This window comes from Pinus tabuliformis, chromosome X, assembly GCF_031772625.1.
Source record: "Pinus tabuliformis cultivar Carrire ecotype Pingquan chromosome X, CPIR1, whole genome shotgun sequence".
Lineage (NCBI taxonomy): Eukaryota > Viridiplantae > Streptophyta > Pinopsida > Pinales > Pinaceae > Pinus > Pinus tabuliformis.
Window position 1 is genome coordinate 550,498,326 of NC_142308.1, and position 144,179 is coordinate 550,642,504.

At 36.3% G+C, this 144,179-nt stretch overlaps 1 pseudogene; it reads left to right on the forward strand.

The window, feature by feature from the left end:
* The first annotated feature begins 18,484 nt into the window (after positions 1-18,484).
* Positions 18,485-88,822, forward strand: LOC149141184 (uncharacterized; annotated as a pseudogene).
* The last annotated feature ends 55,357 nt before the right edge of the window (positions 88,823-144,179 follow it).

Sequence of the window (144,179 nt, forward strand, 5' to 3'; positions counted from 1 at the left end):
AGACCCATCTATATTTTGGCCCAACTACCATACTTGGTTTTGGGTGGATGTTGTGAGAGGTCTGTGATCTTCATAGTAATGGGGTGCACCTGCTGAGCTAGCAACTATCCTAAGTGTAGAAATGCAACTAATCTAATATATATAAGTGGAAGGTAGATGAGGAGATTAAATGATCCTAATGGAAAATGGCATCAACCCATGGTATTGTAAGTGGCATCCACTCATGGTATTTATCCACCCATGGTATTGTAAGCGACATCCACCCATGGTATTCATTCACCCATGGTATTGTGACATCCACCCATGGTATTCATTCACCCATGGAATTGACCCGTGGTATTGTGACATCCACCCATGGTATTCATTCACCCATGGAATTGACCTGTGGTATTGTAATGGAAAAATACTATAAGTAACAAGTCGCATTTTGTAAAAGGACAGATTGTCTGCCACAATGTAGCCTTTATAGTTATTATTGGTTTTAATAAAAAAATTCTTTGTGGTTTTATTTACTGCGTGTTCTATCATTTTCTTTCTAGCATTGCAATTCTTCAGATCTTGGGGGCCTCACCCACAAGATCCATTTCAATTTGTTAGATATTGGGGGCCTCACCCACAAGATCCATTTCAATCTTTTAGATCTTAGGGGCCTCCCCCCAAGATATGGATCAGTGGTATCAGAGCAGGTTATGATTCCTTGGGAATGAGGGTTTCATGCATATTTCAGTTTCAAATTTTTGCAACAATATTCAACAAACTTCAAGGGAACCTCTACAAAGAACTTTCTTAGGCCAAGCAGGAAGATTTTTTTTTTCATTTTTTGCAAGAATTGTTTTTGGCGGAGAGTTTGTAGATTAGATCTAGAAATTTTGGTGCAATATTTACAAAAAAAATAAAAGATCTGGATTCCTTGCGAGAAAATACCAAAATTCAAAAAAAAAATTGGACAAATCGGAGTCTGGATGGGGGAGATATCGTTGATTTAAAATCAACTATGTTGTAGAATTTTTTTTTTTTTTTTTACGACAACTGGTGGACAACTAATCTCTTATCATTTTTTGAAGTTTTTTGTGAAGAATTTTAGGAAAAAGATTTTATATCTGAGTTCCTCTTGAAAAATCATCCAATTTAAAAAAAAATGGGTCAAATCAAAGTTCAGATGTGGGAGATAGCATTGATTTAAAATCAACTATTTTTTCAGAATTTTTGTGGTAGCGGAAACATTGCAAAGCGAATCTAAGATTCTAGAGTGTCCAAATAAGGATTTCCAACACATGGGAAGATGAAAAATGGTCCTTCTGCTTCCAAAAATGGGTTATAATAAATATTCTGAGTTATATTAACCGAGTTATGTCCATTTTAATTTTGGAGCAGCATTCAGAGCGGGTTCCCGTTGGAGACATGCCCTCCCAACCCACTTTAGTAGGCACCTGCTTCACATTCATTATTTTTAGCATAACAACATTTGACTTGGGTTATTTGGAGATGTGCCCTCCCACCCCAGGCTATGTAGGCACCTGCTACATCATCAACAACCAACATCACGGTTATGGGTCAACCGCATAATATCCTTTTCGTCAAAGTCCATTTGCTAGGCCGCACACTGTTAGTATCATAGTCAGTCACAAGCATCATAGGGTATCTCTATCCTCGGATCTTCGTTTGTCATGGTTATGGGTCATCCACAAAGCTACACTTCATGAAGTCCATTTTCTAGGCCGCACATTGTCAATATTACAGTTGGTCACAAGCATTACATGGTATCTCTATCCTCGAATCTTCGTTCATCATGGTTATGTGTCATCCACAAACCCACACTTCATCGAAGTCCATTTGCTAGGCCGCACACTGTCAGTATCACAGTTGGTCACAAGCATTACAGGGTATCTCTATCCTCGAATCTTTGTTCATCATGGTTATGGGTTAACCACATAAAACCCTTCTCTTCAGTGGCTCTTCATATTCAACAAAGGCTTCACAGGAGGGAACTTCACGCAATGGGGACCATTGCTTCTTAAGGAGGGAGGAATGATCTGAATGGAAAATGGCATCAACCCATGGTATTCATCCACCCATGTTATTCATCCACCCATGGAATTTACCCATGGTATTGTAAGTGGCATCCACTCATGGTATTTATCCACCCATGGTATTGTAAGTGACATCCACCCATGGTATTTGCCCATGGTATTGTGACATCCACCCATGGTATTTTCCCATGGTATTGTGACATCCATCCATGGTCTTCATTCACCCATGGAATTGACCCTTGGTATTGTGACATCCACCCATGGTATTCATTCACCCCTGGAATTGACCTGTGGTATTGTAACAGAAAAATACTATAAGTGACAAGTCGCATTTTGTAAAAGGACAGATTGTTTGCCACAACGCAGCCTTTATAGTTATTATTGGTTTTAATAAAAAAATTCTTTGTGGTTTTATTTACTGCGTGTTCTGTCATTTTCTTTCTAGCATTGCAATTCTTCAAATCTTGGGGGCCTCACTCACAAGATCCATTTCAATCTTTTATATCTTGGGGGCCTTCCCCCAAGATCTGGATCATTAAAAACAAAGAGTGGGAATTGTATAGCTATGCAACCAAGATACAATTAGTTGTATTTTTGGTTAGCAATGTACACTTAACTTATTGAAATAAGAACACAAAACAATTAGTCCCTAAAACAATATGTAATCAATGAAGAGGGAAACTGAGTTGAATCCACAAGTAAGAAATTAAAATTTAGTTTTCATATTTGTTTAAAAAAAATAGTAATGAATCTCAGAGATGCATACATAAATGAATTGTGTGAGAGAATTCAGAAACAAAAGAACCATGTATGTGGATTGAACTTTAGTAGTGGCCCTCACAACTTCTATATATTAAAGGGCCAAAAGAATATAAAGGCACTAGCTCCCAATCTCTTATTTACAAGGATTTAAAAATGATGCAATAATAGTATTATTCACATTCAACTTTAGCACTATTTGTAGGCCTAAATAGTAATTGCATCCTAAGATTGTTGGACTTCTCTAGGAAAATACAACCTTTTAGCTTCTTCCATTTTCTAATTACAACTACATTAATCTTTTTTTTTTTTTTTTTTACAAGTCATACAAGACAATTGTGTCATCTAGTGGAATCTTCTAAATCTCCTTAAGATATGCTACTCATGCTTCATGATAGGATCCAATCATTTTGATTCTACTTGGAAGTAAACTCTCCATGAGAACATAATACTCTTTAGTGCTATGGAAGAACGTTAGAAATTCTCTTTGCAAGTGCTCAAGGACATCTCTTTGGCATTGAGGGCTTCTTCCAGTTCCCTGGTTACTTCTTCAATAGCTCTTACTTTCCACAAACTATAGTAGATTGCACTTTATTCACTTTGAGGATCTTGTCAACTAGAGAATAATTCTTGATACATGACAAGTTATTCAGAAATATATTTCTCCAAATTCTCTTATATATTCATGGCCCCATTAACAACAAGAAAATCATCAGTTAATTCCTTGCTACTAATCCTTGGGAGGTCATCTAGGGTTTGTAGATACACTTTTATTCATTCCTCTAATTGTTAGATGGAATTTAGGACTCCATGTAGTTATGGATCTCATTCTTTATCTTTATGCTAGAGTGGAATCAATTCTGCCATGGATTCCGATATAAATTATCAATGTGAATGCACTTGTTGGACCAATAATTTATAGTGGTCACAAACTTCAATTACACAAGACTTGTAGTCATCCACCCTGATACCCGTCTATCACTTAATTTTACCTTCAATTGTTAACATCTGCTTGGAAAAATGTTGGGAATGTTTATTTCAGTTGTTTTGGAAAACATTGTGCCTACAAAGGCTATTGCAAGTGGTTATTCTCTGGTATAGGCCAGAATTACCTCGTCACTCATAATATTTATCAGTAATATATGTGGTTGAACATGCATTCTATTTGTCTGTTCCACGATTTTATTTTTGGTGTAATCAAAATGAAGCTAGTTGGAACCATGCCCATCTCTTCTACGGGTAGATGAGAATTTTTTTATATCTTTGGTAGTGTTTAAATTACTAGGTATATTTCCATATAAGTCGTGCTATGATAAGGCTACGGTTTTGGTCCTAGCGGTTGACTCTACAAGACTTTCTCGTGGAATCTAGCTGCAATTTTTCCCTATATCCTTTTCTATTTTTCTTCTTCATTCCATTTCTTTTATCATATATTCCTCTTGTTGTTATTTTTTTCCTATTTGGTGAGCTATTCTAGTAGTTTCCTATACTATCTTGATTGCTTCTTGTTCTTTCCTTATCTTATATTCTTGATTGGTTGCCTACTCTTGGGCTAAAACTTGTGATTTAATATGGTTTTCTTCCATATTTATTTGGATCGAGTCATAAACAATTCTTGAAGTAAATTCCACATAATTCCATGCATTCTTTTGATTTTCCTCTCATGCCCAAGTCTCTAACTAGTACTCCCATCTAAGTTTGGATGATTTGTAATGATCTTTGATTGTCTCGGATCACACCTATAAAATTCTAGGTACCCAAATGGAAAAGTGCCAATGCATATACTTCCCCCTTATCCTTCTTAATCTCCATCAACTAATAGGCTCCCACATGGAAGGGAATATGTACCATGAAATTTTCTTGACCCTTGACATAACACCACCCATTCTTGTGTAAACCTTGTATGCCATTTCTAGCAACACCACATAGTTACCAAACTAGGTAGCAGGTGGGGAGGTTTGGTTTCTTTGAACACTTGAATGAACATACCATTTTTCTCCACAAACTAGTCTCTAACCACCAAGACTAACTATTTATCTATTTTAGACATGCAAGGGGTGGCTCCATTAAACAAGGCCTCATATAAGGGGATCAAGAAGTCATGGCACATTTGTTTGTATGCCCAAATATAGTGGTGCTTCTGGAGGATTTTACAATGAATGTGTATAGGCTCCCCATGCAAATTCCATCTCCATTTCATGGATAAGGATGGCATTCTAGTGCATACCACATCTAATAGGTATGAACCCATGTAGAATTTAGGTTGTTGTCCCTCCCCTAGATTATAGGCATTTTGGATGTTGTCTTTCAAGTTGTTCACTAATATTTCGTCCCAATTGAAAATTCTACCTTCAACAACCATTTTGTACATTAGATGCACCCAACTTTCTAAGCATGTTTCTATGTTTTGTCTATCATATAACCTACAAATCATTGTAGCCACAAACTAGTATTAATTCTTGAGCATGTTTATAAGATATTATTTATTGGTCCACCTCCTAACTGCTCCTTTACTAGCAGACCATTTATTTAGGATTTCCCTTGGCAAGATCTTGAAGCTTTTCAACCAATCTTCATTCGTAGATACCTCCTCTCTGAGTAGTCTGTAATATAGTTCAAAGTTGGACAAATTGAATGAAACCAAAGGTTTTCCATGGTTTTCTGTAATGATGGCCTCTTTTGGATCTGAGTGTTCCACAAGCCATTTTGTTACCCCAACACATCGAAATAATAGTGGGTGAGTTTCTATATTTGGTAACCAAGACCTATTTATTGCACTGTAAACTTTTATTTTTGACCCAACTACATGAAGGTTACCTTTATGGAACTTTTGGTAGATTTATGTCCCAACTGTATGAAGGTTATATTTTTGGAAAACTATAGGTAGTGATCTTTTCTATGAAACATGTCTATCCTAGAATTCTAGTATTTTATGGTTTTCTAGTCTTCCTCCACTAGATTTTCAATTGATGGTGCCTTTCCATCCCTTCCCTTTGGTGTGGACATGACTTCCCTATAGGAAATTAGCAAGCAACAATGACCCATTATAGAATTAGGCTTTAAAATATGAAATGCATAGGGATATGGATTTTGGTGTTTCAACATTGGTTGGGTTTCAACGAAATCTTCTTTGAAAAGGGTAAAGAAAGACTATGATAATCATTATCCCTACTACGATGATTGAATGTTTCCTTATGGGTATGGTATTTAGTATACAATTCAGATAACTGAAGCTTCAACATTAGATCATTTTGGTTTGAAAAGGCAGAGAAAAATATCATGACTAATAGACTTTGGGAGGTGTATTGACCCAACAATCAAGTTTACATCAATTTCTGGACAAGAAAAGTGTTTTTTGTTGTTTTGAATTAAAGCATACACATATAGGAAGGAAAGAACATAATAGCTCCTCATATTCATGCAATACTATAAAAATCATGAAATCCCTTTTTTACTCTATGTCAAATAATTATAAAACAAGTCTCTCATATGACTTGAGTTTAAGTGGTTTGATTTTTCCTTAAAGAGCTTGGCATGTTAAATTGATGCCTAGACTAGTGCTAAGGAGTTGGTCATGGAACGGATTGAGCACTATATTCATCTGATTGATTTCTCTTTATATTATAAACATAATTTAAATGTACCCCCAACCATGCAATGTGGTGCTAGGCTTGGATATTATCCAAACCCTATAGCACTAGACCAATAGACTAGCTTGCAGACATGTATATTAGCGGTTGATTACAAGTTTCAAAAATTCATTTAACCTCATCTCGACCAAGCAAGACATCATTGGCTTTCCTATTATCCAATAATTGTAGTGCTAAGCTAATGGCCTAGCCCACAGGGCCCATATCATGGTTAAGGCATATTTCGATGTGAATATTAACCCTTAGTAAAATGATAATTCGTTGATCACTAGTTTGGTAGTTAGCTAAATTTTTTAAGGTTGACATGGCTACCAAGCCATCAATACAAGTTAAGGATGAGGACTTTTGTATGTGCAATGATTTTTATTTATGTTTAGCACTTGACTTATGTATGTGCTATGGTCAATTACTAACTTGGCAGGTAGTCAAGTGCCATAGAATTGGCTTGTTTATGAAGCAGGAAACCTATGGTTTGAGTATGGGTCCTATTATGTGTTTAATATTTATGTTTAACTTCAAGTTTGAGTTATATATAATGATGTTTGGTCTCTACCATTGGCATCCAACCAAGTGTTATAACATTGGATTCGCCATCAATCTAGCGGCATAAGATTTGAGTGTGGGAACCTGCATGTATTTAAAAATTTTGTTGAGCTTCCCCCTTATGCAATAATGCTTTCCTAGTAGCTAACAAAGTGTTATAGTGCTATCTTAGCAACTATGTTGATGACATGCTGTGTAAATGCCTATTTTCCTTTAAATATAGACTTGTGATTTTCCATAACGCTGTTTGTAGGCTTAGCCTAACGCGATAGTGCAGGCTTACCCATCAAGTGTGTGTCTTATATAACCTTTACCTTGCTCCAATAATAATATATCATTACTTCATGATTGAGGCAATTTTGTGGCATTACATTGGTGGAAAGGATTTTTAAGTGACAAGTTAATTATTGCAATTGCTTGAATTTGTGATGATGGAAAGGAGGGTATTAAGGGATATCTCAACAATAGTCATTAATTAAAAATTGCAAATGCAATCAAGAATAGAAACAATCACTTTCAAGTACCTTCAAAAGAATTTTTTTGAAGAAACTGTTAACGTTGCATGTTAAAAACAATTGTTCATTAATAACTCAAGGAAAAGAACTTTACTGAGGTATAGCGAGAGTATGAAAAAGAGGAAAATGGTGTCTATATTTTTAAAGCAGTGGGACCCTCAATTGCTTAGGATCAAAAGTGACTTGAAGAAATTGAAGTCGGTGTTGGAGTAGCTACAACAATTCCATAACTAAACAAAATATACTACTCCTTGAGTTGACATCTCTAGGCTTGAGACATATTTCTTATGGAATATTTATTGAGTAGCATAAGCAATTACACATTTATAAAAGCATTCACATTTTCAAATCTATTAACTTTTACATTTATATAATTGTGTATTAAGAGACTCTAGTCATGGAATCATGCCTATCACTAAGTGTACAATCTATGTGGGCATATTGGCCCAAGAAAATGTGTTTCCTCTTTGGAAATTATGGGATCAAATCCAAAAGGGGCTAGGATATGGACACATATATAGACTAATATGTCAAATCCAGAAGTGGATTAGAGGTTTGTTGTACCACAAACAAGGGGTCTCATATGCCAATTTGGAGTCTAGCTAGGATAAAACCTTTAAAATATATATATTATTATTCATTAAATGAAAACCTTTAATGTTAAGTTTGATTTATGATAAAAACCAAGCATCATATAAATATCTTTTGATACATGGATAGATGCAACCCAATACATGTCTATGAAATATTGATTCAAAGAGTTATGGTAATTTTGAAGGAAAAGAGATGTATAAACATCAAGAAAGTGATTGAGATCCATTAGAATGGTAATTTTAGAAGAAAAATTTAAAAACAACTAGATTTATTTTGTGCTCAAGGAAATATATGCTTTTTACAATGAGACGAATGGAAAAAAAAACAAGCTCCATTGAGAGATGGGCATCATTTGAAAAATTGGGAACTAGAACCACTTCTTTAATTGAACATCGATTTTTTTATCAATAGGAGAACATGTCAAATTGTTCCATCTATTTTAAATGAGCCAATCCTTTTTTTTTTATATATAGTGTAAATGGTCCATATAATAGTATAATTGAATTGATGGAGTATTGTGGCCCATTGTATAATTATAAACATTGGATACGGTTGGTCGAATATCTCCAAGTATGTAGAGATATGGGATTTGTACAAATTACAACAAAATAAAAGAGGCACACACACACACACATAAGCCCCCATAAGGGAAGCTCAATCGGCGATGGTCGTGATACCAATTATTTTGTAAAGTATGAAATCATCAATCCTCTTTTTCATATATGGTGTAAATGGTCCATATAATAGTATAGTCGAATTGATGGAGTATTGTGGCCCATTGCATAATTATAAACATTGGATATGGTTGGCCCAATATCTCCCAAGTATGTAGAGATATGGAATTTGTACAAATTACAACAAAATAAAAGATATATAGATAGATAGACAGATGAGCCCCCATAAGGGCAGTTCAATTGGCCATGGTCGTGATATCAAGTATTTTGTAAAGTATGAAATCCAAGATTCAAATGCCTATTGATTTAACCATGAGCCATATGCAGGGGCGTGTGTGGTTCACGTAAGGGTTATAGTGGGAGTTATTGGAGATGACCGCCTATCATGCAAGTACAAACCTGACCCAATTGTTGATTACTCTAGTTAAAAAAAAATTGCATGTGTGTGTAAGGCCAAAAGTTTCAAAAAGTGGAGTGGGATTTATAGACATTTCACTTCCTCAAGGCACAAACAAGCAACCCAATTGAATATTTGAGGGGCATGATTGTAATAATGTTGTTCTTTGTGCAATAAAACTAATAGTTATGTGGAGTTGTTGATTGATTACAATTTAAATAGAATTAAGGAAACATGTAATTATGTTTCACAATTTATAGTTGGTATGTATTGTTTCTTTTTAATATGGTTTACAATAGTTTTATGTCACCGTTCCATTATTTAATTAACATATCATTGTTTATGTTGCATGTTGATTGCATGAAAGAAAAGTGATGCATGGTGAGTAATACATCAGACTTTTCATATGTTTTTTTAATGTTTTAATCCATCTTAATTTTATATTTTTCTAGGATTCTACCCAACCAACGGATGATCATAAGGATTCCATTTTTAATCATCTCTCTCTCTCTCTCTCTATATATATATATATATATGAAAAAGAACAAATCAATATAAGGTATGAAATTTTGAATTTGATGAGCTCCTTGGATTTAATGTTTGATTTATTTTTTATGAATATTATTTGACACAGTATATTTTTTTAACATATATTTTTGAGATATAATATTGGGGCATTGAAAATAGCATAATTCCTACTACTACTAGTCAACCCTTCACGACTACACTTGCATCTATTTTGGTACCTCTACTCATCCTCCTACTTTTAGTACCTCTACTCATGCTTCCACTCCTAGTGCCTCGACTCTTACTCCTACCATTATGACACCACATCCCCATGAATACAATGGAATGGATACTTATCATATTACTACTATGAGTAATAGTCATGGCCTATAACTAATCATAATTTTATGTAAAAGACGATGAACTTGTCCCTCATACAAGGTTACAAATTCATGGTATTAGGCTAATACTTGAACTTAGTTTTATTTTATAAAATATAAGTAATTTTATGTTGATTCCATAAGGCTAATTAGAATATTATGGCATTGGAAAGGAATAACAAGTTTTATTTTGATTCACATAATAAGGTGTTTAGTCTTTTGTCACTATCCATCCACACTAGTTGTAAATATCAAGATAAGGGCCTACAAGAGAGTTGATTGATTACATAGTATGTCTTTTTGAAGAGATATTTAAGTAAAATGGTACTTATTCTATTGTCCCATAGTATTTGAAGACAATGAGGGGCACTTATTACATAAATATGCAAAATAACCCTCATTCTCCCCGAAATGAATGGAACACACTACTAGAACATTCTAAGGAGATGAAGTTTAAAAAAAAAGAGGAAAGAAGATGAAAGTTGGAGATATGTAAAGTAGATTATTAAAGGAGATGAAGTTAAAAAAAAAGAGGATAGAAGATGAAAGTTGGAGATATGTAAAGTGGATTATAATATAATAGTTATTGAAAAAAAATTGCATTTGAATTAATCAATTAAATAATATTACCATGTATTTGTAATGTTTAATAGGCTTAAATAAACATCAAAGGCCGCCAAGGATAGATTGGAGAAGGTTGGCCAATAAAAACTTGATCCTAAAGGATATATGAAGGTTAAAGGAAGATATGTATATACTAAAATTAAAATATTTCATTGATAAATGTTCAACACTTTCCTAAAATCTAAGTGAAAGTTAAGTGTATTTGTTATGGTATGTAGTTGACGAAGATCCACAATATGCCTACCCAAGAAAATATAACTATTTTCTTAATTGGGGAATTTAAATATTTGGTTAAACTCAAGCAAGGTGAGGCATAAAGTCCTTATATTGTGAACATTGAGGTAAACCATTGAAATATATTTCAAATGGTGTTAATCATTTACATGTTTAGGAGTTATGGTTTATAAATAATTTTGGATGTTATTATACGTGCATGAAAAAATTGTTAAAAATGTTAAGCTTGTTAATAAAGCTATTGGTGGTGATAAACTAGAGGTTAACCCTACCATTGTTCTACTACTATAGGTACTTCATATCAAAACAATTATGTGTATAATTATTTCTAACATAGTGAACATTACATTAGTAGTAAATTAATGTTTTTAATGTTGAAATATTATGCGTGAGATGATTATGGATGTTCTCTTTTCTCCCAAAAATGTGTTTTACTCATCATGGACAGAGGTGTGTTTTGTATTCTAAACCATTGTGTTTACCAAGAGAAACAACAATGTCACACTCATAGACAATTTTTAAATGAAAATATATAGGAGGAATTAGAGTGCCATAGGCATTGGCTACTTGATTGAATTGATGAGACATAATTGTGTACATTTGATGATATTTTATGTTACTTTTGATTGGTACATTTGATGCTCTTATTTAAATTTTTCTTATTTTCCACTATGATGTGTATGTGCAATATTTTGTAACAAATTTGGGTGGGGGAAATGAGAGTAATACGTACCTTCTTATAGTTGGATTTATTAATATAGAATAAAGCATTCTAAAAGCAAGAGGAGATCAAAATAGAAACTAAAGTGCCCGAACACAAGCCAATTAATGCACTCAACCTTTAGATAGATTATAAATATTTTTCGTCAAGTAATTATATTTTCTTCCCTTTTTCCAATATGAATATCAAATAATTCTAATCGATCTTTAAGAAATGCAATTTGATGCAACAACAGATTATGTGATGAGTTTAAACTAATGGCAAGTGACATTGCAAGATGTGTTGAACAAACTCAACATTTAATGTTGACTTTGAAATTATGAGTACCAATATAGTTTTGGTAATTTTATCTTCAAAATGTTTTGATGGTTAATAGGTAGCTTATTTTACTTGAAATTGATTCCACCTATACATTTAGGGATAAATTGTTATATATAATGCAAAAGAAACTTATCAAGTTTAAGAATCCCTTGATTCCTTTTATTATTTTCCAAAAGAAAGCTTTGGAGAGAGTTTTAGAATGTTGGTAGAAATTCACCAAGTGAAATTAGAACAAGGAATTAAAAACATGAATATATTTGAATTTGATAATGATAAATAACTAGTCAAGCATTTTTATTTTTTGCCCACTTACAAAATAACCAGTTTTATTAATTACCTACGATGTGTTTTAAAGAAAAAATGGATTCGTGTGAACTTAAATATTTACTATATTTTTATGAATATCCATCCTTGATATAATATCAATTTGAGAATATCACAGGGAATTTTCTCATAATAATGAATTTTGGTTGAATTTATTCTAGACCCTTACATTGGAATGAACTAGGGTTTGGTCACAATTTGTAGCATTGTCCACAAATTCTTATCCTCAAGGATGGTGAGGAAGGATTCATATATAAAGTGGTCATATATAGGTTTTTTTCTCAATTCTTGACTTGGGAACAAGAATCCCTTTCAAAAAATTGTCCCATTTTATGGGTAATTAGATATCCCATTAAAGCTTTAGTTACCATTATATAGAGGAAATGTATTAAAGGATTTGTTTTAGAGATATGATAGAATCACCTCTTTTGATTTTCATTTGCTAATGTAAAGTTATGTCAATGACTTTGAAAGCATGACTTTGATTACATAAGAAGAAAACACCAAATCCAAATGCCTTAAGTATGCATAAGATGATGATACATGTATTCAAACATGTTATAAATTCTCAACAAATTCCTAGTCGACCATTTTTTTTCTCCTCTCTAAACAATTATTTTATATGGTTCCTTAAGAAATTCTTTAAACTTAAAACGCATTCCCAAGAATTGAAGCATTTAGTCTAGTTATATGAATGACCATCCTTGATCTAATATACATTCAAGAGCATCACTTAGACTTTCCCAAAGTAGCAAATTTTGGCCTATTGAATTATAGACTTGTACATTGCATGAAATGTTTGGTTACATTCCATAACATTATCCATTTATTCTTTCCTCTCAAGAATGGTAAGGAACAATTCATCTATAATGTGTCAATTGACAAAATTTCTTGGTTCTTGATTTGTGAAGAGGAATCCCTTTAATGCGTATTTTTCCTATTTTATGGATAATCAAATATCCCATTAAAGATTTTGTTTCCATATTCCATGCCTTTCTAGATAATAATGATATGTTCTATAAAAAATAAGCTTATTTTATTGATCATGGCGCATGTGTCCAGATTATAGGGAGCTCAACAAGCTCACTATTAAAGATAAATTTCCCATCACTGTCATTGATGAATTATTGGATGAATTGCATGGATCAATTTACTTCTCCAAGTTGGATCTTCGTTCAGGATTTCATCAACTCAGAATGAAGACTGAAGACATTCCAAAAACAACATTTATAACTCATGAGGATCATTACAAATTTTTGATCATGCCTTTTGGCCTTACCAATGCACGTTCTACATTTCAAGGTTTGATGAATTCCATTTTCAAACCCTTCCTTGGAAAATTTCAAGGTTTGATGAACCACTTAAAGAATGCTACTATGATGATTCCATCAAATAAATCATTAATGACTAAAATATTGCTTGACAAAAAATGGATAAAGAGAACCATTCTTAATACATAAAATCATACTTTCACATTTTCAAAGTGATAGCCTAAACAAATCTGGGCTCCCCAAACATTTATATGCCTTCATTATACTTTAATATCATAAATGACAATTCTCCATTTAATATAGGAAAAATCCTCCAATATTACTTTTATATATATATATATATATATATATATATATATATATATATATATATATATATATATTCATGACTATACATCTCTAATCCTTGAATGATTTTTGCCCCATCAAACATTTCCCTGTGATCATGAAACAAAAATAAGATGCCATAGTGAAGATAACAGTCGGAGAGATGTATGTCAAGTTTGTTTATTTTTAGATTATGTCAATATCTATGTGATAAATATGAATATTAAAGTGTGTGCCAAAATAAGGGGCATGTTTCTTGTAGGTTAGAAAATGAAATCAAGTTTTCAACTAAAGAACTATAGAATGTTTATCTTTATAGCCCTAAAAATATGATCGTTTGACGTAAATAGATAATATAAATTATAAGTTGAAACTATATTCATACTAATGAATGAATTTTTCTTTAGATTAAGGGAATACAAATGGTATAGTTAATGCTTATCTTAATAAATTGTCATTGGATATCACCATTTTAGTTCGTGCTCCACAAATAGAATATCATATTTATGTTGGTTGCTCTAAATGAAGTCAAAAGAAAATAAAATGAAGTGATGAAGGAAATTAAACAACGATTTGATAAGATTGTTCAAAAGCACCATAAATATATCAAACCAATTTCAACCATCATTTTCCATTACATTGATGCATTTGATAGATATTTTGGTTTCTTGTTAAGAGACAAATGTCCAAAGGATTTGGAAAAAGATCATGATATGATACTGAAGATAGTGAGGAATATTTGAACTTCAAAAAATTTTGATTTTCTTGATTCATCTAGGGTATCAAGATTTAAAGCTACAACAAATCTAAGGCTTTTAAGTCCAAGATCCAACAATGAATGCAATTGTAATGTTGAAAAAAAATATGGATAAAGTCCTCTTTGACTATTTCAAATTTAGAAAACAAAGTCCATTTCAACCAAGGCTAAATAATCAACAAAGAAGAACTTTTCCTTTTAACCTAAACAAAAGAATGGAGGAACCAAGATTTCTATACCATTGCATCTCACCAACATGGTGGAAGAAGAAGAAGATGGTGTAGATATTGCAAGGAGCCTCATGTAGAAGAAATGTGCTCATAATTTGGAAGTTGGATCTATAAAAAACAAGAATGTTATAGATGAAGGTATGTCCAAAAATGTTGATTATTCAAATGATTTAAATTTTGTTGATGATGGTGTGAAAATATGTAGCTATGGTTGGTATTTTTGTCAACAAAGTCAAAGGAAAAATTATTATTTTTTAAGTTGCCCAAGTCAACCCTAGTTTGGTAGGTCGGCCCCACCTCATGAAGGCATTTGAACCTTGGTCAAAACCCACTCATTTTGACATGTATATATTGGCAAATCGACCTCCTCATTTGACATCTCATCTAATCACACAAATTCAGATTTGTTCAAGAAGATGATTTCTATTCACATGTGAAAAGGAGGAAGAATACTTTGACCAGTGTTGCTTGACATATTTTGGGCTACTTTGATTGAATCTTTGACTGGTTATTGAAGCAAATATTCTAGAATTTTTAACTAGACCATTGGCCAAATCTCTGGTTGATTTCTGGGCATTGACCAAACATGTTTGACTAACATTGACTATGATATTTTGACTAAAAATTATGAGGAAGTTGCAAGGACAAAATTTAGCATCTTTGACCATAGTAACTAGGAGAAACAAAAGTTGAAATTTGGCCTATTGAACATATTTGATTTGCTAATCATAATTATGATTTTCTCTCTCCTTTGACCATATTTGACTTGGAAAGTGGTATGTTTATTTTGATCATGTTTGTCTGGGAATTTAGATGTACAAATTCGTTGAATTGGAAAATTTTTCCTAAGAAGAGGTTGTCGGGTTTTTCCCAGGATAAAATTTTGTGTCTCTTGTGCATCTTTATTTTACTATGATCTCTATTGCCTTACTACATTTATGGTTGAAATTTTCTAAAGTGTAATTGTTTTATCATCTAAAATGTTATAAATAAGGAATTGTATCATTGGAAGTAATTATATGACAGAAACTTTGTGCTTTTTATAATTGCACTATAAAAATCAACATGGAGTCATAGATTTTGTGAAGGAAAGGGAATTGAGATCACTCTTAAGAGACCTACTTCTGCAATCTGATTATTGTCCAGATCTATGACCATGGGTTCCTACTCTAAGGCAAAGAACAAGTTGGAAGGTCCTACAAAATTTAGGGCTTGGAAGAAAAGGATTGATATTGTTCTTGCATAAAATGATGTCTTGGATTAAGTGAAGGAAAAAGTGACTAAATCTCAAGGCAATGAAGGAAAGGAAAGATTAAAGAAGAATTAGATCACTTCCATGAGGATCATTGTTGAGTCCATCAAAGATCACTTGATCCCATATATTTCATATTTGGAAACTCTAAAAGCTATGCATGATTCTCTAGTAGGATTGTACTCCATCAATAACATTGGTCAGAAAATGAGTTTGAAGAATAAAATTCATGAAGTTAGACTTACAAAGGATGATATTGTGGCTTCTTATTTCGTAAGGATATCTCAATGGAGAGATCAACTTAAAGCTATTGAAGAACTTCTTTCTGATGTAGAGATTGTAACTACAACACTCAATGGTTTTCCTTTTCCATGAGATCCATTTGTAGCCAACATTTGTGGAAGAAAGGATGTTCCAAGTTTTGATGAATTATGGGCCTCTTGCACTCAACAAGAATCTAAAATTGTCTCAAGAGGGAGGATTCAAAGACCTCAAGATGGTGATCAAGCATTTGAAACTCAATCTAAGAATAACAAAGGAAGAAGGAATTTTGGAAGGTTTCAAAGGCTTGTAGGAAGAAGGCCCACTTCAAGAAGAATACCTCCTCCCTCTCAAGGAAGGAAGGGTATGTCAAGGGTTCAATGTTTTATTTTTCAAAAGCTTGGCCATTATCCAGACAAGTGTCATGAGAGAAAGAATAACAGGAAGAGAAGGGGCAAGGAACATGCCTTAGTTGCATATCTCAATGATAACCAAGAACATATGAAGAAGCCAAATAATGATAATGACAACTTTTTATTTTATTATTCTCTTGCAGGTTCTATTGCTAATAACAATGATGTTTGGTTGTTAAATAATGGTGCTTCCAAGCACATGACAGGAATTTGTGAAAGCCTCATAATGTTGGTCGAAAAGAGGACTACACAAAAGGTGGATCTTGGCGACGATCGAAAACATGCAATCAAAGGAATTGGTTCAACATTTTTCAGCTGGAATTAGGAGGTAACATTTTCTTAAATGATATATTATATGTACATAGTTTGAAAAAAAAATTGTCTCTACTTCATGCTTGGAAGATAAATGGTATATGGTTTCTTTAGTTGATGGTCAAGTTCTAGTATGGAAGCAAGGCTCCATATATTTTGCTAAAGTAATTGGTGTGTGAGAAGGAGGCTTGTATAGACTTTTGAGACAATCAATTCAAGCATTGATACATAATGACACTAATATTTGTGAATTATGGCACCAAAGATATGCACACATTCACTACATAACCTTCCATCTAATGAAAGAAATTATTATAGGTTTGCCAAAAATCAAGGTTGAACATGAAGGAGTTTGCAAAGGATGTGCACATGGGAAGAATAGTAAAGGACTATTTCCAAGTAGTGATAGTAGGTCCAAAGGAATTTTAGATCTTATGCATTCTGATGTATGTGGATCCATGTCTCTGAAATTCTTGGGTGTTTTTTTGTACTATGTAACCTTCATTGATGATTTCTTCTTAAAGAAATGGATTTGTTTCTTAAATACCAAGGATGAAGTCTTCGACTTGTTTCAGGAATTTAAGGCTCAGGTGGAAAATTTCACAGGAAGAAGGATCAAAATTCTGAGGTCTAATAATGGTGGAGAACATACCTCCAAAGAACTTATTGCTTTTTGTAGTAATGTTGGAATTGGGAGGGATTTGATAGTCCCCTACAACCTTCAACAAAATGGAATTTCTGAGAGAAAGAATAGAACCATTATGGAAGCTACTAAAGCCATGATTCATGATCAAGACCTACCTATGTTTTTATGGGGAGAAGCCTCCAAGGCAATTATTTATGTCCAAAATAGAAGTCCTCACCAAGTATTGGGGAATAAGACTCCTAAAGAAGTCTTCACAAGTGAGAAGCCAGAAGTTGGACATTTGAGAATCTTTGGTTGTCCTGTCTATGTTCATGTGCCCAAGGAGAAGAGGACCAAGCTAGAACCTTCTGGGAAGAAGGGAACATTTGTTGGATATAGTGAGACATCGAAGGCCTATATAATTTATGTTCCAGGACAACGAAAAATTGAGATTAGTAGGGATGTTAATTTTGATGAGGATGTTGCCTTTTGGAAGTCTAAAGGATCACACTTGGATATTGATGATGAGGAGCAAGAAGCTCCCAAGGATGTGGGTTTAGGACCTATGGATCATCCTCTAAATCAACAAGAAGAGCCTAAAGGACCAAATGAACCTATGGACCCACCAAGGGTCATTGTACCAGAAACCAGGAAGAGGTCGACATGGATTGAAAGAACATTGCAGGAAGCAGAGGAACATGTAGCTCCCTGTTGAAATTTCAGGGAATCCAAACGTGTTAATGAATTATCAAGATATGTAGCAATGGTGAGTAAGATAATTGAGTCTGAACTATCCAACTATGAAGAAGAAGCGGGTTGGAAAGTTTGGAAACATGCCATGTTAGAAGAGTATCAGTCTATTACAAAGAATGATGTATGGGAAATCATGCTGAGACCTGATAGGAAGTCTGTGATAACTTCTAAGTGGATATACAAGTTCAAGCATGCAGTTGATGGCAACATATACAAGTACAAATAAATATTCATGGCTAAAGGGCTCTCCAAAAAAGAGGGAGAGGATTATGAAGACACATTTTCTCTAATTTCCAGGTACAATTCCACTAGATCTATTATTGTTATTGCTTCTATTGCAGGTTGGAAATTACATCAAGTGGACATCAAAACTGCTTTCCTCAATGGAGTGATTTGTAGGTTTTAACCACGTACATAAATTACCTCCATACGAATTCTAAAAATAGAAAATAAACAATGGGGAGAGCATAAAACATAAAACGGATATACATAGATATTTTCCCCTAGATCCTAAAACCGGGACTACCAAATTGATTTTTTCATTATATTCATTTCAATGTTACAATACATATATATACATGTTGAAGCATCCATAAACCCTAATCCATTAACCCTGGATTAGAACATAATTGCAGTTCCCTTGACCGGATCTACAAAATACCATGGCAAAAAAACCATCATGCCCAAAACCATGTGAGAAAACCACGCACAAAACCATAAGTATGTCCACCCCCCTGTGACCCCCCTATTGCGCCCTGCACAACGAACAAAGGTGGCTATCGCCCCCTCTATGGACCCCCCATGCATGGGTCTAGTCTTGGAAAGAATATAACACACACCCAACGTTCCCCCACTTGTTGTTTTCTTTCCACGTGGGGCCATAGGAGAGCTTATTGATTGGTCCAACCCTGCAACACCCATTGTTTCTCTACACCAAGAAAACTTCTTAGTGCTCATAGACTTTGTCAATGCATTTGCAACATTCTTCAAAGTGTCCACATTTACTAGTAACACCTTTTTGTCCTCAACCATATCCCTCACAAATTGATGCAGAACATCAATCTGCACTTTGGCTGTCACGGTCTATCCTTATATCTTGCTATACCAACCCCATACCTGAACACAATCTCGACAACCAAACTGCTTCCTTGCTTGCATGAGTTGCTGCCATGTATTCTGCCTCTGTAGTTGAAAGTTCCACTACAAACTGTCTCTTATTCATCGAACTAACTACACCTCTAAATAGGTTAAACACATACCCACTTGTAGATCTTCTCTAATCTAGATCTCCAACCCAGTTTGCATCAACAAAACCATGAATTCCAAAATTCTATCCAATCCTGGTCTTTCTTGGTAGAACATACCATAATCACTAGTGCCATGCAAATACCTGAAAACCTGCTTCACTACTGTCCAATGCTCCTTCCCTAGTTTTGACATAAACCTGCTCAATAATTCCACTGCATGTGCAATGTCTAGTCTATTATAGACTATTGCATACATCCAGCTACTAACTGCACTTTCTTATGGAACATGAGACATGTCCTCTTCCTCTTCTTGTGTCTTGGTACATTGTTCAACATATAAATTTACACCTACAGGAATAGAAGCCTTCACTAGTTTACTATCTTACATATTAAACCTCTTCAGTATTGTCTTGACATACTTCCGTTGGTTTAACCAAAGCTTCATCTTTGCCCGATCTCATTTAATTTCCATGCACAAAATATAGTTTTCAACACCAAGATCTTTCATCTCAAATTTGGAGGACAATTGGGTCTTCAGTTCTTGGATAATTTCTTTGTTATTTCCAATCAGCAACATATCATCCACATCCAAGACCAAATAAATAACACGGTCACCAATTAATTTAAAATAATAACAATGATCTTCTTTTCTTCTAGTGAAGCCAAGTCCCCATATATATGTATCAAAGTTATGATACCACATCCTTGGTCACTATTTTAACTGATACAAAGACTTTTTTAACCAGTATACTAGTTCTTTCCACCCTTCACCGCAAAGCCTTCAGGTAGTTTCATGTAGATCTCTTATTCTAGATCCCCGTGAAGAGATGTTATCTTCATATCCATCTTTTCTACCTCAAAATCAAAAGTAGCAGCAATAGATACAAGTAATCTAATAGAAGCTACCTTAGCAACAGGAGAAAAAATATCACCAAAATCAATTCTTGACACCTGGGAATAACCTTTTGCTACCAATCGAGCTTTGTATTTCTCCACCTTACCTACTACATTGATCTTCTTCTTAAACACCCATTTTATGGCAATGGGTTTTCTTCCAACCGACAACTCCACTAGATCCCAAGCCTCATTTTTGTGCAAAGATGCCATTTCATCAACCATGGCCTCTTTCTAGAGTTTTTCGTCCTCTGAATCTACTGCTTCCCTGACAGTTCTAGGATCATCATCAATAATAGATAAAACAAAATTTGAATAGAAAGTAGTTGGACTATACCTTTATGGCTACCTTCTATCTCAAACTGATCTTCTCATGGCTGGAGTTTGTGTCTCTTCATCTTCTGATTCCTCTTATGCTGTATGAATCTGATTCTTCCTCCTTTAGCTCAAACTCTATCTTCTTAGGTTCCTTTGGAAGGAATTCATGTTTAATAACACATTTTACCTCTCTAAACACCACATCATGACTGTACACAACCTTCGTTGTTTTTGGGTTCCAAATCCTATAACCTTTTAAACCATCCTTATACCCAATAAAGGTGCACCTTTCAGATTTATTATCCAACTTGGTTTTTTTCTCCTCTAGATTATGTACATATGAATCACATCCAAATACCCTTAGATGTGAAAGAGTGGGTTTCATACCAGTCTATACCTCTTGTGGAGTCTTATCCTCCAACACTGATGAAAGTGATATGTTGACTAGGTAACATGCAGTCTCCACCGCCTCTGCCCAGAATTATTGTCCTAACCCGACACCACTGAGCATGCTTCTTGCCTTTTCCATCAATGTCCTATTCATTCTTTTTGCAACTCCATTTTTCTGAGGTGTGTATTCTTATTCTTTGCTATGCCACACTTCCTATAGAACTCTTCAAATTCCTTCTTGCAAAACTCTCCACTGTTATTTGTCCTTAGCACCTTTATCTTCTTCTCTATCTGGTTTTCCACTAGAGCCTTAAATTATTTAAACCTGTCAAAGAATTCATATTTATTCCTAAGGAAATATATCCATGTATTCCTTGAGAAGTCATCTATAAATGATACATAGTACACAAACTTACCCAATGATGGAACTGACATAGGTCCAAACACATCATTGTGCACAAGCCCTAATATCTGTTTCACCCTCTTAGCACCAGAGGGGAAACTCACCTGATTCTGCTTCCCATAAACACAATTTTCACATAAATTGAAATATAGAGAGAAATTAGACATACCATCTACCATACCATTACCATGAAGTATTTGAAGGCCCTTATCTCCAATATGTCCAAGCCTTTGATGTGATAGCATGGTCTTTTCTCGAGAGACCACTAGATGTTCTGCTCCACTTTCAAGAACCACAAAATTGTTGCACCCATCAATAACAGTGCTACCCTGAAGCTTGTACAGAGTTCCAATCCAAACTCATCGCATCAATACCAGTGCTCCCCAAACCATCTTGCAGGTATCTTTCTCGAACACTGTTTTTACACATGCATCATCGAGCTTGCCTTCAGAAATCAGATTTCTAGCAAATGCAGGAATATGGAGAACACCCAGAAGTGTTCTAATCCTTCCACCTTGAAACTTCATGTTCAATTTTCCACGGCCGATGATTCTAGCCTTCCTGTCATCCCCTAATAAGACATCACCACCATCATATTTATCATACTTGTAGAACCACTCCCTGTGGGGAGTGAAGTGAAAGGATGACCCCTAGTCAATCAACCATGCCTCATGATCTACATGTGTACTTGAAGAAGAAGCCAAGTACACATCCCCACCTTCATATGAGGTGGTTTTCGCCTCTGCAGAAGGAGCATCATCAGATCCATTTCCTTTCTTAGGAGCTTTACATCTACAATCCTTTTTGAAGTGCCCTTCCTTTCTACATTTCCAACACACCTTTATAGGTTTTCCTAGAGATTTAGATCTCCCTCTAGATTTAGATCTCCAACTCGAGGATTTATTTTTGTTTCTATTCTGGGACCGTCCTCGTACAGACAAGGTATCACCATTCTTACCCTCTGTATTTTTTCGTCTCATCTCCTCCGATGACAACGATGAGACTATTTCATCAAATTACAAGGCATTCAGATTGCTACATATTGCAAAAACTAGACTATATTAAGAATCTGGTAGAGAACACAGTAAATTGATGCACTTATCTTCATCTAAAATTTTTATATCAACAGATAACAACTGGATTACCACATTATTAAAGGCGTTTAGATGCTCTATCACCGAGTCTCCATCCTTCATCCTCAGGATATACAACTTTTTCTGTAAGAAAAATTTATTCACCAGAGACTTAGATTGGTACAAAGTCCCTAACTTGTCCCACAAAGCCTTCACCGAAGCTTCCCCTGATACATTCAACAATACTGAATTTGAGATACACAACCACATTGTGCTCTTTGCCTTCCGATCCAACTTGATCTGATTTGGAAAATTAGTTTTGTTGTGCTAAAATTCATTTTCAGAATATATTACAAGTTCTTGATGATTTATAAAAAAAATTTGCAATTTTAAACATGGGTTTTTAAGTGATTTTATGTAATTTTTATGTGCAAATTAACATAAACAAATGACTAAACAACAACATATAAAAGACATAAAAATCACCATAAATAGTATCACAACAACACATGATGAAGGAGTTCACCCCTCCTGGGCTACGTTTCCTTGGTCCATCTTCCAATGGCTTGGCCCTCTCTATTATGCTAAAAAATGTGAATACATCAGTTTGCAATGCTCATAAATCTTTGAAACATGTTCCAATGGCTCTAGAATGCCCAAAAATGCATGTGTAGCCTCTTTCTGCTCTTGATTTGGTAAAAAACTGAAGAAGTTATGGCCTTTCCCAATCTTCTGCTAATCACACTGCAAATTCCCCAAAATCCGGCACCATCCTACAAATTTTCCCCAAAACGTGCTAATGGAGTGAAAATTTCACCGAAAATTGGGCGAAATTGTTGGACACTTTAAATGTTTGCTAATGCCTAAATTCTAAAAAATGTGGCCATGTGCCTAGGGCTAAGGCCAATGGCCCACCACCACCGTCCTAGCCCCCGCATTGCTCTCCGTCGGTGGTTGTGTGCTGGTGGTGCGACCAAGGGCTGGCCCAACCTCCGAAATGATGCGCATTAACGTTTAAATGAAAGTGGAGTTCTATATAGTTAAGAAATTCCACTATGGCGTATTGGTAGTTGGCTATGTTATGTGTTATGTGGTCGCAGGTTCGACCCCCACTACCTCTACTTGCACTTGAACCATAATTTTGGTGGCCATCGAGCTGCCACGTGGTAGCCTTCAGCTGGGCCACATGTCAGCCCATGGTTGGCCATCAACCACCAAATAAAATTACGTCAAATTTCACCCATGAGAACATGCCACTTGGCACATTATGATTCACCAAAAAATGTTGACTGTTAAACCTACCACATACACTTTCCCAGTCAGTGCCATGTCAACAGTACGGATTATTGACTAGGTTGTCAATTTTTCTTAAAAATTCGCCTGTTTGGGAAAGCGAACAAAACATGATTCCAGGAGCATACGATGTGTGTTTCATGTGAAATGGGTTGTGTTGAATTCAAGATGACGAGCACTACGAGGTCATCTAGGTTCCACACCGACATGACAATTTTTAACTTTGGGTTATTTTTTGAGCACCTGATCATTCCTCCCCACTGGAAGCCTTTTGGAAACCAGAATATCACTTTCAGTTGTCTAGAAGGTGATGGTACAATTAACTCACCTTTCCAATCTTGATCCATTTGGCCTTTGAAGGATTTGTTCCCTTGAGCCCCACTCGAAGGTAATCCACATTCCCTTGTTTTGAAGACCTTGTTCTTCTGTCAAGAATGGTGTCTTGTTGTAGTTCATCAAGGTATTCAGGAGAAAAATCCTCAATGGAAGGAATTTGGAAATTTTCTCTTTGATCTTCAATCAAAGGAGGCTCATACAACGTTAAGTTCTCAACATTAACAACAACATAAATTTTCATATATGAAGGCAAATCCAACCTGAAGACATTGTGACCAATCTTTTCCAAAATTCTGAATGGACCATATCTAATTGGTTTCAGTTTTTTACCTTCTCCTTGGAGCCTCTCTTTACTAATGTGAAGCCAAAATTCATCACCAACTTGGAACTTGTGATCTACACGATTCTTATCGTGCCCTTTTTTGTACTTTCCTTGGTGCTTTTCTAGCTGTTCTTGAACTCTTTGGTGTAAAAATTGTATTTGTTCAATGAACCTTCTTGCTTTGTCTATGTCGCTATGACCATTAATAGCAACATATTTTCTAAAAATGAAATCCAAAGGAGACTTAGGCAAGTATCCCAAATATGCTTCAAATGGTGATGTTTTAGTTAAAGAGTGCTTGGCTTGGTTGTAAGCATGCTGAATATAGTGCAATTGTTCACCCCACAACTTATGATGTTTGCTGCAATACCCACGAAGAAGATGTATCATTGTCCTATTCACCACCTCTGTTTGACTATATGTTTGCAAATGAAATGTTGTACTCTTGTTCAATTTGGTGTCCATGAATCCCCACAAGCTTGACCAAAAATTCCCAACAAAGTGAGAATCTCGGTCACTAACAATGGATGTGGGAAATCCAAAATGAAACCATACATTCTAAAAGAATAACTGAGCAGTTTGTTCAGCTGTAATTTTCTTTTTACATGGCATCAAAGTACACATTTTGCTGAACCTATACACAACTACATACAAATAATCATGACCTCTTTTTTGACAATGGAATACCTCCTACAAAATCCATAGAAACACTCTCCCACGATTGTGAAGGAATCGAAAGTTTTGTGTACAATCCTAACTTCTTATTGCTACGCTTACTCACTGCACATAATGAACATCCTTTAATAAAACGTGACACACTTTCAAGCATACAAGGCTACTAACAATACCTCTATAGATGTGCTACTATCTTACTTACACCGAAATGACCAGCAATAAGAGAAGTATGTGCCTCTCTTATGATGATGACTCTTTCTCCGTTTGGAATACAAAGCTTGCCAAGATGGTACAACAAGTTATCATGCAAATGATAATCCAATTCCTCTACTTGGTTACCTTGAATCAAGCTTGCATAAACATCTTGAAAGTCATTGTCTAATGCATATTGCTCAATATAACTTTCATGCAAAACAAAATTATGCTTGAGTAAAGTAGTTGCACTAATAATATGCCTAGAAAGAATATCAACAACTTTATTGTAGATACCTTTCTTATACCTTATTACCAAGTGGAATTGTTTAAGAAAACCCATCCATTGAAAGTGCCTTGATTGCTGCAACTTAGATTGAGATTGCAAGTACTGCAATGGCTGATGATCAGTGTGAATGATTGTTTCCTTACCCATCAAGTAATGTTTCCACTTTTTCACACTTTGCACCAATGCGTACAATTCCTTGCCATATGTAGGATAATTAATCACTTAACCATTGAAAGTTTCCGAATGAAAACATATAGGCTTACCATGTTGCATGAGGATTGCATCCATGGCATAGTCACTAGCATCAGTCTAGATCTCAAATGACTGTCTCAATTCTGGAAGTGCAAATAATGGAACTAAACTAATCTTTTCCTTCAATGCATCAAAGGTCTTTTGTTGTTTTCCTCCCCACTGAAAAACCTTTTTCACACTTGTCAATGCATGCAAAGGAGTTGCTATAGAAGAAAAGTTAGCAATGAATTTCCTCCAATATTGGGTGATTCCCAAAAAAATTCTTACCTCAATAACTGTCTTGGGCCTTGGTCAATTCAAAATGACATCAACTTTGGAGGGATCTATTTTCAACTCACCTCCTCCAACAATATGAACCAAGTAAACTAAAGAAGTTTTTCCAAACTCACACTTTGACATCTTTAAATACAACTATTCTTTCTTTAAGACATCAAGTACTTTTCTCACATGCATAACATGTTCATCATGAGATTTACTGAAAATTAAGATGTCATCTAGGTAGAATATAAAAAACTCATCAAGAAATGGTATCAACACGTCATTCATCACACACATGAAGGTAGAAGGAGCATTACATAAACCAAAAGGCATAACTAGCCATTCAAACAAACCTTGTTTTGTTTTCAATGCTATCTTCCAAATGTCTCCATCAACAATTCTAATTTGATGGTAGCCACTCCTTAAGTAAAACTTAGTAAAATACTTTTCATCTTTCAATTGATAAAGTAAATCATCTATTCTAGGCAGTGGGTAATGATTCTTTACCATAATGTTGTTCGATGCATGGAAGTCCACACACATGCGCCATGTTCCATCCTTCTTTGGCACCAAAACAATAGGTGAACCACATGGCAAAGAAGATGGACTGATGATCCATTTATCCAACAACTCTTGAATTTTCTTTTTAATTTCTGCACTTTCCAACACTGACATCCTGTACATGCCAATGTTAGGAAGACAACTATCTTGCTGCAACTATATCCCATGTTGGATTCCTATCTTTGGAGGCAACCCTTTTGGTTCCTGAAACATCTCATCATATTGGTTAACGACATCAATGAATCCAGATTTTAATCTTGAATCACAACCTTTAAAAGCTTCATTATCAACATCATTCTTGGGTTTGATCATTAGAAGCACAAATTCTTTCTTGAATTCACTAGTCTTTTCATCTACCCCGCATTAACAAGTGAAAGATTTAGTTTCTTGCTATGAGCTCTGACAATATATTCGACTCCATCTTTAAAAAAATGGTATTTGTTTTCATGTCTATGGAAGATAGCTTTTATTTCATAGAGATACGGGTTGCCCAAAACTATACCACATATGTCTAATGGCACAACATCAAGCTCCACTTCATCTATGAAATTTCCAGTAATGGCGAATTTCAATTTACACTTTCTAGTTACCTACAATTTTGCATTGTCACACACCCATCCCAATGTATATGGTTTATGGTGTGGAATGGTCTCCAAGTTTAAACTTTTGAAATTTTTTTCAGAGATAAGATTGGCTTGAGAGCCACTGTTGAAAAGATTATCAATTTTTCTATGTTTTGAGATCACCCTTGTGTGAAAAAGTTATATTCTCTTCTTTTCATTTGGAGTTTCATTGTGTGAATTTGAATTACTAGTGCTAGCAATGGATTATTTTCCCTTCATACCCATGGCTGTAATTGTAGTTTCATCACCCGAATCGAATCCCAAATCCGATTGAGTGGTTTCAATTGTATTTTGTTTTCCCTTGTTTTTGAATTTCTTTGGTTTCATCTCAAGATGAAGCTTCCAACAATGAGCTTCATCGTGACCCTCTTTGGAACAATGCTTCCATGCTAATTTCTCTCCTTCCTTCTTAAAAGATGCATTTTTCTTTCCCTTCCTTTTGAAACCCTTTTCTTTTCCTTTACCCTTAAATGAGTTTTTACTACCCTCTTCTAGAGTGTTTTTCCCCCTTGCTTCAAGATGAGTAGCTTACACACACACCTCATTTAGATTATTGGGATTAAACATAAGGATAGTATGCCTAAGGTAACTGTGTAAACCCCTATGTACTTCAGCAACACATCTTGTGATTGAAAATCTACACCTAACATTAAAGACCTTTTTATGAATTCCTGGGTGTAATATTTTACCTTTTGACCTTTAAGTTGTCTAAAGTTCTATCAATTCATGATGGATTTATGCATATAAGCTAGAGGGTAGAATTGTCTTTTAATTGCAACAATGAAATCACATCAAGAAATTGAGATCTTATTGTGTTTTTTTTATCTCTTTGTGTGTCTTTGATTCCCACCATACTAATGCTGCACCCTCCATCCTCAAGGAAGCTAATTTAATCTTTATGTCATCCTCTTGAAGGTTTTGAATTTTGTAATAGACTTCTGACTGACGAACCCAATTGTCAATCTTCTCTGCATTCACTTCCCCATTATACATGGGCAGTTCAAATTTAACATAAAGTTTTAATAAGGGTGATTTACCAGTTCTTTTTGAGGTATGTTGATGAGTATGAGTAAGGATTTTGTTAGTGGAAGTGGGTGAAGATTCCTATGAATAAGAAGATGAAGAAGATGGAAGAGCAAATGGAGGTTTACCTCCATTTCCATTACCTTCTCTTGAATAACCTTCTCCATTGGGAGGTTTGGAGCTTTCATCCTACAGTCTGGTATTCCTCTCTTCATATAGGACCTTCACCATCTTTGTCATATCAAATAAAGCCTTCCTGAAGGCCTTCTCATCCTTTGTCATTGTAGGATCTCCTTCATGAGACATGCTCACTGGAATCTCAACTGCGACTTGAGGAAGAACTGGTGGTGGAGATTGTGGTAACCTTGACATCCTTCCCCTTGACCCAACTTCAGGGCTTTCAACCAGCTTCCCTTCTCCTCTCTTGAGTTTTAACCTTTTAAGCATGAAATTCACTTGCAAACAGTTAAATACTTCTTGCACAAATAAAACCAAGAGCTCTGATACCAAACTTGATCTAATTGGGAAAATTAGTTTTGCTGTGATAAAATTCCTTTTCAGAATATATTAAAAGTGCTTGAGAATTTATGATTTTTTTTTGCAAGTTTAACCATGGGTTTTTGAGTGGTTTTTTGTAATTTTATGTGCAAATTAACATAAACAAATGACTGAACAACACCATATAATAGATATAAACATCACCATAAACAATATCACAACAACACATGATGAAGGAGTTCACCTCTCTTGGGCTGCATCTCCTTGGTCCAGCTTCCAATGGCTTGGCCCTCTCTATTATGCTAAAAATATGAATACATCAGTTTACAATGCCCAAAAAGCTCTGAAACCCATTCCAATGGCTCTAGAATGCCCAAAAATACCTATATAGCCTCTTTATGCTCCTGACTTGGTAAAAAACTGAAGAATTTATGGCCTTTCACAACCTTCTACTAATCTCATCGCAAATTCACCAAAGTGCAGCACCATCCTACAAATTTTCCCCAAAGCTTACTAACGGAGTGAAAATTTCACCGAAAATCGAGCAAAATTGTTGGACACTTTAAATGTTTGCTAATGCCTAAATTCTGAAAAATGTGGCCATGTGGGGGGCCACGTGGCTGGGCCTAAGGCCAATGGCCAGCCCCTGCTGGCTGGGCCCCCGCACTGCTCTCCACCAGTGGTCGTGTGCTGGTGGTGCAATGAAGGTCCAGCCCCCACAAGCTAGCCCAACCTCCGATATGACGCGCATTAACGTTTAAATAAACGTGGAGTTCTATATGGTTAAGAAATTCCACTGTGGCATATTGGTAGTTGGCTATGTTATGTGCTATGTGGTCGTGGGTTTGACCCATGCTACCTATGCTCAGACTTGAACCATAATTTTGGTTTCCCTCAGGCTGCCACGTGGCAGCCTTTGGCTGGGCCACATGTCAACCCTGTGGTTGGCAATCAACCACCCAATAAAATTACGCCAAATTGCACCCATGAGAACATGCCACTTGGCACATTGTGATTCGAAAAAAAATGTTGACTATTCAATCTGTGACATACACCTGCCCAGTAAATGCCATGTCAGCAGTACAAACTACTACTGGGCTGTCAATTTTTTCTTAAAATTCGCGTGTTTGGAAAAGTGAACAGAACATGATTCTAAGAGCATACAGTGTTTGTTTCACGCGAAATGAGTTGCGCCAGATTTAGGATGTCGACCACTACGTGGTCATCTAGGTTCCACACCAATCCGACAACTTTGAATTTTGAGCTATTTTTTGAGCACCTAATCACAATTTCTCCAAATCTTCAACTGGCATTGTTGTTGGTTTAGTACCTAGATCTACCACAATCCAATGACCTTTATACACCAGTAGATCCTCCATCTTGAGTTTCAACAACTCAAAACTCTGACCATTAAATTTCTCTATCTCTATCTTTCCACTGCTCGCCATCTTCTTTCACCACAAGATCCGATCCTGTAGATCTCCCACTGAATAGGGTCTCACAAAGACTTGAGAAAAACCCCTCAGCAGCGAAGGCATCTCCTTGAAGCCAAAACACTCTGATACCAAATGTAGTTTTAACCCCGTACAAAAATGACCTGCTTGCGAATTCTAAAAACGGGAAATAAAGAATGGCGAGAGAATAAAACATAAAACAAATATACAAAGAGATTTTCTCCTAGATCCCAAAACTGGGACTACCAGATTGATTTTTTCATTATATTCCTTTCAATGTTACAATACATATATATACATGATGTAGCATCCATAAACCCCAATCCATTAACCCTGGATTAGAACATAACTGTAATTCCCTTGATCGGATCTACAAAATACCATGGGTTGAAAACTATCATGCCCAAAACCATGTGCGAAAACAATGCACAAAACCATAGGTAGTTCCACCCACCTAATATAGGGTCGAATTTTTTTTCCCCGGGGCACTGCCCCAGACTCCGTAGAGGGGGGCTACCGCCCCCTCAAAGCCCCCTATAGGGGGGGTTTTCAGTCCCCCTGTGACCCCCCTGTTGCGCTCGATGCAATGAACAGGGAGGTCTGCTGACCCCCCTATGACCCCCCCACTCGTGGGGCTAGTCATGGAAAGAATATAATTCACACCCAACATGATTGAGGAGGAAGTGTACGTATAACAACATCAAGGGTCCGAGGTTCATGAAAGGGAGACTCATGTTTGTAAATTAATGAAAGTTTTGTATGGACTCAAGAAAACACCTTGATCGTGGTACTCTAATATTGATGAATATTTAACGAGTGTTAGTTTTACTAAAAGTGATCGTAATCCAGACTTGTACTTCAAATTTTTTAAAGATGATCCTGTGATTTTGCTACCATATGTTGATGACTTATTTCTGACATGAGCAAAGGATCTCATAGTCTAGTGTAAGAGGGAGTTTAATTTTGAATTCAAAATGAAGGATCTTGGTTTAATGCATTATTTCTTAACATTATAAGTGTGGAAAAAGTCAAGTGAATATTTCCTTAGTCAAGGAAAGTATATTGCTAAGGTCCTTCAGAGATTTGGGATGATGGACTGTAAGTCGATGGATACTCACACGGTGACTAATTTGAAGAAATTTTGAAACTTTGATTCTGACTTGGTTGATCCCTCTATATATCATTAGTTGATTGGCTCATTAAACTATCTCGTTAACACTAGACCTGATATTTGTTATGCAGTGAACTCTCTAATTAAGTTCTTGGTGAAACCCAAACATGTACATTAGATTGTAACAAAACATATATTGAGATATCTATGTGGCAATAACAATTATGGATAGAGATATGTATCGAACGGTGTATTAGAAAAATAGAAAGGCCTAATTTTTCCCTTATGTTGATAATTACTTGTGATATCTTTATATTCTTATTAACTTTCTTAAGTTCTTCTTTTATCTTTGTTTCATCAAGAAATTATCAAAAGCACAACACGAAGATCAAGACACTACATGTAGGCACTTTTCCAGGGACAAAACCCCTTTATAAGCAAAAACCCAGTCAAACTCTTCCACTAGCAAATTCAAGTTGAGATAGGCAAATACCCTAGACCAAAAGACCTTCCTTCCCCACCAAGTTAACCTTCCAATATGTTTAAGCAAATTTCAGTAGTCTCTTCTTATCCAGTAGCTTTAACCCAACAACAACCTAGAGTTTCACCCCCCAACAAATCCAGAATTCTGACCAAGCTATATTATTACAACTTCGGCCCTTCCAACTGCTCAACAACTTCACACGTGTGAGAGAGATAATTTCAACTTCTTGTGCTTGATAATGACCTCCTTCTCCTTTGATAGCCCTTTCCTCCTTCTTCCATGAATTTAACACTTTTTACTGCCCCTAGCAACTGCAGATCGAACTTGGTGAGTGAGTGCTCCAAATGAGGTCTAGTTGTTACTTTATATAGGAGATACTACCCCTCACTTAGGCCAACTTGTCTATGTTGAGGCCAACTTGGTTGAGGAGGCTTAGAAGTCCTAATTTACATCAAAATAAATTTGTTTCTTGATTGACAATTCCCAAGAAGGGCTTATTACATTATGACATGGACACACTCACTTGAAATAAACCCTGGAAACCTACAATGGATAATTTCACCTATAAACCATTGACCCAAGCATGAAACCCATGCTTTAAAAACTCAATTTCCTTAATAATAAAATTCCTTTTTCTTTCTTTTGACAAATACATGATATCATAACTCAAATAAAATTATGAAGACCGACACTAGTTACATTCTTCAACACCCCCTCTTAACTATGGAGGTATTCATAATTACATATATACATAGGTACATGGAAGATCTCAAAATGATATGTTCTATGAAGAGACATAGAACACATAGTGCTACGGATTAGATACTTGACCAATGTACTCTAATCATGCAGGAATTTACAGGGTAAGTTCCTCATATAGAACACCAAAGGACACCGCTCACAAATAGATCACATATCAATACACCAGTATTCTTGACGTGGTTAAAGCCCTCAAAGAGGGAAACAATCCACGGACTGAGCCAACGTAGTCACTTTAGGAAATTTATTAATAAAAGAAAGAAAATTTACGTAAGCTTCTCTCATGAACAATCACCCTACAAATGACCCTCCATGCTATTTAAATAGAGATCATGGACCAATTGACTGTTAAGCCATGGATCAAGTGTCGGTAATACTGAGGGAGAATGAACCGTCAGATCACTTCATGTCTAGAAAATATCATGACCGTTGGATTGTAAGTTACAAAAGCACATAGTAAAGAAACACACTTTACCTAACTCTACACTAGACCAAGTTATACTTAACTATTTCCTATGTGTTGGAATATCCTAACATCCCCCCTTAAGAACAACTTGGGATAGGATTGAAGGATGTACAAATATGACATAATAGGAGAAGGAAGGAGGCATTAGAGCCTATCCCCCCTTAGTGACAACTTCCTGAACTCCAACCATAAATCAAAGTTTAGTAAACTTCGCCTTTGTGAAAGCCTTTGTAAAGATGTTTGCAACTTGATCATCTATTGAACAATATTGCACTTCAAGAACATGGTCATGAATGAGCTTCCTAATGAAGTGCATGTGTAGATAAATGTGTTTACTGCACTGATGTTGGACTGGATATTTGCATAGTTGAATGACACTTTGATTATCACACCAAAGTGTAGTCAGATGCTACTGCTGAAAGCCAAACTCTGACAGGATCTGACAAAGCCACAGGGCTTCCTTACTAGCTTCTACGATGCCACGATACTATGCTTCTGCTAAAGAAAGATAAATGGCACTTTGTTTCTTGTAAGTCCATGTAATAGGTCCAAAACCAAGAGTGAAGACATAACCTGCAATAGACTTCCAATCATCAAGGTCACCAGCCCAATCGGAATCAGTGAAACCAACCAATAAAGGAGATGCTTCTGCACTGTAATGAATCCCAAACTGAACTGTACCTCGAACATAATGAAGTATTCTTTTAGCTTCTTTCCAATGACTTCCATGTGGCTTTTGCATAAACTGAGCAATAAGGCCAACAACAAAGGAAAGGTCAGGATGAGTATGGTTCAAATACAAAAGTTTTCCTACAAGCTGACGATATAAGATAGCATCAACGTCAGGGGAAGTAAAAGTGACTGAAATTTTAGCTCCAGACTGAAAGGGAGAAGGGGCCAACTTATAGTCTTCCATGGGAAAGTGGCGTAGAAGATCACAGGGATACTTGGACTGGGAAAGGGAAATACCTTCCTTGGATTGCAAGACTTGAAGACCAAGAAAATAATGCAAGTGTCCTAAGTTTATCATTTCAAACTGCTTTTTAAGGCTGTACTTCACATGGTTTATAAGGTTGGGATCACTACCAGTAAGGATAATTTCATGAACATAAATAACAAGAATGATAAGAGACTTACCCACTTTCTTGCTGTAGATAGTATTGTCATAATGACACCTAGAAAAGTCAGTATCTAAAAGAAAGCTATCCATTTTGGCATACCAAGTCTGAGGGGCTTGCTTGAGACCATAAAGGGATTTCTTAAGCCGACATAAAAGGCTGGAGTCTGATTGTATAAAGCCAGGAGGTTGTTCCATATAGATTTATCATGCAAATTCTCATGCAAGAAGGTAGATTTAACATCCATCCGATGGACTTCTCATTTGAAAGAGGTAGCAAGGGAAATAACAAGGTGGATAGAGTTCATTTTGGAAACAAGGGAGAAGGTTTCAGTATAGTCAATTCCTTCAACTTGTGAAAAGCCCTTAACAACAAGATGAGCTTTATGTTTATCAACTTTTCCATCTGGTCCAAACTTGGTTCTGTAAACCCATTTACATCTAACAAGTTTTCTTCCCTTTGGAAGAGGAGCAAGATCCCATGTATCATTTTCTAATAATGAATGATATTCTTCATTCATAGTTGCGTCCCAATCTGGATGGCCTGAGGCTTCTGCAAAGGTGTCAAGATCATAATTCGGTGAAGCTTGAGCCAATCAGGAACATGTATGTTTGAGATCTACAGACTCACCTACAAGAGAACTTGTTGCATCCTGAGTAGCATAGACCCATTTTGGAAGCTGACGAGCTGAAGGAGGATCCTGAGAAGGTGGGGGGTGATTTTCATCCTTGCTTCCATCATCTGAAGAAGAAATATTTTCAGCAGTAGAAGGGATAGAGAGAGGTGGCACATCCGTCGAACTAGGCTCGTAGGCCAATATATTTCCAACAAATTTTATGTCTCTTCTAATGATAAAACTTTTGGATTTAGGTGAAAGAAGTCTATATCCTTTGACATCTTCATAATATCCAACAAAAATACATTTTTCACTCTTAGGTTCTAAGGCTTTATATTTCTCATCTGGAATATGGGCCCATGCTTCACTTCCAAAAACATGAAAGTGACTTACATATGGCTTAATTGAGCTCCATGCTTCTTCTGGAGTGATATTCTTTAAAACATTAGTAGGAGTGCAATTTACTATGTAATTTTCATAGTTAATTGCTTCTACCCAAAAATTAAGACTAAGTCCTTTAGATTCAAGCATACAATTAGCCATTTCCTTTAAGGTGCGATTCTTCCTTTCAACTACACCATTTTGTTGTGGAGTATATGGAACAATATGTTGCATTTGTATTCCATGCTCAGTGCAAAAGTTGATGGATTTTTGTTAACATATTCTTCACCATTATCAGATCTTAGCTTAAGAATTTTATGTCCAGATTGTTTCTCAACAAAGGCCTTAAAGGCCAAGAACATCTTAAATACTCAACTCTTGAGTTTTAAGAAGTATACCCAAGTGCATCTGGAGAAATCATCAATGAAAGTTAAGAAATAATTGTAGCTAGAGAATGAAACAACTGGAAGTGGACCACATAAATCACTATGCACAAGCTGTAAACGGGCTAAGGCATTCCAAGAGGCATGTTTTACAAAACTATCCCGATGATGTTTTCCGACTACACATCCGAAACAAACAACATCTCTACAAGATATCATAGGAAGACCTGTCACCATATCTTCTTTACATAGATTGTGAATGGAACAATAGTTTAAGTGACCAAATCGCTCATGCCAAAGTTTGCTCACTTCATCATTATGAGCAACAAATACCGAGGGAAGAGTTGATGACCCAAAGTTGTTAAACTTATACAACCTTGTAGAATGATCAACAATTCCAGTAGCTAAAATCTATCTAGGATCTCTGAGGTCCTTAATTGCAACATCATGAGGTGGAAATTCAATAGTTTTACCTTCACTTGAATGAGTTATCTAATATACAGATAGAAGGTTGCAGGAAAAGGTAGGAACACATAATACATCATTAAAATGACCATTGTCTAGATGAATAGTTCTAGTCCCTACAACACTAATAGATCTATCATCACCAACATATATATTTTTGGTGTTACAATCATTTAAAGAAGAAAACATGGCTTTGTTTTTGGCCATGTGATAAGAAGCTCCAGAATCAATGAGCCACTCATGAGAATGAGAAGAAGAAGATACAGTTAGTACATAACTAGACTAAGATGCTTGACAACCACATGCAGAAAGTGTTATTCTTGAAGATGAAGTTGAAGTTGAAGAGTGCTCCAAATGGACGTTATGCTTCTTCATTGTTGCTTCCAAGGCATCCATCTTCTTAAAGCATTTGGATTCTTAGTGGCCATCTCGATTACAAAACTTGCAATGTCTATCAGTCTTCTTCCCTTTGTTTTTATTTGCCTTATCATTTTTTTGAATTGATTTTTCATTTTGAGACTGAAAGTGCTTAGGACCCTTGGTTGGTTTAGGACCATTCTTTTTAGGATGCTAGTTCTTAGGATTCTTTGAACTTGGTTGTTGTTGGGCGGCTAAAGCTTTCTTAGAAGAGTTTCCAAGATTAAGAAGACCAAGATGTAAGAGTTTTTCTTGCTTTCTTATTAAATAATCACAAAAGGAATCAAAAGAGGGGGACTTGTAGTCTTGTACTTGAGAAATAAAGGCATCTCTAGTAGAATGGAAGGTGGAAACAAACACAGAGTAGGCTGGTCCTAAATTTGTAAGAATGTAATATATAAGGCTACCATCTTCTTTCTTAACCTTAACATCTTCCAAGAGAAGTCTAAGGGTCTTGAACTTGGACAAAAAATATTCAATGGAAGAAAAATTATTGGGGTCCAACATAAGCAAATCATTTTGGAGTTGATGGGATCTAATTTCATTTTTAATTCCAAAAAGTTTATTGAGTTGTTTCATTTCTTCATCAAGGGTATCAAGTTCTACGATATGGAATCTAAGGTCTAGAAAAATAGACATCGCTATCAACCCACGTGATTGATCTTGCCTATTTTACCATTTGGCTGTCTTATCTTCATCTTTAGGTTTAGATTCTTGGCCTTAAGCTATTCTATAAAGACCTTTACTTCTAAGTAAATCCACAATGTAGGATAACCATTGGAAGTAGTTGGTGCTGTAAAAATAAAATTGGCATGGAATTTCCATTTTAATAGAAACTAAAGTTGTAGATGATGAAACTATGTGTTCCAATGAAAATATCTAAAAAAATTAGGCCGATTAAAAAAACATCTCTGAAAATGGCTTCCGGATGAAGAAGTTATGGCTTTTTGAAGGAATGTTGTTGAAGATGTCGACTAAGTACGTGAATGTGCGAAAGTGAATGATAATTTTATATTAAAAAAAATTCTCCCCTTTCCAAACTTAATCTAATTATCTCACTTTCAAAAAAATATGTGACCCACTTTTATAAATAAGTGAAAATCACTTTTACAATGGTATTTTATTAGCTACCCACTAAATTGTAACTTAAATAAAAGATAAATAGACTTTAGAAATATAAGTGACTCACTTTTTATAATGGGTGAGAACACTTTTCCATAAAGTAACTTTAAAACATAAGTTACATGTGCTTTTTGAAAAAATAACTCAACAAAAGGAAAGACTTGAACCGAAGACCTCTATTCTCATAAAGTAACTTTGGACCAAGTGAGCTAGTTTAAAAAGTTAGTAACTTTTGGAAAAGAGGAAGTGGGGTTTTTTTAATTTTTATTTAGTCACTGAAGCTTTTGGAGTGTGTGCTTACTTGAAAAAACCATTTTTGCCTACAAAACAAAAAACTACACAACCAAACACGAACATGCAAAAAAAACCAAATCTTATGGCTTCAAGTTAGCTTTCGCTGGAAACTAAATATTTTCCTCAATGTTTCTGATTTTCTGAGATCACACTATAGCACAGCGGGAAAGAGCATATGCATGAGAAAAATCATTCCTTTTTGTTTCTGATTTTCCCAGATCACACAGATTCGTGGGTAAAGAGCATACGCAGAAATGAAAGGGATAGATACGGTAATAAAAAAACAAAGAGCTAAATAAACTGAAATAAACATAAAGATGAATAACTAAAACTACAAATAAAGACTGTATACCTCTAGATCTTAAACATGACGTAGCTAGGGCTACCAAAAACCTTTTCGCGTGAAACAAAAGGGGTTCCTATCTGTAACAGATGCTCCTAACACAATAGAGCAATCCTCTCGGCCTAAAAGCAATAAAATAGAGTAGATCTAGGAAACAACAGTCGGATGCAGTTGTACCGGCTTCGGATTTGGATCACCAACGAATGCGGCCCTCAAATAGCTTTGGTACCATGTAGGAATTTACAAGGTAAGTTCCTCAGATAAAACACCAAAGGACACCGCTCACAAACAAATCACAAATAATTAGACCAATATTCTTAACATGGTTAAAACCCTCAAAGAGGGAAATAGTCCACGACCTGAGCCAACATGGCCACTTTAGGAAATTTATTAATTAAAAAAATAAAAATTACATAAGCTTCTCTCATGAATGGTCACCCTACAAATGACCTTCCATTCTCCTTAAATAGCGATCATGGACAAATCGGATGTTAAGCCATGGATCAAGTGTCAGTAATTTCGAGGAGAGAATGAACTGTCGTATCACTTCATGTCTAGAACATATCTTGACTGTCGAATTGTAAGTTACAAAAGTACAGAGTAAAGAAACACACTTTACCTAACTCTACACTAGAACAAGTTATACTTAACTATTTCCTATGTGTCAGAATATCCTATCAAATTGGGTGGAATTAAGATGGAATCAAGCTTTAGCCACTATAGGTACCATCAATATTTTAAGCTCTACCATCAACCCAAGGATCTAGGTTTGTATCCAAGGTCAGATCTCCATGACGAATGCCACCTTCCCTACTTCGAGATCTAGACATCAACACATAAGCCAACCATATATCCTCCCAAGCATCTTGCCATAAGATGCTTCATCTATCCTAATCAACTAAATCAAATATATATACCTATCCAAGAGAGATTATGCACAATCCCAACACCAATCAGTAATAAACTTTCAAATGTATATACAAGTAAACACAAAGTTTCGGGTTCCTTTAAACATTCTGATGTTTCTTATATCATCTTCAATATTATCGAACGTTTTCCTTTTACATTTACTTCAACAACACCAAATACAGTCTCAATACTTCTCAAGTCTTTTGTTTATAACTTCATGAATCACAAGCATTCATCCTTTCTTCTATCTAGGCTCCCTCTCAACTTTCAGAGATCAACAACTTCATAACATCGAAGAAAATTCATTCTTTGAAGGCTTAATTTCTTTCTTATGACATCAAGGTCATTTTGATCATCATCATTCTTATAGCTTTATTCATCATGCCAATCATTATCATCTTCAACTTATGAATATCTTAAAGATTATGTAGCTGTAAATCTTCAACAACAAATACAACCAAATACAAATAGAAGCATGAATACAACTATAATATGTTTATCATGTTATTACAATAGAAGCATCAAAACATTCAAACTTTAGACATCAAATACATAAACCTAGTTAAGTTCATAATAAGCAAGAGACACATCTTTTTATATACTAGACTTCATCTTCTTGCTAGGGTTTCATCATCAACTCTAGACTTCATCTTCGAGACATAAAGCCTAATTAGATATCAACAATTAAATGATAGTACAATATATATCTAAGGTTTCAACAATAATCTTTTAGAATTGCATGTCATACTCTACTAGGGTTTTCGGCAAACCCTAAATTTTATTGTCAAAACTAAATCACATCGAAAAAAATATCCTAGAATATCAATTTCTACTAATGTTTTGTTACAAACCCTAGATTTTACAAACTAAATCATTAAGTTAGCATACTTGTGTATACATATATAGTATGTACTAGCATTACACATTAATATCTACTAGGTAAATCCAAGACACAAACATCAAAGTTAGATATACAACAATTTCATTTAGACTAGGGTTTTGATCATATGGATGAATATATATACCTAGCGTTTCATTCCTAGGACCTTACTATAACTATTACAAGGGTTTTGTTCATAAACCCTAATTCATCAAACCCTGAAGATATAGGATTTCAATATATAACTTAGACATTAACAACAAACCCAAAGCACTAGGGTTTCTATAATAACAATACCAAAACCCTAAATATCAAAAGCATAGGATTTCTACACTTCATCAACAACCCTAAGTAGACTAGGGTTTTATAACCAACATTGGCATACCCTTAGCAACCAGAGGCTAGGGTTTTGTAGTGAACTTTTAAAGGTTAGGGTTTCATAAGAATGATCAAAATGATAGTATGACAAGGGTACATTCAATCTGATGATTAATCACCCTAACAATGATCTTTTAAGATTAAAAATCTTAGACATAACAATTCAGTAATGTAAAGAAAATTTCAAAAGATAATGAACATACCTTTTCTAACAAAACTTGTAGTTTAAGGCGTGCCTTGAATTGTTCTTTAACAAACCTTATAGTGCATCAATTATTGAAGGGCTTCCTTTGCAACAAAACTTCTTCCATGATTCAAGTTTATCCTTTTAAGTCTCCTCCATAACCTTTGTGTATTCTACAATCTTTCCTACCAAGGAAAATATAAAGAAAAGATTATTAGTGTATAATACAAACAAATCTTGATATGAGAGGGAAACCAAACATAAAAGAGGAAACAAGGAACAAGATACTTATCTTTAGTAAAATGGTGAAGGCTCCTATTAATTAAATATTGAGGAATACCAACAACTTATCAAAAAAATTCAAAAAAATTCTAACATGACATGTTAGACCTACAAATTCTAGATATCAAAATATAAAGGAAAGCAATGAAAAACTTAAGATAGAAGGACCATGCGACAGATAGTATTCCCTAAGAGTTTTTGGAAAATAGATCTTTGATTTTAGATTCTCCAGTCTTTTTTCTCTTAGGTGGAGCTTCATTAGCAACATTTTCATGTTCTCTTTCTCTCTTCTTATTCCTTAGATCTTCAGGATAATGACTTTTTTAGCGATCTATCTTATGACAATTGTAACATTCAACCTTGGATAGGTCAACTTTCTTCTTTTATCCTTTGAAATTCTTGAAGGTTCCCTTTTTATTGTGATGAGAAGAATATGCATTAGACATGTTTTCTTATTCATCCTCCTTCTTGTTGTTTACTAATGATATTCGAGGTTCTTCTTGACTACATGCATTCCAAATTTGTTTGAATGTTGGCGTATCTTTCCAACTACTAATCCCTGATGCAAAAGCACTCCAAGATTTTGGTAGTCCTAGAAGAACATCAATTACGAGCTCATTTTCTAGTACCACTTCATCTATTGCTTGGAGTTCATCTCTTATTCTAGATATCCTTACAAAGTAGGATGATACAGTATCGTCTCTTGTCATCCTTATTGTCCTTAGTTCATTCTTGAGGCTTGCTATTTGACCAATGTTCTTGATGGTGAATAATTTGGAGAGAGCCTCATACATTGCTTTAGAATATTCTATATTAGATAGGTAAGGGATGATATTGTCCTTCACTCCATCCACAATTAAGTTCATGGCTAAGATATCAATTCCCTTGTATTTTTCTTTTCCTGCTTCATTTGTTGGTTCCTTGACTTTTCCTTGAAAAAAATCCAACACATTATGTCTTGTGAGATTAAGATCCATTCTTTTCTTCCATGCCCTGTAGTTGGAGGATCCTTCTAGCTTGTTTCCTAAGTTAATTGCATTTGTCATATTGCTATCTTCTACTCCCTGTGACCCTTTTCTTGAAATCCTTATACCTCTCCTTTCAATAGATCTTCAACCTCCCTTTTTCCTTCTTCTTCACCCTAGCTTTGATACCATGTTAGAAAATCAGAAAGGCAAAAATATTTTCTTATGTTGATAATTACTTGTGATATATTTGTGTTCTTATTAACTTTCTTAATTTAGTATTTTATCTTTGTTTCATCAAGCAATTATCAAAACTAAAAAACGAAGATCAAGAAACCATGTCTAGGCACTCTGCCAAGGCGAAAGCCCCTATATAGGGGAAAAACAAGTCAAACTTTTCCATTGGAAAACTAAAGTTGAGATAGACTAAGACCCTAGACCAAAATACCTTCCTTCTCCACCAATTTAGGCTTCGAATACGATTTAACAAATTTCAGTAGTATCTTCTTGTCCAACAACTTTAGCCCAACAACAACCCAAAATTTCGGCCCCCAACAAATCCAAAATTTTGGCCCAACTATAATACTGCAACTTCGGCCCTTCCAGCAGATCAAAAAATCCGTATGAGAGAGAGAGAGAATTTCGACTTCTTGTGCTTGATAATGACCTCCTTCTCCTTCGTTATCCCTTTCCACCTTCTTCGTTGAATTTCACACTTTTTACTGCCCCCAACAACTACATATAAAACTTGGTGAGTGAGTGATCCAAATGAGGTCAAGTTAATGACTTTATATAGGAGATTATGCCCCTCATTTAGGCCAACTTGGTGGAGGAGGCATAGAAGACCTAATTAACATCAAAATAAATTTGTTTCTTGATTGACAATGCCCAAGAAGGGTATATTACATTATGATATGGACAAGGACACTTGGCATAAACCCTAGAAGCCTACAATGGAGGATTTGACCTATAAACCATTGACCCAGGCATGAAATCCATGCTTTAATAAGTTGATTTATTTAACAATAAAATTCCTTTTTCTTTCTTTTGACAAATACATTATATCATAGCTCAAATATAGTTATGAATACTGACACTAGTCACATTCTTCAATATGGTGAAATACAACTGCATGGATTCATGGTGAAGATAGAAAGAGCACTTCATGATGTTGTTTCAATTTGGGCTCCACTATGATATGTTGGGTGAGTATGAAGAAAACATATGTTGCACTTAGTACTACTGAATTTGAATATATTATTGCTTTTTTGGCAAGTTGTGAAGCGCTTTGGCTTCAGAAGTTACTCATGGGATTTTCTAATCTTGTGCTGAAATCAACCATGATATATTGTGACAATAAAAGTTGTATGAATCTTTTTGAGAACCTAGTTTTCCATGACCGGTTGAAGTACATCAAGATTAAGTATCACTACATTTGAGGCATTAGTCAAAAGGATCGGTGAGGCTTCAACACATATCTACTAATGAGTAGGTCGTTGATATTCTTACAAATCGTTTGACCAAGATGAAGTTCATTTAATTTGGCGACATGGGTGCAATTATTGAGAATCCCTCCCTTGGCAAAAGGGAGTGTTAATGTTGTAACTTCTATGGGCCTGGATTTCTCCCTTAGGTCATGGTGTTTGGCCAGGAAACCATTGTTTATGTTTGGGGAGATTGGCCCTATAGGCATCCAAGCCTAGATTAATCCCTTGGTAATGGGGTTTGACTTCGATTCCATGGTGTTTGGTTGGGGATATTGGATTATTTAGCATCAAGGCCTGGATTTCTCTCCTAGTCATGGATTTTTTGACCATGTTGCCATGGGGTTTGACTAGTGGGTTGAGCTTGTGCTTCATAACATTTGTCATGTAATTACCATTAATAAACTGTGATGACATGAGGGAATGATAAATGAGTCTTCAGTTCACGATTCTTCAGGTGGGGTTCTTGACATGTCTCAAAGCAATGACTTGTTGAGTTGGTGACCCTAAGACTAGTGAGTGACTAGCTCCTATATTGAATGCTGATGCTTTCAATCTTTTTTCTTTAAACATCTTGGAATGGGGAAATTTTATTCATCATATGTACATATCTGGAAGTCAAGGAGAAATACCTCCCTGGCTAAGAGGGGGTGTTGAAAATATGTAGTTGCAGTCAGTGTTTTTGTCAATAAAGTCAAAGGAAAATTTATTATTTTTTATGTTATTCAAGTCGGCCGCACCTCATGAAGGGGTTTGACCCTTGGTCAAAACACACTCATTTGGACATGTATATATTGATGAATTGACCTCCTCATTTTTCATATCATCTCATAACACAAATTCATATTTTCTTAAGAAGAAGATTTATGTTCACACATGAAAATGAGGAAGAAGAATTTGAATAACAAAGTTTGAGCTATTCCCTTTTGTTTGACCAATGTTGATTTGGAATTTTTTGGGCTTATTTAATTGAATCGTTAATTATTTATTGAAGTGAATATTTTGGAATCTTTGACTAGACCATTGACCGAATCTATAGCTAATTTATGGGCGTTGATTGAACTTGTTTGAATAGCATTAACTATGATAGCTTGACCGAAAATTCTAAGGAAGTTGTAGGGACGAAATTCAGCCTCTTTGACCATAGTTGATTATGAGTAGTTGACCATATTTGACTTTCTAATCATCATTATAATTTTCTCTCTCCTTTGACCATATTTGACTTGGAAAGTGGTGTGGTTATTTTGACTATGTTTGAATGGGAATTCAAATTTACAAATTGATTGAATTGGAAAATTTCTCCTAAGAAAAGGTTGATGGGTATTTCCCCTAGTTTGGGGTTTTCCCAAGGTAAAGTTTTGTGTCTCTTGTGTATTTTTATTTTAATGTGATCTCTATTACCCTATTGCATTTATTGTTGAATTATTTTTGAAGTGAAATTGATTTATGATATGAAATGTGCTAAGGAAGTAAAGCTATCATTGGAAGTAATTATATCGCAGAAAAATTGTGCGTGTTTTAATTACACTATAAAAATCAACACATGGAAACTATATTTATACTTTAGATGATGGAATTTATGCCATTTCTATATATATATATATATATATATATATATATATATATATATATATATATAAGACCTTCCCCACAAGAAATCAAGGATATTGCATTCAAGAATTATGCCTAAAAAGTTAAAAAAAACAGGTCAGGAAATCAACAAGGAAATTTAGCTTGACAAAAGGTGAAAGGGGAAAATTTACTAGTCCAAGCTATTCCACAAAGAGAAACCCTTATCTATGATATAAGGTTGCCCAAAAAAAACCAAAGCAACAACTATAATAACTACCACATGAAGGTGCACCAAGTGATGATATATTGAATTTAGATTTTCTTAATGAATTATCAAGAGTCAAAATTCTAGTGCCTTTCACTAAATTGATGCAAATTCCGGTGGAAAAATTGAGGATGTTTCTTAGTCTTGATGCACATAATGGAAATTTCCCAATGGAATTATAAGGTATGAATCAAGGATGAAGAAGTGGAAATCACTTTCCATTTTATATTACTTTAGTGGTGTGTTATGAATATATTATATATAAAAATAATGTAAATAGTAATAGTAATAACAATCATAATAATGATTAATTAGTGATTAGTATAGAAGAGGCATGTCTCTAACTTATGCTCTAATTTCTATAGATATAGAATCAAATTTACTCATTTCTATCATTTATTTCAATGAAATCACTTGCTCCATTAATTATCACCTTGCCCTCTGTTTGGGAGTTATTAGAACATCCTATGAAAGAAGATCTTTCTGCTTCTCTAATCCTCCTATGAATTTGTAATGCCATGGCATCAGAGGGTCCATCATCTAACGAATGAAAAGCTATGAAATTTTTGTTAATAGATTTAGGGTCGTAGTCTAAAGAAGATGATGAATGTGCAACTATATTTCCTGGACTTGTCCCTAGACTGGTAAAATGATTAATGTTGGAATAATCTGTAAGCACATCTTTTTCTTGGTTAGAACATCCTTCATTGCCAGTTTCTTTCATGTTAATGTGTTGGTTCCCAGATTGTTCCAGTAAATAAGAGCAATATGAGAACACGTTCACTGAGGTTTTAAAACTCTCATGTTTCAGGTTAAAAGGGTCAGTCTCCCTTCACCTCAGGGGATATTCCATGTGTTTAATAACTTTAGGTAGATTTTTTAAGGGAGAAAATCGATATGGCCAAGATATAAATGAAAGAAAAAGTGCTTTTAATTTAAAATGAGTGGTTATCTTTGAACCAAATGAAACTTACAACAACCCATAATCAATGATCACAATTAAAACCTTAAGTATGCAATGAGAAGATAACGTAACACAAATTAGAAGTGAATAAGAATAAAACCAAAAAAGGGAAAATATGAATTGTTTGTTGTACTTGTATCCTTACTATTGATAACTCATCATGATGAAAAAGTATGAAATAGTATAATATCATGTATTATTACATTCCATTCTCCTCAAAAGAAAAGAATTAAGAACAAGTTCATCTACTAAAATATGAATACCAAAAAATGAACAAATCCTCTAATTGTTGTGACAAAACAATGCTAATAAATTCAACTACCAAATTGTCAACAAACATATGATTTCAAGAAGTTACACTAATTACTTAAATATAACAACGGAAAATGAACAAATGATGTATACACTGGTATATTTTATATCTACGTGAAATATTATAATAAAACTATCTATTAGTGCTAGTCAGTTCAGCTTGTCACCAGTGATCAAATATGGTCTTACAAGGTGTTGTTAGGGTGTCAAGTCAAATTTTTGTCATTTAAGTGAATCTTCAAATAAAAATTTGGTCACTAGATGTTGTGTCTAGGTCATTGTTGCTCCCTTCACTTACTCATGGTATTCATCACTCATCATAGTCATTGTCTTTTTCGAGGTATCATATCTTCATTTAAATGTCTTGGGTCATGAAATGGTTAAATTCCTCATTTTAGGTCATGGTCTAGGGTTTCACTCCATGTGTCATCATGATACCATATGTCAAAACAAAAGCATGTTCATCATGTGAGTCAGTAGGTAAAGGGAGTTAGCGGCTTAGGGAAAATAAAATAAAGGTAAAGACAATGTTTTATTTCAAATAAGACAATGTTGCAGTACACTACCTTGTCTCATCATTTCTCATAAGGACATTTTTGCTTCAAAATATGTTTCTGACCAAATGGAGAAGAATTTTACAAAAGTGAAAGAGGTTTTTGTAAATTATAGGCGAAGGAACAGAAGCCTCCTTCAATTTGTGCACAATTATTATTATTTGAGAGAAATTCCCAAACTCCACTTGCAACGAGAGAGTTGTTACACTTCTGGACAACTTGACTTCAAGACAGTTTTTTCATGGATTTGGAGTAGGTGTTGGCAGTGCTTAAGGACTCTATTATGTAGAAGACATCATAATATTTCCAACCATACCACTTTCAGCTCAACAATCCTCCAGGAAGGTATTCAAAAGTGCTCTATAAGTTGGCGTTGCATGTTTGTCAGAGACACCTTGCGTTTTTGGAGTGACCTTGGGAAAATGAATTTTTTCTCCCTTCTGGATTGTCCAAATTACATTCTTAAGGAGTTCATCTTGTAGCAGACTTCAAGAGATTTCAAAAAAGCTATCAAGTTCTCAATTTGGAGCAGTTTAAGGCCTCCAAAAGTGAGTTAGAAGACAGTGCGTTGTGCTTACAAACAAGGTGTTGTGTTTTTGAAGGTGGCACAGCACACCAGTGAACTGTGCTGCAGACGAGATAGAGGCTTCTAGAATTGCAGCAAAGCACTGAAATTCGAGTTTTCAAGCCTCTAAATCTAGTTTTTATCCTCTAAGCTTTATAATAGGTAAGTACACTCCTTTTCATCCTCTCTTCCTTTGGAAAAACAAACAAAATGATTGTGAGTTTAGTCCTTTAGGGTTTTCTATGAGTTCATGTTTTGAGCTTGAAAATGATTAGTTGGAGCTTTGAAACCCCTAAATTCACTATCCCTATACTTCTATTTGCATGCAACTCATTATCCCCATTCACCAACAAACCATTTCCCTTCATTCCACTTCACCTCCCTACAAACCCTAGATCTCATATTTTTCAAACAGGGCTCAAATTTTGAGAAAAATGAGAAAAATGGGTCAAGAATCAACATTTTGCCCCTCTTTTTGACAGTCGTTGCGCTTCTGGAAACACATTGGGAGAATGAGTTTTTGGTGGCCTTCCCATGTGTAGGTTTCAAAAATTCAAGATGTTATGGAAACTAGACAGACAATGCTAGTTTACTGTTCTTTAAGATTGCAATTTTGACTTCAGAAAGGCATCTAAAAATGGTCGCAAACTTGGCGCTGCGCTTCTGCAATTTTCTGAGATTTTAATTAAAAATTTCACTATGTAATTTCTTATAGTTTCTAGTTCAATTTGGGTAAAGGTAAAATTGATAATTTAATTTCATTAGTTCAACGTTTTGATGGTGTAATCATGAATAAATTATCGTAATAGGTTGTTTTTATGATAAATTAGGCCTCATTAATGAAGAGAAACTCAAATCAAAGTCTAAGAGAAGAGTTTGTTTTCAACCTTCTCACTCTCACTTATTGGTTGAGATATTCTTGGAAACTGTTCCACCACTCATGGATTTGACCCCTGAAGGTGGGGAAACTGTTTATCTTAGTCTATATGTATCATTTTCTCAGTCAGAGAGAGAGGTTGGACATTTGAGGAGAGAACTCTTGTAACTTGTGCTTCAACATTTTGAGGAAATCAAAGAACAATTGCAACTATTATCTAGGAATTCATGTGCAGTGAGTTTGTGATCTTGTTTCTTCTCTGTTATAGTTTCATATGATAGATATTCATCTCTTATTTCTATTCATTAGTTTCTTCAGTGATTTTTCCTAAGTTTATAAGCATAATTATTTTCTTAAAGCTCTGTTTTGATGGAATTATCATTATATGTTATTTTCTTTCATGCTTAATGAATTCATGACATATATGCTCATTAAGTCCTCTTATTTCTTCTGAACACTACACTACATTGACAAACCCTAAGCCATCACAAAACTATTTCTACCTTGCTCCTTTATATTTCTGTTGTTGTTAACCTTTGATTGTTTGACCTGGTTACATAGTTTTCATCCCTTGTTTAACATCAAAACCCTAAATTTTCAAACCTATCTAAGCCTAGCATATCTAGCCTAAAATCCTTTTATATTCCAATCAATTCTTTAGTTGCAATCTCATAGAGATATCCCTCTCTCGTTTGGTAGGGCTAGCTACCAAACTGAAAGCCTGGTCTGTGGTTACCTCCATCAATTCCTCTTAGCCTGGGACATTGTGGGGGATAACATTTTGGCATTGTTGTCGGGGAACGAAAGAACATATCTTCCTTGGGAAAGAACGACAAGAATTAGATATGATTGCTAATGGTGAATAGTGATCAGACACAAGAAAGGATGTGCATCTTTCACCTGGAAACTCCACTATCGAAGAATCCAAAGGTTCAGAATTTTTACGGCGATTCCATTGTTCAAAAACTAGTAGTTTGAAAAAATTCTTGGTGACTTAACTATTTTCAAGATGGATTCAACTGCTCGAAGGTATGAACCTATGAATCGAGCTCATATTCCTAGGTTTCTGAATCGTATTCCTTGTATAGACTAGCAAATAGGGCTGCCAAAGTTTAAAGGTCAGGATGGAGAAGATGCTAGTTTGCATTTGGTCAAATTTCATTTTCTTATTCACATATTAAAGACTAAGTTTCCCGAAGATTGTTTGATGAAGATATTCATGGCTACCTTGGAGGAAATAGCAAGGAAATGGTATGAGATTCTACCATCTGCTAGTTTATATTCTCTAAATGATTTTCATTCAGTTTTCTTTCAAGATTATCAAAGTTGCAATTTTTCCTTATCAATGATGGAAATATGTTGTGAGATATCTGAAAATTTCGTTAAATTTCTTGAAAATTCGTATGGGGATGAAGAATGTATGGAATAAGATATATTAAAATCCCTTTATGATTTTTCCTCCCAACAAGAATTAATAACTTCCTCCTTGGATGAAGCAAACTGGGATCAAAATAGAGAAAGGCCTATTCCTGATCTTGAAAATGAAAATCAACAATCAAATGTTGATTTCTATAAAACTAAATGTTCTCCTCTATCTAAAGATGAAATAGATCAGCTCTTGAAAAACCATGTTACAACGCAAGTTAAGGAAGGTTTGCAGTGCTCACACAGTCAAGAATGTGTATGTGAAATTTCTTCCATTATTGAAAACGAAAATTTGGGTTTAAATGATGATAGTCATGAGACTGACAAAAATATACAGGAAGCTGTTGTTAGTAAGCCAATTTGTGATGTATATTTCCTGCAAGGAGATCAGCTAACATGAATTATTTTCTTTTGTGAAGAGGATAGGGCTGAAATGTTTAATAGTCTTGAAGAATGTGTTCTATTCAAGGATGATTTAGACTATGAATTGGAAGAGTATGAGTCTGAGATAGACAATATGCCAGAGATAGAATTAGAGTTGTTCATGCTTGAGGAATTTGCAGCCAACACTCATGTAGCAGAAAGTCATACTTCCCTATGCCTTCCTATGGATCAACAACCAAGTATTCATTCAGATCAAAATGAAAGGAGTACCTGTATTTTTGTTGGATTTCAAGACAAGGTAACATTTCAGATTTTTAAGGATCCTTACACTGATTTTTTGCAGCCATCTAGGAAGATGAATTTTCTTGTATTTATGGATCATGATCACATGTTCAGTGGACACTTGGAGTTACCAATATTTTGTTTTTTCTGCCTGCTCAAGGAAAGTACGAGCATGATTCAAATAAGTATCCATTTGTTGGATTGGTTACATTGGAGGGATCATTTCACATGATTGTATATATATCTTCAACAGGTGGGTGGTTATCATCAAGATTTGAAGCCCAAGGTGAAGGCCCTAAGATCCTGATGGTCTGCTGCCATAAGCAAGTTTAGTCAGTATGTTTTTTTTATTTATATTAAAGTCAGTTAGCTAGTCAGTTTTCAGTTTTGAGTTTAGTATTTTCCTTCTGACTCCATGCCCAATGAACAAGGCTACTAGGTCTACGGTGTTCCTAACACCTCCAAGGAGTTGTCATCCCTAGTTGGAGCCAATATTAGTGTCAGCCAGTTCAGCCTATCACCAGTGATCAAATATGCTCTTACAAGGTGTTGTTAGGGTGTCAAGTCAAATTTTTGTCATTTCAGTGAATCTTCAAATAAAAATTTGGTCACTGGCTGTTGTGTCTAGGTCACTGCTACTCCCTTCACTTACTCATGGTCTTCATCACTCATCATGGTCATTGTCTTTTTCGAGGTATCATATCTTCATTTAAATGTCTTAGGTCATGAAATGGTTAAATTCCTCATTTTAGGTCATGGTCTAGGGTTTCACTTCATGTGTCATCATGATACCATATGTGAAAACAAAAGCATGTCCACCATGTGAGTCAATGGGTAAAGGGAGTTAGTAGCTTAGGGAAAAAACAATAAAGGTAAAGGCAATGTTTTATTTCAAATAAGAAAATGTTGCAGTATACTACCTCGTCTCATCATTTCTCATAAGGACATTTTTGCTTCAAAATATGTTTCTGACCCAATGGAGAAGAATTTTACAAACGTCAAAGAGGTTTTTGTCAATAATAGGCCAAGGAACAAAAACCTCCTTCAGTTTATGCACATTTATTATGATTTGAGAGAAGTTCCCAAACTACACTTGCAATGGGAGAGTTGTTACACTTATGGACAACTTGACTTCAAGATAGTTTTTTAGGGATTTGGAGCAGGTGTTGGCAGTGCTTAAGGACTCTATTGTGTATCAAACATCATAATATTTCCAACCATACCACTTTCAGCTCAAAAATCCTCCAGGAAGGCAGTCAAAAGTGCTCTGTAAGTTGGCGCTGCGCTTTTTTCAGAAACACCCTGCGTTTTTGGAGTGACCTTGGGAAAATCAATTTGTCTCCCTGCAGGATGCCCAAATTACATTCTTAAGGAGTCCATCTTGTAGCAGACTTCAAGATATTTCCAAAAAGCTATCAAGTTCTCAATTTGGAGTAGTGTAAGGCCTCCAAAATCGAGTTGGAAGATAGTGTGATGCGCTTACAGACAAGGCGTTGGGTTTCTGAAGGTGGTGCTACACACAGGTGAACTACATTGCGCATGGGATAGAGTCTCCTAGAATTGCAAAAAATAACTCAAATTCGAGTTTCCAAGCCTCTAAATCCAGGTTTTTATCCTCTAAGCTTCATAATAGGTAAGAACACTCCTTTGCATTCCCTCTTCCTTTAGCAAAAGAAACAAAATGATTGTGAATTTAGTCCTCTAGGGTTTTCTATGAGTTTCATGTTTTGAACTTGCAAATGATAAATTGGAGCTTTGAAACCATAAAATCACTATCCCTATACCTCTATTTTCATGCAACTCATCATCCCCATTCACCAAAAAACCATTTCCCTTCATTCCACTTCACCTCCCTACAAACCCTAGCCCTAATCTATCAAATTGGGCAGTTTCCCTAGCTAGGACTGTGTTTAAATTTCCTAGCTCATCTCCCTCATTCATTTAACTTACTTAGGAATCCTAAAATCCCTTTCCATCTCCCAAAATTTCCCTACTCCCATATCCCTTCCCTAACTCCCTCATTTCACAACTTCAATCACTTTTCAATGTTTTTTCCCTTTTCCTATCATCTAGGGTTTCACAAATGGAAAGAAACTCTTCACCATCAGAGAAAAGAAAATATCATAAAGGGGGGAAGATTCTGAGGTATGAGCCCACAAATTGCAATGAGATCAATTATTCACCATTCATAAGTTAATTCTTTGAAGATGTCAACTGCCTAGGGTTTTGTCAAAGCGCGGGAGAGGTAAGTTTTCATGAGCAACTCACTAATTTGATTGCCACCAATCTGAAAGGAGAAAAGGTCACCATTGTAGGAATTGATTTCAAATTCTCAGTTTATGCCATCTCTATTGCCACAGGGATAACCAGATGTTGAGGCACATGGCCCACCACTACCAAACCAGAAACAAGATTTGCAACATCAAGGTCAAACAAATGCAAAACAAGCTGAAGGAAACCCTAAAAGGCAAAGATAAGAAGGAAAAATTGGAGATTATTTCTGAGGCATCAATTATAGCATAGTACACCTCATTTGGCACTTCTAGACCAATTTTGGGAGTTTTTTGAGCATTTTTGGTTTTTGGTGAAATTTGGTGCAAATTCAAGAAAATGCATTAGTTTCAGAAATGCAGCACCTTGGCGTTGCACTTTTTCCTCAGAGCTCTAAATGAAAAATGGTTTGCATATTTGGAAATTGGATGACTTCCTCTCAAAACCCATTTCCTCAGATTTTTCAAATAGGCTCAAATTTTTAGAAAAATGAGAAAAAGGGGTAAAAAGTTAACATTCTACCCCTCTTTTTGACAGGCACTTTGCTTCTAGAGATACCTTGGGAGAATGAGTTTTTGGAGGCCTTACCATGGGTAATTTTCAAAAATTCAAGATGTTATGGAAACTAGACAGAAAAGGCTAGTTTACCAATCTTTCAAATTTTAACTTTTACTTCAAAAAGACATCAAACAATGGCCTCAAACTTGGCATTGCGCTTCTGCAATTTTATGAGATTTTAATTAAAAATTTCACTATGTAATTTCTCAGAGTTTCTAGTTTGATTTGGGTAAAGGTCAAATTGATGATGTAATTTCATTAGTTCGATGTTTTGATGATGTAATCATGAATAAATTAGCATAATAGGTTGTTTTCATGATAAATTAGGCCTCATTAATGAAGAGAAACTCAAATCAAAGTCTAAGAGAAGAGTTTGTTTTCAATGTTCTCACTCTCACTTGTTGGTTGAGATATTCTTGGAAATTGTTCCACCACTCATGGATTTGACCATTGAAGGTGGGGAAATTTTTTTATCTTAGTATATATGTATCATTTTCTCAGTTAGAAAGAGAGGTTGGACATTTGAGGAGAGAACTCTTGTAACTTGTGCTTCAACATTTTCAGGAAATCAAAGAACAATTGCAGCTATTATCTAGGAATTCATGTGCAGTGATTTTGTGATCTTGTTTCTTCTCTGTTATAGTTTCATATGATAGATATTCATCTCTTCTTTCTATTCATCAGTTTCTTCAGTGATTTTTCCTAAGTTTATAAGCAAAATTCTTTTCTTAAAGCTCTGTTTTGATGGAATTATCATTATATGTTATTTTCTTTCATGCTTAATGAATTCATGACATATATCCTCATTAAGTCCTCTTATTTCTTCTGAAAACTACACTACATTGAGAAACCCTAAGCCATCACAAAAACACTGCTACCTTGCTCCTTTATATTTCTGTTGTTGTTACCCTTTGATATTTTGACCTAGTTACCTAGTTTTCATCCCTTATTCAGCATCAAAACCCTAAATTTTCAAACCTATCTAAGCCTAGCATATCTAGCCTAAAATCCTTTTATATTCCAGTCAATTCTTTGGTTGTGATCTCATAGAGAGAGCCTCTCTAGTTTGGTAGGGCTAGCTACCAAACTGAAAGCTTGGTCTGTGGTTACCTCCATTGATTCCTCTCAGCCTGGGACATTGTGGGGATAACACTATCAACAAAATGTGTCTCTTAGCCATTTAGACAATACACCTCACAAATATCTCGACTATGATACTTTTGATAATATTTATATATGAGAGGATCACGAATCAGGTAATGTGAAGTAAGATAAACAATCAATCAATTATATTCTATAAATTGCAAATTGAATCAATGTGTAATCACACAAAACGAAATAGAAAAAAAAATACTTAAGAAATAATGTTTTCAAATTGCATAACAAAATATTTTAAAAGTGTCTTGATCATTCGTTGCAATAGGTGTAGTCAGACCATCAAGAATTATAAGTTTTTTTCCTCTTCCATACCTACCCATCCCCCCCCCACTCAAATTGGGAATCAAGGGCTATTATATACAAAAAGTTTAATAATCGTTTATATAACTATCCCTTAACTACTTAATTAAATGAAAATAAAATTAATTTCAAAAGTCATATTCAAAGAGTGTTTTCGTTTCTCGTAGTCATCTTTAAAACTTTAGTCCTTTCCCCTTTAACTCAAACTTGAGGACTCCACACATTCTTAGGCTTTGAACAGTTGTAATAATCTCTTCATATAATCCTCCATCGAAATAATTTTACCCAAATTATAATCATTTCAGAATTAATATCTTGTATAACAAAAATAAGAGTTAATCTTTAAATAAAATGTAGTAAATTTCTTTTCCTTACCTCATCTATTTTTTAAAATGAAATTATTCACACACCTTATATTTCTTTATATATTAATGTTTTCTTTGTTTGATTTCCCACCATAAATCCTGGTAAAGCCTCCCAACTATAATGAAAACCCTAACTCCTAGAATACATTTAACCCATGTGAGTTTACACAGGTAAATATAATTTGAGATAAATTCTCAACGAAAGCATTAACAAAGTTCAAATAATCGTTTTCGTGAAGTTAAATGAATTCCATGTGTGGAAGGATTTAAAATCTCTAGCCAAGGTGCAGACTCGATGAATCAATGTTCCTTATATCAGGTAGAAAGTTGGAGGGGGGTTTAATGGTCCTTGCTTGACCCAATGTAATCCAATTGTTGATATGATTTTTGATGAAGGGTCCATGTTTCACATCAAGTGGAGAGTTGGAGGGTGTATTAACCTCCTCTTCCAACCCAACGACATTCACACGAGTCTAGTGTGGCCTCATATATTACTTTAATCGCAATCATCTTAATGAAATATTTTAAAATTAAATCTTTGTTTAATGTAATACCTTTTAATAAATAATTTAACGTAACCCTCGTTTTTGATATATTTCACATATTTGCGAATGATTTTAATAGAATGCAATAAAGTTTCGATAAACAACTTTAGATATTTCCTGTGGGTCTTTTTAATAAGTGGTTTTAAAATTTTAGTTTGTTTTATGATTTACGGTGCAAAAAACGTTGAACATTCTAGATGGTTAAAAGATATTGAGTTATGTGAGCTTTATACAAATGTTTTTTATGGAATAAAATGAAGTATTATTCACGATAGGATACCATATACATTACTGAATTTTCAAAAGATTTCTTCCTCTACTAAATATTGAAACAAAAAATCGAAATGACCCAAAACCGTAAATGTTTTTAATAGTTGATCATAATATAAATGAGCCAAGAGGCGATATTTAAAAAATATAGACCCTACTAAATATCTAGAATATATTTATGTGGATGAATTAATATTTTACAAAGTAAAACGAATCCTGGACAAAATATTTTTAAACAAATACATTTATTGTGAAGCTAAACAAACATTCGATGATATGCATCATACTTTAATAATAAAAAAAATGGAAATGAAATTTAGGAAAAACAATAGATCACTTTAGTTTCTAGGTGGAGAAAGGCTCCACATTTTCCGGGCAAGGTCTTCAACATGAGTCAAATATTTCATACTTCATTTGACATGCGTTTATTTTTAGTTCATTTAAAATACTTCAAACTTTGGTTTTCATTTATAATGATTCAAATGTTTGCTAAATTAATAATTTTAACTTGATTTAAAAATATTATTTACGTGCCTTTTGGAACAAGGTCTCACGCATAGTAATGGACTTTAGATTAATGCATGAAAAATATTTTGAATTCTTTTTTTCATGAAGTGATTTGTTACTTTAGATTAGTGCATGAAAAATATTTTGAAAAACTTTTTCACGAAGTGATTTGTTTAATTTTCATGAGATAGAGGAATTTTGATATAGGTTAGGAAGTGAGGATTTTTAAGTAACTTTCACATTTTATCTATTTTTACTTTTGTAAAATATGTTTTATGAATTATAAATGTATATATAATATATGAGGAAGTCAACTCTCCTAAAAAGTGGGTTTATCATAAGAAGCATTTTATTTTTATCTTGTTATTGCTTAATTCTCTCTTTTTTGGATACAACTCCCCTTTTTCGTGGACAACTAGTTGTTAATCATGTTTAATTACAATTATGATTATTAATAATGTTTTAGTGGTGTGTATTATTATGACATCTTAGTTAGTGTTATTAATCATTTATGTATATTTATTTATATGTGATAAATAACATTAAAATAATAAAATAATAATAATAACACACACACTCTTATGGATATGAGATGTTATCTAAATAACATAACAAAATATCATTAATGTTATTTTTCATGATTGAAGTTTTTTTTAAGTTTATTTTACTAATTTGATTTTATGTGTGACTAGGGATAACACATCAAATATGAATCTAGGGGTCTAGTAAGGCTAGTGAAAATAATATAAAGGCTAATGAGACAGAATCCCTAGAGGTAGCCAAGTTTTCAAAGAGGATTGAATTTAGCACCAACATTTGGCTCCTACTGGGGATGATGCCTTACTACAATGCAACAAAAACTATAGACCTGGTGCCTTCAAATGGGCATGGAGACAACTCATATTAAGTACTAGGCCCTTTGAAATATAAACATCCTATAACATATTTGTAAATAGTTATGAATGATGAAACTTTAATAGCTAAGTGAATCTTTTGGAGATTCATTTGCTCTGGAAATTAAATTCACCTTCATGCGGAAGAAATTATTCTTAGTCAGAAATCTCTACAACAAAGTTAATGACTGATGTTCAAGTGCAAGAATAAAGGTTTGGGGCTTACCAAATTCATTGTTGAGTTATTATTACCCCTATTTTGGAATGTGCGAGGTACCAATGCAATTTCTTTGTAATATTCATTTCGTTATCAAATGGATCATGTAAATTAACCAATGTGCAAATTGACTTCTGACATAACGTATGAGTCGCCGTTCTATTTGTATCATACCCATATGATTTCATTGGGTGGTAGGAGGGTTGTTAACATGGCCACACTTTTCCATCCTATATGACCCAATGACCATTAGATCAAAAGACCACTGAACATTGGATCATATCGGGGGTCAGGGTCCCATTAAAGTGATCACATGTTGCCACCCAAGATGAACAATAACTGTTGAATTTGACAACTACGAGTCTTCGAATAATATCAGATTTCAAGGACATCGTTAAAAATTATGCATTTCATGGCTTCATATGGTTTACCACCATTAGATTAAAAAAATTCATTCATTCAATGATGTTGGATCAAGCAGTGTGCATTAATGCTCATTCTTTTCCAAATCTGAGGGAAACACCCGCCATTGGATTTATAATTGTTTAACCATTCGATTATGTGAGACAAATGATTCCAATCTTCTGGCCAATCTACATAGAAATTCAAATAATTTAGCATATATTTTTTAAGTTTCAGGTGATCATAACCGAATTTTGATTAAAAAACAAGCATATCAAAATTTTTAAAAAGGAGGAAATTTTAACACTGCCCATTTTCAATTTTTATAGGAAGATGTGTCATTCTCATAGTCATAAGAAAAATAAGATAGCCAAAACCCTTGATTTGTTAATAGGAGGAGGAAATGAAGCTTTTGATGCAGACAAATTCAAACCCTAATCTATACAATGAATGAAAATGAAAATATTCGCATCTTAACGTTTAAACTAATCAATAGAAAGAATGAAACAAAGATTAATCACATGAAAACATGGTATATACATACTGATGAGTTCAATATTTATTCACATGTAATACATTTGTTCATATATTTTAGTACATTAGGGTGATTACAATAATGATTTAGGGCATAACGACCATATTTTGATATATGTCTCAACCTTCATAGGAGCATTTCAAACCATATAAAAATAATTGCATTCTCAGAGTTTATTAATTAAAAAATTACATAAATTTTGGTACTGTTTGAGGATCACAAGGGTGATAATAATTTTTAAAAAAAGTTTTAATGAAACCATGAGACTAGTTATTAGGGTTTACTTCCCCTTTTGTTTCCACTACACGGGTTTCCAAGATCAGACGTCACTGTACTTCCAGCGAGCATCCATAGCCCTGGTGGAGTCATCCACTAGCCTGACTAAAGAAATTTCATCCTTTTTCATTCACATATAAGCATGAAGTGGAAAAAGTTCAATGTTATTTCATTGATTAATTACTATGGGATGATCACGCACTGGGATTTAACCCAATACCACTGACCTTGCTCCATTTCTAGCAAGCGTATATAGCTTGAACAGAGATGCCAACATTCCCCATTTTGAAGCAACTTAATGAGATCATCATGCACTAGCGTAACCTAGTACCACATATATTGCTCCACTGCCAACGAGTATCCATAGCCCTGAAAAGGTTTTCTACATCCCCCGGTGTGAAAAAAGTATTAGTTTCAAGTAGTCACAAATAGTATGGTGATTAGGGAAGGTATCGTGCATGGAGTATTAATGTAACTAGCTAGTACATCAAGAGTTTCAATATCATTGGCTTTTATGAAATCCAAACCTTGTGTTTATAGTTTTAGTACTCATAAAGTAATGCAATTCCTCAAGATATTTATGTGTAAGTAATGCGATAAGGATGCGGGCAAAGAAAATGCTTCAATTATGAAGTTTGAAATTATTAAAAAGATAAGGTCTAAGCCCTTTCGAAAAACAATTACCCTTCAACTTCATACATGAACAAAGTCTTTAAAGATATGCTTCAAACTCATCATTATAGAGTAGACTAAGGAAACATTAACCCATATTTCATTCTGCCTATGATCACTAAGATTCTTTAAAATGCAAAGGTTTCATCTTCATTCATTCTAAATCTAACAGTTATAAAGTAAGTGTAATAAAAGGTTTTAAGAAGTTTATTTATGTACAATAATTTATATACATTTTGTCTTAATAGCAAAATTTATCAAAGAAATAAAAAATCCAATGTAACCAAGTTAAAAAATTACCAATGGCATACCTCCTATTTTTTGGCTTCACACTTATCTAGAGCGGTAACATTGGAAGTAAATTTGGAAAGGAATGAGTTATATTTATAAACTCGAACCCCAAAAGTAAGCATTTGTATAGATGAAGATTTTGATGTTATTTGAAATAACCGACCCATCTAACTTTCCACGAAGTCATAGTATTTTGTGTGAAAATCCAAATGATCAAACTTTTCAAACATATAATTTTCAACAATCATTTCATAGGAGGGCATTTCATATATTCCCTATTGTCACTTTATGAAATTTCAACAACATTAGCCACATGGTAATTTGGATTTCTGTGACATTCATCAATTTAATAATTCATGATTAGAAACACTTAAAGAATATTCTACATTCTGGTTTCCATATTTCAAATTATGTTTTGGAGAATGAAGAGTGTTATTATTATTTTGTAATTCATCAATATCAAAATTTTCAGTAAAGATCTCACTATTTGATTAAGGAGAAACTAGATCTTCTTTTTTGTAAGATTTATGACAAGAAAATTATGAATTGGAACCATGATCTTCCTGCAAACTATTAGTTCAATTATAGTTATGATAAATTGGAAGGAGTCAATGTTAAGAATTGATATCATTAATTTAATTTTCATTATCTAGTTAACCTTCCTCATAATTATCATAAATAGGTAGTTGTGAAGTATATTACAAAGATGTTGATTTGTTATAATCCTCATTTTGATAAGTGTTAGAAGTATTTAAAATGCGATCAAAACAATAATTAAAGTCTAGACTTGATTCATGATTCAATTCTTATCCATAATCATCATAAATAGGTGGTTGAGAATAGTTAACATCAAAACTATACAAAAAAAAATAGAATAGTCAAAGATAAGCTTGCATATTAGTTTCGCTGTTGCATCATAAAAAGATTGAAAAATTGGATTAATTAATTGAACAATATATTTATCGATTATTTGTTGTTGAGCATTTTCTTATTTGTTAGATATAGAATCAAATAATTTAGATATAACTTCTCCCTTATAAATATTAATATTACCATCCACAAACATGAAACCGAAGATAAGTTGATAAAATATTGAAACTTCTCAAAACATGAATGTATTCTATGGTCTTTTATTAAATAAGGAGAAGTATCTTCTTCATGAATTTTAGGATTTGATGGAAATGTATCATTCTCATTATCATGTAAGCTAAAATATTCTCTTTGAATATATTCAGAGTTAGATTCATCAATATCACTTTCTACTTCATATTCATTATCCATTTCAAGTTCTTTACTATTATTATCGTATTGATTTTCTATACTATAATCATTATAAATTTTACAACAATCAAAATCGAGTAACCTTGTAGGATACATACATTTATAATACTCATGAAAGATTGTATGAAAATGCTTCAACAAAGAGATTCCACTAGGAGGAAATCTTCTGTAACACTTTCGGGCATCACCTTCCAATGACATCGTGAACAACTTCATGAGTACATACACATGGTGAACCCCCAACTTGGGAATGAAATCATGGAATTTGATAAGATGTTGAGCTGGATCCTTGCCTTTATCATTTTGAAAGTGGGACAGGTGGGTATCCCATACCTCAATGTCTAGCATTTTATGTGGAAAACCTGTAATGTCAGAAAAATTTAACAAAGAAAATCGTAAAGAAACCCATGAAACAACCATTGAAATGAAAATAACAATTTGAATAATTAAGGATTTTTCCAAGTGAACAGTTAAACCAAGAAATATTTTCTTGAAACTCTTACTGTGTGTGTTGCTATAACCCTATCCGCCAATGCGTCACAGACTTAATCATTAATTCAATTACCAGAAAAACAAAATTAGGACACTTCAATCCTTGACAACGACGCTAGAATAATTATGGTTCCTAGATTGTTTAGGTAAATAAGAGTAATATGAGAACACATTCATTAAGGGTTTAAAACCCTCCCATTTTAGGTTAAAAGGGTTGGACTCCCTTCACCTTAGGGGATATTTCTTGTGTTTAATAACTATATAGATTTTCTAAGGGGGAAAATAGATATTTCCAGGATATAAATGAAATAATAAGTATTTATAATTCAAAATGAGTGCTTAGATTTTAACCAAATGAAACTTACAAAAAACCATAATCAATGATCACAATCAAAACCTTAAGTATGCAATCATAAGATAGCACCACACAAATTAGAAATGAATAAGAATAAAACCAAAAAAGGGAAGAAATGAAATGTTAGTTGTACTTATATCCTTACTACTAATAACTCATCATGATGAAAAATTATGAAATTGTATAATATCACATATTATTAGATTCAATTATCCCTCAAAAGGCAAGTATTAAGAAGATGTTCATCTACTGATAATATGAAAACCAGAAAATGAGCAAATCTTCAAATCAATGTGACAAAACAGTGCTAATCAAGTCAACTACTAGATTTTCAATAGATATATGGATTTCAAGCACAAAAATTATTTAAATATAACAATGGAAAATCAACAAATGGAGCATACACTAGTATATTTTATATTTGTGTGAAATATTATAATGAAACTATTAACAACAAGTGTTTCTTAGTCAATTAGACAATACAACGAGAAAATATCCTAACTCTGATATCTCTGATAATATTTTTATATGAGAGGATCTCGAATTAGGTAAAGTGAAGAAATATCAATGTTAGGTCCCTATACTACTAGTGTAACCCCTTATTGTTATCAGTGCATCCCCCTTATTATATTGTTATGCCCATGTAGTCCCCATATTGTTATTATTGTGCCCCATAGAAGCCCACTATTGTTATTATTGTGCCCTTACATTATTATTGTTATGTCGGCTCTGATTATATTATGACCCCTTAGACTCCTATATATAGAAAGGAGGTCTTGTCATTTGAATCATCCAATAATTGTTCATTTGTGTAATGTAAAGGAGATTTCCCTTTCGAAGAGGCTTATTTCTAAGGCATTTATCTATCTTTTCTATCTTTTGTGAGATGGTTTCATAAAATTTGGTATCAGAGCTTTAGATTCTAGGGTTTCGCTGCTCCAAACAGGTCATCATGGAATTTTTGTTATAATGTTTTCACTACGAAGTTTCAAACACTAGGAAAGAAAACCCATTTGATAAGAGATCGGTTTGAACCTCGGGTCCAAATTTCAGATCTTGTCCCACTACAGTTTCAGAGATATGATCGAGGAAGTTAGGGTTTTTACAAGCTCCAGAATTTCATCTCAAACAGGTCATCGTGGAATTTTCGCTATAATATTTTTTCTACAAGGTTCAGACTCTGAAATTAAAACCCATTTGAGATGAAATCCTGGTGAAGCTCGGGTCTGAATCGCAGATCTTTTCTCGCTATATATTCGGAGATATAATTTGAGGAAGTTAAGGTTTTGCAGACGCCCGAATTACATTCTAAATAGATGACCTTGGGAAAATCTTCATAACTTTCTCTCTGAGCAACAAATTGAAATTTCGTAAGAAGTTATACAAAGAGGATAGGCTATAGTTTCTTGTGTATAGTTTTCAGATCCGAAGGTTGAAACAGTGACACGAGGCACGTCGTACAAGTTTGCTTTACTGAAACATTATATAATCAGGTCATCTTAGGATATTGGGAATAACTATTTCTTGGAGAATCAAATTATAATTAGACTTGCAGTGTTAGAAAGAGGACTCAGAGGGCTACTGCAGGAAGAAATTTCATAACTTGGAGATATGAAATTACAGAGTTAAATTCCTTTCAAGATCGAGCTCCTAAAATTAGGAAAAGGTGATATGAGGAAGTTTGATGGCAAGGATCTGGTAAATTGGATACTACAAATGGAGCAATATTTTGATCTAAATGAGGTGAAACTATTACAAAAGGTACATATTGCATTTTCATATTTAGAACCAGATCAATTTTTATGGTATAAAGGGCTTTGTTCTCGTAAACCACTTGTTACATGGTCCATTTTCATGGAGGAAATGATAGCACATTATGAGGATACAAAGAGAAACACCTTATTTATCCAATTGATAAATATCAAACAAAAGTGTTCAACGGTAGAGCACATTGCGGACTTTCAAAAATTGAATATAAGGGAAAATGATATAGAGAAGCAGAGGATTGATGTCTCCATAGGGACTTTAAAGGATAAGATTCAACATGAGGTTCGTCTTTGGGAACCTAATTCATTGGAGAAGGCATTCAGGTTGGCAAGAAAAGTGGAAAGCAAAATTATGGCAACAAGGAAGTCTACCTCTTACAACTATAAAGATGGAAGTGTTGTTTCTCCTAGCCTTCCATAACCTACAAGGTTGATACCACAATAATTGGAAGAAAAAAGAGCAAAAGGTCTTTGTTACAATTGTGATAACAAATACATTAAAGGTCATAAGTGTGCTGAGAAGAAATTATTTTACATAGATTGTGAAGAGGAGAAAGAACAGGATCAAGAAACATCAAAAGAAGAGGATATACACCAGGAACCAACCCCAAAGAAATAAGAAATGAATCCGACCATACCTTGTAAAGCATTGGAAAGAATTACCACTCCTCAAAGTCTAAAGATAGAAGGACATATCAAGAAGAAAAAGGTTCAAGAAGTGAAAGATCACATCAAGAAAGAAGAAATAAATCCGACCATATCTTGTAATGCATTGGCTGGAATTACCACTCCTCAAACTATCAATATAGAAGGACATATAAAGAAGAAAAAGGTAATAGTGTTGATTGATTCGGGTAGTACCCATAATTTTATTCATTGTAAAATAGCCAAGGAATTGAATTGCTTCCTATATCTAGCACCAGAGTGTCAAGTGATGTTTGCATGTGGAGGAACCATAAATTTCTCTAGAAAGTGCCATAATATCAAGCTATCCATGGGAGAATATGTATTGAATAGCCTAGTGCTTTCTATTCCAAAGCGTGGTGCTGATGTTGTACTAGGTGTCCAATGGCTACAATACTTGGGTACAATAACTTTTAATTTTCAAGAACTTCTCATGAAATTTTCTTTGGAAGGAAAGGAAGTTGAATTAAGGGGTATCACAGGGAAACCAGGAAGCATAATCAACTCTAACGGATTGACAAAGCTTCTAAAGAAAGAAAAACGATGCGTAATTGCACAATTATGTTCACTAGAGGTTCCCACATCGAAATCATCTATTTCCCCAGATCTCCAAAAAGTATTGGACAATCATTCCAAGGTATTAGAGACTCACAAAGGCCTCCCACCTATTTGTGATCATGATCATTCTATTCATTTGATTCCAGGAAGTGTTCCTCCAAACATTAGGCCTTACAAATATCCCTATGCCCAAAAGAGTGAAATTGAACGTATGGTTGCAAAAATGCTAGAGGCTAGTATAATTCAACCTAGTCAAAGTTCTCTCTTTGCTCCATTAGTATTGATGCACAAGAATGGGTCATGGCGCATGTGTCTGGATTATAGAGAGCTCAACAAACTCACTATTAAAGATAAATTTCCCATTCCTATCATTGATGAAGTATTGGATGAATTGCATGGATTAATTTACTTCACCAAGTTGGATCTTCGTTTAGGATATCATCAAATAAGAATGAAGACTGAAGTCATTCTGAAAACAACATTATTGAAGAAATATGCATTTTCATGGACTCTAGAAGCAACGAAGGCCTTTGAACATCTTAAAGAGGTAATGTGCCAAGCACCGGTCTTAAATATGACAGACTTCACAAAAACCTTTATTGTGGAATATGATGCATCGGAAAATGGAATTGGTGATGTTTTAATGCAACAAGAAAGACCCATTGCTTTCGAAAGTCATCCAATCAAAGTAAAGTATTTACATAAATCTATTTATGAGAAGGAAATGTTGGCAAGACTACATGCACTTAAGAAATGATTACCTTACATAATGAGAAGATCCCAGTTCAAACAATATTGCCAGAACTTGATGAGGAATAAAAAATCATATTGGAACCTAAAACAGTCACAGAAACAAGAACCTGACAGCTACGAAATCGATCAATTTCAGAATATCTCATCAAGTGGAAGAACTTATCCGTTGAAGATTCCACATGGGAGGACAAGAATTTTATACAGAAGCATCCATAACTACTCAAGCATTGAGGACAACACTTTTTGAAGGATAGGGGCATGTTAGGTCCCTATACTACTAGTGTAACCCCTTATTGTTATTAGTGCATCCCCCTTATTATATTGTTGTGCCCATGTTGTCCCCATATTGTTATTATTGTGCCCCATAGAAGCCCACTATTGTTATTATTGTTCCCTTACATTATTATTGCTATGTCAGCTCTGATTATATTATGACCCCTCAGACTCCTATACATAGGAAGGAGGTCTTGTCATTTGAATCATCCAAGAATTGTTCATTTGTGTAATATAAAAGAGGTTTCCCCCTCGAAGAGGCTTATTTCTAAGGTGTTTATCTATCTTTTCTATCTTTTTGTGAGTTGGTTTCATAACAATCAACAAGCAATCAAGTGTATTGTGTAAATTGCAAACTAAATTAGTGTATAATCACACAAAATGAAATAGAAATAATAATAATAATAATAAAGTTGAAGAAATATTGTTTTCAAATTATATAACAAAATATTATAAAAGTGTCATGATCAGTCTATGTAGTAGATTGTTAGGTCCCTATACTACTAGTGTAACCCCTTATTGTTATTAGTGCAACCCCCTTATTATATTGTTGTGCCCATGTAGTCCCCATATTTTTAGTATTGTGCCCCTTAGAAGCTCACTATTGTTATTGTTGTGCCCTTACATTATTATTGTTATGTCAGCTCTGATTATATTATGACCCCTTAGACTTCTATGTATAGAAAGAAGGTCTCGTCATTTGTATCATCCAAGAATTGCTAATTTGTGTAATGTAAAGGAGGTTCCCCCCTCGAAGAGGCTGATTTTGAAGGCGTTGATCTATCTTTTCTTCTATTTTGTGAGCTGGTTGCATAACATTTGGTATTAGAGCTTTGGATTCTAGGGTTTCACTACTCCAAACAGGTCATCGTGGAATTTTCGCTATAACATTTTCTTTACAATGTTTCAGAAGCTAAAAAGAAAAACCATTTGAGCCAAAGTCGGTTTGAACCTTGGGTCCGAATTTTAGAGCTTGTCTCGCTATTGTTTTAGAGATATGATATGAGGAAGGTAGGGCTTCTGCAAGCTCCAAAATTCCATCTCAAACAGGTCATTTTGGCCTATTCGCTATAAAAAAATTTCTATGAAGGTTCGAACTCCAAAATTAAAACCCATTTGAGCCAAACTCTTTTTGAAGCTCGGGTTTTTCGGAGATATGGTCCAAGTAAGTTAGGGTTTTTGTAAGCTCCAGAATTACATCCCAAAGAGGTGACATTGGGAAAATCATCATAACTTTCTCTCTAAGTATCTGAAGGTTGAAACAGTGACACATGACACTTCATACAATTTCGTTCTACTGAAGAAGTATATAATTAGGTCATCTTGGGAGATTAGGTATAACTCTTTCTTGGAGAATCCAATTTCGATCAGATTGGTGGAATTGGAAAGAGGACGCAGAGGGCTACCATAGGTTACAATTTTAGACCTTGGAGATTCAAAATTTTAGAGATACAATAGATTCAAGATCGAGCTCCTAAAATCAAGGAAAAGGGATATGAGGAAGCTTGATGGCAAGTATCTGGTAAATTGGATACTACAGATGGAGCAATATTTTGATCTACATGATGTACAACTGTTACAAAAGGTACATATTGCATCTTTATATTTAAAACCAAATCAATTTGTATGGCATAGAGGGATTTGTTCTCGTAAGCCACTTGTCAACTGGTCAATTTTCACGGAGGAAATGATAGCACATTATGAGGATACAAAGAGCAACACCTTCTTTAGCTAATTGATATATCTCAAACAAAAGGGTTCAATGGCAAAGCACATTGAAGACTTTCAAAAATTGAATATAAGGGTAAATGATATTCCAGAGAAGCAAAAAGTTGATGTCTTCATAGGGACTTTAAATGATAACATTCAACATGAGGTTCGTCTTTGGGAACCTGATTCATTAGAGAAGAAATTCAGGTTGGTAAGAAAAATTGAAAGCGGAATTATGGAAACAAGGAATCCTACAACTCACAACTATAAATATGGAGGTGTTTTTGCTTCTAGCCTTCCACAACATACAAGGTTTACACCACAACAATTGGAAGAAAAAAGAGAAAAAGAGCTTTGTTACAGTTGTCATAGCAAATACACTAAAGGTCATAAGTGTGTTGAGAAGAAATTGTTTTACATAGATTGTGAAGAGGAGGAAGAAAAGGATCAAGAAACATAAAAAGAAGAGGATATACACCAGGAACCAACCCTAGAGAAAGAAGAAATGAATCCGACCATATCTTGTAAAGCATTGGCAAGAATTACCACTCCTCAAACTCTCAAGATAGAAGGAAATATCAAGAAGTGAAAGATCACATAGAGCACCAAGAAATGAATTTGACCATATCTTGTAATGCATTGGCAAGAATTAACACTCCTCAAACTCTCAAAATAGAAGGACATATCAAGAAGAAAAAGGTTCAAGCAGTGAAAGATCACATCAAGCATCAACAACAAGTTCTCCAACTTTTAAAGGATAACCCCACTTTGGTGCATGTCGGGCGGATAAATCGTTCTTGCGGACAAGACCGATCTCCCTAGTATCTATGGATATCTAGCGACAAACAAACCAAACAAATTCTATCTTTCTCTAAATATGCGATTTATAAATAAAAGCCAAGAGATGTTTCAGACCCTACCTCAAGTCCAACGCTAGTTTGTGGAAGCCACGCTCCGTTTGTCCAAATGAGCTCCCTTTTAAAGAACCTACAAACACAAACATGCACACATCAAATAACACCTACTTAGCCAATATAATAAACCATATTTATCATGATGATCAAGGAATTCATGAAATAAACCATAGAAGACAATTTATTGAGAAAAATGAATCTGATTGTATTAACTTTAAACAAAGAAGAACTTTACAACCTTGGTGCATTGATGCTGTACAAGCTCCTCCCAGGGTCCAGCAAGAATCTCCTCTACTTTGACAAGTTTCACTCTCTTCCCAAAGAAGCCAAAAGGTATGTAATCTCTCTTCTCAAGCTCAAATAGGAAGTCTAAATTCCAACAGCATTTACCTTCAAAAATGTTCAGCTTTCAACCTCCCTAGCAACCAGCCCAATGCCTCAATTTATAGTGCAAAGGAGGGAAGTTACTAGGTCCACCTTCAAAGGGATAGAGTCCTCCTTCAAAGGGATAAGCTCCTCTCATCAAGGGGTTAGCTCCTTTAGTTATGGGATCCATGAACCACCTAGGAGCGAACTTGCCACCTCAAGATTCCTTCTAGAAGCATCCAGAATTAATCCAAAGTGAGTTTTTAATAATAAACTTGCGCCTTTTTGAATTTTACAGGGGTCCGCATCCACTCCTTTAGAGACAGAGCGGGCAGGTCCGCAGGTAACATGGCCAAGGAGTGCGGGACCACAGGTAATGGTAAGAGAAAGTGTGGAACCAGAGGTTTATAGATTTTCCAAGACTTTCTCTCATTTTTAGGGATTGACATGAAGAGCTGAGGTTTGAGACTTGCAAAGGAGGACAGTATGAGTGGTGATAGACTCACACTGACTGCAGAAAGTCATGGTGACAATATTTTGTGTAACAGATTGCCCCCTAAAGTGCAAAGTCCGTAGTAGATGAGGATTTTATTTATCATCTAAGAAGAGTGAAGTACTTTATCATTTCGAGGATCATCTTGTGGAGAGCCTAGTTGGAACCTGTAAAAACATTCAATACAAAATATATATATGAGATCATATCATCGCTGAGGTAGGCATTCCCATGCTCAGATCAAAACTGACTAGAAAACTAACTAAACTGCTCTTATATAGGAATGGTCTTGCAATACATCACAAGTATAGAAACATGTAGACACAGTATGGGCATAGCCATCTGTTTATGAATAGTCCACTGTATAATGAATACAAAATTCCTCGTAGCCTGGATGGTGGAAACTAGATCCAGGGTCTTGATTTCTACTTCCCGAAATAGTACGATTCTATCCATGTGAATGAATATGTCGAAGTCAAACATGGTAGAAACCACTTGATTACTAGTCAATGATGTAAACTGTTAACAAGTGTGAGAGAAACCACCAGTAATGTCAATGGCTCTCGAAGTACTCAGTACAATCCATGAAATGTGAATAGATGAGTTGATGTTGAACATGTCACGGAATCCTTTGATCGAAGGTCAATGATGCAACCTATCGTCGAAGGTGAGAAACTTGCTTTTGAGACAAGCATATCCCAAGGTACTAACGATTCCTAGATCATCTTTCTAGATAATGAGCTGAAGTTGATAGAAAGCGATCCATCATAGGCAAGCCCACAACACGAAATCATAGATCAAGTTTGAAGAAATATAGTTGCAAGCACTGACTCAGGGATGGTGAAGATGGATGATAGATATTTTGCAGATGAATGGCTTATTTGCACTGACCTCTTGAACACATAACGACACTGCAGATGGTTTGGTGACAATTGACCCAAAGCTAATACCTAGAAACTGGCTGAAGACTTTCAATATGGTTTGATTAACTGTTAGGCAAAGGATTTCCCAACCCAGGTGAACAAAAAGTGTCGTGTTCAAGAGTGGTTAAATGTTTTTCTGAGACACAAAGTATGACAAACAGGTTCATTTTTCTCTCTTTTACCCCACCATTTCTGGCAAGTACCTCTTTATTTTTGACAAGCTTGAGGAGGATAACATTTGCTTGATTATAAGCTCATCCTTCGGATGAGTCCAACTTAGTTTAAATTCGGACCCTAAGAAGGAGTGGTCCGTTCCTGTTTTTAATTGAACAGGTCCTTTACTGTTAAATTTTAATAAGTCCAGTATAGGGGAAACTCGGGAGTCAGAAGAAAAACTTAAGAAAACTCCGTGGTTGTCCTTTTTGTAAATTTGTGTCTCCCAAGCCTGAAAAAGTATAAAATAATACTTGAGAGAACCACTTGACCATTACGATCAAGGAGTACTTTTCATAATTATTGTCTCTGATCCGAAAAAGTGAAAAAGTGATCAATGACACGTCGTTTTATAACCAATATCGAATTTGAAATGAAAAAATCTGGCAATCTTTTCATGTTTTTACGATCAGAAAAGAGCTGTAAGTGGACCATTTTTTTAATTCCGTTTTAACGAGCTTGAAAAGAAAAACTCGGCAATATTCTCATATTTTAGGAGTCAGAAAATAGCTTAAAGGTGACTCTAATGTTTTTTGTCGAAAATGATCAATTTTTCCCAAAAAATCCATTATCCTACACAAAAACTCAAACACTACTCATACCTGTTTAAAATAAATAAAAATGCTTCAAAAGTTACCTCTTTAAAGTGAAAAATAAACAAATTAAAAATTCATTTATTCAAAAAAGCTTATAAAAAGGGCTTTTGTAAATTCATTTTTACCGTTTGACTTCAGAGTGAGAAAGAGAGATTTTGGGTAAGAAATTCCCGTGAAGAATGTAGGAAATCCGTCCGCTGGAATCGAACACCGTCACCTCCAGGTAATCCACATCACCTTACTCTTGCGTTTCAACCATTTGAATTTTTTTCTTTTAGGTTTATATTTTGATTTTTTGGAAAAATTTTGTTTAAAGGTCTGCTCGTGGGGGTCCGTAGGCGCAGCATGCGAAACCTGTGAACCTCCAATTTTTCACATGTAGAAAAAGTCAACGTTCGTACTCGCTGTTTAGGCAGAGTGTGGACCTACGCACTGTCTCTAACTTAGAGGGTGCGGTCCCCGCAGCATATGTTATAAAATTCCAAATTCTTCAAATTTTGCCCAAAAACTTCGAATTAAAATGTTCTAATCTGCATTTTCTTTCAATGTAGGGTATACATTATGCTTAGCTGGCGGGAACGGGAGCACAAGGATGTGGACCTCGCTACAATAAATCATCAACCTTCAATTGATGCATTAAAGGCATGCGGTTTATTTAAATTATGGGCCATACCTGGCATGAGGGCCCAAGTGGACTTTCTACAGTGGCTGGTAGACATGTGGAATGTGTAGGACCAGTGTTTCATTATTGGTGGCCACCAGCTCGAAATGGAGCCGGAAGACATTTACTTTTTGACTAGTTTGCCTAAGAGAGGTGAACAATTGACTCTATTCGGGACTAGGCCAGGTGGCCAGTCTGTTGATAGCCTTCGGCTAGAGTTTTGTAACGACCAAACAAAGGACAAAGGGATTGATATCAAAACCATCTCCCTACCTGAACTCAAAGTGATTGCATTTACTGTCACCAGACTCTGCGGAAGCGCAGCACTACATATGGCCACTAGATCCCAAACGCGAATGGTAGTAGACTGCTTTCGAGGTACCATCTTCAACTGGTGCAATGCTCTGTTGGCTAATGTAAAAGGCCAACTGACTAGAGCAAAGAACGGACAACTGAAAAAATTTGGATATGGTTTCTTAGTTGTGAGCTTTGGTCTAGAGAGGTCCCAATGTTGGTTCCACAACATCTTTCCGTTGAAGCTGGACTTCCCCGAGAGCCCAAACTGATGCATTAGGTTGCAGTTATGGCCCGTCATCCTGAGGAGGGTTCAGAGGTTGTTCGATTTCCTCCTGAGTATTTTCATTGGTTGGAGAACCAATTTTTCATGATTCAAGATTTTCCTTATGCTGGGATGGATTATCGTGGTGACCCAGACATGGCTCTTCCACCAGGAGAGCAATGGGATGACTCAGGTAAAATCATTTTCAACATTTTCTAATTTAATTAATTAATTAATTAATTTTTTTTTTTAAATCATCCCAAAATTGATAGTAAAAAGTTTCAAATGCAGATGTAGGTCCACGACGACCAGCCACTCTCCGGACCTATGAGAGGAAACAGCCAGCTGTAGCAGCACCAGCCCCACGGGATGAATCTACAGAGACCTTGGCCAAATTGGAAAACCATCTAGAACATTTGACAACAGACATTCCAGAGACTAGCATATATGACATTACTCTTAGGCTACAGTGCTATGTGATTGGGGTCCCAAGACCTTTCAGGAGGTTCCTTTGTAGGGTGGCCCGTATAGTGGTTTCTTATCGTGATCATCACCAGTGATAGGATGATCGCCTGTTGTAGACTCATATGACATTTTTGCTTTTTTTACTTATCATTTTTACCGATCATAAGGTGTTTTTCAACCTATGATCGAAGACGATGTATATTTGACACACTTCTATGCTATGCTATATCACTATTACTGGCTATCTTGTAAAACATGTTATCGAATGTTTTTAAATTTACTTGTTTGATTATTGCAAATGTCTACTTAACATTCGAGAAGTAATTGCATCTGCTAATGTTTTTAAATATATTGGAATATGCTGATATTCAATATAGTCAAATTCACGTTCCAAGAGACGAACTCTCAAAAATAATCTCAATAACACTGGATCTCTAATGGATTAACTATATTAAGTTGCAATACAACGAGTTCAGAATCTAACCTCACAATCAAACTCTAAATCCCAAATGAGATGGATTCAAATAATAACTCAATCACTGCACTATACTCTGCAATGTTGTTCATTGTTTGACTGAGGCTTACCCCATGCATTGATACCAACTTATTAGAGGGTGAATATATAACCCAAGCTGCGGAAGAAATGTTCCGTGTATTACGACAAGCACCATCAACAAAACCAATGTATGTTTGGAGAGACATCGACATCTGCAATATCAAGAGTAAAATCAAGATAAGCAGGAATAATGACAAAACACTCTCTAAACTAAGCACACTTTTCTAATCTAAAACACACCAGCTAGAAAGAAAACTAACCTAACTAAAATCTCCACACCCAGATTTAAGCATAATATCTCTTCAGGTAAAGACCATTTCTGGGTTTACCTAAAGAGACTCCGTCAAAGTCTACCAATTCATAGGCCCCTTTTGCCAGCTTTCGCTTAACAACATAAGGACCATGCCACATGGGTATGAATTTTCCAGTGCCTAACTTATCATTTGCTTGATCATATAGTAAGACTAGGTCTCCTTTCAAAAAATTACGAGGTGTAACATTTCGATCATACTGAGCTTTAATACGTTTGGCATGAGTTTCGATTGCTAGTGCAGCATCACGTCGATTCTCATCTAGCTGAGCCAAGTACAACAAACGTTTCTCCTCTTCGGAAGTGGCTGGAAGTAATTCTATGGCCATTTGCAATGACGAGATTTCGCATTCAATGGGTAACACAGCTTCCAAATCGTAAACTAGTTGGAAAGGAGTGAAACCAGTTGATGTTTTTACTAAGGTTCAATACGCCCAAAGCGCTGAAAATAACATGTTATGCCAATTCGACCTATGAATCCCAATGATTCGTCGGATCATAATGACTAGAACTTTGTTGATGGCTTCAACCAGACCATTAGCTTGTGGGTAATATGGAGTAGAACTATCATGACGCAGGCCAAGTTGATCTGTTAGTTCAGTCATCATGATGTTTTGAAAATGATGCTCATGATCAGTGATAATCGCTTGTGGAACACTGAACCTAGCAATTATATGATTGAAGATGAAAATCGCAGCAGTTTTTCCGTCTGCGGAAAATGTAGGCATCGCCTCGGCCCACTTGGTAAAATAATCTACCACATGGATGATATACGCATGCCCTCCGGCCGAGTGAGGGTTACATGTAATAAAATCAATACCCCATTTCGCAAAAGGACCGAAGAAAATTATAGGGTGGAGAGGAGTAGATGGAGCGTGCATCTTTCGATCAAAAATTTGGCAGTTGTGGCATTTTCGGACTGCGTTAATACAATCTTTAAACAAAGACGGCTAGAAATAGCCAGCGCGAAATATCTTTTGGGCTGTGGCAAACCCAGACATATGACCGCCACATGCTCTAGAGTGACAGTCATTTAGAACCCTTTCAGCTTCCTCACGAATTAAACAACGTCGGAAAACAGAGTCCACCCCACGACGATAAAGTGTATCTCCAATGATTTTATATTGTTGGGATTGGAATCGTATTTTTTGACGCTGATATCTTGAAATTTCAGGCTGAAAGGATTGGGTTTGGAGATAAACGATGATATCTCCATACCATGGATCAAGAGTGCTGATTAGAAACAAGGATTCATCCGCAATGGGCTCTTCCGCCACAGTTTCAGTATCAGCACGCGGGAAGTCACACATCAACTCCGCAAAAACTAAAGATTTATTTGACTTAGATTTTTCAAACTCCAAGTCAAATTCCTGCAGGATTACAATCCATTTGGAATACTTGCCCCCTAGCAATTGTTTTGTCAAAATATAGATCATAGGGTTACAGTCGGAAATTACGGTAGTTTTGCGAAGTAAAATGTAATGATGAAATCGTTGGATAGCTTGAACAACTGCCAAGGCCAATTTCTCCACACGTGAATATTTTAGCTCAGTTGGATTCAAAGTTCGACTAAGGTAATAAATCACATGTTTAGTATCGAATTCATCTTCCTGAACTAACACCATTCTGATGGTGGAATGAAAGGCGGCGAGATATAGGAAGTAGTCCTGGTTGTAGTTGGGAGGATGCAATAACGGTGCATGGGTCAACGCGTGTTTTAGTGCATCAAAAGATTTGTCAGCTATCTCATCCCAAAAGAATGGAGTATTCTGTTTCAACAACCTGGTAAAACCATTTGTGATCTCGACGTAGTTAGGAATGAATCGACATAAAAAGTTTTCTTTCCCTTGCAAACTTTGGAGTTGGCGAAGAGTTGAAGGAGGAGGCAATTTGACAATAGCTTCAACCTTCGAGGGATCGACACGAATTTCGGCTTTCGAAACAACAAATCCCAGTAACCGAACCGTTTCTATACAGAAAACACACTTGTGTGGATTCAACCTAATTCGATAATGCCTACACCTCATAAAGATTGCTCGTAAATGGATGAGATGATCGGCTCTATGTAATGAATGAGCAGGTAAATCATCGAGATAAGGTTGCACAATGTGCTTGATGTCATGAAACGCGTAAGACATGGCCCTTTGAAAAGTTGCACCAGTGTTCTTAAGCCCAAAAGGTAATTTGAAATAAGCAAACATTCCCCATGGACAAATGAAATCTGTTTTTGGTTGATCAGCAGGTAGAATGTTGATTTGATTGTAACCGGAAAAACCATCCATGAAGGAGAATATTTCACTGCCGGCACAATCATCAATGATTTGATCGATATAGGGAGTCAGATAATTGTCTTTTGGACAGGCTCGATTAATATCCCTATAATCAATACATATTCTTATTGTTCCTTGTTTTTTGTTAACAGGAACGATATTCGATACCCAATCCGTTAAGGGAATTGAATAAATGAAACCTGCAAAGTAATTTCTCAACTTCTGCTTTAATAGCAGCAGCTTTTCGCGGGTGAATCTGATGCAAACGTTGCTGGATGGGTTTAGCATCCGGGTAAGTTTTGATTTCATGAACAACAATTGCTAGGTCAATTCCTAGCATTTCCTCATATGACCAAGCAAACACGTCGCGGAATTCTTGAAATAGGGCCTTATATGTTTGAAGTTCATTTTCCGTACAAGAGGCACCTATATGAATGTTTTCAACAATTCCAGGTTTAACCGAAATGTCAATAGGAACTGTCCGAGAAATATTTCCCAAATTTAACTCAGAATCAGGATTTTGCAATGGATTCTGAGGTTCCTTGACATAATCAGTCGTAAAAATAGATGAAAAATCATTTTCAAAATGATCAATCTCAGGTAAGAACGAAGATCTATGATGAAGATCTTCCCATGGTAAATCATCAACAGACAAGATTTCACGAATCTGCTCATCTGTATGAACAAGTTCGGAAAATGTCGTTGAATCTAAGTTTGATGTTGAAAGTTATTATTCATGGACTACATTCATTAAGTCAATTTCGGTTGAATAAGAGTTAGAAAACGACTGTACGGCCTTATACGCAACTTCATAGGGACTCAAAGGCATAGCATCACCAAATGAATCCATCTCAGATTCGGAAGGGATGATCCAAGGATCATCATAAACAATAGTGTCTGATGAAATCATATGAATGGTTGCAGTAGAAGGCGATACATTAGGAGGAGGAAAGGAAAAAGTTCCTAGTAAACCAGAATCTTTAACTAGTCCTACTCCAACATCCTTATAAGGGATAGTTGTTTTGCCGACATGCTGGATACTTTCAGAAGAGGCTGGGTCGGATGAAAAGTAAGTTAGCTGGTCTATAGTTACGATATTTCCATTATGAGGAAACTTTATAAGCCGAAAGACCGATGAAACAACAACAGTCATAGCATAAGACCAACTACGACCCAAGAGAAGGTTGTAATCTAGAGGGGCATCAACCACTTCCACATCTAGATTAACATTTTTGCCTTCAACCCCTATAGGTAAATCCTGTAGAATGCCAAAAGGATGGAACCTACGACCATCAAAAGCCTTTATAATCGTCGAGGATTGATTAAGTGTAGGAGAACCAAGCGATCTCCAACACTGGATCGACATAATACACGTTGAAGCTCCCTCATCAATTATAGTCCTATAGCAAGGTCTGTTTTTGACTAATACTGGAATCTGGAAAGCCATTTGATGAGGTAAATGAGGTGTACTATTTTCTAAATCGAAAATTATAAGGTTCAAGTCCTGAATATCAATAGCTCATATAGCCAACAATAGCAATTTACGCTATGCTAGACATGATTGTAGCACCTCCAAAGCCGACATTGCTGAAGGTGAAATAGCTAGATCTTCAACAATGTTATAGTTCTGAGCAGCTCTCACATGTGGATTGAAAGCTGACTTTCGAAGTATACCCTTGGCGAGTGGTTTGATTACTAAGTCTGGGTTAGGTTTCTGGATCTGTGGTGGATTGGAACCAGGAGTTGAAGTTGATGGGTTCGAATTAGAAGATTCTGATTCCTTACCACCAATATGACTTTTACTTCCATAATCTTGCGATCATGTCGCAATCATAACATGGGACATCATCATTATGGGTTCTTCTGAGGCATTTGAGGAAGAACCTACCATCTTACTATCTTGACTAGGAAAAGGATCCTTCAAGACAACAGGCATTTGAGAACCTTTGACAATTTTCACAACCTCAGCACGATGAGGGCAATCTCTTGTAAAATGCTCTTCGTCACAAATGAGACAAGGATAATGAGGTTTACGTTTCTCATCAGTAGATTCTGTTTCATCTGGTTTCTCTTTCGAATTTTTATCTACTTTATTTTTCTTCTTCCCCTTCTTCTTACCACCGGATTTTGATTTGGCCATAGATGACTCTACAACATGAATATCGGCAGAAATTTCCATGGAAGAGTCTCTTGTCGGGGAATCTGGTAATCTTATGATAGGAGAAGAATTCTTGGAAGATTTCTTCTTAATTTTGGTATTAACTGTACCAATCATACCATCAGCGGCATGGGACCCTGAAGGAGCTGCAGTTATTTGATTTTGTTTAGGAAGGTCGGGGATTTTCTCGTGTAAGGTACCCGATTGCGTATAAACGAGATCAAGGTACTGAGCTTGAGCAATTACTTGCTCTTCAGTAACGACTCCTGCCTTAGCGACATCCTCAGTGATTTTAGGTAATAATGATTTGACAAACCATTCTGCTAAGATTTGATCCGGAATAAAAACTTTCACTAAACGTCGTCGACATCTCCATTCATGAATGTGATCTGAAATATAAGTGGACATTGACTGTTTTAATGAAGTTAATAATTTCGTGCCATTGTCATATCTGACAGGCAACTAAAAATGAGTTAAGAATGAAGTAGCTAGCTGACTAAAGTTATAAAAATTGGCTCGCGGTAACTCAATGTACCACTTGGCCGCAAGACCAATTAGAGTGCATTGAAAAAGACGTAAACAAATTGAATCATCTGAAATGGAGTTAGATGCACACCAGAGGTGATAAGTCATCACATGGTTCGACGGATCCTCTCCTGATTTACCTTCAAAATTTGGGATGTCACTGGGCAACTTATTCGGCATTGGCAGCCAAAACGGAAGATAATTTATCGGATCGTTCATAAGGCGCGACAAATCAGGCAAGTCCAAAGTTGCAATGAACGGTAACTGACGATTAGGGTCTCAAAAACCCTGGGTCATGAGACCAACCCCAGGAGGAGGATATCCAGGATAACTAGGAATTGGAATTGCATTTGGGATATTATATCCTCCCGGAAAACCAGGATTAACTGGACCGTACTGGGGTTGTTGAGGTTGCTGATAAGTATATCCAGGGTACGGTTGATACTGATAGACTGGGTTCTGCACAACAGGACCGAATTGGTACTGTCCCTAGTATGGTTGATAAGTAAATTGAGGTTGACTTGTGACAACTGTACTTGGACCAGGTTGTCCTACAGGAATTTGAACCGAAGTCTGAATTGTAGGTCCAGACTGAGGTAAATATGCTTGAGGAATTGATGCAGGAACAATAGAAACTGGAGCTGTTGATACTCCAGAAGTAGGTGGGGTAGATGGAACAGATGTTGTAGCAGTTGCAGCAGTCGTTTGAGGCAGAGTTTGAGGCGAACTAGGCCCAGGCTGAGAAACTACAGAAGGTGCAGAAGTTTGAATAGTAGGCTGGACAAGTTGCTGGGTTGAACCAGAAACCAAGGGTTGTCCAGATTGAGATGACAATTGCACATTCGGTTGCAAGATCTGTTGGGATTGAGATGGATCCCACACTACGTTCATTCCAGGGTATGGACCCATAGAAGGTTGAGCATATTGAGGACCATAACCGGGTTGAGGGTAGGGTTGATAATTCAAAGGTACATTTCCAGCTCCTTGGACAAATGATTGATCTGAAGGTGGTTGGAAACCTTGGATTGGGTACTGACCTTGAGGTTGATAACCTTGAGGCACGTACTGATACTGGGGTTGACCTTGAGGTACATATTGATACTGGGGTTGACCTTGAGGTACATACTGAGTCTGGGGTTGACCTTGAGGAATGTACTATCCCGAAGGTATGTACTGTCCTTGAGGTTGCCCCCCAGGCGGTAATTGGGTACCTTGAGGTTGCCCCCCAGGCGATAATTGAGGACCTTGAGGTTGCCCCCTAGGCGATAACTGACTACCTTGAGGTTGTGGATTTGGAATGGTACCTGACATCATAAGAATGTCTTCTACACTCAACGGCTTAGTTCTGTTATTACCAGTTAATAACCCTTGTTCAACAGGTTGAGGAGATGCTCCCGAAAAAGTACCAGTAAGTGATTGATACCCAGAGGGAATAGAAGGACCACCATATAAAAATGTTTCTGGAGATTGAGAAAACATGGATGATTGTCTCGACATATTCAAAGGAGGATAATAACCTCTAGGTGTTGGATGAAAAGGAATGTGAGGTGGTGAAAAACTTAGTCCCGGGTTTTCTAGAAAATTGGTCAATGAAAGATACCAAGCGTCCCTCCTAGGTGGACTGTAAAAGATCGATTCACGCTCCCTAAGTTCTATAGCTGGTTGATTTTCAGGGATAGATATACCTTCTTCCAGAGTAACAAGTTCTTCAATAACAATAAGTCCAGAAGGAATATTTTGGGTAATGACTCTTTCTACCCTGGGTGAACCAGGACCATGGGAAGTTGGAGAGGAAAATCATGATGATGGAGTAGCAGCAGTTTCAGTTTCAGGTTCAGAAATTTCAGGTTCCTCGACTAATTCACTAGTAGAAGAAAAACTACCAGTAACTTCGGAAAATGAAATAGGTTCAATAATATACTCTGGTGCTTGAACTTGATAATCAGGATGTACAACTAAAGAAGATTCTCCTTCTTTGGGTGACCCAAATCTACTGTCACTAGGAGTTACAAGGGCTCATAGCCCTTCAAGCTGGCTTGGTGAAAACTCAAGAGGTTGGCCCCGAAGTCTACGGGACTGACTTGGTAATTCAGCCACGATTAAATATTTTAATTACTTCACACGCAAACAAAGAAAAATCTCAATGAAAACCACCTAAAGTCTCTAAATAACCAAAAAATTTGAATCACACGCCTAAAGAATCTAGGAGGTCAAACCACACACAAATAGTAACTTTCCATACCGAAAACACTAGTTGGTGATGAAATCCAACATCACAGAATTCAATACAGAAATGGTGGTTGGAACAGTTACCCCGACAACCTGCTTAATGAATATACTGGCACAAGTTTCTCCACTAAACCATCTCGAGTGAAGAGAACCCCCCAGAAAATCCAAGTGAGTCTAGTCGATGTCTGCTCCAGGTACAGTGGGATCTTCCCTCCACCGTCACCTTAGGAAAGAATCCTATAGATTATGGTCACTATGGTTATCAACGGAAACAAATATACCTGGGGGAACAGTCTGTGATCGGATACACACGCAAGGGCAGAGTAGCAAGCTCAATCCCCTTGAAGGCTCCTTGACATAATCCAAGGTTTACCAACAAGTGACCCCAGGCTCCTCGACAATGGTTAATCCGAGGTTTACCATTTTTAATACGTGTATATCTTCTATCATTCCCAATGAGGAAGGATTGATTACCCCACTGGTTCGGATACGATCTTGTGCTTGACTCCTTTAAGAGGAGCTTCCCAGAGCATAGATGTAACAATTGGAATTTATCTCCTACCGCAAGATACAACTACTTGTTTGTTTTTACTATCTTGGAGAGTTAATTACTCCCTACTCCAAGATACTAGCCTAAGCTATGTTGGTGATAAAGAGCCCTAGAAATAAAAAGATTTCTAGATAGATTTTACTTTAAGCATTATTTTTATGGTTGTTTCTTAAGTCAAAAGGTGTGGAGATGAAACTTTATGGTGTGAAGACTCGACTCCAAAACACTAAAAATGCACTTAAGATGATAAACAATCCTTTTTCTTCAATGAATTTCTAGCTAAAGAAAGAGTTGAGAATGCAAATGCTTGAAAAGCAAATCTTTCCTTAACAAACAAATGAAAAGAAAAACATTTTTGTCTTTTTCAATAAACTCAAAAAACGAGACTACTAATTATGCTCACAAAAAATATCCCTTTCTTTTCAACACTCAAATACTACAAAAAACAAATCCTTTCCAAAAGAGATCCTTTTTTTTTTAATTTTTATAAAACACTCAAAACTATTAAAAAATCTAATCTTGAGATCTATAAATTCTAAAAAACTAATTGAAGTAAAAGCTTACAAAATTTCTTTTCAAGGATGTTTTACTTAGTTATCAACAAACTAAGGACTAACTTGTTCAGAATAACAAATTAATAAAAAAACAACCAGCTTTTGTTTTCTTTTTTAAAAATGAAATCCAAAACTTTCAAAACAAGTTCTTTCGAAGCTTCGCAAAGAGAAAAACGAGATGTATTCCTCAACAAAGGTAGATTTTACAAATCGGTCAGACTCATAAAGAAGACCAGCAAAAACCAGGGTAATCTGAGGTTTCTAAGGCTTCTAAGCTCTGAGTTACTACAAAGACCAAACGAAAATCAAGCCAGGCAAACAAAGCTTCTAGAAATTCACCTAAAACCTAAATGCCAATGGAATTAACCTACGAAAAGTTTCTGACAAGACACGTGCAGATCTGGGAAGAGGCTAAAACATATAAAGAAATCCTAGGCTTAACTGAATGAGGAAATTTTAAGTTTTTCAAAATTTTGACAGGGTTCGCAGGCCCCCAGTATAACTAGGTGCGGTACTGCTCTTCGTGTAAAGCAAAAGTGCGGGGATGACCGCACTGTGTTACAAGCAGTACATGCGGTCCTCTTCCAAAAGTGTGAAAAACAAAAAATAATTCAAAATCTAAGGAACCTACCCAATCCCACACACATCAAGCAAAAACCAGAAACAGAGAAACAGTTTCTCAAGTCAAAGTAAAAGCAAAGGCAAAAACCAAAAATTCAAGTCCCCAGCGGAGTCGCCATTTTGTCGGGCGGATAAATCATTCTTGCGGACAAGACCGATCTCCCTAGTATCTATGGATATCTAGTGACAAGCAAACCAAACAAATTCTATCTTTCTCTAAATATGCGATTTATAAATAAAATCCAAGAGATGTTTCAGACCCTACCTCAAGTCCAATGATAGTTTGTGGAAGCCACGCTCCGTTTGTCCAAATGAGCTCCCTTTTAAAGAACCTGCAAACACAAACATGCACACATCAAATAACACCTGCATAGCCAATATAATAAACCATATTTATCATGATGATCAAGGAATTCATGAAATAAACCATAGAAGACAATTTATTGAGAAAAATGAATCTGATTGTATTAACTTTAAACAAAGAAGAACTTTACAACCTTGGTGCCTTGATGCTGTATAAGCTCCTCGCAGGGTCGAGCAAGAATATCCTCTACTTTGACAAGTTTCACTCTCTTCCCAAAGAAGCCAAAAGGTATGTAATCTTTCCTCTCAAGCTCAAATAGGAAGTCTAAATTCCAACAACATTTACCCTAAAAAATGTTCAGCTTTCAACCTCCCTAGCAACCAGCCCAATGCCTCAATTTATAGTGCAGAGGAGGGAAGTTACCAGGTACACCTTCAAGGGGATAGAGTCCTCCTTCAGAGGGATAAGCTCCTCTCATCAAGGGGTTAGCTCCTTTAGTTATGGGATGCATGAACCACCTAGGAGCAAACTTGCCACCTCAAGATTCCTTCTAGAAGCATCCAGAATTAATCCAAAGTGAGTTTTTAATAATAAACTTGTGCCTTTTTTACTTTTACAGGGGTCTGCACCCACTCCTTTAGAGACAGAGCGGGCAGGTCCGCAGGTAACATGACCAAGGAGTGTGGGACCGTAGGTAATGGTAAGAGAAAGTGCGGAACCAGAGTTTTATAGATTTTCAAAGACTTTCTCTCATTTTTAGGGCTTGACATGAAGAGCTGAGGTTTGAGACTTGCAAAGGAGGATAGTATGAGTGGTGATAGACTCACACTGACTACAGAAAGTCATGGTGACAATATTTTGTGTAACAGTGCACAATTGAATGAAACAACAGGCATATCAACATCGCAGTGAAGGAAGTTTTGATGTAGGCGATTGGGTATTTTTACGAATACAACCACACAAACAAATGTCCCATACAAGGTGTACTATGGTCCTTACAAGGTGTTGCAAAAGATTAGTACTATGGCATACAAATTGGAGCTTCCTGAATCTTCCTGAGTGCCCTCAGTTTTCGATGTTTCATGCTTAAAGAAGGTAATAGGTGACAAGCTCCTAGTTCAAACAATATTGGCGAAACTTGACGAGGAAGTAAAAATCATATTGGAAACTGAATCCGTCACAGAAACAAGAACCCGACAGCTACGAAATCAATCAATTTCAGAGTATCTCATCAAGTGGAAGAAATTACCCACTGAAGATTCCACATGGGAGGACAAGAATTTTATACAGAAGCATCTAGAACTACTCAAGCGTTGAGGACAACACTTTTTAAAGGAGAGGGGCATGTTAGGTCCCTATACTACTAGTGTAACCGTTTATTGTTATTAGTTCAACCCCCTTATTATATTGTTGTGCCCATGTAGTCCCCATATTGTTATTATTGTGCCCCATAGAAGCCCACTATTGTTATTGTTGTGCCCTTGCATTATTATTGTTATGTCGGCTCTGATTATATTATGACCCCTTAGACTCCTATATATAGAAAGGAGGTCTTGTCATTTGTATCATCCAAGAATTGTTCATTTGTGTAATGTAAAGGAGGTTGCCCCCTCGAAGAGGCTGATTTTGAATTTGTTGATCTATCTTTTCTATCTTTTTGTGAGCTGGCTTCATAACATAGATGCATTCACACCATCAATAATTATAAGTTTGTTCACTCATCCAAAGCTACCCATCCCCCCCTCAAAATGAGAATCAAGGGTTATTATATACAAAAATGTATAACCGTGCATATAAATGTCCCTTAAGTACTTAATTAAATGAAAATTAAATTAATTTAGAAAGAATCTTCAAAAAGTGTTTTCATTTCTTGCAGTGAACTTTAAAACTTAAGTACTTTCCCCTTTGAATCGAAGTTGAGAACTGCACACATTCTCGGGTTTTGAATGGTTGTAACAATCTCCTCATATAATCCTCGATCGAAATAATTTTACTGAGATTATACTCATTTCCTAATTAATATCATGTATAACACAAATAAGAGTCAATCTTTAAACAATAAAATAACAACTTGTAAATAAAATACAATAAATGTCTTTTCCTTACCTCATCTATATATGATAGAAAGTTAGGGAGGTTAATGGTCCTTACTTGACCCGATGTAATCCAATTGCTGATAGGATTTTTGATGAAGGGGCCATGTTTCATATTAGGTGGAGAGTTGGAGGGTGTAAAAATCTCCTCTTCCAACCAAACAACATTCACAAAAGTGTAGTGAGGCCTCATATATTACTTTAATCACAATCATCTTATTAGCCTTCATTTAATGCAATACCATTTAATTAGGCCAATAGGCCTTCCTATGCATCAACAATCGTCAACACTTCTACCCTGCTCCGTTGGATCAGGTGAGACATTTTCAACTGTTGATTTGAAGTGTGACTGCTTTTTCCAAATATTGGTTGAGTTGCCTTCTTTTCACTTCCGTGGCATGGCAAGATATTTTTACTGCTTTTTCCGATTTTTTATGTCACTCTTGAATATTTTTACTGCTTTTCCCCATTCTTTTATGTCACTCTTGGCCTCAGAGTTAATAATTTCTTTCGTTTGCCAGTTGTTGTTGCTATTCTTCTTCCTTGGCTTCTCTGAATTACCAGAATTACCAAACATCGTCCGCTAGTTGGCATTCTGGCATTGCAAGCTGTGCTCTGGACATGAACCGCCATCCATCTCTGCCACCAGCAGCAGAGGGCCCATTAAGGTCACCAAACTCCTCTTATAGCTTTGATGATCTCTTGCCATTTTCAGTCCATGGACTAGACGGTGTCAACAGAGGAATCCATCTGCAAGATGTAAAGTTGGTATCTGAGCATTCTCAGCGTAACTTCTTCAGTTCAGCCAGGGCGCAACACCCTCAAATTGAAAAAAAATGCAATGCCTCCAGTGAAGAGTCCTCGAGTTCTGACCAGAGTACATGCGGAAGGAAAAGGAGAACCCAACCAACTGATAAAGCAAGGTCTGAAGCATTGATAATTGCTTCTCCTGGTGAAAAGAATACTGAGGTGTGTTCTATTTTTCCTTTAAGGCTCATGTCTAGGACTTGGAATTTATCAGCTTCTTTATATGTTTTTTTCCCTCCGAGAAGACCCAAGAAATTCGTCTTTTGAATTGTCTCGTTTGACCTGCCTCTGTTGTAGAATATAACTTCTGATTTTGATTTTGAGATTGCCTACCATGGCTTGGGAGGTCCTTCCGAGCTGCTTATGAAATTTTCAATTATCATTGTCTGTCAATTTACTGTTCTGCTCAAAGTAGTTCCAATGACTCTGGCACTCTCTGAACCAAGTTCCTGAAAAGGATCCAAGAAAGTAGAGAGCAGGGGAGTGGTGGTGTTGGTTGCATGGTAAAGCCAATTAGATAGCTTCTACTGACAGGAGGAGGGTGCGAGGTGGAGATTAAATCTAATTAGCATGCCTCTGCATGCATTGGTATCTGATGTCATGTTCTCATCTTGAACCCAATTTTTTTTGGCTTTTTAGTTAGAAGTTTGTAATAATTAATAATAATAATCTGTTTCTAAAATCACGGCTAAACCACATACCAAATTGGTTTACAAGACCTTTTGTTTGTAAGATGAAATACAGAGAATTCGCTGAATGCTAAAGCCAATTAGCCTTTCCCTGCGAATCCTAGTATTTGATGACATTTTATTTATCTTGAGCCCAATTTCATTTAGCTTCCCTAATTCTATATCTGTAACCCTAAATATTATATTCAAGTGGGACTAATTACTCTGTTTTTGCACCTGCGCGCATAAGTACATTCGTAAATAACATAACAGCAAAGGTGATAATTTCTGTCAAAGTAACCCAACTTCCTTATTAACTCATTTTTTTCGAGTCAAATTAAGTGAAATGGGTTTGTATGACATGCAGTTTTGTAGGTATTTTAGCCTGCTTTCATGGCAGAACACTCTTAACAGATCTGTTGTTTTCCTCCTACAGAATGTATCCAAAAGCAAACGTCCCAAAAGTGCAGATGCTAAAAAGGAAAAGGATGATTCAAAGTCTGATGCAGAACAAGGAATCCACAGTGGGAAGCCTGAAGTGAATTCAAAACAATCTGCACAAAGTGCCAAGCCTTCAGAGCCACCCAAAGACTACATCCATGTGAGAGCAAGGAGAGGGCAAGCTACTGATAGCCATAGTCTTGCAGAGAGGGTAAATCCCCTTCATATTTCATCATGAGGAAGAATTGTATTTATATTTTTTCAAAACATAGATACAATTCAAGTCCTTGAGCACAGAATTAGCTGAGTCCAGGGTTGAATGGCTGTTTCAAAACTCAGCTCCTAACTATAGTTAAAGGGATCGAAATCCTTTCAAATATCAAACAAGGATAGATGATTACAAAATGGTAAAACAACATTGTTCTAATTTTACTGCTTAAGAGTCATGTTCTTACAGAGAAAGGGAAAAGAACATTAGTTATTGGCTGATGCAAAAAAGATAAAGCATATCAGTTTTTGGGGGATGAGTATGCCTCTGTAAACTTTGTCAGAGTCACACAATATGTTGATGAAAACCTGAAAATTAGAGGAGCTATAAGTTTGTCCTCTGAATGACAGGTGCGAAGAGAAAAGATCAGCGAACGTATGAAGCTTTTGCAAGATTTTGTTCCTGGATGTAATAAGGTAGTGTAGACTCTAAGCCGGAGCTTTTTTTATCTTTCAGGTCATGTCTTCTGCTTGGCAGAATTCCACTGGTTTTGTGTTTGACATGTTGAACTAAAGAACGGGCTATTTTGTATGTAGATAACTGGTAAAGCAGTGATGCTTTGATGAGATAATTAACAATGTACAATCACTTCAGCGCCAAGTTGAGGTAAGATCTTTAAACGTTCCACAAAAGATTAATCTTATAGATTATTTGCTGTATTATGATCATAACTCAGTTGCAATCATTTCCCACAGTTTCTATCTATGAAGCTTGAAGCTGTTAATCCCAGATTGGACTTTAACATGGAAGGATTTCTTACCAAAGATGTAAGTTCAATTAACATGCTGTTATAAACCTGTTGTACAATTTGGATCTCTATATTTGTCATTAAGAGAATAACTGGGATAGAGCTTGATCTGTGAGCTTTTGTTGGTTGTTTTTCTAGATGCTTCAACCATCAGATATGGCATTTACTTCTGATACTGCTGTGGTATATCCACAATTTCACCAGCCTGAATGGACAGCAATGCAAGCTGGTGTGTCCTGTGAAATGGAGGAGCAGTGTATGGGAAATTCCGGAGAAATTCCACGGCGCATAAAGTACCTGGCCCTGTTATGCAAAAACTCTGATCAGATTGCCATTGGGGAAATCTTAGGCAGATCCTATTTCCGGAACTGGGTTGTCCAATTTTGTTCTGCCGCAGGACAACGTTGCAACTTTTGAAGTCGACATTCTTCTTTATGTGTGCGAGCATGAAGCCTCCCAGGCGAAAGGCGGCCGAAGAAGGCCAGAAAAAGGGTCACTATCATCTCCTTAACTGGTCATCATCTTTATTTTCTTGATTTTTCAGATGGCAATGATTGGTTTGCGCAGTCAACATGGTGGAACACTGGCGTTTATATTTGCTACTTCTTTTCTTTTGAATGGGGATAATGCTCTGGCATTGCAGGGTTGGGTTTTGTTTTTTGTGGTTTTGTTATGGCTTATGAATGGATGTGTTTATGGATTGAAATTTAAAAAAAATATGGGTTTACTGTAGCATATGAATGGGATGCATCGAAGCATTGAAATTTCAGAAGTTGGGTTTATTGTGCATATGAAATGGCATGTGTTCTTGCTTTTGAAATTTTACTCAGAGAAAAGAAAAGATGGATTTGGCATTGCATATGAATGAGATATATTCTTTGTATATGCTTGGCCATCTATAGACGTTGCTTCATTTTGGGTAATTAACTTAACTTCTTGATATCGGGTAATTAACTTACTCTAAAATGAAATAAGACATTCAAAGTGTTCCTTGTGACATAGATATAGACAAAACATCTAAAGGAAAGTAATTGCACAATGATCCAGTCCAAGAAAACAAGGTTTTCCACAAACCAATTAACTCTTCTAGAAAAATTCAACAATTTCAATTTAATAATCCTATCGGCCTCTCTTTGTACCATTTGGGACAATTGCTAGTAAATAATTTAACGTAAGCCTCTTTTTTGATATATTTCACATATTTGCAAATGATTTAAATATAATGTAATAAAGTTTCAATAAAAAGTTTATATATTTCGTATGGATCATTTTAGTAAGTGGTTTTAAAATTTTAGTTTGGTTTATGATTTACGATGCAAAAATCGTTGAACATTCCATATGGTAAAAAGAGGTAGAGCTATGTGAGGTTTATAAAGATGTTTTTTACGGAACAAAATGAAGTATTATTCACGAGAGGATACCATATACATTACTGATTTTCCAAATGATTTCTTGCTCTCGTAAATATTGAAACAAAAACTGCAAACTACCCAAAACCATAAATCTTTTTAATAGTTGATCATAATGTAAACGAGCCTGGAAGAGCTAGTTCAAAAATGTAAACCCTAGTAAATGTCTAAAATATATTTACGTGGATGAATTAACATTTTATAAAGAAATATCAAGCCTGACCAAAAGATTCTTAAACCAATAAATTTATCGTGAAGTTAAACAAACATGGGAGGAAATGCATCATAATTTAATAAACTTGTTGTAAATGGAAATGAAATTCTTGGAAAATAATAGCTCACTTTAGTTTTCAGGATGAGAAAGGCTCCACATTTTCCAGGAAAGGTTTTTAACGTAAGTCAAATATTTCATGCTTCATTTGACATGTTCTTGTTTTGTTCTTTTAGAATATTTCAAACTTTGGTTTTCATTTATCACGATTTAAATGTTTGCTAAATTAATAATTTTAACTATACTTAAAAATATTATTTACGTGCCTTTTGGAACAGGGTTGCATACATAGCAATGGATTTTAGATTATTATTTACGTGTCTTTTGGAACAGGGTTGCATACATAGCAATGGATTTTAGATTAGTGCATGGAAAATATTTTGATGAACTTGTTGCATACATAGCAATGGATTTTAGATTAGTGCATGGAAAATATTTTGATGAACTTTTTTATGAAGTGATTTGTTTAATTTTTATGAGATAGATGAATTTTGGTATAGGTTTGGAAGTGAGGATTTTTAGTTCTTAGTTACACTGAAGGAATTTGAATATTAACTCTTGCATTTTATCTATTTTTATCTTTGTAAAAATATATATATATATATATATATAAAAGGAAGTCAACTCTCCTTAAAAAAGGGTGTCATAAGAAGCATTTTATTTATATCTTTGTCATTATTTAATTCCCTCGTTTTTGACACTACTCCCCTTTTTCATAGATAACTAGTTGTTAAGCATGTTTAGTTACAATTATGATTTTTTTTATAAATAGAACGGGCAGGTTTTTCATTAGATAAACTAGAAACGGGCCAAGTCCCATACAATCTTAGAGATGAATCTCTCAAAAATGTTTATCATTTTAACCTGAAGAAGGACCCTATTGCTACCATCATTATTTATATACGATCTTTGAATATAACTTATACTATAGAACTTCGAAAAGGCTCCACCATACTCTATTGACTGGAAAAACATATATATAACTTAGAAACAAAATTGCTACCCACTGCTACCAGGTTCAATTTCTCCCAAGGCCTCGTCCACAGTCGTGACCAGTTCTTCTACACTGTCAACCCTAGGTTCCAGGTCTCGAATTGCAGTGCTCACAACACCTTCAACTTGAGGGAAAGAGCCATCCCCAAATCCAAATAATTCTTTCAACTCCCCGACTGTGGCTATCTCAACTTTGACTTCGATGTTTTCCACCTTGTGACCCAGGTTCATCATGTCTGTACATAAACTTTCCATAGTTTTCTCTAGTAATTCCATGTCTTTAACAAGACCCGACAACTGGGTATACAGAACCAACATATTCTCATTAATTTATTTTACAATTTCCTTTATCACATGCTTGTAGGAGCTATCAACTATGTCCTCTAAATTCCCATTGCGACCCGACCCAACTTCGACACCACTTCCATTGCTAGCATATGCCATTTTCTTGGCGATTCTTCCATGAAATGATAAGAACCTATGATTAACCATCCACAACCAGCTACTATAAATAATAGCCTAGTTCATCCCAACATTCATTTCCATGTTTTCTTTCATTAATGATAATCTATTTTGCATCATGGTGTAACAACTATGCTCCATCTCCTCCACCATCAAAACAAGCTTGGAGCGAATTGTGATGGTACCTTCCCAGCCATGAATGGAACTTAATAAATCTCCAAGAAAATAATTGAGGACAAAATGCCCACCTGTGATGGATCGTGGCCTTCGAACTCCGACTTTCACACCCGTTCCATAACTTCCTACCAACCGCCCCTTCTCCTAACGTACTGCAGAAGGCCATCGGGATGCCAACCTTAATAACTACCGGATTGATGTGCTATAGACCTGTACCCTAGCTGTACTGCACCGGTCTGAAATATTTATGTCGTATGAAGGGCTATGACATATTCGAATGGAGTGGTTGATTCGTAAGGAGCTTTGCTCTAATTCCACCCCAGCATTATCTTGCGCATCCGCCACATGGTTGTTGGCCTTCAACACATGGAACATTTTAACATTTTCCAACTTTTTAAAACTATAATTTATCCTTATAATGATTGAGGAGGATCCAGATTTGAGGAGGTTCTCATTCTCGGCTAGCCTCAAGTATTTTTGGATTATTGTCATATAATCACCAATGATTATTAAGTTCCCGATACCTTTAGAGACGCTGATATTTAGACCCTGCCAAAGAGAAATAACTTCTACTTGGTTGTTCGTGGCATTGCCTAGAACCCATATGAAATTTAATTTTGTCTTTTGTTCGAGGTTTATTATCACCCCTCCCACTCCACCCTCCCCGAAAAGGTGAGTGGGCTTGGCCCAAGTAACGAGTAACACCTGTGACTAGTCAACGCCCTAGCTCAGGTTTGAGCACAAGACCTGACCATCTTTATGAGTCCGATTTTACCAACCAACCGCCTCCGCCAACCTTAAATACGATTATGATTATTAATAATGTTTTAGTTGTGTATATTATTACGACATCTTAGTTAATGTTATTAATCATTTATGTATGTTTATTTATATGTGATAAATAACATTAAAATAATAAAATAATAATAATAACACACACACACACACTCTTATAGATATGAGATGTTATCTAAATAACATAACAAAATATCATTAATGTTGTTGTTCATGATTGAAGTTTTTTTTTTAAATTTATTTTACTGATTTGATTTTATGTGTGATTGGGATAACACGTCAAATATGAATCTAGGGGGTCTGGTAATACTAGTAGAAATAGGATAAAGGCTAATGAGACATAATCCCTTGGGTTAGCCAAGTTTTCAGAGAGGGTCGAACTTAGCACCAACATAAAGTCAAATTCTATTGTATGAGTTGAATCTAATGTTTCAATATTCTCCAACAATTTTATAATTGTTTTTCTAGTTTCTCGTAGAAATTCTATAATCTCTCTTAATTCATTGAAATATACATCCATGATTCCAGGACTTGGAGCATATAACGGTAGTCTTAAAAGTGGCTCTGGTGCAAAAATTGAATGACCAGAGGCTCGAACGACTCTGATACTACTATAGCGAACAAATTTCGCACATGCTTTGATACCAATGTAACGAAGATAATTTGTATATTAGTTAAGAAATCCAAAATAATTGGAATATGAAGATCTCCATTGGGGATATAAGTGTATATAAAATATATGAATGAGAATATGAGAGATGAGATTGTTACAAATGAGGGCCAACTTATATACCTAGGAAGTTTCTCCTTTCATGAAAGGTCATGTCCTTAGAGACATGCCTCTTTTATTCTAATCACTAATTAATCATTTTTATGATTGTTATTACTATTTTATATTTACATTATTTTTATATATAATATATTATGGCTGCTCAACCACTACATAGAGTTAGTCTGATCCAGCCTTTGGCCATCAACTTTTCATCAAGTTTCTTATTGTTCGATTAAGGCTTTTAGCTGTACCAGTTTTAAAGATTATCCATTTAGCCATCAAGCCTTTGGCCATTAAAAATGAATAATATATATATATATATATATATATATATATATATATATATATATATATATATATATAATAATGTCAAAGAAAATTAAAAAAATGTTATATAAAAAATAATATTAAAAAAAAACAAAGTTATAATTTTTTTTATATAAAAAAAATGCAAAACACAACATTGTCATTGATCGATTGTTAACCACCACTGCTGTCAAAGCTGGTGGTGGGCTCCAGTATTGTAGCAATAATGCTACAACTCCTGGAGCTTCCTTCTCTAATTTTATCAACCCGGTAGTTCGTAACAAACTTGGAAGCGACGGTGTTGTATGCACAAGTACTAGTTCTTGCCGCAGCTGTCACTTGGTCAGCTGGCACAAGTCCGCTAGGGGCTCAAGCCAACTTCTATGAGCTCTTAGAAGAAGTTTTTTAACTGATGGACGAAAGCTAACTCAAAGGAAGCTAATCTACTTGCGGAAAGAAACTGAAAGCCAAAAAGAAACACAAACCCTAGCAAACCCTAATTCTACCAGCTAGTCCTACTGATGCAAAGGAGAGAATGCAAACTACAAAAAGAGATGCCATTACTTCTAGGAAGGTAAAATGCATGTGTCTAAGTTATCACTATCTGAAGAAAACATCTTTTTGTATTTTTGATTAAGTTATTAGAATTATCATGCATGTGCTTTCAACTGGCTTTTCACTGTGCAGGGATGGATCAAGGAGGAGGAATGCTTGGAAAAGGTTGGGATGGTACAGAGAGGGTCTAAGGGATCCCTAACATTCTTTCCGAGAGTTTCACAAAGTCTGGATGCTATGCAACCGAGGTTATGGACTTCTACAGGAAGTCTGCAGGGGTTTCTACAGGATGTTCTGTAATTCTTCTACAGGATGTTTCGAAATGGGATTTTGGAGCATGGATGGAGGGAAAAAGATGGAGGAATGAGTATGAAGGTGAAATAGGGGTGTGAAGAGGTCTAGGACTTGGTGGATGAGGCTAAGGAGCGATTGGATTTGTTCAAGGATGGATGAAACGATGTTGCACAAGAAGATGAGAATCATGGCAAAGTAAGCGGATGAGGCAAATGTAAGGTAAGGGTTATAAGTGAAGGGTGAAGTAGGTAGGTTAGATGGAGTATGGGTAGGTAAGGAAGGATAACAGGTACTCTGCAAGTGGTTTTTCAAACTGAACAAACAAAGACATGCAAGAAAACAAAGATCTAGTTATAAAACCTATGACCTAGTTACTTCACTCTAATCTGACCTAACAGCAAAAGGAAATGAACAGAAGTTTATTTGCAGTGAAACCATGTGAAACAACTATGAAACTAAGTGATCATAAACCTAAGCATGCATCCAAACTGATATCAAGTTCTACGAACGAGATTCAAACACTAATGATTGCATGGTGAAGCAAAGAAAGTGTTTTTGTTTGGGATAGCATGGTTACTTCAACTCCAGCCCCTGATCCAATAAGGAAGAGGTGAAACCAAAAGCGTTTGCTGACCCTTTTTTGGAGCTTTTTCCAGTTATTATCCTACCAATATATTCCCAACATAAACAACTACTTTAACCATCAAAATAAATCTAAATAACGAAGCAAGATCTAAATCTAAATAGCAGATTTTATTTTAAGAACGCAGCAAACACATAAAGATAAACGAAGGAGGTACTGGGCGCTTGAGATGGGCCCAACCCCAAGAGCTACAGCCTCCCAAGAGAGATTTAGAGCTGGTGCAAAGCTGGATTCATCTTTATTGATCAAGAATGAAGAGTTATATCAAAACTGTCCACAAGGAGAGCTTGAGAATGAGCTGAAAGCAAAGCTAATCTATTGCATACAAATCGAATTACAAAATGACTACAACAAGGCGATGAAATGACTAACTACTAGCTACTATCTACTGGCTAACTAGCTAACATCCACTGGCTACACTGGCTAACCAAAATGAGGCCCTAAGCCTTCTTATTTATACAATTTGAGGACCCAACAGTCCTCCTAAAATTTAGGGACTCGACTGCCCAAAACTTGGAGTTAACAACAATCCTACTTGACTTGCTTGGTTGCCCTTGTGTTGATTGATTCGGTGGCCCTTGAACTCCGAGCTAATGGTGGAGAATTCGAGGCAAGGGCCCATAAATGAAGGGGACACCTTCCTACAAATCCTCTAGCTTGTCTTCCCACGAATTTGGCTGCCAAGTGCTCATTAAGACCTTCAATTTTGTCTCCAAATTGACCAAAAAGGCTACACAAAGCACCCATTAGACTTGTTGGCATAATGACTAACCAAATTCACTCTATTAGCATAAAAATAATCAAAAACATGCAATAAACCAATGAGAATGGTGGATTAAGTCAAATTAGGAGGTTGAATGAGCCCAAATAATTGTACATTTTTGGGGCTCATCATCACCCCCCTACTGAAAGTGTTGCTCATCCTCTGAGCAACCAATCTCTCTCCTCATCTTTGATGGCCCTGGTGGCTTCTTTGGCTAACATCTCGGCCGATTTCTCCTTTGGCTTCCCTCTTTTCAAACTTCCTGTAGAAACAGTTCGCTGGCTTCCTGTAGAAACAGTCTGCTAGCTTCCTGTAGAAACAGTCTGCTAACTTCCTGTAGAAACAGTCTGCTAACAGTTCTCTGTCTTCCTGTAGAAACAGTCGGCATTGTCTTAGCCTGCTTGGCTGAGGGTGCTTTCTCCTTGAACTGTGCTGCCTGAAAGCTGACGAATCCAACACAAATGGCAAGTCTAATGTATTATAAAAGCACACAAGTACAATGAACTGCCTGAGAATAGATATTGCATGCCAAAGCTGGATGGGAAAAAGTGTTTCCAGGCCTTTAACTGGTTTCTCTGCCTCAACAAGACAGAAAGAAGTTCTAATCTGAACAGACACCTCTATGAACTCTACACCGCCTAACAGAAGAAGGTGAGAAACATAAAAAACCTTGCTTTTTCTTGACTGGTGGGCTCAAATTTCCTGAATTCTGTGAAAATTGCTCAAGTGAAATGGCTGCCCTGCACTTTGCTAAAGGAGTATCAGATTGAAGAACCCTTACAAGAATTGATATAACATCAGCTCCAGCAGCTTTGAGTTGTAAATCGGGGTCTGTGGATACTGTAAACCGACATAATACTCCTGCAGTTTGGTCTTGAAAAAGCTGTGTATCAACAATATTTGAAACGCAGTCTTTGCTCAGAGGCATTTTTTCTTTTCTTAAAATTAGATTTTGACAAGCTTTCTGTTCATTTCCCTTTCGTTTCCTTTGAACGCTCTCTGTCAAAGCGCTCGAACTTGGCTTGTTTCAAGGTATCCTTGCAGCATCCACATTGACTTCTTTCTTAACATCTGTCATCAGCCTGATCTTTCATGGCATGTTTTGCACCATCTCTGTGGAAATCCTTCACAGTTACTTTGGATGCTTCTTTATGCTTGTACTGTCTTTTCTAGCGGGTTCATCCTTTTGTGCTGATACTTCAAAGAGACTTTTATGAAGAAATGAAAGAATAGAACCACCAGATACTTGATATGACATTATAATCTGCCTGAATAATAGATAAAGTACTCAAATCAGGGAGGTTCTCTGCTTTAATCAAATCCATCTGACTTTTACTGCTTTCAAGTGATGAGGAAGAAGGTTGAATGCCTAAGTCAGTGTAAACTGCAGCTTTTTGTGGTTAGAAAGAAAGTCAAAATTCACTTTAACACCGGATCTCAATTTCTTCTTTTCTTCAACAGTCAAATAAGTACCGGCCCTTGTTTCACAGAAAGTTCTTCCTCAACCTTTGCACCAGTCATAGCCATCACATTTTTGTTTGCAAAATCAACGGCTCTAGCTTCTCTTGCTTCTGTTCCAGATGAACTTTCCATTGCTATTGAACAAAACTTTGCAGATGGATCTGCATTTACTGGTCTGGCAATCTTCCGCTGTATATGCTCCATAGCCCCCTCATTTGTGTGTTTTTGCAAACTGTAGTTCTGCAATGGCATCAAAGCTTTCTGTAGCAATCTTGATGGTGGCTGCTCTTGTGCTAATAAAAATTACCAACAAAATCCACACTTCCAGTTGTGTGCAAGTTGACTAACAGCTGAGCGCTCATTGATGTCTGCGTGATTGTTGGTGGAGTGAGGTGGCAACGACGTGTGCTGGCCCATGCAACTGTTGTGCTATCATGAACTGCAGTGGTTAACTGTGTGTGCTCTGCCTGTAATCTCATCCATCAATTGCACTGGAGTTAGACTGCCCACACTGTCTGTGTTTTTTAAATTTCACGTGCATGACTGACCCGTGCATGCTGCGTGACTTTCTCGTGAGTGCTAGAGAACTGGGTGTCTTGCTACATTCATGGCTTAATTTCACCATTCCATTCGTTCATGCAATGCTTAGACTAGATTCATGTAATAGATGAACAAGGTTTAGTCACGTACCTGAAGTCAAACGGCTGCTTGTGAAGCTTTTTGCTGCTGCATGCTCTGATTCTGCTGCTGCATGCTTGGATCCTTTGATTGCATGAGGGCTTGGATGATGATTTTTGATTGCTTTTCCTTGTGCAGGTGTCCTCTGGCCAGATCTGAGCTGCATGCAATTGTTTCCACGTTCAGATCTGCACCTTCAAGCTGCTGCTGCTGCAATGTCACAGAACCAGAACTTGTTTTCGCCATTTCTCCCAAACAGTAAACCGGATTGATCTGAAACTTGGTGAGCATGTTCCTATCATCATTATGCATCTCCCATAGCAAAATCGTGATCAATGGATGCACGGATTTCGAGAAAAGTGGAAAATGGCTGAAGATTTCAGAGATCGGTTTCTCGGAAACCGTGCATCGGAATTGGCTGAAACTGCTTGGGTAGGTTACCATCACTCATATGCATGTCCCCATGAAACAGGTTTTGAAACAGATGCACGGATATGGAGAAAATTCAAAAATGGCTGATGGTGATGGAGGCTGATTTCTTGGAAACCGTGCATCGGAATTGGCTAAAACTGCTCAAGCATGTTGCCATCACCCTTGTACAATTTCCCTTAAACTGGTTTTTCAAATGGATGCATGGTTTTCATGTTATGGCAAAAACAAATTTTGTTCTATGTATTTTTTTCTTTAAGGCATTTTGCAAGTTTTGCATGGAATGAAAAATGAACTTGGGTTGTGATGCAGGTATGGAGATGATGGAGGAGGAGTTTGAAAAGTGCAGGATGCTTCTGAACCCTTGAGGAAGCTACCACGCTCGCCAAACCACTTTTTGAAATCCATGACTAGTTTCCCACAATTTCTACAGGAAGTTCCTGTAGAAGCACAATGAGAAGCATAATGAGGTGGAAAAAATGATGGAGAAAGGCAAGGGATGGACACACAAGTGCTTGCAGGCCTAACCAATAGGCTCCCACCATTAGATTCACTTTTGAAATTGAATTTGGCTCGTCCAAAGGTTCTACAGGATGTTTCCTGTAGAAATACAAAGCTTCTTGTAGAAGGCACAAGAAAAATTCCTTTAACCTTGATTTGAGTGCACCTCCTGTCATGAAACGTCCTTCTTGCAACCTGCAATTAGCCAATGGAATTAGTTTTATTTTTATTTTTCTTTTTCTCTTTTTTTTTTTTGAAAAACAACTAGGGCGCCTCATGGAGGTTTTCACCCTAATTGCCTGCCTTGGGCGCCTCCAAGGGAGGTTTTCACCCAAAGATCTTATTGCCTTTTTATTTTCTTTTCTTTCCAACCCATTGACCGCCTCATGGAGGTTTTCAATCAATGAGCCAATCTAAGGCGCCTCCGAGGAGGTTTTCACCTTAGATTTTTATTTTCTTCTTATTTTCATTTTTCTCTTTTTTCCTTTTTATCCTACCCTACCCTACTTGAAAAACAAAATCATTTTCAAGTATAAGAATACTTCCAATGGAGCCATGTGCACATCGAGATTAGAGACAAGATGATGTGAAGGCTCGAAATGCATGCTTTGACAGGTATCCAGATCTCAGAGACCAAATGATCTAGCGTTGAAGGGATCCAACATAGCTGAGGAAGAGAGTACCGCTGCAACTTAGTGACCCTTTGAAACCATATCTCAATATAGCTTTGATATCCTTGGTTCTTTTGCTGATCTGGATCATTCTTCATGTCACCTTCTATCATGATCTTCTCATCTTCCTCTTTTTGCTGATCTTTCTCTTGAGTACATGGAGGATTTGATGGTAACCATGAGGGAACTCTCTTGATCTCTGATTTAGATCTCTTCTCTTCATCAAGTGCAGCCCATGGTTCTTTGATCTCATCTCTTGAATCTTCTTTTGCTGGATGTGGTCCTTCAATGCTTGCAATATAGTCACCTTTTTGCAATACTCTTCCTGAGCTAGGGTGAAGATCATCTAGCTCAAGAGTTGTTGTTTGGACATGTTGTGCCTCATCATTACCATTGGGTTGAGCTGCTCCATTGTATGGTCTTGGAAATGGTACGGGTAGTTGAGTGGAGGTGTGAAATTGAGATGGAGATGGATGGCATTGTGGTTGGGTAGGCATTTGGGGTTGCCTTGGTGGAGGATGAGGCGATGGTTGTGGATGAGCAGGTGGTGGAGGAAAATGAGCGGGATGAGAGTTGTACTGGGGCCTCCACCCCTGATAAGGTGCATTCCACTGAGGCTGTGGCTGAGCATAAGAGTGAAACGAATGAGCAGTTGGTTGGGCATAATATGGATCTGTGAAGGAATAAGGAGGAGGTGTGAACCAGGAAGGATGAGCAGGGGGACCCCAAGAAGGCATGAAGGTGGCTTGATAAGGGTCATAATAGGTCTCGGGTGTCCCTTGCAGTTCCTGCTGGTAAGATATAGGTCCATGCGGCCTCCTTTGGTTCATATAATAGAGTGATTCAGTGGCTTCTTTGGTTCTCTGATATGCAACTTTAATTCCGGGCAAGGAAGGGCACTGATCTATAGGATGGTATTCTTCACAGATGAAACACACTTCTAGGGAGTGCATTGGACATTCGTTCCTAGGATGCTTTTTAGTGCACCTGGGACAAAAGATGACCAAAGCCCTCTTGGCTTCCTCTTGCTTCTTTTGGATCCACAGGGTATCCAATTGCATGGCAAGAAACTGCCTCATATCACTCTTGAAATCTTCTATCTGGTCTTCAAATTCGTTTTTGGACAAGGGACTGCTCCCAACATTTCTGCTTGTAGCCATTTGCTCCAGAGGAATGGTTTCTTCTTCTTCTCCCCTAGAGGTTCTTTAAATATGCCTTGATGTCCACCCAGGGGTTCTTCAATCACAGCCATCGAAGAAGAGAGAATGTTGGCTGTGTGAAGCAGTGGGGGTGTTGTGCAATCATTTTTTTAACTTATCTCTACTCCTACAAGGCATGAAATGAAATCTTTTTGGTTGTTTTTTTCTTTTTTCTACTTCTACTTGCAAAACTGAAATAGATTGAACTGCAACTAACTATCTTGCTAAAATGAAAATGCGGAATTGAAATGAAAGCAGGAAAGGACTAATCTATTTTGCTCAAATGAAATTGCAGGAATGAAATGCTAGGCTACGCTTGCGGAATTGAAATGCTACCCTACGCTTGCAGAAATGAAATTGCGGAATTGAAATGCTAATCTATGAAAGCAGGAAATGCTAATCTACTTTTGCATAAATGAAATTGCATAATGGAAATGAAATAAACTACTTAGCAGAAGATTGGAGTGGAAAATAGAAGAAAAGCAACAATCACTAATACTCTGACGCTTCCCCGGCAACGACGCCAAAAAGATGGTGGGCTCCAGTATTGTAGCAATAATGCTACAACTCCTGGAGCTTCCTTCTCTAATTTTATCAACCCGGTAGTTCGTAACAAACTTGGAAGCGACGGTGCTGTATGCACAAGTACTATCTCTTGCCGCAGCTGTCACTTGGTCAGCTGGCACAAGTCCGCTAGGGGCTCAAGCCAACTTCTATGAGCTCTTAGAAGAAGCTTTTTAACTGATGGATGAAAGCTAACTCAAAGGAAGCTAATCTACTTGCGGAAAGAAACTGAAAGCCAAAAAGAAACACAAACCCTAGCAAATCCTAATTCTACCAGCTAGTCCTACTGATGCAAAGGAGAGAATGCAAACTACGAAAAGAGATGCCATTACTTCTAGGAAGGTAAAATGCATGTGCCTAAGTTATCACTATCTGAAGAAAACATCTTTTTGTATTTTTGATTAAGGTATTAGAATTATCATGCATGTGCTTTCAACTGGCTTTTCACTGTGCAAGGATGGATCAAGGAGGAGGAATGCTTGGAAAAGGTTGGGATGGTACAGAGAGGGTCTAAGGGATCCCTAACATTCTTTCCGAGAGTTTCACAAAGTCTAGATGCTATGCAACCGAGGTTATGGACTTCTACAGGAAGTCTGCAGGGGTTTCTACAGGATGTTCTGTAATTCTTCTACAGGATGTTTCGAAATGGGATTTTGGAGCATGGATGGAGGGAAAAAGATGGAGGAATGAGTATGAAGGTGAAATAGGGGTGTGAAGAGGTCTAGGACTTGGTGGATGAGGCTAAGGAGCAATTGGATTTGTTCAAGGATGGATGAAACGATGTTGCACAAGAAGATGAGAATCATGGCAAGGTAAGCGGATGAGGCAAATGTAAGGTAAGGGTTATAAGTGAAGGGTGAAGCAGGTAGGTTGGATGGAGTATGGGCAGGTAAGGAAGGATAACAGGTACTCTACAAGTGGTTTTTCAAACTGAACAAACAAAGACATGCAAGAAAACAAAGATCTAGTTATAAAACCTATGACCTAGTTACTTCACTCTAATCCGACCTAACAGCAAAAGGAAATGAACAGAAGTTTATTTGCAGTGAAACCATGTGAAACAACTATGAAACTAAGTGATCATAAACCTAAGCATGCATCCAAACTGATATCAAGTTCTACGAACGAGATTCAAACACTAATGATTGCATGGTGAAGCAAAGAAAGTGTTTTTGTTTGGGACAACATGGTTACTTCAACTCCAGCCCCTGATCCAATAAGGAAGAGGTGAAACCAAAAGCGTTTGCTGACCCTTTTTTGGAGCTTTTTCCTGTTATTATCCTACCAATATATTCTAAACATAAACAACTACTTTAACCATCAAAATAAATCTAAATAACGAAGCAAGATCTAAATCTAAATAGCAGATTTTATTTTAAGAACGTAGCAAACACATAAAGATAAACGAAGGAGGTACTAGGCGCTTGAGATGGGCCCAACCCCAAAAGCTACAGCCTCTCAAGAGAGATTTAGAGCTGGTGCAAACTGGATTCATCTTTATTGATCAAGAATGAAGAGTTACATCAAAACTGTCCACAAGGAGAGCTTGAGAATGAGCTGAAAGCAAAGCTAATCTATTGCATACAAATCGAATTACAAAATGACTACAACAAGGCTACGAAATGACTAACTAGTAGCTACTATCTACTGGCTAACTAGCTAACATCCACTGGCTACACTGGCTAACCAAAATGAGGCCCTAAGCCTTCTTATTTATACAATTTGAGAACCCAACAGTCCTCCTAAAATTTAGGGACTCGGCTGCCCAAAACTTGGAGTTAACAACAGTCCTACTTGACTTGCTTGGCTGCCCTTGTGTTGATTGATTCGGTGGCCCTTGAACTCCGAGCTAATGGTGGAGAATTCGAGGCAAGGGCCCATAAATGAAGGGGACCCCTTCCTACAAATCCTCTAGCTTGTCTTCCCACGAATTTGGCTGCCAAGTGCTCATTAAGACCTTCAGTTTTGTCTCCAAATTGACCAAAAAGGCTACACAAAGCACCCATTAGACTTGTTGGCATAATGACTAACCAAATTCACTCTATTAGCATAAAAATAATAAAAAATATGCAATAAACCAATGAGAATGGTGGATTAAGTCAAATTAGGAGGTTGAATGAGCCCAAATAATTGTACATTTTTGGGGCTCATCAGCTGGTTAGCCAAATCTATCCATTGTGGCCTTCCTTCTCCTTCTTCATCGCAACAACCTTATCCTTCACCACGCGAGTACACTTCTGCTAGCCCTATTTATTACAACTTCATAGACTGTAATTTTGATTAATTCCACATCATACAAATAATCCTCATGACTTGTACCTAAAAATTACAAAAAAATACACCAAATAAATTTTATTGCTTCATGCACAAGTAATACAATCATTAAAATTCAGCCCATACCAAATATTACTTGTAGAAATATGGCATCCCATAGGATACTCCATTTATCTGAATCCTACAAATCACAATTTGTAAAATCATTAATTTCAAAGTGTCTATATGTTGTTTCCACCACTGCATTTGTACGATCCTTCCATTTCCATTAATTTTGCAGCAAGTCGCCCTGTACCATCCGACATGGTTTTGTACAAATCTCTATCATCCAATATTTTCATAATAGCTTTGTTCCATTCAAGTTGTGAACAATAATTATATATATATATATATATATATATATATAGTAAGCAAAGATTAAATATAACTTCAATAAGTATAGAGAGAAGGCGATACTATTTTGTTAAATAAAGTTAAAGTTTAATAGGTTTTGAAGTTTAATAAAAGAGACATTTTAAAAAATATTCAAGTCATAAAATTATTGAGAAAAAGAATATCTGTAAGTACAAAGGGGGTATTGTTATAGAAGGAAATAATAGGTTTTATAAAAGGTAAACGAGGGTCAATTTAAAAATAAAACCAAAAGAAAAAAGAAGAAAGAGACGTATTATATTTCGAAGAAGTAGCTACTCACATGAAGAATATATAAGTTTCATAAACAAAGTATTATTTGATGAAATTATGAACAAACGTAAAATGGAGTCAAATATTGAAGAGAAAGGAATGGAGTCTAATTTGGAAATGAAGGAAGATTTTCAGAAACTTCATATAACTATGCTTAAGTGCTATTTAGAATTAAGGGGACTCATGCAAGAAAAGTTATTGCTATTTCTATCTCTCTTGCTAAAAATAAAAATGATATAAACCCTAAAATTGCAAACCAATTAGTGATTCTTGAGTCAAATATAATCGAAAAAGTAGACCCCTTGGACAAAAAACAATATGACATAACAAATTTAAAATTAAATATTGAAGATTATACAATTATATCACAATTCTCTGTTCAATCCCTATGGAGAGATCAAGGTGATATTATTCTGTTTAAATTTGGGCAACTTCGAGATGAATTTCCCCAAAGGGAAACAAAGCTAGCCCAAAGGGAAAACCCATCTTTCCCTTAAGAAGAATTCAAATTAGTTAAAAAGAAAATTTTAAATTGGGTAAAGAAATATACTAATATTAATGTATGGGGCACTTCCCTCGCTAGTATTATTATGGCACAATTTGGGAAAGTAATTATTTGATTTCATATTGTTATATCCAAATTATTGAATTATTAGGCTTCCCTCCAATATTTGAAGTCGACTTCACCAAAAGAAAGGGCCACATTGACATCAAAGTCGCCCCATGAATTAATATAAATTAGGGTTTGAGGAAGCTCGTTTGGATCATCATAGTGAGAGGGGTGACTTTTGTGACTCGTATATATTATGGCATTGCTTCTTTTTTTATGGCCTGTATTTTATATGTGGTTCTCAATGATTCATTCTTTTGGTTCAGTTTCTACCATTGTCACATATTCTATAATGGGGCTCATATATCAAGGGCTCTACACTATGTCTCACATACAATGATCTCTTTCCTACAGATCACATCACAAATATCTATAGCTCATCAATTCCCTGTGGAGCTCGCTCTCTAGCTCATTGAACTCTGTTGTGGCACTCACATATATTTGAGCAACTCATTGCTGAGAAATCTGGGGCATGAAGATTAGGTGATTTCTCTTTCAATGATAACTACTTGTGATTGCTTTTTACTTCTTTAGATTAGGATCTTCTCTTTACTTATATTACTATAGTGTTCTTCTTCATCAAAAAACTACCAAAGCATAAAAAATAAATAGACAAGAGACACATAATATAGGCGACCATCTAGAGCCAAAACCTCTCCAACTTGAGAGGAAAACCCAAACGAATTCTTCTTCTTATAGAGACTTCAATTGACGAATACCAAGACCAAGACCAAGACCCTTAACAACAACCTCTCCAAGATCAAGTCACAAAATTGACTCCTTCTTCCTTGAGTCAACGATGGTCAAAATCCCTTCTGCTCCCACTATTTCGAATATCCTTTGGATTTCAGTCCCTTGATTTGAATCTCTACAATTCTCAGCTCTACTTCAAAAACCCTTAGCTATATCATATGAGAGAGAGTAACACCTTGTTTCCCTTCGCTCTAGATGGAGACTCTTTCTCCTTCAACTTAGCTTGAGAATCACCTTGTTTTCTCCCAAAATCTACCCTCTCAATATGACTATGGTATCTCGGTCCTTCCTGCAGTAGACACCACTAGATCCTAGCACGTGTGGAATGCACTAACCCAAAAAAGATTAGAAAAACAATTCGGTGATGATCCTCCTTACTTTACTTGGTGATGGGATTCTTCTTGAGATATCCTCACTTTTATTTCTCTTCTCCTTGCTTGTTCAAAACTGTGTCGTCAAATTGAGGCCCAGCTGCCCTATATATAGTGTTTTTCCCATCAAAATAAGTTGAAGTGAATTGGTGCCTGGGCCGACATGTCCTACTAGAATCTTCCTTAGACCGACTTGATGGAGAGCTTGTGACATGGTCTTGGAGGGTTGACAAATTTTATTTTACAATAAATTACATACCCAAATGGGTCTTCAAGGTTTGGCATTGACTCAATAGATTTTATGACATGATGACCAACCCTAAAGGCACACAATGGGAGCCTTAACTATAAAAATAAAATTCCTTGATCATGAAATCCATGACTCAAGTATTACAAAAATAATTTTATTTTCTTCTTTACATCAATTACATAAAATCATAATTACACATGTTATTATGAAGACTGAACCTGGTTACACTTTTCAACACTCCCTCTTAACTAGGGAGGTATTCATAATTTACACAAGGTACTTGTTCATTCTCAATCTGAAGAATTCTCATAAGAAGAGTCAGATTAACAACCCATCTATATAGAATCATATTATCCAACATTGTGGCATAGTAAGGTCTTGACTAACTGCTCTATTTGTCCACAATATTAGAGCTCATTTCTCATGAGACCAATGATGTATAGACTCCCTCATCATTGCCTCTCTCAGAACATACCCTACCCGGGTTCTCCAAGTTTGTTCCACTAGGACTATTCTTATATTGGATTCCCAATCCTCAAAGAATATTGGTCCTCTATGACTACTCTTATCTTGCATTCCCTAACTCATTCTCAAAGAGTATCAGATGCCATATGTTTACCCAATCCTCCATTCTATCTTCCCAAGTGAGGACAAGAATGATGTGTCTATCTCTCTCTCTCAACTTAGGTAGGACATCCCCATTCCATTGAAGGAATGTACCTAAGCTCCCTCTTAATTAGGGACTTGTCCAAGCTCCCTTTTAACCAGGGACTTGTTTCCAGTAACTCTTCAAGTGGAGATCATGCGATAGCTAGCTGCTTGTAGAACTCCTTCCTTTGATGTCATGAATTTATTATTTGTCATAGTGTCTACATCTTTTGGGACCTCTTCGTAGGGCATATACCATTCGTCACTTTCATCCATGAGTCATGTTAGTCATGTCATCATTCCTTTCAGTGGAAAGTGATCCATTAAACCATATATGGCCTTCCTTCATGCCATGATGCCTCCTTCATGCCATGATGCCTTCTTCATGCCATTATTCCTTCTTCATGCCATGTTTCCTTAAGGATATTACATCTTGCTACATGAGCATCAGTTGTGGAAGATATCGACAACTCTTCCCTCAGAAACCCTACATAATCCCATCCAGATATTATTCAAAAATAATAAATGATTATTAAATCAAAATTACCTTTGTGATGGTCTTTCATCATAACATCTCCTTGTTTGCATCAACATCCTGTACACATATTGATATATCTCCAAAGATATATATATTGTTAAGGGCATTTTTTTTTCAGACTTCATCAGGGTCTTCATATATTTCATGGAGATATCATAATAAAACTTTTTAGTCCTTGGATGTTGATCGCCTCTTCCATAGTTGCATATTTTCATGATTTCTTCCTTTCTTTCTTCACACATTTCTTTTATAGGGAATTCGAATTAGAGTTCCTCCAATTTTCATGAACCACCTCATATTACATATGAGGAAATAATATGTTGATTCCATCTAGTAAATGTGTGACCCATGCCTTCAAGTATCCTTTCAAAGGAAGAGATACTTCGTTTTGATCATGCTCTCGAGGTAGATAAGTCATTCATATTACCTGCAACCATATGACATGACTCTATTTTTATTCAAATACAAGCATACATTCCTCATTTTTCCTTTAGGTCATTTAGACTCCCTTCATCAACTTTCTTGATTGAAATACCTTTGATTCCTTGATCTGCTTCACTTGTCTTGACATCATTCCACCATCCCATGAATTCCCACAAGTTGGGATTATTTATGAAACACTTGCTTCCTTTTAGTCGGTTAACCTTCTAATCAAGATTTCAACAAAGAATCTTGAGTATCCTCATTTAGAAAATGTTTTTCCTTTTGATTGATGTATGTTGTTCTTTGTACTAGATGACATTTCATTTTCCATAAGTACCACTTATGCTTCTATTGATATTACCAAGAGCTATATCCTTCCATAGTTGACTGCCATAGACTTCAGCTATATTTCATGCTTCTCTATGATGATGTCATGAGATCTTGCTATTAATGCTTCTATGATAGCCATATCTTACAACAAAGAAACTTGAAACAAAAACTTGAAAAGAACTAGGTGAGGAAGACTATCTTAGTCATAGTAGAGATATTTTACTTCCTCTTTCTTGGGTTTCTTCCTTTCAAATTCCTCCACTTCTTCGATGATATCGGCTTCTTCTCTTCCCCTTTTGTTATTATCCTTCTTGAGATTAGGAAAAACTCTCTTGTAATTCCTATATTATTGACATCCATAGAATTGAATTTTAGTCATGTTCTTATTCTTTTTCTGAGGACCAAATTTCCCAAACTTCCCTTTTCTCTTTGCCATAGCAGCATATGCTTCTATTTTCTCATTTGATATTGCATCAATTTTTGTCTTCAACCTGGTTTCTTCAATCTTTCATAGTGACCATAGATTCTAGAAGGGAGTAGCTTCCTTCTTCCCATAAATGCTTAAATTTACCCCACTCCTCTAGTAGTATCTTTAGTACTATGACGGTCATCTCCTTGTCATACATTATTTCTCCTAGATCTTGAAGTTGATCCCTTATTTTAGATATCGTCATAAAGTATGAGGTTATTCCATCTTATTTTGATATCCTTAACTTGTAGAGTTCTTGCCTTAATGAGATAAATTCTCCTGCAGTGCTTATGGAAAATAAATCTGGGCCAGTTTGTCATATATTTTTGTTGAAGTTTCAAATTTAGATACATATGAGATGAGGGGATCCTTAATGGATTCTATGAGAATCCTTTGAGCCTTTACTTCCCCTTTCATAAAATTTTCAAGTGCTTGAGCATCTTCTTTTAGAGGTTTGGTGATTGATCCTTTGACATGTTCCATGACCTCTTTTTCAATGAGATTCAAATTTGTCCTCTTCTTCCATGCAAGAAAGTTTGAAGCCCCAACCAACTTGTTTCTTTCCTTGTAAAAATACATTTTGATAGATTCAAATGTAGACATAAATATACTTACTTGTGAATATGCTTCTTCCACTTTCTGCCTCCTTGAATTTGATGATGATATAGATAATAGAGAACTTCTCCTTGCTGAAGATAGTTCTCTTTACTCCACAAAGAGGGAAATCAATTTAGATCATTTGATGGTGATGTCCTTGTTGATGATGATCAATTATGATTTCTTGATGATGTCTTGATGCTTCTTATATGATCTTCTTCAATGGTAAGGACCTTGCTGTAACAAAAGGAGATTACCTTAAAACGTTTTGAAGATAATGACAATGTCCTTGATCTTGCTTCTATTGGATGAATAATATTTAAGATGATTTGATTTATAGGTATCTTCAACTTGAGTAGGGTCTTTGTGGTCTTTTGAGGATCCCAAGACTTCTTTCAGTGCATACTTCTTCTTTGATCTAGAGTTTTGACACTTCTTTATAGATCTTTACTTTGCTTCGATGTCCTTCAAGATTTGATACTTAAGTTCTTGTGTATCCCTTGATGATATGTCCTTTCCTTGATTTGTCACCTTAGCTCTGATACCATGTTGAGAAATCTAGGGCATGGAGATTAGGTGATTTCGCTTTCAATGATAATTTCTTGTGAATGTTTTTTACTTCTTTAGATTAGGATTTTATCTTTACTTATATTATTATATTGTTCTTCTTCATCAAACAACTATGAAATCATAAACAATAAAGAGACACGAGACACAGAATATAGATGATCATCCAAGGAAAAAACCTCTCCAACTTGAGAGGAAAACCCAAATGAATTATTATTCTTATAGAGACTTCAATTGATGAATACCAAGACCAAGACCCTTAAAACAACAACCTCTCCAAGACCAAGTCACAATCTTGACTCCTTCTTCCTTGAGTCAACAATGGTCAAACTTCCTTCTGCTCCCACTATTTTGGCTATCCTTTGGATTTCAGTCCCTTGATTTAGCTTTGCAATTCCTATATCTACTTCAAAAACCCTTAGTTGTAGGATATGAGAGAGTGTAACACCTTGATTCCCTTTGCTCTAGATGGAGACTCTTTCTCCTTCAACTCAACTTGAGAATCACCTTGTTTTCTCCCAAAATCTTCCCTCTCAATATGACTGTGGTATCTCGATCCTTCCTGCAGTAGACAACACTAGATCCTTGCACGTGTGGAGTGTACTAACCCAAAAATAGATTAGAAAAACAATTCAGTGATGATCCTCCTTACTTCACTTGGTGATGGGATTCTTCTTGAGATCTTTACACTTCTATTTCTCTTCTTCTTGCTTGTCCGAAATTGTGTCCTCAAATGGAGGCCGAGCTGCCCTATATATAGTGTTTTTCCCATCAAAATAAGTCGACTTGAACTGGTGCCTAGGCTCGACATGTCCTACTAGAATCCTCCTTAGGCCGACTTCAAGGAGAGATTGTGACATGGTCTTGGAGGGTTAAATAATTTCTTTTACAATAAATTACATGCCTAAATGGGTCTCCAAACTTTGACATAGACTCAATAGACTTTATGACATGATGACCAACCCTAAAGGCTCACAATGGGAGCCTTAGCTATAAAAATAAAATTCCTTGATCATGAAACCCATGACTCAAGTATTAAAAAATTAATTTTATTTTCTTCCTTTCATCAATTACATAAAATCATAATTACACATGTTATTATGAAGACTGAACCTAGTTACACTTTTCAACACTCATCACATCTTATGGCATCACATAACATCTCTATTGGTAGAATTGCACCGCATTCCAGAGGCCTTACTTGACTGTGGTTGTTGCATTTGTCTCAAGATTGGGTATTACAGTGGATCTAAATATTTGTGGCTAAATTCTCTGCACAAAATCTCTATGGCTCAATATATATATATATATATATATAGTGGTTGTAGAATATATAGAATTATAACAATGATCACCCATATAGCAATGACAATGATACAAAAATCATGATACAGTGACCTTGCTTCATTATGACAGTGGCCATACTCCATGATTATAGTGACTTTGTTATTATGTTATATGATGACAGTGATCTACAGTGACCTTGCTTCATTATGAAAATGACCATGCTCCATGATTACAATGACTTTGTTATTATGTTATATGATGACAATGATCTACAATGACCTTGCTAATGATACATGATGTTAGTGACATGATGATGACAGTGACATATGCATAATCCATGACATTATGATATGACTAAGATAGTAACCTTGGTGATAAAATTCTCTTGAGGATTGAGATAACATCATGGATGTGATTGTGTCCCTATGACAGATGTGATATTGTTTATAACAATAATTTGATAAGAGCTCTCTTGGACTTATTTCGTTCAGTTCACAAATGAAGTTGTGAAGTTACTTGGGTTAGCCCTATGAGGCATGATGTGATTGATGTCTCTCATTCTCATTATACTTTGTAACTCAGTTGAAAAATTAATTAATGTCTAATAGAAGAATTTGCATGGGTTTCCCCCTTGTGGGGTTTTTCCCTTGTCTCTAACCAAAATCCTAATGTCTTGTATGTCCATGCTTTTCTTCTATTGTTCTTTATGTTCTATTGCAATGTTGATTTTATTTTTATTTCTACATAATGTCTAATGATTTTAAGATGTTATGGGGTGAAAGTGATATGTAAAATAATGAAAAATTTTAAAATGAAATTATCTATAGAAAAAATACTCTAGCCTGAGAAAATTAACATGGTATTAGAGTTGGGCTGAATAAAAGTCATTAAGATCACCCCTATGAAGATCAAGCAGAGTGAAAAGGATGAAGATGGAAGAGACCTAAAAGAATCTATGGTTTGAAGGAAAGCATAGGGAGATCTTTTGTTCTTACAAGCTAGGGTTTTGGAGAAACCCTAGGAGTGGCCTTGAAATGAAAAAGCCCTGATATGATTCAAATGTATTTATGAAATGATATGATTAGTGAGATTCCATTCAATTATTCAAGTACATGGTGGATTGAGAGAAACCTTAGGAGAAGGGTATGTTGTAGTTTTAGTGGCCATTATATGCATTAATGGTTGGATACAAGTGGTATTAATGAGGATACATATCTTCTGAAGATGATATTGATATATGATCATTGGACAATGATGCTTCCTAGCCAAGAGGGAGTAAGGATCAAGAGGGAGCTATGAGCCTCCTCCAATCTACATTAAATATAAGTACTTTCAAGACTCATGTCACTTATTTGTGTATTTATTCTTTTCGACTATTGATCCCTTTTGCATGAGTATTTCATTCGTTTCACTAATTTCTTGAATGAATATGTCGTCCATATTGAGAAATATCAAGATGAAAATTAATGTAGAAAGGTTTATCTCCAAGAGGGTACTGGTGTAGGAAAAATCTTACATCTAGAAAAGAAAGACAATCCTGCCACATAGCCAGGTACACATTCGTTATGTTTATTTACTTTTCCATTATTTATTTTTCTCTTGTTCTGGGGTCATAGGAACATCTGATAAATGAGAGGATCAAGCCCTCTATATCAAATATTGAGGATGATGAAGAGCCATCTCATGTATCATGAGATGGACAATAGCTCAAGACTTCAGAGGAAGGATTGCCATTTCACTGGTTAGTTGAAGAGGCTTCCTATTCAGAGGGAGTTGATGGAATTAAAAATAAGAGTGACATGTCCTTCATGAAAGGACTATTCTTGATATCTGAGATGTAGCAGTATATGGTTCTTCCAAGATATGGTTCAAACTATGATAAGAAATAAGCTCTCAGAGAAAGGAGGCTATCCTAGCTCTTGTTGCCTAATGCCTTAGATGTATGTAAAGTGAGCTTCCTCTATGATGTACTTAAGGAAGAAGCATATTTGGAGGACTTTGAGGAACATGAATAGAATACTTATGATTGTGGATTAAAGAAGGCTCCATATGAATTCTAGCAAGTCCCCTAGGCTTGGCATGTATGAAATGATGGACATCTAATGCAACCTCTGATATCTCTTCATGACTAAAGGTATGTATTTGATAATTGGTTTTATAAATTGACAACCGATTTATAACAAGATCAAGATCATCCTATCGTTTAGTGCCAGAGGGAGTTGACCCTTACACCTAATATGATTCCACTTATTGAGATCAGAAGTGTAACAAAAGGATGAGGACTTCGTTTCCAAGGGGAGCTTGTTGGTAGAAACTAGGCATAATGGTTTACACTAAAGCAGTTGAGAGAGGCTCATCTTCAAATACAGTTTTCATGGATTCCCATGATGAATTGATAGTTATATTAATTCATGATTTGCATTATGTTCTTTGAGTCATATAGTGCTTGGATATATATACTGGAATGTTGCAAAGTTGTATCTATTGTTGCTAGCATGACTAGTTGCGAGTAGGTATGATTGAGAAAGCTCTTTAGAGAGTTGTTTGAGCATATGTTGGGCATGAATATGATATAATATGACATATTGTGGGATCGAAGAGTGTGATCCTTACCTCGCATGGTAAGTGTTATCCTGCCTATTGTTGATTAGATATATAGGGTGGAAGATTAATATCCCCTATTATCCATGGATATGCAGTGGTAGTTGGAGCTCCCGAATGATGATTCTTCATTTGTAGATATAGACACCATTGTTTAGTTGATGATCAAAGGAGAGACAAGTTGAGACGAAATGTGCTGAGATCGATGTCTTGTTGATAGAACTGAGATGAAGGTCATGGGATTTTACTTGGAGACTAGTAGGGTTTGGAGGATCAATCTCCCCTACCATTGATTGTGGATTATTCTTCTTCTATGAGATGAGTCCAGATGCAATGATGATGCAACTGCCTACCTTCTTATATTGAGACATGTCATCTAATATAAGACTTATAATGAAAATGGAAATTCCTCCCTCGCTGAGAGGGAGTGTTTAAATTTGGGAAGCTTCAGGATGAATTTCCCCAATGGGAAACCAAGCTATCTCAAAGGGAAAACCGATATTGCCCCTAAGAAGATTTTGAATTGGTTGACAAGATAGTTTGAAATTGGGTAAAGATATATATTAATATTAATGTGTTGGGAACTTATCTCATTATTATTATTATGGAACGATTTGGGCAAGTAATTATTTGATTTAATATTTTTATATCCAAATTTGAATTATTAAGTTTCCTTCCAATATTTGAAGTCGAATTCACCAAAAGCAAGGGCTACATTGACAAAAAATTCACCCCATCAATTAATATAAATAAGGGTTTGAGGAAGCCCATTTGGATCATTGCAATGAGACAAATGACTTTTGTGACTCATATGTATTATGCAATTGTTTCTTTTTTTATGACTCATATTTTATATGTGGTTCTCGATGATTTGTTCTTGTGGTTCACTTTCTACTGTTGTCACGTCTTCTACAATGGGGTTCACATATAAAAGGTTGTACACTATGCCTTGCATACAATGATCTCTTTGTTATGGATCACATCGTAAATATTTGTAGTTCATCAATTTCCTGTGGCGCTAGCTTTGTAGCTCGTTGAACTCTATTGTGACACTTGCATATATATGAGAATCTCATGGCATAACATAACATCTTATGGAATCACATAACATCTTATGGCATCACATATAATCTAATGGCATCTTATGGCATTGTATGGCATCGCACAACATCTTATGGCATCACATAGCATCACATGAAATCACATGGCATTGTATAGCATCACATGGCATTGCATGGCATCACATAGCATCTCATGCGATCTTATTGCATCATAAGGAATCACATAGAATCTCATGGAATCACATGGCATCACATAACATCTCATGGCATGATAGTGACTTTAATATTCATATGCATTCACCTATGGCATCGCAGTGACTTTATGATTCACATAAAATCACACTATGGTTTTATTCACATGCATCACATAGCATCTCTATTGATGGCATCAAATAACATCTCTATTGGTAGCATCACACCACATTCCAAAGGCCTTGCTTAACTGTGGTTGTTGCATTTTTCTCAAGATTAGGTTTTATAGTGGATCTAAATATTTGTGGCTTGATTCTCTGCATAAAATCTTTGTGGCTCAATATATAGAGCGTAGGCATCAATATATTATATCTAAGGCATTGTTTCACAATGGCTTCACTACAGTGGCACTGTTTAGCATAGTTGTTTATAGTGGATTTATATTTACAACAAATGGCATATGTTATCATTTTTATAGTTGTGACCCTTAATGCAAGATTGTAAACAATATATCAGTGGACAATGATCTCTCTCTCTCTCTCTCTCTCTCTCTCTCTCTCTCTCTCTCTCTCTATATATATATATATATATATATATATATATATATCTCCGCATATATGTATGTATGTATATATATATATATATATATATATATATATATATATATATATATATATATATATATAGATATATAAATATATAAATGTATACACACACACAGATATATAGCTATATATATATATATATATTATATATATATATATATATATATATATATATATATATATATATATATAGATATATATATATATATATATATATATATTATATATATATATATATATATATATATATATATATATATATATATATATATATATATATATATATATATATATATATAGATATATAGATATAGATATATATATATATATATAGTGGTTGTTGCATTTGTCTCAAGATTAGGTATTACAGTGGATCTAAATCTTTGTGGCTTGATTCTCTGCACAAAATATTTGTTGCTATATATATGTGTGTGTGTGAGAAAATATACAATGGCAATAGACTATATATAATGATAACAGTGATCTCCCATATAGTAGTGAAAATGATACATGTGATAAAAATTGTGATACAATGACCCTGCTTCATTATAATAGTGACCATGCTCCATGATTATAGTGGAATTTTTATTATCTTATGTGATGACAATGATCTATAATGACCTTGCTTCATTATGAAGTGACCATACTCCATGATTACAATGAATTTGTTATTATGTTATATGATGATAGTGATCTATAGTGACCTTGCTAATGATACATGATGTCAATGACATGATGATGGTAGTGACATATGCGTAATCCATGACATGATGATATGACTAAGCGAGTAACCTTGATGATGACATGATCTTGATGACTGAGATAACATGACGGATGTGACAATGTCTCTATGGCAAATGTGATATTGTTTATAATAGTGATATAATAGTAGTTCTCTTGGACATGTTTCATTCAGTTCACAAACAAAGTTGTGAACTAACTTGGGTTGGCCCTAAGAGTCTTGATGTGATTGATGTATATCATTCTCATTTTACTTTTTAACTTTGTTGAACAAATGATGAATATCTAATATACGAAGAATTTGTAGGGCTTTCCCCCTTGTGGGTTTTTGCCTTGGTCTCTATCCAAAATCTCAATGTCTCCTTTATGTATGCTTTGCTTCTGTTGTTCCTTTACGTTCTGATACAATGTTGATGTTATTGTGATTTCTACATAATTTCTAATGATCATAAGATGTTATGGGGTGAATGTGATATGTAAAATAATGAAAAAGTTTAAAATGCAATTATCTATAGAAAAGAACAATCTAGCCCTAATAAAATTAACATATTTTGGGTTCACCCTGGATGGAAGCACTAGGGTCCTTCATCCTAAATACGAAAAACAACTTTTTGATATTTTCTGACAAATAGAAAAAAATAACACTATAGGATGTTACATTGAAGCCAAATTCAGTAACACCAAAAGACGTAAAAGATATCTCAAAAGTAATTCTTCGATAAAACCAGAAGACAATGCAAAATATGCAGAAAGAAGTTGAAAAGATTATCGCAGAAAAAAGAAGAACTTATTTACCTCAAGGAACACAACGAGAACTTACTAATGCAAATAAGGAAACTTAAAAATGATAAAAAAGCATCGAAAAATAAATTAGAATAACTTGTCATGAAAGAAGAGACAAAGTCTTCAAACATAACAGTCTAAGTTGAAGAAAAAGGAAAAAATACCAATCCATTCAATATCACAACGTAAGAACATAACATCCCAGATAAAGTAAAAACATGTTCGAATGTTGCAATTCAAACAATTAAAATTTCAAGTGAAATCTTGTGTTTAACTAAGTGACTTATGTACATGAAGGATATGATATACTTCAAGTAAATTGAGAAATCACCACAAATAGGATAAGGGGAAATAAAAACAAAAAAATTCATTATTGACACCCAAATTGTAATAGCAAACATCTCCACCAGTTTGTAAATCCATAACACTCAAACTAGAAACAAGTGACTTATATTCTAAGGAATATCGATGCCACCATAATCCAGTCTTGTGATAACAATTCATCTCAAGTTTCCAGTGGCCGCAAAGGTCCATAGAAAATATTTAGGATGGTTAGATTCCTTCTCAGTTCAACAACTTTTTTTATCACTTAGAGGATCCTCTCATCTTATATCATTGAAGATGGAAACTTGAAGAATTCTGAAAGATGTGAATAGATTACAAGACAAAGAAATAAGATGACATGTCTTATTAACAATAAGATGTAAGGACAAAGCTTTCTTAAGAGGAAGGAAATTATATGAATATATTATATATAAAAAGAATGTAAATATAAATAGTAATAAAAATCATAATAATGATTAATTAGTGATTAGTATAGAAAGGGCATGTCTCTAACGACATGACTATTCATGAAGGGGCACCTTCCTAGGTATATAAGTCAACCCTCGTTTGTAACAATCTCATCATATCATATTCTCATTCATACATTTTATATATATACTTGTATCCTCAATGCAAATCTTCATATTCTAATTATTTTGGATTAATTAACTAATATACAAATTATGTTCGGTACATTGGTATCAGAGAGTATACAAATTGTTTTCATTACATGGTGAATTATTTATTTCTTCATGAATTCATGTTTGAATCAATGGTGCCATTAACGAATGTTTGATATTTTAAAGTCACGAACAAGAATGTGTGTGCCATGGATCATAGAGAGATCAAGGTGCATGGGTTGATTAAATATATCCATGTAAAACTTGTTGATTATCCAGATATCAATCCCCTAGTAGATGTGGTTTTCATTAATGTTCGAATTGCATGGAGGATATTACTATCTGGAAAGTGGATAGAAAACTTCAGTAGTGTCATTTAGTTGGATCTATATTATGTCACCATACATAAAATGGACAATATTTATGTCACATTGTATAAATAATAGATGATGAAGTACCATGATGTAGATCCAAAAAAGCTAATGAACACTTTCATGTGCACTATGAACATTTTTTGGATGTTATGTTAATGTCAATCAATCTTCAATTCCACTTTTGAAAGAGGAACCAAGTGAAGATAATAGAGTTTGTATGGAGGATGAATTGTGGAGGGGCCCAACTCACGATAGGGTAGGAGCAAGAGTTGTCTTTGCATCACCTAAAGGTGAAGTCAATTCTTTCTCTTACAGGGTAGAATTTTGTTAATTTTTGCAACTGTGGTCAAATTACACTTTGGACAACACATATGATGAAGATAATAATTTCAATAGATTCCTCTTTTTGAGAGGACCAAATTGACCTAAATATTGCCTTATTAGGACAAGCAAAATTTGGTTTTTGAATTTATTTATTCATGTATATTGAGTTGGGTCGGCTCTAAGCACATGTATAATTGGACAAGTCAGCCTAAACCCCAAGTGGAACCTTACGGAACCTATAAATAGAAGATACCTCAAGCTCATTTGGGCACATTTATCAAGCCATATTCTCTTCTCTTAATGTCTTGGTTCACACAGGTCTAGCGGAGGAAATCTCGTGTAAAGGGTCTAAAACCACAGGATCGAAGCTCACACACGTCTAAGTTGGGACTTCATACCGGGGAGATCCCCTAATGTTGGTGGGTCCAACACCGTCAACATTCTGGCACTAGAAGGAGGGCCATATGAAAAGCTCAGTCCTCACAATCTGTTTTGAATCTCTGCATATCTATCATGATTAACTACAAAGTTTCTCTTTCGTAGTGTATGTCTTATGGAAACAACTTTGAAATCTCGAAAGAACTCTGGGATAACTTGTCACATAGAACATACGATGGTGGAGGCTACATAGGCTTTGTTAGGCACATGGTCGGAGTTGTAGGCTCATGTGAAAGACATGGAATATTTGAAGAGTACATGACCTGCATGTTGTTTGCCTACACACTTTGAGGGCACCCCATGCATTGGTGTGCCACGCTGCCCAAAAAATCTATTCATTCTCTTTCTCATCTGGTCATAGAGATAGACCGTGCTTTCAATAATTTTGACTGTAAATCACTCAACAAAGAAATTATGGAATTACGGAAAGCACATGATGAATCTATTGAACAGTTTTACACGCACTTTCAAAATCTTTCAGACCCATTTCCCAAAGATGAAATTTATTGGGAATTTCTGAATGAAATATTTGAGTATTCTTCACATATCCAAAAATATGCAATTGTTGAAATCATCTGAACCCTACTCAACACACTTCAGTGATGGAGCTGCGGAATCAGAGGTAGGCACAGTTGCTGTCACAAGTGACTATCTACCTTCACCTCATTAAACAACTCCACCACCGCAGAGTGATGTGGGAGAACATGCACACACATCTGTTGAATTGTCACATCCTCCCAACCCACTTTCTCCTGATATCTACACAGATTTGGCTTGTAAGCCTACTGGTTTTCACGTGGATTCGTTCCCTCAACATCCGTCCCCACGTTCTGTTGATCCTCTAGAATGTACTGTCTCGTGTTCTTCCATTCCGGACTCCTCACCTATTGTGAACGAGGATCAAGTTGTCGACGAAGTTGGTGTTATGCAGCCAACCTGCACCATCATTCATGATGAGTGTGTGTGGGAATCTAAAGAAGAACCTGTAGTGAAGGATGACTCCCTTCCATCTGCGCCTCACTCGCTCTATCCTAATATCCCTTGTGATTTTTCCACTGTTGATTTCCCCTGTGAAAACTCATTTCTGGATGTTTCTACTTCTGATCATTCACAGGACACATCAGATGTTAGTTTGTCATTACATTGCAGAGAGGACACATCTTCCTCTAAAAAATGTCCAATCTATCATCTATCATTTATGAAAACACTGAGGATGAACATCCTTGCTTCTCATCTACCCCTCTGCACGATTCATCAAATCGTGAGGATGCCGATGAACATCCCGAATTTTCTGATCATGGCTGTCGTGATCTCTGCACTTCTTCATTTGATCACGATGTTGATTCACTCACTGTTAATCTGTCTAAGCCACGGGTCTCTGATGATCTACCTATCGACGAAGTTGAAACCCCATAGGTTGTTGAGGCACTTTAGCTCAAGCTGATGGTTATGTCAAGCCCTCATTGTCTGTAGGTTGGTTTCACTTCCAATCAGGAAATTACTGAAACACACAAGGCTCCTCATCTCTCTCTTCTTTGCATTGAAGATAAACCAAACACCTAGATTTCACTTCCTCCACTCGTATTACACAATCCCATTGCTCTTGCATTGGAGGAATCTTACAAAGAAAGCACACATTGCGCAACATAACTGGTCTACCTTGCTCACGTTTTCTTGCATGTCACAATAAAGAGAATGTGTATGCTTAACATCTGCACGTAGTGTAGCACAGCATCATGACAAGACCACATAGTGCATGTCATGCGATTTCACTCATTTCTTTTCTGTGGACGCACTTAAACCTGGAGTGTGTTTGTCTTCATCGTTATATCTTTAACAATTGCTAGTTTTCGTAACTACATTGTTCGTGAACCATGCCTTCACCAACATGGGTCGACCAATGTGCTGGTGGTTGCATTGGAAATACCACTCCACGTGATCAAGCGCATGCACTGTTAGCTTAGGAGTAGGAGTAGTGTTTGCTTTACCTTGTTTGCTTGCATGCATGTTTGCTTTCTTAATTTGTTTATTTGTTTTCTTACTCTCATTGGTTACACATTTACTTCTGTTTTTGCTTTATTTTCAAGTTTATTTTCTTATTTACATTTGTAGGATAGTTTCGCATGGATCATGTGCGACACTGGAAACAAGCAAGGTAAAGTACATGAGGACTTGTGTAGTTATCAATACTTGGTTATCTGTCATCTTGTCTCTATATGCAGAACTTGTTGTCTTCAGTCAGTGATACACCAAGGGAAAATATGTGTTGTTCACAGTGAAGCTTGGTGAAAACACAACGCTTGTGCGCTAACTAGTATCACCTACTCTAGTCAGTTGTTTTTGGGTTAATAATTGTCAGCTCGGTCAAGTAGAGTAGGGTGAGAGGGAAGACCTTAACAAGCATGTCAGAGGTACATAAAAACTACTTCTCTGAAGGGACAACCTCTTTTGCTCTCAATAATTTGGGATCCCTCTTCTTCCTCTGAAATGAATAAGTGCTATGCACAGTTAAAAATGAAAATATGAAAATATTTGAAAATGAGTAAGGAGAAAGAAGATAAAGGGTTCCTGCGCAGAGAGGTGATGCAGGTAACTTCACCGGGGTACTGACCAAGCTCGTTGGCATCGGATCGATGCTTGTGTTCATGTGTGACTCTGGAGGGGTTTTTTCCAGGCTTGCTAGGAGCGGAGCAACCCCAAAGATGAAAACTTAAACTATGACTATCATATGGCTTATGCACCAATATACCCCTCATCCCAATCGAAACAATCATGTTGGATTGGCTTGGAATTTGTGCCAACCAATCAAGAGCATGGTGGATGCTACATATTACAATCAAGCAAGTTTGGAAGCCAAGAGGATCAGAGAACTAAACAATACTTCTGGAGGTGTTTGACTTGATTTTCATGAAAAAGGTCCATGTAGAGAGCTAGAGATCTACTAGTGCATCACCAAGTGTTGTAGCAGCTACAACCACCCTCCAAAATTTTTCCTTAGCTTCATTTTGGAGCCTCCCTACCAACCATCCTTAGTAGCATTTATTGCACTGTTAAGTACATAGGCTTGAGCTGAGTTTCAGTGGTTTGCCGGCCTGTGCATGTCAGCTTGTTTGTCTCCCTCCCATAGACTGGCCTTCCAGAATTAGACTATTTGCTGGCTGAGAGGCTTCCCCAAAAAATTGCGTCTTAGCCTAGAAACTGCACAATTTTTCATTCCAGGTTTGCAGGGTATTGCATGTGCCTTCAAGTTGACTAGTTCTCTCCAGGACCGAGAAATCCTGATTTGCATGCATAGGCTGCTTTTCTCGAAATAGAAAAAAGAAACATGAAAAAGACATCCCAAGATTTTAGGGATCTATTTTTAGTAGTTGGAGGTTACATGAAAATATCGTTTTAGAAACCTCCCGCCTAGTGTCGCTTTTCCCTAGATTTGTGGCATGCACATCTTAACCTCGATCTTACTAAAACTTATGCATCGGATGTTGCAGAGCTCATTCCTCACATCAATATTGCAGCTCTAACATCCCACATCGAATTCAAGAGTCTTCGGCACTTTCAGCTTAGCTGTTTCAGGGTAAGTCTACTTCTCATGTCTTGCGCTGCATTTCTGTCACTTTTTTTTTCACTTTGTGTAAGTGTTGTCTCCTTGATTTCAATGAGCACTTGTTGTTGTTTCAATGTATGTTATCTTGTAGAAGCATCGTTTCAGTTTTCATTTGCATCTCATTGTTGTCACATGCATGACACTATTTTTGCATCGACACAGTGACTCGCTTCACACACATGCATGTTTTCTAGTTTTCATAACCCTACACTTATTGTTTGCATGCCTGATCATTCAACCTTTTTTACACTTAATTTCACCATGCATTTAGACTTCTCATGTTTTCAGTCACCCGTCGGTGGGTCTGGAAAACCTTGGCCCAGGTCTTGCTTTGCCCAGAAAACATTGCGCATTTCTAAGAGGGAAGGCACTGCCTTCCTCCTAGAAAATGCACAAATTTGGCTAGACAATATCCTCCAAGCCTACTCTGCAGAATTCTGAGAGACAATGCTCTGCTAGCCTAGAAAATTGCGCAATGCAGTCCTTGGGCCTACATGCCTTGCTAACTGAAATTGCACATTGCGGAATATCAACCCCTAGCACATCATCCTGGACTATGCATTGCCTAGTTCAAGCAGTCTGTTAGCCTCCCGATAGCCTGGACTGTGCCTTGTGCAGTTTTGGCAGTCAGTCTCCCAGCCTCCCGGTGAAAATTGTGCAATCTTCACAGACATTCACACAAGTATGTTGCATGTAAGTCCTCCAGTTTGTTTTGGTTTTCAACTGACAGATTTCTTGCCATGAGTGTTGTTATGTCTCTAGGTATCACAAGTGTTCATTTGCCTCTCAGCAGTACCGATACAACAACCTCGTAGAGCGAAGTCAAAGGGAACCATTGAGAGCGCGACTAGGGATGCAGTCGATCAAGTGTCTACGAACTTGCCTATCAATGAAGACATCAAGTTGTTCATAGACAAGGATAACAAGATGAAATGGCAACGACATCGCAACGAGAAGAACCATTAGTAGCAGCATAAGGTAGCAAACCTGTGCGTGACAAATGCAAGAGGAAGGTTTTTGACAGTGTTGAGGTGGAGCAAAGTTGCAAGTTCAAGCAGATCCACTTGTGGTGAAAGCAACTTTGAGATTGAGGCTATGAGGTGACAGCATGATAGGAGGATCATGCAAAGGAGGAGAGAGAAATAGATAAGGAGTTACAGGTGCTGAAGCAACAACTCAAGGAAGAACAAGAGCTACACAGACGAGAGAAGGAGTTGCAGCAGGAACAGGTATAGCAAGAGGCACAACATGCACAGACTGATGAAACTGCGCCCATACAGGTTATAGACCCATCCCAGGAACTGGCATGGAGCATACAAGGTGAGCAGTGTCGTCGATCGCATGCAAGGGTGTTCAGAAGCATGGATGTCATTGTGCACATGCATTCGATCCCACCCATTGGCACACTCACCAACGCGAAGACAACAACCAAATCTGACTGGAGCTGAACATGAATGTCGACAAGTTGATGCGCATAGTAACCTGCACACACTTGGAGATCAGTACAGACACTATGCATCAGTATGTTGCTGGTCTAGCTACGCTCAAGACGATGATGAACATGTTATTAGTTGAGTTGGATAGAGGAGCAATTTCAGTGTACCCGGATGCAACGGAGGCAAGAGTTCACTTTCAATAGGATGTCACCATTGAGCGCGCGGACACCATCACAAATGAGCAAGCTTGGCATCAGTTCGCCACCGTCGATCATCACGAGGATTTCGAAGAGTTGGTATTCCCACAACTATCCAAGTCTTAGTGATATCTTGCATGGATTTCTCAAGCCTATTTTTGTCTCACATGGGTACATGTGCAGACTGTAATGTAACATCTTGTAAAAGTGAAAGCGCAAGTGTCAATAGTTGAATGTAACAGTCATGTAGTAGGTGAAGAGTCATGAGGGTAGGTGAAGAGTCACAAAGGGGAATGTCAAGGGTCACCCCACCCTTTGTTATTTATAGAACCTCATAACTCATTATAAGGGCTTTTGGGTAGCCAAGCTTCCAATAGGGATATCTTAGAGAAAGCTTGGAGTGTATTCTAACAAGCCTTGATTTCTCCACAGTGCGAAGCTAGTACATCTCTTTGGAGGAGCAAGCGGTAGTGACTGTAACGTTTCGTTATTGGGATCAATGGTTGATAATGGTTGTATTGTATGATTGGAACTTTCACTTCTCAATATAACAAAGCAAACACATTTCATGCATATGTTGTTATTGTATTTCATATATCCTGGTTATTCTAATGATATATGCAGTTATTTTCTTACGCGTGTATGTATAGACTCTTTCTGTATATGTATGCATGAATCTTACTGAGATGTGTGGTTGGTTTAACCATCACTTTGGATTGTTGGTTCACCTGCCTTCCAGTTTGTGATGCATCTTGCTCATGTGTTCCCTTCTAAAACCATGTGTTTCCACAGGTTTCCAAGGGGCACACTCACCCAACCTTCCATGTGTTAGGACCATTCATGCACCTTCCTTGGCTTGCTGTGCATGTCACACCCTTGCTACCAACAAGGACATCCTACTTACCTCTGTGCGCAACCGCAGTCAAGGCGATACTGTACGACCCACTGTTGGGACTCCTACACCAAATGATTTGAGGTCTAGTTGGGACTTCTTACCGGGGAGATTCCCTGACATGTTGGTGGGTCTATCACCATCAATACAATGCTATGTGGGCATATTAACCTTCAATGAATTATGAGATTATTTGAAAAAATGTCATTGTATGGACCTCCTTATTCCTAGCACAAGGGTTGAAGTTTTGATAGTTGTGATTTAGTGTGAAGATGGAACTTGCATATGCCTTTGTATCTAGTGACCAAAATTACTTATAATATGATCATAAGAATGACTTGATGAAGTTTGGATTGGAATTGCATGGTTGATTACAACTTGTTGGAATGATAATAAATGAATTCAAGACTTGATATGAGCTCTACCTGTCACCTGATTGAAAGAATTGATACTACGATATTGATGACTTTGATAATAGTTTTGATCTGGCTTCTAAACTATGACTTTTTTGATGTGATGGTACAACATTGATTTATGTAAGGTTGATTATGTTGGCTTAGTAAGGCATTATGATTGCATAAATCATTGCATGAAGCATTTCATGAGTTCGAAGGTATGGCATTGATGTTGAAAATAGCAACAAGAAATGCTAAAAATAACATTGCTATAAATAGCAGTTCAGGATAGATTCCAATTTTAATTAGTCCCTAAATTAAAATGAGAATTTGAGCTCAGTAGTTGTTTGTAAAATAATTAATTAATTCATCTTGAGTTAATTAGTTGGAGAAAATCAAACATGAAGTCTATGTGAAGACATGCAACAATTTCCCCTTTGATTGAGGAAGTTATCCCTTAATTAAGGAGATCAGGATGAGTTGTACTTTGAGTTGTAATTAGTTAGCTCAGTTAACTGAGTTAATTCCAGTTAGATTAGTTCCAACAGTTAGTTAATGCATGCATGCATGTAACTACTACACTTCAGATAACTGAATATTCTCTCATAAATAACTCATTCATGTCAGTTCAGTCAGAGACCCAGTTGAGATCAGAGGATGGGACAGTGTACTATCAGTTGGAGGATTTTTCCTATATAGGAAACTCATCCATGCAAAAGGAATCATCTCCTTCAGGATTATGCAATTATATTTGAGTTTGGTGAGTTGTGTGAGAGGTGAATTCACACAGGTGGTAGCCAGAGGACCTAGGAGAAACTGCGAAAGGAAATAGGAGGCTTGGAGGACTGAGGGAAGGCATATGTTGTGTCTATTCAGTCTATGAGCAGCATTGAGGGATTGTACTAAGAGTTGGATAGCTTGTGAGCTAAAGCTTTGTGTAATCTAGAGATATTTCCACTTGTATGATAATATAGATAGCGGGGTTTTTAGCTGAGGCTTTCCCCATAGTATTCTTCTGTGTTCATGTGTGATTGATTTCTCATTCTCTATTATATGTGTTCTATTTGATCTTGCTCAAAATTGATTAAGCTTCCGCAAGTTTGTTTGTAGAAGTAGATCAAGTATTTTTCTTTAGTATATTGCATTATCAGGTGATCTATAGTGGGAAATTTCTACATGGCATCAGAGCAAAGGTGATCAAAGCGGAGAACATTATACAAAGAAGGGAGAAGTTCGAAGTTTGAAGCTCATGATTATAGAAATCGAATTCTTATCTCATCTCAAATTTCACCAATGGTGTTCAACGCTTTGAGACTCGAGTATGCCCTAGATGGCAGCTCGAATTATATAGTTTGGAAGGATCGCATGGACTTAATTGATCAAGAAGTCCCCAAGCCAGCAGCTGCTAATGCCCAAGAATTGGCGGAATGGAAGAAATGTGTGGCTAGAGTGAGGAGATTTCTTCTAGAGGGAGTTCGAGACCACATTGTCTCGCGTCTCCATGGGAAGGAGACACTGTTTTCAATGTGGAAACATTGAAGGATCTATATCAAAACAACAGTGATCAAAGGAAGTTGGCGCTGAAAGACAAGCTTCAGAAAATCAAGTGTGAAAATGGCGACATGATCTCTACATATCTGAACAAGCTCAGCACCTGCAGGGATGAGCTTGGAAGTGTAGGAATCATGACAACCGATGATGACATGGTGAGTCTTGCTCTCCTCAGTCTTCCTAAGAGCTGGCATAGCTACGATAACTCAGTTAGTGGAAGAGAGAAACTGCCAGATTTGGAATGACTGTGGTAAGATCTAATGCAGGAGGAGATCAGGAGGAGCACCAGAGATGGTTCTTCATCCAAGGAGGATGAAGAAAATTGTGCCTTAGCGAGTAAAGAAAAGAAAGGGAAGGAGAAGGATTCTCATCCCAAATCAAGTTCTTATCATGGTGAGAAGAAGATTGACAAATCTAAAGTGCGATGATTTAATTGTCATGAGGTGGTCCATTATTCAACTAATTATCCATTGAAGAAATCCAAGAAGGGATCCAAGGAAGCATCTGAAGGTGAGGCATTGGCCTCTCAGTTCGAATTGGATTTTACCCTCATCGCATGCATGGTTTCATCGATGATGGGTTGTGGTTGATTTCTTGACAGTGGAGCCTCATTCCACATGACCGGCGATAAGAGTTTGTTCAGTACCTTGGAGGAGAAAGACCTTCAAATACTCATAGCAATGGGTAATGATGAAAAGTATAGTGTTTTAGGTGTGGGCACGGTTTCTTTTCAGAGGGAGCATGGAGCTCGCATTACCTTGACAGATGTGAAGTATGTGCCAGGGTTGAAGAAGAACTTGGTATCGATTGTGATGCTAGAAGACAAAGCCTATGATGTAGTCTTCAGTAAGGGAAAGGTTTTCCTTAGACACATCACCATGAGACAGGTGAAGCAGATCGGTTCACGAGTCAAGAACCTGTATGCTCTTGAGGTTCAAGATGCATGCAAAGCCTTGAGGAGCAAGGCAACTGTTGGAGACTTGGTGGTTGAGAGGGAGAGTACATTACCTCTCAACATGCAATTCCAGAAGAAGTATCAAACAATTGTGGAGGAGCCAAAATTGGTGAAGCAGCTTCAGGAGGTTGTGGAGTAGCCACAATTAGAGAAGTCGAGAGGAGACCTAATGGAGGCATCCACTCATGCAGAGACCTCTAGTAGGGGGGAATTTCGAGCCAAGTGGGCAGAGGGATCACATGCATCCATACCTCCAGGTGTGAGGTGGGGCGATGTGAAGTGATTGTCCTAAGAAGGTTGAAATAGGGGTAGGATCCTTGAGGTACCCAGCCTCTTTGATTAGACCTTGCTACGGGAGCCCCGACAAGGAGTAGCAGGACTGGCTGAGTGGGTAGAGAAGGATGCGGATGGAGTGGCATAGAGAGCTACAGTATAGGAGTCCCAAGACAGCACTGAGGTAGCAGGTTGTAGCAATGCGAGAGGCACAAGAGTGTTGCACCAGTGCAGGATGGCACAGAGAGGTGTGCAACGATGCGAGATGCAGGGAGTTGTTGCAGCAGCGTAGAGGTCAGAGAGGGAGCACTTGTCAGTGGCAGAGGGAGCTTCAGCATCAGAGGGTGTTTCTAGCCCAACAGGGAGGTCAGTTGGGAGATCAATTACTTACTTCTCAGTAATTGAGTTGCAGTGCAGTAGTGGGCAGCACGATGCAACATGATGAGAGGAGGTGCAGTGCAGATGCATTGCTGGGAGACAGGACCAGCAGCAGCACGGATGCAGTAGGAGGAATCAGTGTGATTGATGCAGTCAGAGATCAAAGTGATAGAGGCTAGAGCAGTCAGATACTGAAGAGCACAGAGGTGCAAAGTTTTTAGTCGACAGAGGCAATAACAGTCAGAGACTTTGATGACAGAGGCATCATTCTAATTCAGGTTAGATATTTTTTGTTTCTAGAGTCGCTGGAGCAACAACACTTGAGTTGCATGCAGAACATTCCAAAGCTTCAAGATCGAGTTTGAGTTGAATGCCTTTCTTGTTGAGAGGGAGTGTTGAAAATAGCAACAAGAAATGATAAAAATAGCATTGCTATAAATAGCATTTCAGGATATACTCCAACTCTGTTGGAATAGAAAAAATAGAAATGCTAAAAATAGAATTGTTATAAATAGCATTGCTATAAATAGCATTTCAGGATAGATTCCAATTTTAATTAGTCCCTAAATTAAAATTCGAATTTGAGCTCAACAGCTATTTGTAAAATAATTAATTGATTCATCTTGAGTTAATTAGTTGGAGAAAATCAAGCATGAAGTCTATGTGAAGACATGCAACAGTTTCCCCTTTGATTGAGGAAGTTATCCCTTAATTAAGGAGATCAAGATGAGTTGTACTTTTAGTTGTAATTAGTTAGCTCAGTTAATTAAGTTAAGTCTAGTTAGATTAGTTCCAACAGTTTGTTGAACTAATTGTGAGTTCAGTTAGTTAATGCATGCATGCATGTAACTACTACACTTCAGATAACTGAATATTCTCTCATAAATAAGTCATGCGTGTCAGTTCAGTCAGAGACCCAGTTGAGATCATAGGATGGGACAATGTACTATCAGTTAGAGGATTTTTCCTATATAGGAAACTCATCCATGTAGAAGGAATCATCTCCTTCAGGAGTGCGTAGTTATTTCTTAGTTTGGTGAGTTGTGTGAGAGGTGAATTCACATATGTGGCAGCTAGAGGACCCAGGAGAAACTGTGCAAGGAAATAGGAGGCTTGGAGGACTGAGGGAAGGCATATATTGTGTCTATTCAGTCTATGAGCAACATTGAGGGATTGTACTAAGAGCTAGATAGCTTGTGAGCTAAAGCTTTGTGTAATCCGGAGATATTTCCACTTGTATGATAATACAGATAGCGGGGCTTTTAGCTGAGGCTTTCCCCAGAGTATTCTTCTGTGTTCATGTGTGATTGATTTATCATTCTCTATTATATGTGTTCTATTTGATCTTGCTCAAAATCGATTAAGCTTCCGCAAGTTTGTTTGTAGAAGTAGATCAAGTATTTTTCTTTAGTATATTGCATTATCAGGTGATCCACAGTGGGAAATTTCTACAATTGATTTACATTATAGTTTTGGTTTTACATACTAATGACCTACTCTTGACAAGTGATGAGCCTCTGATGATCTAAGAAAGAGGGAGATGAATTTTGAAGCTCAAAATGATGGCAGGATGAATCGATTTCTAGAATTTCGGAAATAAATTCTATATTGAAAGGCTATTGGAAAATGTTTTTGAATAATGGAAATGAAAATCCTTGGATAATCCAATTTGAAGTTAAATATGTTGTTGAACTTGACTTGGAAACCATCAGTTGATTGAAGCATTGATGTTCCATTTTCGAACATCCGTCCATATATATACTTGATGTGCATAGAACCTGAATAAATTCATGAGTGGGCTGCTGCATTCACATAGAGTTTCCACCGAGCATCTTTTGAAATATCTGCTTGACACATTCTATTTTTGAGACTGTGATGTTTCTCCTATGATATGTGACTGCATGGATGTATTGTTGTTAATATATATTATTGTTAAACACATATGAATTTTTCTTTTGAGATATGCCATGATAGCTTGGATGAGAGATCCATAGCATGTTCGGGATTGACTATGATGTTTCTAGCATGACTAGCTACGAGGGAGGATGTAGAAGCTCCTTAGATAGCTATCTGATCAGGATCTGAATATGACATGGATACATTGCGATGATAGAAAAATCCCATATATATAGTTGGGAAAGAGATACTCTCATATATTTAGACAGTGTAGTTGTTCAAAACAAGCTTAGGTTTGTGGTTGGCATCTCCTTGAGAGGGAGGATCATTATGGTATCATTTTTTTGATTTATATGATTATTTATGTTCTGACATGGTATTTGATTTGATTTCCTATATGAATAGGAAACAATTTCTATTGATACAAGAAGATACCAAATTTGAGTACGATGGGAAAGGAGCTAATCAAGGAGACTGAGGCAACTCTTCCTCCCTATCTGAGCTCCTAGGATGAGGAATTGATATAGAGGGATCCTGGGGTTGAGAGAAATTGGGAAAATATGGTATGACCCCTATTTGTTACCCATAGGGTTGGAGATGTTGCTCCCCTATCTTCATAGGGTTGAAGAATGATGTTCCCTGTCTGGTCTTTGTAGAGTATACCCCAATTGGCATCATACCACAAGCAGGGCTTGTTGGGAATATCACTCCTCGTTTGGCCAACAAGTTGAGAGTGTACTTGGGGTGTACAACCCAAGTCAATTATGATGCAGGTGTTCTACCACATGACTATTTAGGGTCATTGATAGGAAGATTAGTAGGCAATAGGATTTCTTGAGATAACCCTATTCGGTTCCAGGTTGAGATTGAGTTCCCTGATGTGATCCAAGGGCTGAGATGTGCTCCCCTGTGTGTTTGGATATCCTATTGCTCAATATGGGGTTGTATATGTATAGCTCCTCCATGAGATTTTGGGTCGAGGTGTGCTCCCCAATGTGGTTCCAAGTTGAGATGTGCTCCTTGATGATATGCTCTATGATGATGATTGATGATGATATTTTGGGTAGTAGCCCGTTGGCAGAGATTCTAGGTAGTAGACCGCTGATAGAGATTCCAGGTAGTATCTTTATCGATATATGGTGGTAGCTTAAGCTACCCTCCAGTAAAAAATTCTTCTTCTTCTATATTCAATAATGTTCAACATATGAGCAAGAACAATCAAGAGATAAGCATGAATAAGCAAGGGATAGATTGAGATGAACATTGATGATTTGTGATGATGATATACTTGAGGTAGTCATGGCATGATGAATAGATGACATATATGATTAGTGATGATATGTGATGACACTTGAGGATTCTAGAATGGCATATTAATCGATGGACAGATTTGGAAGTTGAAATTCTCCCTAGTTGAGAGGGAGTGTTAATTTTTGCAATTGTAGTAAAATTCCACTTTGGATAACGCATATGATGAAGATAATAATTTAAATATATTCCTCTTTTCGAGAGGACCAAAATTGACCTAGATATCATCTTATTTTGACAAACAAAAGTTTGTTTTTGAATTTATTTATTTATTCATGTATATTGGACTGGTTCGGCCCTAAGCACATGTACAATTGGATAGGTTGGCCTCAAACCCTAGTGGACCCTTATGGAAACCTATAAATAGAAGATATTTCAAGCTCATTTGGACACATTGATCAAGGCATATTTTCTTCTCTTATTTTCTTGGTTCACACAGGTCTAACAGAGGAAAGCTCATGCAAAGGGTGTGAAACTACATGGTCGAAGCTCGCATGTGTCTAGGGTTTTTGGGTCTCGGACGTTGTCTCATAAATATGGATTTTCATCCCTAAATACTAGCATAGTACAATCAAGACAATGTCAGGAAGGTATTGGATGCACACACAAAGTATATAAGGGAGCGTCCGGGAGGTTAGGGTTTTTGCAGTTCAGTTTAGATCCCGGACGCTTGCACAGAATGTCCTCGGGAGTGTCCAAGCTTCCATAGACGCTGGCATAGTAGCCTCAATGGAGAATCCAGGCTGCCATAGATGCTTTCTCAGAATCCTGAAGAGAGCGTATAGGGTTTGAGGCAGATCTGAGTATGGTTGGTCCCCGGGCAACCGCACATAGTTCACTTGGGAGCATCCAAATCTGCCCCAGACGTTTTCATCCAATTTTGCAGAGAGCATATAGATCTGTCTTAGACACTTGTAAAACCCCTTCTCCATGCGTTTAGTACCTAAATATGAGTTATCAAGGTTCAATAGTGTTCAACAATGTTCAACACATCCAACAGTTGACTAGAGTCAGTGACAACACATTATAGTCCTCAGAATCAATGTTTTGATTATAAGGATGATTAGATTCATTTCATGGATATCATAACTATATTTTTGCATAGATAATGTTATGGATCATTGTACTATATTTTTCTAAATCATTTGATGATGATCTAAGAAGAAGAAGATTTACGATGGTTTTTCCCATAGTGGGTTTTTCCCTGGCCTCAGACCAATCTTGGTGTCTCTATATGTGTGCATGCTTTTCTTCTATTGTTCTGTTATGTTTTGCCGCATTGATGATGATGATGTTGTTCTTTATACATAATTGCTTATGCTGATGAATAATGGTGTGGATTGGAATAATGTAATGATGATATTGAGTGAACTTAATGTATTAATGAAGAAATGCGATTATCAAAGAAAAGAACAATGTAGCCCTATGAAAAATTAACAAATTTGGTTGCACTAAAGTTTTGTTAGGTATGAAGCATTATTGTAGGGCATGGAATTGGAAAGAGAAATGGGTATAAAAGTACTAATAATTATTGAATAACCTAACTTGGTGGTGCATCAAGTAAGAAATGTATAGACAATTATAAGTGAAAGATTGAAAAGGTACAAAAATGTCGCTTGGGATATTGTTCAATTGTTTGATTTATTTTCAATTGTGGATGTTCCAAAATAGATGAATGAACATGCTAACACATTAGTAGTTGCAAGCGTTACACTGAAATGTTGTGGTGCTATGCTAGAAGAAAAGTGTAAAATAGAATTTATTTAAAGGCCTTCAATTCCTTTGATTCTAATCATTGACAAATTTTTCATGTGAACAAAGAATTATGAGGTTTTCAGCTAACTTGTAGGACATTTTTAATTGTTCTACAAATTAGAAAATGGAAAATGAAATAATTCTTAGGTGGCCTATTATTTTGCTAAAGGAGAATAAGATTCGAAAGGGCCTCATTCCTTTTGAAAAAAATATGACCAACACATTATAATTAAGAAACAAACCCGAAGATGTCATAATGACCAACATTGGAACAAAAGGAAGTTCAAAGTTCCTTCATATTGGTAAACATTGCAATGTTGAAGAGATAATAGAAATCAAAGCCTTGATTGGGGAATATAAGAATACATTTTCATGAAGCTATGATGACCTCAAGGCCTTAGGCAAGATATGATCAAATATGTTATTCCTTTATGGATGGAGTGAAGCCTTTCATACAAAAGAAAAGTTCCTTGAATCCAAAGCTTGCGCCTATTATACAAAAGAAAGAAAAAGAAGTTGGAAGAAAATATCATTGCTCCTACTCAACATTCATCTTGGTTGGAAAATTTGGTGTTGATTAGAAAGAAGAATGCTTAGATCTGAATGTTTGGACATTACAAATTTAAATTAATAATATCTCAAAGATAATTGTCCTCTTGCAAACATGGATAATTTTCTTTAAAAGGTTATTGGTTTGGGTTTGATATCAATTTTGGATGGCTTCTTAGACTATAATCAAGTATTTCTTGAAGAGAAATATCAACACAAGACAACATTCACCATGCGATGGAGCACTTTCATGCATCTCACGATCCATTCAAACAACTAAACTGTAATGGTGTTTTTGTTTTCTATGAGTACCAAAGACACCTTCCTAGGAGCTGGTTGTTACCTACAAGGAACATACAAGCAATTGGATGTTGTTAGTGGACAAACATGGATAATAAAAGCATTGAAATTAGTGGAAACAATGCATGAAAAAATATAAACTTAAACTACATTAGATAACACATGAACAAGCTTAATGAAGCAAAAAAATAAATAAAGGTTAGGAAAAGGGTCATTTTTATTGAATACTGGTGGTAGAAGAGTTATAATAGAAGTCTAAAAGACACTTGAAGACAATTTTTTGAGCAATAGTACTCAAAAAGTCTCAACAAGGATTTCCCTTTTTTAATCTCCTTGCAAGCTCTTTCTCTCTCTCAAAGAAGTATAAAAGAAACTCACAATGATGAATTTGTATTCTCAATGGTATGCTTGACTGCTAGGGAGCAATTTAGGCAGAATAACATTGCTCCACTTCTTCTTGTTTTTTGGCTCTCCATAAAATTGTATTTATAGAGTTTTTTGGACACGCCTTCACTTCTTGGCTCATCAAAGTGGTTGTTCACCTTACAAATGAGATGATAGATACCATCTCCTTGCCTTTAAGGCTTGTTGGGGCTCAAGGCTCGAATTTTTCAGCCCATCATGTGAAGAGTTGGAGTGTTCTTCAAGCAAGTTCATGGCTTAAGGTGTTGATTAGACTTTTCACAACCACGTAAATATCAGAGAAATAGATGCGCGGTTGTTAATTTCCAGTAATGATGCACCCACACGGTTCAATTATTTAAATTGAACCTTAGGAAATAATTTAATTTTTGGTCTTCATGATTCTTTCAGCTGAAAAATTTAACCTCTGTATGTGCTGATCACTAACTTTGAGTGTCTTCTAATGCATACAGATGAGTGTACGATTTCCATATGATAATAGTTCCCACCTGATGTATGAGGTTAGGAGAAAGTGTATAGCTAAATTACATCACGTTTTTGCTAATCTAACTAAGAGTCTTTCTAACTTCTTAAGAGATAGAGAAACTTACTATAGAGATGATTAGGGAAAATCCTTGACTAAGAACTATAGAGAACCATGCTCTGAAGAAATACTGATACAAAAATGTTTATACGATTCGGGCATATCCCATGCTCATTATGATGACCACCTAGTATTAGAATCACACAAGAAATGGTCCTATCAAGTCAACGTTGACGTGGTTGACAAGTTGATGGCTGATGTGGATAATTCTTTACGCCTTTAGGGGTGTCTCTGACAAATAGGCTGAATTAGGTGCCTCCATGCATAAAAGGTAAAAAATTATTGAATGAGGCGTTATGGGATTCATGGGTCTTCGACTCTGGGTACCTCCCATGCATTGAAATGTACAAACTATTGAATGAGATGCTAAGCGATGTATGGGTCTTCGACTAAATGCGAAAACTGCAACGGTCACACAGTACAATACTACCCTGACATGAAAAGATATGTCGGTGTCGAATGTAAGGGAGAAAAATGACATCAATAGGAAATAGTGATTCCCATTGTGCCATTCGAGGTTGTACCTTAAAGGGGGGAGAACCAAGGTATTGCTTCAATCTTGGAAGATGAGTGTTGAAGTCAATAGGAAAGAAGTGTCAACCGCCTAAAAAGTTGATGAAGGGAAAATTTGTGAAGGAATAGATATGGTTGTAATATGATGGGTCATGAAGACATGGTAACAAGATTTAACAACATGAGTGGATACAAAAAAATGCCAAAGGTTGGAGCTGTAATGTGAGTGGAGGCAGTCAAAAAAAAATTTCTAGGGGAAATTCTCTTAGAGCCAGTAGGACATCCAGGGTGGGCATTAGTATGTTTTGAATGTCATGGAAGATAATGAATGAATATGGGTCACGGTGTGGGTGATAAAAGTGAGCTCCAACAAAAGGGGACTAGGGACTATCGCCAGATAACAGACACAAAAATATGGGTGAGAATCCTTTTCCTTAAAAAATCTTTGTACACTTGCCAAAAGAATGTAAAAGTGGTTTGGGACGTACAAACACGAAGATGGGTGGCCCAAGAAAATGATGACCTATGTATTGCTACAGGTGGGATTTTTCTGATGTGGGGGCCCCATTGGTTGGTCTCAGTGTGAGGTTGATGAGGTGGATGAAGTGATTCAGATGGGCTATTTTCATATGGAGGGGTGATGAAATCCATACATGGCTGCTATCATAAAACACATACATAACCACCATAATAGCAACAAAAATACTGATGAAATTACAACCATATAGACCACATATAATTCATCAAAATGTTAATATAAGTACAAGGATAAATAACCTTTCATTAATGATGCAAAATCCAAACCCGGGATGGGACTTCCACGTTCCACCTGACCATAGAATAGTTGAGCTAAAGATCTCTTCAACCATTCACCCCCCGTGCCATATTCCAAGCATGAATGTGGGATCTCATAGAGCACATCAATTAAAACTCATCGAGAGCTTTTTTAGGCTATCCACCTCAATCCATCAAATAATGACTCCACCTCACGATTGGAAATCATAAAACCATCATTAGATTGGTCTCCATCCAAGCCTTCTAGGGCTTCTAGAGTGTTTGTCCAACCAATGCTTCCAGTACTAGCAACTTAACCCATAACTTATACAGGATATCTAAAGCGTTTGTCCAAATAGGGCTTCCAAGACTAGTAGCACAACCCACCAAGGGCTTCCGGAGCATTTTTCCAACCAAGGCTTACAGGACTAGTAACTCAACCCAAGTTGTTATAGGGCTTCCAGAGTGTTTGTCCAACCAGGGCTTCTAGGACAAGTAACTCAACCCAAGCTAAGGAAACATGAGAACCAACCAAAAATAAACAATGAAAGTAAACCCACAATCACCATGGCTATCCAAGAAATGGAAAGGCTAGGCAATCCACTATCAGTCTCAGCCATCCTGCATGACAATGATAGATCACAACCAAAAATCCACATGCACATGCCATGAATGCCAAAACTAGTGAATGAAACATACATGCAACTCGGTACCTGCAAGAAAATCTGATGTAGTTGTTGATCCTAATGCCTTCTTGTGCTTTGTTTCTCCTCCTTTACCTTCTTACTCCAAGAATGCAAGTATGCCACACCCTCCAAGAGTGTTGCATGAAAACTCTAAGTCTCCAAGATTATGATAGAGAGAGAGAATAGTGAGAGAGCTCCAAAACTGAACTGACAAAACGCTACCAACTGATCCTCATAAGCCTTTTTATGAATGAGGCCTCTATTTCCTCCATTTTCCATTATTTTCCTTCAATTTCCTCCTCACATGAAACTTGTGACCTTTCACCTCCCTTTTCTCCTAATTTCCATTATTTTCATAAATAAATGTGCCAAAAATCCCATTTTTCCTTTCCAAAACCTTAGCCACTACGTTTGCCAATTCCCTTAGCCATAAAAATCACAAGTGATCCCTATCACTAGGATTTTGCCTAACATTTAGCTTGGAATAAGTGTCCCATCATCCGTGGTTATTAATTTTCCTTTATTTACTTTTATTACATGGAATTTTCACCAGTGTTGTTATAGATTCCCCCCCCTTGTGGGAACACTGTCCCCAGTGTTCAACAACATCTATAACCATAAAAATGTTGTAATTAAAATATACTACCGATGGAGCTTTATAACTTAGCTTGATGTAGTATTTACAATGATCAACCTGCTGAAAATGAAACCAACATGAAAACACGACAACATAAAATCATAATGATATGACACCCATACCTCCTATTGGAGCTTTATAACATAACTCATGGCGGTATTTACATCCATATGAATATGTACTTATACCAATATCAACAAACATATATCAAAACATATAAAAAATAATATACCAAAGTCTCACCAAAACACCAACCAAAACTACTTTGCCTCAACCGGCAAACAACGAAGGATACATAGCCTGCATCTGATCCACCAACTCCCATGTAGCTTCATCGGGCCCAAAGTTCCTCCAGTATGCCTTAACCTACTCAATTTCTTGGTTCCGGAGCATGAGCACCGTTTTTTGCAATATATATTGAGGCTCTGATTGGAATTATCCATCTGGTTCCACCTGTAATACAAAACAGTCAATCACACGATCAACATATCTAACATATTTCTTAAGCAATGAAACATGGAAAACATCATGGAATTTCATTGTCGGAGGCAGTGAAAGTTGATAGGCGACTGACCCAATGCTCTCAACAATGTTGAAGGGTCTACAAAACCGTGGTGCCAGCTTGGCACATGATCCAATCCGCAAGGAGATCTTCTTGGTTTTGATTCACAAGTATACCTATTCCTAGTCTAGTACTCCTTGAACAACATGTTCCTTTCTGCATATATTTTTTTCTTATCCTGTGCTACATTTAGATTGTTCTTAATCACCTGCATTTCCTATTCCATGTTTGCCAATATATCTGGTCCAATCAACACCCTGTTCACTAGATCACACCAGCTGATGGGAGTATTGAAACTTCACCCATACAATGCCTCAAAAGGACTCATCCTTAATGCTTCCTTGTACCCAGTGTTGTACGTGAAATCTACCAGCGGAAGATGCTCTTCCCACTTTCATTGTTGATGTATCACATACATCCTCAACATTTCCTCCAATATCCTATTGACCCTCTTTGTCTACAGATGATAAGCTGTACTGAAGGCCAACTCTATGCTCAACCCTTCAAACAAATCCTTCCAAAACTTGGAAGTGAACTTTGCATCCCTTTGTGACACAATCTTCTTCAGAACACCATGCAATGTGACCACATCTCTAATGGATACATGTGCTACATCACTAGCTAAAAATGTAGACTTCACCAGAATGAAATGCGCAACCTTTTTCAGTCTGTCCATAATAACCATGATGGAATCATGCTATCTCATTGTCTTCGGCAAACCTGTAATGAAGTCCATGGAAATGACCTCCCATTTCCACTTTGGAATTGTGATCAGTTGTAGTAGTCCACCTGGGTGTTTACACTTTTCCTTCACACGCTGACAATCAAAACATCTATCCACAAAATCGGGTACATCCCTCTTCAAATTTGGCCAATAGTAAAATCTCTTCACTATTGTCAGTGTCCTCTGATAACCTGGGTGACTTGAATATGGTTTCGCATGAAATTCTCTCAAGATAACCTTCTTGAGATCTCTGCTCTTCGGCACATATATCGTGTCTCAGAACCTCAATCCATCTCCTACAAGGCAATAGTCCATATCCTGTGCATATACACCTGTACCTATACTTGTACCTACACCTGTACTATCACCTATACTATCACCTTTACTTGTACCTATACCTGAACCATAACCTATGCTCTGTTGCAACCTATGCACAATATCCATATATCTGACATCCTACTGACCTACCCATAAGATCCTATCTTATAAATCTGTCCCATAGGAGCTCATAATTGTTAAGTGATTTACCTATACCTGACTGCTAAGAGCATCTACCACTATGTTCTCTTTGCCTTTGATATATTGAATTTCGAAATCAAACTCACTAATTGTAGCCAACCACCAAGACTCCCTACCATTCATATTCGGTTGGCCAAATAGGTATCCTAAACCACTGTGATCACTCATCAATGTAAATCTCCTACCCAGAAGATAGCGTCTCCACATCTACAACGCATGTATAATCATCGATAACTAAATATCATGCGGTGGATAGTTATTCTCATGCTCATTCAATTTCTGTGACTCATAGCATACCACCTATCCATCCTGCATAAGGACTCCACCGAGTCCTCTCTTGCAAGCATCTGTGCATACTACAAATTTTTTGTCTGGATCTACAATATTTAACACTGGTGCATGTGTCCAAAAGTACTTGAGCTACTCAAAACTAACCTCACACTCCTCTGTCCATTCAAACTTCTTGCCTTTCCTCTACAATGATGTGATAGTATAAGAAGTCTGTGAGAAGTTCTTGATGAGCCTCCTGTAGTAGCCTACCAAACCCATGAAGGATCTCACCTCATCCACATTCTTAGGAGCTATCCAGTCCATAATGACTCTTATCTTTTCTAGATCTACTGCAATGCCTTCCTTGGAGACAACATACCCCAAGTAGTGTACCTCAGTCTAAAAGAAACTACACTTGTTGAGATTAGCATACAACTGATGCTCTCTCAAAAACCTCAACATTGTTGCTAAATGCTCAACATGCTCTTCCTCAGTTTTAGAATATACTAGTATATCATCAATGAACACAATACCAAGTTATCCAAGTACGGATGCAACACACTATTCATCAAACACATAAATGTAGCTGGAGCATTAGTTAAGCCAAATGGAACTACAACAAACTCATAATGCCCATACCTAGTCTTGAATGCAGTCATGTAAATGTCATCCTCTTTGATGCATACCTGATGATATCTGAATCTCAAGTAGATCTTAGAGAACACTGTTGCTCCCTTCAGTTGATCGAGCACGTCATCAATCCTTGGCAACAAATACACGTTCTTGATGGTCACTTTTTTCAACTACATGTAGTCAATGCATAATCTAAGAGTACCATCTTTCTTCTTCACAAACAATATCGGTGCGCCTGATGGTTATATACTCAGCCTAATTTATCCCTTATCCAACATTTCCCTCAACCACAACTTTAACTCAACCAACTCAGGTGTGCTCATCCTGTAAGGTGATTTTGATGTTGGAGCTGCCCCTGGCACTAACTCAATAGAAAATTATACCTCCCTGTGAGGTGGAAACTCTGAAATATCCTCAGGAAACACATCCTTTAACTGCTGTAAAACTGGGTACTTGTTAAAAAAATATGCATCTTCAACTTCCTTACCCTTATCACTAGAAATGTGCACTACAAATAGCTTACACCCTTTTTTGCAACTACACTTTGCTTTCGTAGTTGTCACCATCCTAACTGATGTAGATTTATTCTTACCCTGTAAGACTCTTGTTTCTCCATTGTCATCAACACACTCAATGGCTTTGTCATAATACTCTACCTTGGTTCTATGAAGATACAACCAATCCATGCCTAGCAACATACTGTATGATCCCAACGGAAATACATTCAAATGTGTTGTGGTAGGAATACCATTCAAATAAAATGCACAAGCTCTTATGTAATGATGAAATCACTTCTTCGTACCTGTAGCCAACTGTACTAACCAGGACTATGCATGCAATTCGTTACTCAAAACACACTTATCTAACAAATCAAGATTAACATAGCTATAATTAGATCTAGGGTCAATCAAAATAGAAATCAATTTATCACGAATGTTACCATCCATCTCAATGATAGATGCCTGATGATCTGACTGTTTGTTATCCAATGTTTCATATATACGTGGAATACTCTGACCAACATCACCAACAATCTATGCCTCTAGCACACTGTATATCAGAGGTATACCACCCTGATTCTGCAGACAATCTCTCCTGCGATGATCCTTGCCACAAATCCAACAATCTATGGGCTTCTAGCCTGTCTCCTTGTTCTATTCCCCTAATAGGAATCACTATCCTTTGTTTGATGTATTGAACTTCCTAGGTGGTGCAACATTCTTCTTGCTAACTATTTCATGTGGTCTTACTTGCTTCTTGTCCCATTTTCCTTTGTTCTTTGCATTACCTCTCTAGTCTAGCTTAGTCTCAGTTCTGGACTTTGATCGTTCATAGAAATGATTCAGATTCCAGATGGCCTCATCCAATGATATAGGATCATCAAACTCGATCCTATCTTTGAATGCAATTGATAATCCACTAACGAATCTCTGAATCTTAGCCTTCTCCTCCTTGAGGCAAGGCACATACCTTAGCAACTCTAAGAATCTTCTAGTGTACTCACCATCTGTCATGGTTCCCATCTTTAGCACATAAAATTCTTTTGCTATGTCATCAAAGTATTTCTCTGATAGGTATTTCTTCTTAAATAGCCACTCAAACTCACTCCAAGTCAAGTCTTCCTCATTTATTCCTTTGACATTCTTCATGTCTTCCCACCAAATGTTTGCTTTCCTTTGAGACTGAATGTAGCCACTCTAGCATTCATGTTCTCTAAATAGTCATGCAATATGAAGAAATTATTCATTCCTAGAAACCATGCCTCAGAATCTTGTGATTTCTTTACCTCTCCATCAAAAGTAGGTGGATTTTCTTTCTTAAACTCGTCAGGAAAATACCCCTTATCTCTCCTCCTGTAAAGACGATACCAATGTATCTATCCCCTCTCCTATCATACATGTGTCTATCCCCTCTCATATCCAGACCATCCAACAATATGCCATCTTTGATTGTGTCATCTCCATATGATTTGTGACCACCATGTGATCTACTACCATATGCCCCATTAGTTATATCCTCCTATTAATGGCTGATTTGAAGTGGTCCGTGTCGCTGCAAATATGACAAGGTCTAAAGTATGACTACATTTACCTCTGCTAACTTTTCCTATGCCTATATGATTCTATCATTATCTACCATACAAGTATTTATTTCTTCCTTTAAACTTCTGAGTGTCACTACCAATTCAGAAGAGTTCCCAACACCATACAACTCTTCTGATTCATAGGGAGAGTCTTTGTAGTCAGCCATCTTGCTAGCCATTTGATATTTATTCCTGCAAGGTATATCATGTTAGCTAAATCAAATCACAATAAACTAACGTACCATAGTATAGCTCGGGGAGGATACCTTGTCTGCAAGATCAAAAATCAGCGTGATACATGTATAACATAATCATGACATTATATAGAAACATAAAACATAAGCATATGACCATGCAACCGTCGTTCTAGCTAGGGTCTAGTCATCAATGCATGACCTCAACAACAACACACACCACGATCTCATGCATGGAAAACACCATCATTACGCCACTATACACTTGACCAAATGCAAACATGAACATGCATAAGTGATGCATCACTATCCACACATATGCATAAACACATATGAGTAAGCATGAATGAACAATACTTGAAATCAAACATGCAAGAATGATACATGGAACCAAGAATACAAGAATGTAACCAAGCATACTACGATGATACATGTAAGTGACATAAGTCATCATGTAACTAGTAATACACTCACTCTGCTGCATCCCACAACAATAACTTCAAGTTTCACATGACGACATCACTCCAACCATGCTAAACATCATGCAAATGTGATAAACACATGGAATGCAAGTGTGAGAGACACACATGAAACTGACATGCATGCATGACCAACACATAGCCCATCTAGTCTGAGGGGTGAACCATGCTCTGATACCACTCTGTAACACCCTCCTCTCATATCTACCCAAGAAACTTTCCATCCATGGTAAATATGCAACGAGAAGCCACTATGATATGATTCAGCCTCCTAAGTCACGTTAAGGAAGTGGAGCCGACGGAAACACACCATACAAACATTCAAGATCAGCTTCAGGACCCTCAAATACCCATCCAGTACTTTAGACAACTTGCCCTTGGGTGCCACTGAACTTTTGGACAACTTAAGTCTCAATCTCTCTCATGCTATAGGCATGACAATGTCTAGAAACCCAAAGTCACTCTCACAGGCTTGCCTGCCAGTGTCTAGAGACTAAATTTATCAGTGCTATGCTAGCGTCTGTAGGATTTGAGCCACCTTTTCAGGCCTAAAGCCTAGGTCA